The sequence below is a fragment of the Rhipicephalus sanguineus genome, chromosome 8, assembly GCF_013339695.2.
Source record: "Rhipicephalus sanguineus isolate Rsan-2018 chromosome 8, BIME_Rsan_1.4, whole genome shotgun sequence".
Lineage (NCBI taxonomy): Eukaryota > Metazoa > Arthropoda > Arachnida > Ixodida > Ixodidae > Rhipicephalus > Rhipicephalus sanguineus.
This window is the reverse complement of record NC_051183.1, coordinates 90,181,331-90,325,509: the sequence shown is the minus strand read 5'-3', so window position 1 is coordinate 90,325,509 and position 144,179 is coordinate 90,181,331. Positions and strand designations below refer to the sequence as shown.

At 46.6% G+C, this 144,179-nt stretch overlaps 2 protein-coding genes across 2 annotated transcripts; one reads left to right on the top strand and one right to left on the bottom strand.

Annotated features, from left to right (window-relative positions):
• Positions 1-49,553: 49,553 nt before the first annotated feature.
• On the bottom strand, positions 49,554-143,794 carry LOC119402202 (PIH1 domain-containing protein 1). Its single transcript, XM_037669329.2, has 8 exons — positions 143,563-143,794; positions 139,552-139,713; positions 128,161-128,278; positions 118,494-118,637; positions 109,062-109,158; positions 54,538-54,718; positions 50,477-50,620; positions 49,554-49,688 (listed from the first exon to the last, which is right to left on the bottom strand). Exons 1-8 carry the CDS (start codon positions 143,629-143,631, stop codon positions 49,647-49,649), a joined length of 957 nt encoding a protein of 318 aa, XP_037525257.1. The 5' UTR covers positions 143,632-143,794; the 3' UTR covers positions 49,554-49,646.
• On the top strand, positions 70,686-100,843 carry LOC119402201 (uncharacterized). Its single transcript, XM_037669327.2, has 4 exons — positions 70,686-71,110; positions 95,172-95,622; positions 97,017-97,404; positions 99,046-100,843. Exons 2-4 carry the CDS (start codon positions 95,222-95,224, stop codon positions 99,229-99,231), a joined length of 975 nt encoding a protein of 324 aa, XP_037525255.1. The 5' UTR covers positions 70,686-71,110; positions 95,172-95,221; the 3' UTR covers positions 99,232-100,843.
• Positions 143,795-144,179: the final 385 nt, after the last annotated feature.

The following is a 144,179-nucleotide window of genomic DNA, read 5'->3' as shown; positions in this document are numbered from 1 at the left end:
AGGTTAGGAGATATACACATGGTAGCGGTAGCGACATCGACGACAGCTACACTCTTAGCCGCCTCTACTTGATTGACTGAACTGAACTGACTGACTGAACTGACTGACTGACTGACTGACTGAACTGACTGACTGAACTGATTGACTGAACTGAACTGACTGAACTGAACTGACATAAAAAAACTAAACAAAATAGACTGATTGAGCCGAAAGCTTTTTTTGCGCTTGTCGGTGTCGGTGTAGTCGGAAAATGCATCATAGATCATTTGTTCGTAAGAGGCATTCACGATTTCCACCAGCTGTACTACTGGCCTCGAGGAGTTACGGAGTCGCCCTCTATCGGACGCGCCTCGATTGCGTGCTAGGCAGGATACCGCCGGCGCGCTCCCCATAGGTTTTGCTGTCGGCGCTCTACCAAAACTCCTCGCGGAAGCCCTCCAGGGCATTTCTGTAAGTAGTTTCGAAATGAACTGTGTTCTTTACTGTCAAAATAATCATTTTCAACGAACTGAAAGCACAAGATAGTCTACAGTCGCTGTCTCTCTGCAGAAAACCGAGCACCCGCTTCACGCTGTCACCGCGTTGGAGACCCCTGAACCGGCTTCTTGCGTGAAAGGAAGTCACTCGCTGAGTGCAAAATATGTGAAATATCTCGTTAGAGTAGACTGCCTGTATAAGCAAACGGAGCATAACAGAAAGAAGCCTCAAGCCAGCGATCGCACGGGTTCGCGACCACTGGCGGTGCCTGTGCATGTATGAGCGTCTGCACGTATGTTCGTACTGATGCTTTCGCTTTAGCTACGAGCGCGTTTTGGCACCGCGCTGTGAACTTTAGGCCGCAAAATATGAGAATTTGTGAGTAAACAAACAACTAATGTTGCGCGGACGCTATCTGAGCAGTTCAAAAACAATTTCTTTACAACTGCGGCTTCGGTGCGCATGGCAACTTTTTGATCTGCCATCCCAACGATTCAGTGTTTTTTTTTTCTTTTTCGGTCTAAATTCGGGTACGTTTCAATGTCATTCGACAAGTTGTCTCGCACTGCGTATTGATCGGTCTTCTCAGCGGGCAAATGCCGCTGCTTCTGTTTCTTTATTCAGCGCATTCGTTAGGTTTGGTGCTCACACAAAACGTGAGCAAATGTGACGCCTTTTTTTAATGCTCCTTAATTATCGTTCCGTTCGCATTCCAGTGAACTTGCCGCTCTCTGTCATCAACAAATTCATAGACCAAAGCTTCACCACTTCGAGATTGCTGGTGGAAGGAGAACCAGTCCACGAGACCGAGCATGTAGTAGCACGCGACGCCTAGGAAAAGAAAGAAAATACAGTAACGTTTGCTGGACTTGTTCTGCAAACGTCGGCTGTGAAGTAGGACCCACATGAACTTGAAATAGCGGTGAATAAAATAGAACGTATTGCAGCAACCAGCAGCCGCAAAACAGGATAGTAATTATTTGGCGTGCACCCCAGCAATTTTGGCAGCAGTGTCGTGTCTAACGCCAACAGGGTGGCATCTTTCCCACGTAAATAAATGAGGCTCCATGTATTTTACATGGGGTTGGCCGGTGGGCCAATCATCAGTGGGCCGATCACGGAGGCAATGCAAAATTTATGTAGCTTATGAAGCAGTGCATGCCTCATCAAATGGGAAGGTTGCCCGTCGGCGTCCCGCGTCGGCGGCGTCAACACGAGTGATGCAAAAACTAATCATCACGTGATGGTGTCACCATATAACGTCATCATGACGTCACATAATGTGACGTCACATGATGATATATTCATACGTCATGGTCACTTTGCATTGCCTCTGTGATCGGTCACGGAGGCCGTGCAAAACCGCGTTAGGTGCAGAACGCTTTTGGAGGGGGCGCGGGAGAATCAGTACATCGACTGACAAGAAGAAGAAGATGGCTTTCGCCTTCTAGTCATCATTAGCGAATGCATAAGGGACCCTGTGCGTTTTTTAATTCAATGTATCTAAGCAATGACTTGCGCATCTGCAGCCGATTTTGTGGACGCTGAGAACGGGGCCGACGATCAAGATGTCGCATTGGACGTTTCTGAGATGGCATCGCACGTGGTAAAAGGTTGCGCTTTTACCGTCCTGTGGCAGATAAGCATCATTTGCCGGCGGGAGGCCCGCGCGAGCCATCGTCTCAGGGAGCGCTGTCTGCTACTCACCGAACATCGCAGGCCCGACGCAGTAACAAAAGTCTTTGTCGCGGAAGTGCTTGTTGCACACAAGACTCGTAGCGGATGGCTACTTGCCGGTTCTTAGCTTTACAACCCATGCTTCAGGCTGTTTCTTGTCCCGCGGTTACCGGTGCAGGCTGACACTGCGCTCCTTTGCGTAAGCGCGGCACTGCGGCACCGAGCGGTAGAGCCCCATGTTCGTCGCCTTCGGAGGCAGCCACTCTATTACAATGGTTTCAATTGAGTAAAAAATGAGAGAAAACTTCCGAATTTGAACAGACCGCAGCGCATGTGGAACTTGAAACTCGTTTTCAAAGCATGCGGCAGTGCGCCACAAGCAGCCGACGCGGCCGCTGAGACCACGTGATCCTGCCAAGCACGTCACGCCGACGGTGGCGCCTGCGTTTCCAGTGGTGGGCCTCGAGGCCAATACCCTGAACTTCACTACAATTAGACCGCTCGTAGCAGCGATCACAAACGGATTCGACAACAAGTCCTGTCCAGCTGCTGGTGTTCACGGTGATAATGACCTTGTTCAAGAACTGTCAAGAACCCCTTCCACCCATGCACAAGAGTTCATGAAACATGCGTGCTTTGTGCGTCCTAACGGACAAGTACAAGCATAACTGTAACAACTGCAACTGTGAATGTAACATTAGTGCAGTGCGCCTGGGCGTGCCACACGGCTGTGTAAATACCTAGAGAAATTTTTCTTAATTAAGCTTAGTTGGAAGAAGCGCCTGTCCTCTGCATCTGTGTTTCTTTGTCCTGTTCGAATTCGCGCTATCCAGTACTGAAGAATATAAGCCCTACATATCAGCTTACCGCGTGTGGTGTTAACATCCTTGTTGCTGTTGACATCTTTGCGCAGCTGTAAACAACTCGTCATATAACACATATGCGACTCTTCAACATGTGTGCGCGTACACCGTTTGCACATTTCTCTAGAGTCATTCCGTCATGTTTCGCTCAATGTGAAAAATTACGCCACAGTCACGTTCCCGCCCATGTTTCGCATAAAATCGATACCCACGCTACGTGGGCTATGTCGAATTTTTATATCAATTCCATATTTATGTGACAGTGACCAAATTCAACAACAACGAAAGCATTGGATTGCAGCATGGGCAATTCGCGGGCGTATTTTGTGCCATGCAGGATTCTGAGTCTGCAACGAAGACAGTATAGTAGCAAGATGACAGCAAAATTCAGAGAAATAATAGCAGCTCGTATACCGGGCTGCACTTCACGTTATCCAAGCCCAAGTGCACAGTTCAGGTAGTCATGTCAGTATTGCGTATGCAATGTTTGGAAGTTTGGACCACACTGAAAAAGAATTTGTCGATAATAGATCAACTTGATGCTCTAATTCCGAGATTTCCTTGATCTGCGCCGTTATGAAGTAGACCAGAAGAGCTGAAATCCGGAATAATTCCCAGTACGCTACCTTGACATAAAGGCTCACCGCATCCATATGATAATGAAACTTCTTAAAGAGCTGGAACCTTTAAAATTAACGTGTACGTTTTCTTAAGCACGCGTCCGAAGCCCATTCACAGTAGAATAAATGTTGAAGTTACTACATTCGATACACTAGTTTATCTGCACTTCGGTTTCGATGAGTCATAAAGAAGCGTTTGTATAGCGCGCTCATTGCCAAAATACCCTTTTTTAGTATTCGATGCCACCTAAATACTGCGTACAATTGTGCAGGCATAGTGTGGTCACTGCCGACAGTGCACTCAACAAGCGGGTACCCCGGATGTTTTCCTATCTAAATTCTTTGACGGTCCTTTCACTTCGCACAAGGAAGACAGGCGGTGCGAACGTGGAGCAATAATAAACGCACCGTGGACCACCCAACGTCTCGACGTCTTTGAGATCCACGATCGTCCTCCCGTTCTTCACAGCCAACGACGAGCCGTCGCAGTCGTCGTTTCGTTCCCAACCTGTGTCATGGTGCGAAGGAATGGACGCTTTTCTTCCTGCTTCACAAGACTTCAAAAGCTCCTCACGTTCGTGCAAACAACGCCTTACAACATTACGAAGATTTTTTCTTCAGCTAGACAGTACTGTCAAGAGTTCAAAGGGCACAGTGATTTCGCCGCTGTTGGGGCCTCACACTGTTCACTTCTTTCTCCACGTTCTGTTGGCTCCACTGGCGACTTCCGTAGCAAAAAACTTCAAGAATATAAACCTTCGAGCATTCTTCAATGACTACCTTTCCATTTAGGTCATTGTTCGAATACAGATTTCACCATATGAAGCGATTACCCTCAATTCACATGAACAGTTGGCTCAGCTAGAGAAGGGTAGTGGGATGTAGGGTAAAAAGACCGCGAAAAAAATGTTCCCAACCCCTCAAACAGAAACTTAACAAGTCAAACTTAACAATGCCCTGCAATGGAGGACTACAGGGCGTAACAACGGGCATTTTAGTATACATCCTCCACATGTATACAGCCTCCGAGGCCGGGTTTTAGCCCGCCAAATGGGTCTGAGCAGCGCAATGCCCAAGCCACTCGACCACCCCGGTGGTTGGTGATGTAGGGTTTTTGGGCCCTTATATATCTGCTGGTACAGAAAGGTAACGACGACGAAGAAGAAGCTGATGTTAATGGTGATGATGATAATAAATTTCAGGAAAACGAAGCACAGACGAAGAAATCGATGGTGACGATGATGGAGAGGAAGTCTGAAATGAATATGTTGAAAAAAAATGGGGTAGATGATAAACTTGACACTGCTGCTGTTGATGATGGTGAAGAAGGAGAATACAAACAAATTGATCAAACTGAAGAAGAGGAAAAAGAAAAAGAAGAAAAAAACAAAAAGGTGGACAAGGAGCCTGTAGATGCTGTTGGCACGGGAAGGCGCCGCTTCAGCGTTCCATGGTCGCCAATAGTGTTTTTGTTGTTGTTATTTTCTTATTTTTTTGGTACTTTTATTATCACTTCATCTAGCGCGCATATTGTCGAATTTGTCGTAGCGGGTGTAGGCCACAAATGCTTCAAGGTTAAGTAGTTATTTAACCAGGCTAGTGTTTCCGACGAGAATGGTAACATTCATAAAGCACTAGGAGCCTTCGGCAATACGAGTGAATTCCAGCAAGGAAAGCCCTGCCGTGATGTCTCGCCAGCCGGGCCGTCTGACAAATCAGCGACAACGCAACCGAGTGATTCCACGACATCGCATTGACTATCACTCGGACAGGATAAGCTTGATTCGTCTTTTTTTATTTTAGGCTTTCCGGAAGATGTCCTGTGATTGGGCGCTATTCGGCAGTTTGGCAACATCTCGGATGCCTCGATTGCCACTCTGGACAGTGAGCAACAATCCTGGGGCTGTCATAGTGCCACACACTAGACCAGGCATGTGCAAGGGTCTCTGGCCAAGTCTTATTAACTTATAACGACAGCTCCTGGAATTTGAGCACCTAACAGCGGCACTTCATAATGAGCCTTCTCAAAAGAGAAACTGTCAGCCGATTCCACCACGTGCCTGCCATTATACGTCAAACAGGGCTGACTGTCGCAGACTTAGGAAGCATGTTTTGAAGTACTTTCAGCTGTGCCTCTCTGTAAAAAGGCCAATGACGCGGAAATCGCCACTTAGCTGTGGTATATCCCCTTGGGGCGCGAATTATTATCGGCTGCCTACAAATGTGTCGAATTCGCAGAAGATAATTCCCAAGCAATCGATATTATATTCCATCGGATAAAATAAAGCGGTATCTTTTTCGGCGCGAGTTGTAATAATTAATCATACTTGGCTTGTGAATAAATATATAAATATTCTGTACTCACTCATGGTGTATATTAACACACAAACAATTAAACTGCAGGCTCGAAATGCATACGCAGACCGTTATAGGTTGCATTCAATTAGAGCAAAGAAAAATAATACCTTTGACGTTGGTCTTGGAACGCGGCTCAGCTAGAGTTGGCTCAGCTAGAGAAGAGTAGTGGGATGTGGGGTAAAAACACCGCGAAAAAAAAATGTTCCCAAGCCCTCAAACAGAAACTTAACAAGTCAAACTTAACAATGCCCTGCAATGGAGGACTACAGGGCGTAACAACGGGCATTTTCGTATACATCCTCCACATGTATACAGCCTCCGAAGCCGGGTTTTAGCCCGCCAAATGGGGTCGAGCGGCGCAATGCCCAAGCCACTCGACCACCCCGGTGGTTGGTGATGTAGGATTTTTGGGCCCTTATATATCTGCTGGTACCGACAGGTAAGGATGACGAAGAAGAAGTTGATGTTAATAGTGATGATGATAATAAATTTTATGAAAACGAAGTACAGACGAAGAAATCGATGGTGACGATGATGAAGAGGAAGTCGGAAATGAATATGTTGAAAGAAAAGCGCGTAGATGATAAACTTTTAATAAACAAGAGGACTCGGAGGAAGCTTTCAAAAGCGGCGATCCCCAGGAACAACTAAGGGCTGACCAAAGGGCCCGCGAACGGGCGGAGGACCATGGTCTTCCGGTCCCAACGTGGGCGCGGCTCGCAACTACGAGTTTGTAGTTCCTTTGGACCTTAATAAAGTTTGTTGACTGACTGACTGACACTGCTGCTGTTGATGATGGTGAAGAAGCAGAACACAAACAACAAGTTGATCAAACTGAAGAAGAAGAAGAAGAAAAAGAAGAAAAACAAAAAGTTGGACAAGCAAACTGTAGATGCTGTTGGGTACGGCGAGGCGCCGCTTCTGCGTTCCAGGGTCGCCAATAGTGTTTTAGTTGTTGTTATTTTCTTATTTTTTGCTACTTTCATTATCACTTCATCTAGCGCGCATATCTTCGAGTTTGTCGTAGCGGGTGTGAGCCACATATGCCTCAAGGTGAAGTAGTTACCAATCTCCCAGTGTAGGTATCAGCCACAGCTTCTAGGGTCTACTCTACTCTACTAACCAGGCTAGTGTTCCCGACGATAATGGTAGCATTCATAAAGCGCTATCTGGAGCCTTCGGCAACACGAGTGAATTCCAGCAAAGAAAGCGCTGCCGTGATGTCTCGCCAGCAGGGCCGTCTGACAAATCAGCGACAACGCAACCGAGTGATTTCACGACATCGCATTGACTATCACTCGGACAGGAGAAGCTTGATGGGTCTTTGTAATTTACGCCTTCCGGAAGATGTCATGTGATTGCACGCTTTTACGCAGTTCGACGACACCTCGGGTGCCTCCTTGATCGCTATGGACAGTGAGCAACAATCATAGGGCTGTCATAGTACCACGCACTAGACCAGGCATGTGAAAGGATCTCTGGCCAAGTCTTATTGACTTACAACGGCACCTCGTGGACACTAAACACCTAACAGCGGCACTTCATAACGAGCCTTCTCAAAAGAGAAACTGTCAGCCGATTCTACAACGTGCCTGCCATTATACGTCATAGAGGGCTGACTGTCGCCGACTTCGGAACCATGTTTTGAAGTACTTTCAGCTGTGCCTATCTGTAAAAAGGCCAATGACGCGGAAATCGCCACTTAGCTGTGGTATATCCCCTTGGGGCGCGAATTATGATCGGCTGCCTACAAATGTGTCGAATTCGCACAACATAGTTCCCAAGCAATATATATTTTGTTCCATCAGATGAAATAAAGCGGTATGTTTTTCTGCGCGAGTTTCAATAATTAATCATATCTGGCTTGTGATTATATATTTAAATATTTTGTACTCAATCATGGTGTGTATTTACGCAAAAAAATTTATTTGTTGGCTCGAAATGCATACGCAGATCGTAATTGGTTGTATTCAAATAGAGCAAAGAAAAATAATACCTTTGACATTGGTCTTCGAACGCGGTACATCGACCCTGCCATCTTACAGTGTAGTGGCCTCAACAAAATGGTCAGCTTAAGTCATACCCAACACATTGAGCTTCACGAGAGACGCAGTGGTTATGCAGAAGGTAGAATTCATCCTGTGCTCAATGTGTCTTGCTATGTCATGACCACTAGTCCGATGAATTCAAAAAAGCAAGACGTGTCACCATATCTGGGCGTTGCGCTTCAAGGAAATGTTGCAGGAAGACTTGATGAATGACCGAATACAAGCAAGTTTTGTGGGCGTCGGCAGCACAATAGACACTAAAAAAAACTCATAGTGTGCGTGTACGCCGGAGTTATTGTCGTATTATGACATGTCTCTCACCGTTCTGCTAGATCTACCCAGGATCCGGCCTGTCGATGGTGTGAGTATCATATCGCTGGCTCGTCGTTATTGTGTGACGAGTCAAATACTGTGCAATGTTTAGAGTGATCGCCCTACCTCGCGGTGAAACTCTTACCACCGGTCACTACGTCACGCGACCCTGTTTCCTACCATACGGACGCCTTAAACATCGATGCGGCGCGTATATGCCAGAGACCTGATGTACAGTACTCATGGACTGAAACAGGACAATTTAGGGCTAAGCGAAGCACATACTTTTGTTTCCACCGTCTTCACTTCGAGTCATGTCTGTGTAGTTTCGTCTGGAACCTGTAGATCACAACCAACATTATCTTTAGACACCAAATTGGTCGCGACAAGACGCGACTATCTCGAGAAATTGCTCATATCAGTCGTGTCACTAAAAAATTTGGTGTCTTGTTTGAATTCGTGAGTACCGTACACAGCCGTCGACTGTAAGAGGGAACATCGGTGCGCGTGGCGGCCGCTCGGCGCTAAACCGGCCGGTGGCTAGTTGAGTTTAGCACAGGCGCCAGACGCGCCATTTTGGTTGCACTTTCAATCTGCCGCTACCGTTTGTTCCCTGCTGAGCGCTCCGAATCTTCGTGAAGCGCACCGTTGGCGCTACGAAACAGCATCGCGAGCGGTGCACACTTAACATTTTTACACCCTTAAGGGTGTAAAAAGGGTGTTAATTACATTAACACCCTTTTTTCCATTGTACAACACCCTTTTTTTTATATACACCCTAACAGAAGGGTGTGCGCGGAAAAAGGGTGTTAATGTCTTTCATAAGGGTGTTAATCGAAGAAGTCAAGGGTACACACTGAAGCACTAAGCTGCATCCATGCATGCATATTAAAATCGCGTGCATTGCGCAATGCGTCTGTTGTTGTACTGCCTTTTCTAAGGTTACGATGTCAGTGACATTACGGAAACAAGGAAATGGTGGAGCCATTGGCACAATGTTAATTCTCGTGATATTTTATTTTCACATACGGTCCCTACGTGGGAGCGGCCCGCTGCGTGTTGAGACACGCCCTGCAGGACCTCAATAAAGTTTACCGTACCATACCATACATAAGCGTGCGCAGGGTTCCCCTTCAGGGGGGGCGAAGGTTCGTCTCAGCGCCCCCCCTCTCTATTATGTCAATGTATGCGGCTGCCTTTGCGCCCCTCTTCTCGCCCCCCCTACAATGTATAGGGCTGACTTTGCGCCCCCCCTTCTCGCCCCCCTTGCCCCCCCTGCGCACGCCTATGATACCATAGACAAACGACGAAGTATCATTGCTTCACAAAATAGTACAAGACTCAAGAAAATGTACGAGAAAATCAGCAAACACTTTTTTTTTCACAGGCTCGAGGTGTGCCCTACTGTTTCATATTTTCCACTATACATATCAACCGCATGAACATTTATACGAGGGCACACATACAAATGTAGAAGCAATTTAGAACAAAAGTTGAATTCATTACAAAAACTTTCTGGGTATAAAGCTGTAAGTGGGACAGAAAACATCCCGCCGGCATGAACACTTTTTACAAGTTTCGGTATGAACACTTATAATTGTTCGCTTAGCCAATAAGACGGACAAAAAAAGAATTACTTTGAACAGACCAAGATATAGGCTAATATATTACAATTGTACACGTGGAATGTATACAACATAGAGCACGTAATTCTGACATACATAAATATGCATACATTACACACTGATGCATAAAGTTTCCCGACCCACTTGTTTACGCACGTGCAGTGGAAAATGTATCTGTGATATGAATTTTTCGTCCACAAACATTAGAGTAAATAGAGGCCTCACTGAGGTCCATTAAACAAGATGGGGGGAGGACGCAATGACACTTGCCTTGTGGTACTAATTAGCCACCTAATGTAAACATTACGGAAGCTAATACTTCGACACCTGAATTCGTACCACTCATCCATGCAAGGGAAACCTGCAGGTAAATCATTATCGGTTCCATATACGATGCCAAAAACTGGCCGCACAATTTCTCCACGTTATTTCCGCACAGAAGCACTTGGAAAAGGTAAGCAAAGACTCGGAAGGAAATCAATGTCACCTTAAGGGGACACACATGAGTAAGAATAATGTTAGCACCTCGCTACCGAACGAGGAAAATGAGAACATAGGCGTGCTCAGATTTCTCCATCAGGGGGGGAGGGGCAAGTCTCACTGCAGCAGCACCACCCCCCCTTTGCACTTTGTCGAGTCCGAAAGGCACAAAACAAGATCAACCATGGATGAGCCATGGATGCAAAAATGAAAATGAAGCGATGGCGTGCTTCCCCCGATGGCCACCGGGGGTAAAGATAGGAGGTAAATTGTGCTTCGTATTCACCATCGAAGGTCCTCCGTTGACATTATTGTCGAAGAGCATGCGCAGCCATAACCCTGCGCATTAAAGATGACGCGAGAGGTTCGACAGAGTAAATGTATGGGGCAGAATTGGTGCCCCTTTACATATTATTTGAGAAAGCGGCCGCACCCCCCCCCTCCCTGCGCTCACCTTTGCATAAGAGAGTTCCTAGGACATCACGAACTCCACGCATGTATACATGTCGCCTCACATGCTGCGCCAATTTAGCGCAGCGCGTGCATGACCGCGGATGCTCGTAAAACTTACGGCATGACAATAAGTACAAGTCATATGCTGTAAACCCAATGATGGCTGAATGCACGGCACGGCGCACGCACTGCCAACTCCCATCCCACTGCTCAAGGGTGAGAAAAGACGAAGACTACGGCAACTGCGGGAGGGAGCGAGAACTACGCACGCTATGACATCGTATTTGAAGTGTAAGGTACACACACAGAGCGCCACTTTCAACAATGTTTACTTCGAAAACAGCACAGTTTATATGCCCATCACGCGCTGTCACAAGCATGTGCGTACTGTCCGTCGTCGTTACCGCGCCTTACACTTCAAATATGCTAAACCAACACGCCCAGTCTGCCATTCTTACAAACTGTGCCATCGCCTCCGAGATAGCGCATCTTCCATCTCGGAAGCCAAGGGTGTGCGCTCCCTCCTTTGCTCCTAGCGCTCCTGGCGATGGAAACAGTCGGCAGTCACGTGATAGCGCGTAGAATCACGTGGGGCGCTTTTAGCCTGGAAGCCAGGGCGCCAGGGGAAGCCGCGCCGGCCTAAGGTCAACGCCGGCCAGGGTTGCCGTTGGTGGCTACTTTGCGCCAAAGTGGCTACTTTAGGACCTCGTTTGGCGACAAAATTTTCAGGTTGGCTCCATGGCTACTTTCTGGCTACTTTTAACTTCTGTTTTCGCGCATCAAGTAGCCATATTTGTTAATATTTGCAGGTAAAATACAGCGTTTTCAGGCTTTTCTTTCGTGTCAGCCGATGCGCGCGCGCTTCCTCCCGCCACCAGCAGCGTAGTGCGCATCGAGGTGTTCCAACGCAACCCGCAGCGCGCCTCAAAGACGAAGTGGCGAAGTAGCCCGTTTGTAGGCGAACGCGTGGCTAGCACGCTGCTTCCCGCCATCTACGATGAAGCTGCAAGGAAGTTTTTCATTCTTATGTGCGGCGCGTGTTCACTTGACTAAAATTGAAATCCGCAAGCTGGGCTGGACTTATCTGAAGCTGGAATTATCTGAAGCTGGACTGATTTTATGCAACTCTACTAATCAAATTCGGTCTGCGGCGTCTAGGAAAACTACTTCGACGTTTAATGTTCCTACTTCGTTTCCTGTAAGAACCTGATTTATTTTACATAAACTACATGCAGGCGCCTTGAATTTATAATAAGTTATTCATTTTTTGCATCTTATATGTGGCTTAAAGAGCCAGTAGAAGGGAAAACAATTGAGCTCTTATTTGTATGGTCTTGCTTACTCAAGATAGTATTATTTACTGTTGAATAATAAAAAAACTCGGCTCATAATACAGCCTCTGTATTAAATGGCTACAAATTTGGCGATAAATTTAAATTACACGGCTACTTTGGCTACTTTTAGCTAAAGTTCTGGCTCCTTTTCAAGTCCAACCAACGGCAACACTGACGCCGGCCGCGCTGTGCTCCGTTCTCGCTTGGCTGTGGTTGTGCGTCGTCGTGCGGTATAGTTTGGTTTTCGTTCGCGTACAGCGATGTGTTAACTTATATGTTGTGCAGCTGTGATTAATATGCGCGTGGTGTGATCTAAGATGTCGCCCCTACGTTGTGCGTTAGCCAGGCGTCTTCTTAGCGAAAGTGGCTGTATGTACGCTGTCGAAAATGGATACGTCGAAATTCAGCCGTGCCATTGTGACGCCATTGTTGGCGGTATGGGATCTTGTCATCACGAATGTTCCAGGCGAGTACCTGCTTTCTCTTTTATGTTGTTGTGGTTAGCGTTTGTGTCTTGCGTGAGATGTCATTGTATGCACGGAGCAGTTCACTGCTAAATGGAACAGGGAAGCTTGGCGGCCGCTTCCGCCTGCGACGAATTTCGAGCAGGCGCAGCACCCGTTGTTCTGAACTCGTTCGTCCTTTCTTTGCTGTCGCGCCGGCCGCGCTTCGAATCCGCGCCTTGTTCTCTGACTTCGTGAAGCGAATCGTTTGAGCGTCGAAAGTGCGCCGTCCGCGGTGTCGGGCAGCGGTTGTTACGCGCTTCATGTTACATTTGGCTGTGGACCGCTGCGTACACGCATTTTGTCACTATTCCTCAAAGCGCGTGTGTAATACTCGGATGTAAGTGAATGTCTGCCTGAGCTCGTACAATGCGGTGGGACACCTACCTAGGTTATAATGCAACAGGGTCGACAGTTGGGCTACTTGGGGACTCATAACGCCCGTGTTAAGCTGCACACGAAACAAGAAAAATATAAAAAAACTTACGTAAACGAAACACTCGCTAACGCTGCTTGTTCGTGTTTTCCCTGCATTGTGCTGTTTCGGGTGTCGCCCCCCCCCCCCACACACACATACACACACATCATGATCTTTGGCACGTGCAGTTTCACGTTTTCCAACCGGTTGATCGTCCCCCTCTATCGCGCGCGGCGCAAGTTATTTTGACGGTCCATGTTCTCAGCGTTATGGACGGTTTGCAGTCAAAGCAAACGAATTCGTGGAACGGAGAATAACGTACAAAACTGGAATGGAAATCACGTTTGTGTTTAGCACGCAACTCCTAAGGTTGCAATTTACAAACAATCGTTGTAATGCCAACTGCAAGCAATTTTTGTTTTTGTCTAACCCCATTTGAGGTCAGAACTGCCATGTCGGTCTTCAGATAGGTAGTGAAAGTGAAAGGAGGAGGGGGGCCACATAATACTGCCCGCGGGCTTCAGGTTGCCGACCCCCTGTTGTAGAATATTCTTCGCACCCGCTCCTCTCCTATCAGAGCGCAGGTGCCGCGTTTAAGTAAGATATCACTAACACGTAATCGTTCCAAGCCTGCTAAGGTCAAGTCGTAATTGCGACGAATCGCCCCTGTCGTAGTGGCTGGCCATATGCCTACCGGTTGGCGCATGCCGCGATCACGATTTGTCGCGGAAAGATTAACCGTGTCCCTCAACTCTTGATATGGCCGACGCCACGCAAAAGGTCTTTCGTAATTTGGGAAAGCGAAAGGCCTTGCGAGGGCCAGCTGTTTGTTTCCGCGACGGACGCGTACTTCGCGGTTCATCACAAGGAACGAAGGTGGCAGCCAATGGCGGCCAGGCGCGTTTGGCTCGTCACCTATTTATCCGCGCAGCACGCATGCAACAGCGCTGTGGCAGATGGCTTCACTTTCCTATGGTGATAGGGCTGTGCCGTACTGGCAAGTTCATAGATGGCCGTAACTGCGTTTTTCGTGCTTTCCGGTGTTTATCTGTAACGGCGTTGCCGCATGCATTCGCGCTGAAGTCAAACTTATTGATAGGCCTTTCGCTTTCCCAAAGGACGAAAGACCTTTTCCGTGGCGTCGGCCATATCACGAGTTGAGGGACGCGGTTAATCTTTCCGCGACAAATCGTGATCGCGGCATGCGCCAACCGGTATGCATATGGCCAGCCACGACGACAGGGTATAGTCTTAGTTGGCGATTCGTCGAAATTACGTTTTAACCTTAGCAGGCTTAGAACGATTACGTGTTAGTGATATCTTACTTGAAAGACATGAATGCGTAGCACTCAAGTCTTCATTTGTTCGAATTTGTCCCAATATTCCAAAAAGCGTGATTTCACATTTTTAGCCCAATATGCTAATAATTAATATATTATCGAAATACTCGATTCGTATTCGAAATTCTGAATACATGCACACACCTATGTACTACCGATCAAGACACAATTATAATTGTTATTAAAGGAAAGTAGTTGTTTGAGGGCTAGTTTCTTTGTTAGACAGCGCTTATTATTGTCTGTTGGTTTCATTTGTTGCGTATATGACAGTTATTACAGCACAATATTTCGCCTAGATTGATCACAGAGCTAGTAGGTGTTCCATATATTAACAATTTTTCCAGCTCGTAAAACAGAAGCAGCTGTAGAAAAGGTTCACCACTGTGTGCGCCTTCTTTTTCTAATGCACAGGGAGACCAGTAGCGCCCATAGCATCAGCTTCGTTCCCTTTGCCGTTTGTTCCTTGCGCAACTAATTATGCATGTCATTACACTGGCACTAAATTTTCTGCACTGTACAGGACATTATACTGTAGCGAACAATATACTGTAGCGAACGGGTCTGGGGAAGTAGGTGTGTATTCACGTTGTATTAGTGCTCGAACACACAAGGACACAATAAATAGCGGGAACGTGTTTACGATTGTGTTTGCGCTGTAGTTCAAGGTGCATATGCAGTACACACTCACAATGCATTTTATTTTTCAATGCAGGGTGACATTCTTGCAATCCCTTGTGCTCCATCTACTGACAGCGGTATTTAAGAGCTTCCATGTGTTGCATCAACTAGACAGTGGTGTTCCAGTGGGTCCAAGTGCATCTACTTGCGGTTTTGCAGATTTGCCCTACCTCGAGCTCAAACATGAACAATTTCTGTTAAGGACAATGAAACGGCTTGCTGTATGAAAGTGCCCGTTTCAGTTTTGCAATTTTTAGTACAACGGGCGATTTTCGGCATCTGTTTGCTTGAATTATATTTTTAGTGTTGATATAATGCAAAGGTCTGTTAGTTTTCGAGCACAGTAAGAATGTTTTAGATTTTTTTACTATTCAAGACATCTTAATAAGGAATTTTTATTTTAATTTAACAAATCATTTTCAAGCATCAGGCACCCTCATTTGCAGGTTCGATCAGCTTATGTTTGTTGTCAAAGCGCACATAACACGAATTTTGTTGTACGTAAAAAATGTTTGATCATTACCCATGCCTATTTTTTCCTAATTTTTCATACCTTTCTGTATCACAGCATGCAATAAATATTTTATATTTTTTGAAAATCAAGTGTTATGTTTTGCAGACCAGTTTGACTGGATGTGGAAGCCATATTAAGCATTGCTTTGTACATATGCTCGTACATGATGTTGTATATACATATTTATATGTGTGTACTACTTCTGATTTCATTTCATGATCCTTAATATGCAGCACAAGTGGGTGATGACCGAATTTGAAGCTTCAGATGAACACACGAGGCTTACGCATGGATCACTGCAGATTTCACTAATTCGGGGTGTCTTTCCAACCAAGCCCTCCTTATATGAACACGACCTTTGCCAAACCAATATGAAGACGCGTTTGTGCAAATTCGGTAGTACACCCCGAATTAATGACATCCGCAGGAACACATGCATGACGCCCTTTGTGACCACCTAAAGCTTCTGTTTCGGCCATTACACATGACACGAAAGGAATCGTGTACATCCTTCCAACATCCATACAAAAGGGTGTTAATACGAGCTAACACCCTAAGGGTGTCCGTCTGGCGACAAACCGATTTACACCCTTAAGGGTGTAAAAATGTTTAGTCTGTGCTCAGAGTGCCTGCGCGAAACTGGTTGCAGCCGCCTGTGGCTCCGAGTGGCCGCCACGCGCACCGATGTTCCCTTTAAGCGTGGACCGCCACGTGCATTGACAACGTCGGGCATTCTCGTACGGCGCTATTATCGCGTTGTAAAGAACCATTTACCTCACTTGCCTCGGCGCATGGTGGCGATGAATGTCCTGCTTCACGAGTGCTGCCAGAACTGTTTCATAGGCATCCTTCCATACGCCCACGAAAGAACTCACAACCAACGACGCCGACGCCGACACAGGAATTTATGCGAACTGGGCTCTTTAGCGCTCTCGCGTTAATATGTAAGCGCAGCTTGCACTAAGTCTGATGCATCTATTTCTCCCTTTCTTTCAGTCTTTTTCTTTCTCTTTCTCTTTGTGTACTCGTTCCACCCTGCTCATTTTCCTTCTCCTCACCATCACTTACCTTTCCCACCCCCTTGTTATACTATACAATATAAGGCTACGCAATGCTATGCTATGCGATTCAAGCGTGCCTGGATAGCCGAGTACTTACGACACTCGCCTTGGGATCGTGAGGACGCCGGATCAGGTCCAGCCTCGCAAACTTTTTTTCCGCCAAGAATTCCTGTTTTTATCTATCTTTCTTTCTCTCTCTCTCTCTGTTCTCGTTTTATCGCTCATCAGAATTATTGCATCCCACGCCGGACAAATGGCGAAAGTGTTCTACGAGCGAAGAGGATGACGAAGACAGTGCGTGCCGGCTCATGATGACGATAATTTCTATGACACACGGCAATCCTCAACCATTACAGCTCTGCTGTAAAATGCTGCATGAGGGCATCAGACTTGTTACACGGTATTAAATGCGAACCATTTCTTAGCGAACCTCAGGCACTTTGCCCGTTTCTATCTATCTATCTATCTATCTATCTATCTAGACGCCTATGTCTGGGCGCTCTCCTGGTCGTCTCCATAGATTCTAATATACCAAAATTCGAATGGAAGAGCATCAGTGCATGAAGAACATGCTTCACTGGTCATGACATGAACAACGCAAAATACCTGTCGCGTACGTCATGAAACCCTTTCTCTCAGTCACGTGTGACACATACCCGCATACCACATCACCTGTGGCACATACCCGCATACCACAGTTCATGTTATGCGGGTATGTGCCACAGGTGATACAGAGCCTCAATCAACAGAGTAACCGCAAACATACACGTGGACACGCGAGCAAAGTGATAATAATAATTATTGGGGTTTTACGTCCCAAAACCAAGACATCATTGTGAGAGACGCCGTAGTGGAGGGCTCCGGAAATTTTCACTATTGTTCCAGTGTTCTTAAGCCAGTGTTTAACCAGTGTTCTTTAACGTGCACTGACATCGCACAGTGCAGAGGCCTTTATCACTTCGCCTCCATCGAAATGCACACGCCGTGGCCGGGATCGAACCCGCGACCTTCGGCTCAGCAGAGGACCACCGTAACCGCTATACCACCGTGCTTGACGCAAAGAAAGTGACGAAGCTGAAGGCAGAACACGTAAAAACCGAGGTCAGTGGTTCCTACAATAACTCTGCCGAGGGGACCATGCCCCTCATCATTACGGATGGCAACGCCTGCTTCTTACACTGCATGAAAGACAACTTAGATTTGAACAGGGCATCACAAGCCCTCGTTGCCAGGCCCAAGACAGGAGGCATCATAGATCATTCCTTCTTAAGAGGCATCTACAATTTCCACCAGCTGTACTATATGCACTTCACTACACCTAGACCCTTCGTGGCAGTGACCGCAAACCGATCGCTGCGATCGCAAACAAGTCCTGTCCAGCTGCTGGTGCTAACGGTGATAATGACCTTGTTCAAGAACTGTCCAGCCATTCCATCCATGCACAAGAGTTCGTGAAACGTCCGTGCGTTGTGCGTCATAAGGACAAGTACAAGCATAACAGCTGTAACAACTGCAACTGTGACTGTAACGTACGTGGAGTGCGCCTGCGCGTGCGACACGGCTGTGTATGCATCCAGAGACATTTTTTTAGTAAAGCTTAGTTCGTAGAAGCGCCTGTCCTGTGCATCTGTGTTCCTTTTTTGTCCTGTTCAAATTCGTGCAATCCAGTATTGAAGAATATAAGCACTACATATCAGCTTACCGCGTCTCGTGTTGATAACACTCATGTTGCTGTTGGCATCGTTGCGCAACTGTAAACAACTGCTTATATAACACATGTGCGACTCTTCAACATATGTTGCGCATACCGTTTGCACATTTCTCTATTGTCATTCCGTCATGTTTCGCTCAATGTGAAAAATTACGCCAGAGTCACTTGCCCGCCTATGCTTGGCATAACCCCGATACACGTGGGATCTGCCGAATTTATTGATATCAATTCTATATTTATGCGACAGTTACCAAATTCAACAATGAAAGCATCGGATTACAGCATGGCCAATTCAGAGGCGTATTTTGTGCCACGCAGGGTTGTGCGTCTGCAACGAAGACAGTATGATAGCAAGATGAAACCAAAATTAACAGAAATAATAGCAGCTCGTATGCCGGCATTGCACTTCATAATGTTATCCAAGCCTAAGTTCACTGTAGTAGGGTACGCGTTTGGGCCGGTTGGTTCATGATTGCGAGTGAAAAACAGCGCTAAAAAGACGGGACAAGAGAGGACACGGGACCACGGCGCTGATTAACAAACAAATGGTTGTTAGTCAGCGCCGCAAATGGTTGTTAGTCAGCGCCGTGGTCCCGTGTCCTTTCCTGTCCCGTCTTTTTAGCGCTGTTTTTCACTCGTAACTAAGTGCACTGTTTAGGTAGCCACGTCAGCATTGCGTATGGAATATTTGGAAGTTTGGACCGATCTTAAAAAGAATGTGTTGATAATAGATCAACTAGACGCTCTAATTCTGAGATTGACTTGATCTACGCCGTTATCGAATAGACCAGAAGAGCTGTAATCCGGAATAATTCCCAGCACGCTACCTTGACATAAGGCTCACCACATCCATATGATAATGAAACTTCTTAGAGATGGGACATTTAAATGTAACGTGTATGTTTTCTTATAGACGCACCAGAAACCCATTATCAGTAGAATAAATGTTGAAGTTACTACATGCGACACACTAGTATGTTATCTCCACATCTATTTCGATTAGTCATAAGCGTTTGTATAGCGCGCTCGTTGCCAAAATACATCTTTGTAGTATTCGAGGGCACCTAAATGCTGCGTACAATTGCGCAGGAATTGTGTGGTCACTGCCGACAGTGCACTCAACAAGCGGGTACCCCGGATGTTCTCCCATCTCAATTGTTCGACGGTCATTTCACTTCGCACAAGGATGACACGTGGAGCAATACCAAACGCACCGTGGGCCGCCCGACGTCTCGAATTCTGTGAGGTCCACAATCTTCCTCCTGTTCCTCACAGCCGACGACAACCGTCGTAGTCGCCGTTCGGTTCCCAACCTGTGTCACGGTCTGGAGAAATCGACGGTTTTCCTCGTGCTTCAAAAGACTTCAGAAGCTTTTCACGTTCGTCGAAGCAACACCTTATAAGATCACGAAGATCATTTTCTTCAGCTAGACGATTCTGTCAACAGTTCAACGGGCACGGTGATTTCGTCGCTGTTGGAGCCCCACACTGTTCACTTCTTTCTCCACGTTCTCTTGGCTCCACTGGCGACTTCCGTAGCACAAAACTTCAAGGATTTAAGCCTTCGAGCATCTTTCACTCACTTCCTTTTCAATTGGTTCATTAATCGAAGCCAGAGTTCTCCATATGAAGCGATTACCCTCGATCCACATGAACAGTTGGCTCGGCTAGAGAAGAGTAGTGGGAAGTAGGGTAAAAACACCGCGCAAAAAAATGTTCCCAACCCCTCAAACAGAAACTTAACAAGTCAAACTTAACAATGCCCTGCAATGGAGGACTACAGGGCGTAACAACGGGCATTTTCGTATACATCCTCCACATGTATACAGCCTCCGAGGCCGGGTTTTAGCCCGCCAAATGGGGTCGAGCAGCGCAATGCCCAAGCCACTCGACCACCCCGGTGGTTGGTGATGTAGGGTTTTTGGGCCCTTATATATCTGCTGGTACCGAAAGGTAAAGACGACGAAGGAGAAGTTGATGTTGATGCTGATGATGATGATTAGGATAAATTTCATGAAAACGAAGCGAAGACGAAGAAATTGATGGTGACGATGATGAAGAAGAAGTCGGAAATGAATATGTGTAAAGAAAAGGGGGTAGATGATAAACTTGACACTGCTGCTGTTGATGATGATGAAGCAGAATACAAACAAGAAGCTGATCAAACTGAAGAAGAGGAAGAAAAAGAAGGAAAAACAAAAAGGTGGACAAGAAACCTGTAGATGCTGTTGGGCACGGGGAGGCGCCGCTTGCGCGTTCCAGGGTCGCCCACAAGTGTTTTTGTTGTTGTTATTTTCTTATTTTTTGGTACTTTGATGATCACTTGGTCTAGCGTGCATATTGTCGAATTTGTCGTAGCGGGTGTAGGCCACAAATGCTTCAAGGTGAAGTAGTTAATTAACGAGGCTAGTGTTTCCGACGAGAATGGTAACATTCATAAAGCACTAGGAGCCTTCGGCAACGCGGGTGAATTCAAGCAATGAAAGCGCTAGCGCGATGTCTCGCCAGCCGGGCCGTTGGAGAACTCTGCGGCAACGCAACCGAGTGATTCCACGACATGGCATTACAAGCCGGTTTTGTGGGCGTCGTCAGCACAATAGACACTAAAAACTTATAGTGTGCCTGCACGTCGGAGTCATGGTCGTGTTATGACACGTCTCTCACCGTCATGTCAGGTCTGCCCGTGACCCGGCCTGTCGATGGTGTGAACATCATATCGGTGGTTCCTCTGCACTGTTTAACGAGGCAAATATTGTGCCATGTCTGGAATGATCGCGCTACCTCGCGACAAATATCTCACTGGTCACTACTTCATGCGACCCTGTTCACTACCATACGGACACCTTAAACCATGATGCGGCGCGTATATGCGAGAGCACTGATGTACACAGCCGTCGACTGTGGCCCCGAGCGGTCGCCACGCGCACCGAAGTTCCCTTTAACAGTGCACCGCCATGTGCACTGACACCGTCTTGCATTATTGTACGGCACTGTTATCACTATATAAAGCACCATTTACGTCCCCCGTCTTGGCGATAAGTGTCCTGCTTCACGAGTGCTACCAGAACTGCGTGACTCACATGCTTCCATACGCCCACGAAAGAGAATTTTCGCTCACAACCAACGACGCCGACACAGGAATTTATGTGAAATGAGCTCTTTAGCGCTATCGCGTTAAAATATTACCGCAGCTTGCACTAGGTCGATGCATCTTAATTGGCTATGGCTTAACTGGCCATATGTCTAGGCTTGCTGGCTGGCATGCTAAGGAAAGCCGCCGAGCTCACCTGTTCCATCAGGCCTGGCACTACCCTTGCGAAGCTGTCTTAATTTTTTAAGGCGTAAGCCTTAGATGCGTCATCAAACGCTCGAGCTGACCGGCTACGTCCCGCGTCGGAGTGCAGCAGTGTCGGTGCGCCGATGAAACTAATCACGTGAAGACGTCATCATGTGGCCTCATGATGACGTCGCAGGTCGCCAAAAATTGCTGACGTCGTCATGACACCACCTTGACGTTACTGTGATGTAACGTGAAGTAACGTTACATCATGACGTCATCACATGACATCCTACCTTGGTCACGGGTGTGCCGACGCAGAGGCAGTTTAAAACCAGGTGAGGTTCCTCCGATCCTGGAGGCAGCGCAAAACCACGTTAGGTGCGGAAAGCTCGCGGAGGGTGGTGAGGCAAAGGTCAGTACTTTTGGTGATCTGTGACGCGATCGTGACGTCATATGGCATCGTCATCACGTCATGACTTTTTGCATTACTCGTTGCCGACGCCGCGGGATGCCGATGGTCAAATTTCGCGTTTGATGAGGCATCCAAGGCTTTCGCCTTAATAATAGCGGATAACACTCTTTAAGAAACTGTGTCGCAATGGAAGCCTCAATAGGTGCTCCTTCACGCAGCCAGCATTAAGTCCACCACAAAACACTGAGGACAGCGCGAGTGCGTGCCGAATGGTTGTCCGCTGGCAAGGCACCTGCCGTCGAGGGCTATCCGGACGGAGGCGCGTCGTTTAGTGCCCGTAGAACGGGTAAAAATAAAGCTTACAGGGCCTCTTATGCACTTAACTAATACGACTCGACGACAAAAACAATTTTCTTTTTCTTCTCAGTCGATGTATTGACCTTACCCCGCCACCCTTTGAAAGCTTTCTGCAGCTGCGTGGTTTTGCACTGCCTCCAAGATCAGAGGCACGTCACCTGGTTTTGCATTGGCTCCGGGATCAGAGCACCTTTTACCAAGCTAGATGCCATGTGATGACCTGACGTAGCGTCACAGTGAAGTCATCATGACGTCACAAATTTTGGCGATATGCGACTTGATATGGTTACCTCATCACGGGAAGATTTCTTGCATCGCTCGTCCCCGACGCCGCGGAATGCCGACGCAGACGGTCTAATTTTGCGTTTGGTGAGGCATTTAACGCTTTCGCCTTAACAGCGGATGATACAAAAGATTAGGAGAAGAAAGCTACGGCACAAGCTAACGCTTAGAAATGAAATAAATGTACGTACTCCCTTTTAATTTTCTATGATAATATCACGCGACCCCAAAATACGATATTTACCTGTCGCGGTGAGCAAGTGGTTATGGTGCTAGACTGTTTACTCGAAGGTCCCAGGATCGAATCCTTGTCGCGGCGGCCGCAATTCGATGGAGGCGAACTGCTAGAGGTCCGTGTGCTTAGATTCAAGCGCACATTAAAGAACACCAAATGGTCGAAACTTCCGGGGTCTTCCACTACGGTGTCTCTTATTATCATATCGCGAATCTAGGTCGTAAAACCCGGAGTGTAATACTAAAAAAAAAAATCCTGCAGATCCCACGTACTGTGGGAATCGATGTAACGCGAAGCAGCCAGCAAAGAGCTGCACACATCTTTGTTTATTTTTGAGCTAAATGAAATCATTCATGCCATGGCATCTAGTTCACCATATATCGCATGCTTGCCATGCACGCGTGCATGTACAATGGGGTATATACCATGCCAATGAAACGTATATTCTGGTATATACACTGCATGACCGGTCAATTATGTTCATCACGCACTCCTGTCATGTCATACCAATTTTGGTATATATCCAGTTATCTAAAGGGCCGGAAGCGCACCATAACAGTGTCATGTAAAACATACCGTACATGACATGCATAACGTAATTCGCATGTTAGGACCTGTCATTTATGTTCGTCATACAGTCACACCGCACAATACCAATTTTAGTGTATATCGAACGAGCGAAATGGCCGCGAGTCAATCTTGAGCGTGGCATGTAAATCATGCCACACATGACATGCATGTCATGGTTATCATGTCACCACCTGTCATTTATGTTCGTCATACATTCCTGTCACGCAATGCCAATTTTAGTGTATATCAAGCTAGCGAAACGGCCACGATCGTACAATGAGCGTGGCATGTAAATCATGCCGTAAATGATATGCATATCATAATTTTAAAGTTACCACCTGCCATATATGTTTCTCATACAGTCACGTTGCGCAATACCAATTTTGGTGTATATCAAGCGAGCGAAACGGCCGCGAGCGCATCATGAGCGTGGCATGTAAATCATGTCGCACATGACGTGCCTGTCACGATTTTCATGTTACCACCTCTCATTTACGTTCGTCATACAGGCGCGTCGCGCAATACCAATTATGGCGTATATCAAGCTAGCGAAACATCCGCGAATGCACCATGAGCGTGGCGTGTAAAGTATGACATGCATGTCATGGTTTTCATGTTACCACTTGTTATTCATGTTCTTGATACAGTCACATCGCACAATACCAATTTTGGTGCATATCAATCTAGCGAAACGGCCGCGAGCGCACCATGAGTGTGCCATGTAAATCATGTCGTACATGACGCGCATGGCATGATTTACATGGTACCACCTCTAATTTACGTTCGTCATACAGTCGCGTCGTGCAATACCAATTTTGGTGTATATCAAGCCAGCGAAACGGCCGCAAATGCACCGTGAGCGTGGCATGTAAATCATGACACACATGACATGCATGTCATGGTTTTCATGTTACCACCTGTTATTCATGTTCTTCATACAGTCACATCGCGCAATACCAATTTTGGTGTATATCAACATAGCGAAACGGCCGCGAGTGCGTCATGAGCGTGGCATGTAAATTATGTCGTGCATGACACGCGTGTTATGATTTGCATGTTACCACCTCTAATTTACGTTCTTCATACAGTCGCGTCGCGCAATACCAATTTTGGTGTATATCAAGCCAGCGAAACAGCAGCGAATGCACCATGAGCGTTGCATGTAAATCATGACATACATGACATGCATGTCATGGTTTTCATATTACCACATATTATTCATGTTCTTCATGCCGTCACATCGCGCAATACCAATTTTGGTGTATATCAACCCAGCGAAACGGCCGCGAGTGCGTCATGAGCGTGGCATGTAAATCATGACGTGCATGACGCGCGTGTCATGATTTTCATGTTACCACGTGTCAGTTATGTTCGTCATGTCGAAATGTGTCGTCATACCAGTTTTCGTATATATCCCTTCATTTAAACGGCCGCGAGCGCCCCGAGACTATGTCATGTAAATCATGCCGCACATGACATGCGTGTCATGATTTGCACGTTAGGACCTGTCATTACGTTCGTCATGAACTCTTGTGACGTCATACCAGTTTTGGTATATATGAAACTAACGGAATGGCCGCAAGATCCCCAAGGCCGTGGAATGTAAACCATGCTGTTCAATTTGTTCATGACATGCATGTCATGATTTTCGTGTTATGACCTCTCATTTATGTTCGTAATACGGTCATGTTATTCCATACTAATTTTGGTATACATCCGATTAATGAAACGGCCAGGAGAGCACAAAGTCGTAGGCGGCTAGATAGATAGATAGATAGATAGATAGATAGATAGATAGACAGACAGACAGACAGACAGACAGACAGACAGACAGATAGATAGATAGATAGATAGATAGATAGATAGATAGATAGATAGATAGATAGATAGATAGATAGATAGATAGATAGATAGATAGATAGATAGATAGATACGCTGAAACTCGCAGAAGTTCGCTAAGAAATGCTTCGCATTTAATAATACTTTAGTTTCGCATATCACCGAGAAGCACCTGCATAAGCAATAACACGATAAGCGTCACAGCGGCTTTGTGAACAAATGATCGCACAGATAAGGCTGATATTGTGTACGCATCTCTAAGGAAACGGCGTAGCAGACAAGGCTCGAAAACTACTGTGCCCTTCACGCTCGCGCATCATGTATGAAATCTCGTTGTTCTCGCCTGTATAGGCTTCCAAAGCAACGTCGAGCGGTGCCACTTCTCTTATCGGAACTAGCGGCATCCACGGCCACAACAACGGCCGTCCCTGCCGTCCCCTCTTCCGCGCAGAGCTCTCGGATTGCATCTGTGGTGCGTCACAATGTAACTATTGCCGACTAGCAGTGCTCTGGGCCTAATGAGGAGCGCATGCGCTCACGTACCCTTGCCGCCGCCGCTGGCAAATCCGGCGACAAACCGCCTACGCGGGCAGCGTCTGCCCCCAGAAGCGCATAGCTTAGCTGCGCGAGCGTCGCGACTCAACTTGAGCTTGGGTTCCCTATTATGCGCTACCGTGGCCAAGGGTCAACGTTCGCGCAGTATTATTAAAAAGTTGCAAGGGTGTATTATCGCGCTCAGTATGAGCTACATCACGCGAGCGCGTGGCCGAGCGCTCTGCAAGGTTGTACAGTTGCGCCGATCATGTCATATTTTTGAGTTATCGGGAGAGAATTTGGCTACTCTTGCAAGCGCGCATCGCCCCCACATACTTGCTTTCACACTCGAAGTTGTCATTTTCGAAGCTGATGTCACCGCAGGGCAAAAGGAGGGCAAGGGTGAAAGCAAGTGGAGGCGATGCGCGCTGGCAGGGACAGCCAAACTCTCTCCCGATAAATCGAAAAGATGCCATAATCGGCTCCACTGTACAACCTTGCAGAGCGCTCGGCCACGCGATCGCGTGATGTAGCTCATACTGAGCGCGATAGTAAATTTGAAAGACATATTTGCCAGCAAACCTCCTGCGTGACCAACAACCACCGCAATAAGTCGAATCGAGCTTTGTACCGTGGCGCTCAGAACAGTTATCCCTTCATAAGAGAGGCCTAACGACGTATCACTGACGCACGTGCCTGTTGCATCATGTGGGACGCTTTATTATGCGGAACGGTTTACAATGTACCAACTGTCCCAGCTGCATGTCTTTCTTTTCGTGCTCTTAGGTATGTCAGGTTATTGCTTCCATTTATGCTCGCAGAATATCAAAATCATGTATGGCGCAAAAGGTCGTCGCGACAACGGTTGCTGCTCTGTGTAAGCAGCGTTGCAAGAATTGGTGTGCTTCTGTTTACTTCAATATCATGCTACGCCTCTTCCGCGTTGGCGGTCGTCACACCACCGCACACTCAGCGCTCCACACACAATATGCCGCAACCAGCGTGCACAGAAGAGAGCAGTAAAATGCTAAAACAAAAATTTATTTAACTCTGACGGCGTATGGCACAAGCGCTAACAAATAAGCACCGACAGTTTTCACTCTGTACACTTCGATGTTGCATGGCAAAGTTGTATTAGGCAAGCGGTTGTATTCCCGTAGGCAGCACATACTCATTGATGCGATACATTTCAGCGAGAGGCGGTCGTTTCTTCTGCGACTGAAATGCGCTACGCCGGAACTTGCCGCGGTCTTGCAAGGAGTAAGTTTTTGAGCCTTACACAAAATTCACCGAGGACGAGTTCTCGTATGCGCTCATACTTCTTCAGAGGGCCCAAAGAACTCCCGCACAGCCTCCTGCTCGGTCAAGGTGTCCGTGCTGCAACCAGCAGTAATATCGCCGGTCAAAGTGCCGGAACTGGACCCCACGCTGCGGACGCTGCGGAAACCACCGTACGACCAAGGTCGGACTCTCTCCAATCCATAGTCAGGGTCATCAGGGGCGAGACAACCTTCCGTGAAGGTCTTGGACCTTGGTCGCACGACTGCTCGTGGACGTCCTCCGTGATGGCCTTCCAGGTCGTCGGCGGTCTGCAGAACGGAGATGAAGCCACTGTGACCGGACTCGGAGCCCCCCAGCAGCGGAGGATACTCGTCGTCCTCGTCATCTGGCGGGCAGCAGCAATGGGAGCAGCCCATGGTTGGAAGCGTATGTAGTTTCGGGAGGAGACGCAGAAATGACTGCGGTGCACGTCCGTGAAAAACGCGAGTCCCTCCGAATCTGGAATGGCCGAGCTATGAACGTTCACTCTCACAATCTGCCCTTCGGTGGCCTTCCGATCAATGCCGCTTGAGCAGCGAACGGCGGAAATGTCGCCAAAGAGCAGCGCGACACTTCCGTCTAATTCGTACAGTGCCACGTCAGAGAAGTGGTCGCTTTGTGAAGGAACTCAAAATTCCTGAAACACGTGTCGTCATTATGCATGGCGGCCTGAAGATTCGCTGATAAATCTGCCAAAGCGGGCCTTTAGAAGCAAATAAACACGTGACGTATGAAGCACGTTTGTACGAAAAAAAAAGCGTGTTGAGACTGCATAAAGCTGAGCGAATTTCGCGCAAGCTGTCGAAAACGCTAGGTAATGAACTGTGATAAGTGGTATCACGCGCAAACGAAATATTTCGGACGCGTAAGTTCCGTTAAAAAGAGGCAAATAAACGCAACACTTGCTTATTTCGCACCGATGCTTGTTTTCGTTGTCGCTGTTTGCATTTCGGCGATTACGAAACATGGCCAATAATGTTTTTCTCCTATTGTAGCCGCTTCATATCGACTTCAAAATGTAACATCCTTTGTTGCAGCTTAGTGGATACTGCGTTGCGCTTATAACCGCGAGTTCAACCAGGCGTGCCCTTTTCTGCTCCGTATTAAAGCTGCATGGTTTTGGCCATCCGCAGCCATCAACAAGCTAAAGAGCCAGACGCGTGCTTTCTCTAGCATGCGTTTGGTCAAATGGCCAGGCGCTAACTAAAGGCATTCCTAACACCGGGTGTTTTGGGCATATTAAGATGCACACAGTTGGGATACCCTTACTGCCATGGGACAGCAAACCTAAAATGCAATGCAAAACATACCAAGCAATGACTCTGGTCCAATTCTGCACAGTCCACCTCACGGACATCGCTACTAACCTACAGCTTTGCCTTCGCATCATGCTCACTCAAGCTGAGGCCAGGGGTCATCATATATTAAGTTAACGCTTCTGGCACCCCCACATCCCTAGCTTCTGAAACATCGAACTGAAAAGAGTTGAAAATAGTCAACGGCGCACATATATACTGCCAACAGCCTCTTCCATCATTAGGGTACCCAAGAGTCTTTACAGCAATACTGATTTAGTGGAACATGCACACGCCTCCTTTCAAAAACAATGCCACCAGTACTCACCATCATGCACTTATTGCATTTACCATCTCGAGGCAGTAATTCGGCTATAAAGTACACCGCAGCGAAGAACGCTGACCAAATACAAATTTATTGAGATGCATGTAAGGCCAAAAAAGTCCGGCAGATCCCACGTACCGTGGGAGTCGATTTTATGCGAAGCATGCGGCGGGTAGGTGACTAGCGTAACTGTTTTTTTACTGAGCGACACGTTACAAAATGACGCTAAAGATTTGTATAAATTTTATACACACACATATATGTTGAAGAGCCTCATATGCGTTATATAACCAGTTGTTTACGGTAGGGTAACGCTGCCCATGGGAACGTGGGTATTACCAACACCAGAAGCGGTAAGCTGATATGTAGTGCTTATACGTGTCCCGAGAGCGCACGCACATTTCACGAACCCGTGTGCATGTGTGCAAGAAGTTCTTGACAGTTCTTGAACAAGGGCATCATCACCGTGATCAGTGAGAACCAGCAGCTGGTCATGACTTGTTATAGGATCCGGTCGTGATCGTGGTGACGAGGGGTCCATGTGTAGTGAAGTATGTGGTATAGTAGAGCTGGTGGAATTCGTGGATGCCTCGGTCATTTCGTCGACAAATTGTCTGTCGACCGAGCCGGCGACATGTCGGAACCTGAAGCCACCCTTCGCGTTGATGAGGTATAGGCCGTCGAGGCTGCCAGGATAGTGCTACGTAGACCAACATCAGTGGATGGTGTTTGTCGTATTCGTAGACTACCTGGGCGTATGTGGCCTGCGTAGCCTAGTCTACAAAGCGGCTGTCAATCAATCTGGCATCATCCTCGGTCAGCATGAGGCCATCACCCAGCCTCGTAAGAAATGAAGAGGACACTGCGTCGTTCTGGTGGACGAAGTGCACTTTACGTTGTGGTGATGTCGATATCATATCTAACTTTCGTTAATCTATTCCTCCAGAGTCGAGCAATGCTTCAATATAGATTGCAAGAATCATCGGAATACTAACGTAATGTTTATTAGACTGCTATAAGAGCGGAGCCAAGACTGGAACTATAGACGTTAATCTGATATGACGCCTGTTTCGTAGGAGTACACATCGTAGGAGCATCATGTAGTGTTTATTTCTTTCTTGTAAAATTAGATAGCCAGTACCACAACCACAATTGACGTGGCACCGATATAAGGCCTGCGTAGGCTGTTTTTCCAAACCAGTTTATAGACCTGGCGTGGCTCAGTGGTAGAATACCTGATTGCCACGCAGAATGCTTGGGTTCGATTCCTGCTGGGATCCTAATTTTCATTCTCTCCATTCGGCAAGTCAGCGCTGCCGATGTTCGTTTTTCTTAACGCTCTCGCATTTAAGTTACCAATGTCTGTTCTCGCCGTTCCTGGGTAGATATAAACTGTCAATCACCTGTGGCGCATACCCGTACACCGCGGTCCGTGGTAAACGGGTATGTGCCGCAGGTGTCGAGTGGAAAGGGTTTACGACGTACGCGACAGGATTTTAACGTTATTCATGTCATGACCAGGCAGTCATATTCGTCAAATCCTCTTACCCTCCCATGCAAATTTTGGTCTACACCAAGTTAAGGAGGCGATCATGAGAGCACCCAGACGTAGGCGGCTAGATAGATAGATAGATAGATAGATAGATACGTAGATAGAAACGCTCAAAGTGCCAGAGGTTCGCTAACAAATGCTTCGCATTTAATATGCTCTAGTGTGCTCAGTGCGTGCCGACCGCTCTACAGAATTAAGAAACCAAAGACCTCGTGCTGAGAATGCCGTAGCCGTTAGACACTAAGGTGTATAATAACAGCGAGAAGCAACGACATCAGTGATAGCATAAGCAGCTTCACACAGGTCCCCTGAACACATCATCGCGCAGATAACGCTGACAGGGTATGTGAGTCTTTAAGTAAACATTGTAGCAAATGTTTTGTTTTTTGGTGCGCTTGCTTATGTCACGCTGCATGTTTCCTTACTCCTCACTGGTATCAGGCGCTACCATCTCAGCGGCCAAGGGTTCTGTGATGTTATTGGAAAGGTTTTAACGGGTGTTGCTGCATTCCGCCATCGTTAGGCGGCAGCATTTGCCGGAAATCAAACCCGCAATCATTAGTTCAGCAGCGCGACGCCTTACTTGATAAGTCCCGTTGCCTGAGCGATCCGGAACACAGCTACCATGCCTCGATATTTCGCCCATTACCCCATTATGGTCATTATAACAATAATTTCTGGGGTTAAACGTCCCAAAACCACGATTATATTATGAGAGACGCCGTAGTGGAGGGCTCCGGAAATTTCGACCACCTGGGGTTCTTTAACGTGCACGGGCCTCAAATATTTTCGCCTCCATCGAAAATGCAGAGGCCGCGGCCGCGATTCGATCCCGCGACCTTCGGGTCAGCCGTCGAGCGCCATAACCACTAGAACACCGTGGCGGGGCTTATGGTCATTGGTAACACGCGCGAATTATTTTGTCTGTTGCAGCTGAGCCGCTAAGACGCCAAATATCTCCACGCATCTGAAGACCGAGTCGTAAAACCATGCGCAACACTCATATGCCTACGATTTTGATGTACGCACCAAATGCTCACACTGCAGAGTGATTGATGGGTAATCTTCAGCGCAGCTTATTTGAAACAGCTACGCACTAGTGATGTAGCAAATCCTGCGATAACCGCTTTCAGAAGGCCCCTCTGATCACCTATAATTCGCAAGACAATGTATGTTTCAAAACATACTGTTTAGCCGTGAAAGCATAAGAATTAGCAAAAACTCCCACATGGTTCAGAACAGCACCTTTATTTAGAACTGCATAAGACCGCAAGCCGATTAACATCATTTAACAACTTCACAAAGGAAAGTAGTCAAAAAGTGGAACCCGGAATTGCTAGAAATGTTGCGGAAAAGTCATCGCTAAAGCTAAGAAAGCAGGAATCACGTCAAGAAATTTTTGGTTCATTGCCACATAGTGTGCACTATAGCGAAGGAAGAAAAAAGTCCGGCAGATCCCACGTACCGTGGGAGTCGGTTTTATGCGAAGCATGCGGCGGGTAGGTGACTGGCGTAACTTTTTTTTTACTGAGCGACACGTTACACAATGACGCTAAAGATTTGTATAAATTTTAAACGCACACATATATATATGTTAAAGAGCCGCATATGTGTTATATAACCAGTTGTTTACGGTTGAGTAACACTGCCAATGGCAACGTGTATATCGCCAACACCAGAAGCGGTAAGCTGATATGTAGTGCTCATACGTGTCCCGAGAACGCACGCACGTTTCACGAACCCGTGTGCATGTGTGCAAGACGTTCTTCACAGTTCTTGAACAAGGGCATCATCACCGTGATCAGTGAGCACCAGCAGCTGGTCATGACTTATAGGATCCGGTCGTGATCGTGGTGACGAGGGGTCCATGTGTAGTGAAGGATGTGGTATAGTAGAGCTGGTGGAATTCGTGGATGCCTCGGTCATTTCGTGGACAAATTGTCTGTCGACCGAGCCGGCGACATGTCGGAACCTGAAGCCACCCTTCGCGTTGATGAGGTATAGGCCGTCGAGGCTGCCAGGATAGTGCTACGTAGACCAACATCAGTGGATGGTGTTTGTCGTATTCGTAGACTACCTGGGCGTATGTGGCCTACGTAGCCTAGTCTACAAAGCGGCTGTCAATCAATCTGGCATCATCCTCGGTCAGCATGAGGCCATCACCCAGCCTCGTAAGAAATGAAGAGGACACTGCGTCGTTCTGGTGGACGAAGCGCACTTTACGTTGTGGTGATGTCGATATCATATGTAACTTTCGTTAATATATTCCTCCAGAGTCGAGCAATGCTTCAATATAGATTGCAGAATCATCGGAATACTAACGTAATGTTTATTAGACTGCTATAAAAGCGGAGCCAAGACTGGAACTACAGACGTTAATCCGATATGACGCATGTTTCGTAGGAGTAGACATCGTAGGAGCATCATGTAGTGTTTATTTCTTTCTTGTAAAATTAGATAGCCAGTACCACAACCACAATTGACGTGGCACTGATATAAGGCCTGCGTAGGCTGTTTTTCCAAACCAGTTTATAGATCTGGCGTGGCTCAGTGGTAGAATACCTGGTTGCCACGCTGAATGCTTGGGTTCGATTCCTGCTGGGATCCTAATTTTCATTCTCTCCATTCGGCAAGTCAGCGCTGCCGATGTTCGTTTTTCTTAACGCTCTCGCATTTAAGTTACCAATGTCTGTTCTCGCCGTTCCTGGGTAGATATCACCTGTGGCGCATACCCGTACACCGCGGTCCGTGGTAAACGGGTATGTACCGCAGGTGTCGAGTGGAAAGGGCTTAACGACGTACGCGACAGGATTTTAATGTTATTCATGTCATGACCAGGCAATCATATTCGTCAAATCCTCTTACCCCCCCATGCATATTTTGGTCTACACCAAGTTAAGGAGGCGATCATGAGAGCACCCAGACGTAGGCGGCTAGATAGATAGATAGATACGTAGATAGAAACGCTCAAAGTGCCAGAGGTTCGCTAAGAAATGCTTCGCATTTAAAAATATATGCGCAATATTCTTGCATGTGTGTTTGTCATAAACATCGGATGGAGTACACTGTACCGTTTCAGAGCGTATATAAAATGTTTAGAAGGACGTCTTGCTGGGCGAGTTGGTAATATTCCATTATTAAACAAAGCGAAAAACAACACGGACAATTTTTTTTGATGATGGTGCGCTTTATTGACTTAACGTTTCTGTCAAGAGTCTTTAAGTTTGACTATCCTATGATTTCATGCGATAAAAATCACCTCACCACTTTTAAACTGTTGCCGATAACAACGTGCAGTACACTAAAAAACAAGAATTATGAAGATAAAAAAAACGAAAAAAAGAAACAAGAAACGTCTTAGTCCTTCTAGAGAGCAGTAGCGACCCGACGCTTCGTCGTTGTCGCTCGACGTTCCCCCGGGAGCGTCGTCGCTGTGGGCGCCATTCGCAACAACGGCACGGTCGCTAAGCAGGTAGTACGGCTCGTGCTCACGATCGGCGACTGCGGCACTGAATGTTGCATTCACCGGTTGCTGCGAGAACTGGCACTGACTCAAGGAAGGGCACCCATCCGTGAAACATTGGCGATAACAGTAGGAAATGTAGGCGGAGCTCGCCTGTGGAATCCACGATGGCTCGGCAAAGACGCCCGTCCACGGTGTGCCGACGACGCCATCATTTCGTATGTGCGCCCCCGGCTGCGTCCTCTCGATGTCCTTGGCCTTCTCGATGACGGCTCCCAGCAGGAGGCTGCGCCGTAGGCAGTTTCGTCGCCGGAGGCGTCGCAGTTTCTGGCGCGAAGTTGACAGGATATGCTCGACGCTGGTCCTCGATGCCGACCAAGGGGCTCGTGACATTGCACCGGGTTCGAGAAGGACCGAGCGAAGTATACCGACATACGCAACAGGTATCTTGCAGCGATTCAGCAATCTTGTCAAGCTGTTGAAGGGAACAACGATGGCCATAAAGCAAATGTCAATACAAGATAAAACTGAACAATAAAAGTGATTGCACAATGACAAAGCAAGCGCAGTAGATGAGAAACTGAAGATAGTGCACATCTAATATTCAATCACGCCTCTTGCGTGTTGGCGGTGGTCACACCGCCTAACACGTAGTGCTTATTGTGCAATATTACTCGACTAGCGCGCACAGAAGACGAGAGTAAAAAAACGCCAGGCCTGCGCTAAAACCGCAGCACAGTCACAGCGAAAGCTGGAAGAGCGGCGTTTCTAGAGCCCGTTAAGCTCTCTTGGGGCTACAATACAAGTACACTAGAAAGGTACCCACTACGCCATAAATCACAATTTTTGTGAAGTTGGGAACCACCTACTAAGCCATTATTCGTCATTCTGCGGAGAAGTGAGGCACCAGCTACACGTCTGTAAGGCATTATGTGCACTTTGTTGACGCGACGACTGATGACGATGAAGAATTATGGCTCAGCCCTTTGTAATGGGTTGGAATCTTTAAACGGCGCACCAGTTATGTAATTTGCATTGGGTGACGCCCGGTCGCTATTTCCCTTTCCCGTCATGCTGTATAACATACGTTGACGCGGGAGAGAGACGGGGAGGGGGGGGGGGGCGAGGAACTTTACTGAGACCCCGAGGAAATGGATCATGCGCTTATGGGCTTCCTTGGCAACCAATACAAGCGCACTTGCGAGGACCCCACTACGCTATAAATCATTGTAATTTTACTGAGACCCCGAGGAAGTTGATCGCGCTTATGTGCTTCCTTGGCAACCAATACAAGTGCACTTGCGAGGAACCCACTACGCTATAAATCATTGTAATTTTTGAGAAGTAGGGCAGCAGGCACTGTACCATTTTTCGTCATTCTACGGAGAGCGTTGGTACCTGCTAAACCCATGTAAGGGATTATGCGCACTTTGTTGATGCTGTGCCTGATGACGATGAAGAATTATGGCAGAGTCCTTTGTAATGGGTTGGAAGCATTCAACAACCTACTCGTTGCGCAATTAGCATTGTGTGACGCCTGGTTACAGAATTCGCGTTGTGCGACGCTTGGTGCTTATTTTACTCTTCTACCACGCTATATTGCATATGCTAATGTGGTTCCTTCATGACATGAAGCCTGTATAGGACCTTTTAGCAAAGCAGTTTCAAGCACCGGCATGGCTCAGAGGTTGAATACTGGGCTCCCACGCAGAGGGCCCAGGTTCGAACCTCGCTCCATCCTGGAATATTTTTCTTATTTCGTTTTTTTTCTTATTTCGAGCGATACTGGTTACGGACACCGGCGGCGGCGGCGGCGGCGGACAACTACAGCGCCAAAAACGGCCGGTGAAATGATCTCATAACAGCTTTCGCTGTAAAATCTTATTTCGAGCGATACTGGTTACGGACACCGGCGGCGGCGGCGGCGGCAGCGGCGGCAGCGGCGGCGGCGGACAACTACGGCGCCAAAAACGGCCGGTGAAATGATCTCATAACAGCTTTCGCTGTAAAATCTAAAACAAATATTTAACTTTGTCTGCAAATGGCACAAGCAGTTAGTGATGAATCAGAACCGGTGGCTCGCTTTCTGTAATCTTCAATGTTGCACGGTAAAGTTGTATTCCACATGCAGCGGCATTCCAGCAGGCGGTGCCTACGTGCAGGAGCGATACAGTTCAGTGAAAAAGCAGTCTGCTTCTGCGTAACAAAATGTGCTATGCTGCAACTTGCCGAGGTCGTGCAATGAGTTAGTTTTCAAGCCTTCACAAAAGTCTCCTAGGACGAGCTGTCGTACACCCATACATCTTCAGAGCGCCCAAAGAACTCTCGCACCGCTTCGTCCTGGGTCATTGTGTCCGTGCTGCAACCGACCGTCATATCACCGGTCAGGGTGCCGGAACTGGACCCCACGCTGTGGACGCTGCGGGAACCACTGTAAGACCACAGACGAACACTTTCCACCCCGCGGTCGTAGTCCATGGCAAGAGAACCTTCCGTGAAGGTAGCCTACCTCGGCCTCATGGCTGCTCTTGGACGACCGCCGTGATGGCCTTGCACGTCGAAGGTGGTGTGGAGGACCGAGATGAAGCCGCTGCTACCGGACTCGGAGCCCCCCAGCAGCGGAGGATGCTCGTCGCCGTCCTCGTCAGCAGCATGAATGACAGCAGCCCGTGGTTGAAAGCCTATGCCGGTCCGGGAAGAGATACAGAAAGAACCGCAGTCTACGTTCGTCAAAGAGGCGAGTCCCTCCAAAACTAGAATGGCCCTGCTTCGAACGTTCGGCTTCAGAATCTGTCCTTCCGCGAAATTGCCATCAACGACGCTTCAGCATCAAACGGTGTGAACATCCCCTAACAGTGGCCAGGCACTTTTGTCCCGGTTGGGTTGTGTCACGTCAAAAAGTAGTTACTGTTGGAACTCCAAATTTCTGTTACGTGCGTTACTGTCGTCACTATATATGGCGGCTCGAAAGTTGGATTATAAATCTGCCGTAGCCGGCCTTTATCGGCAAATAAATGCGCGGCGTACGAAGAATGTTTGCACTGAAATGAAGAGTGTGCTGAGACTGCATATATGCATTGATTTTCGCACGAGCTAACGAGATTGGCAGACAATGGACTGGGATAGTTGAATCATGCGCGAACGTGTTATTCCAGACACGTAAGTTCTGTTAAAATGAGCGAAATAAACATGACACATGCTCGTTCCTCGCTCAAAATTCTTTCACTGTTGTAGTTAACCTTTCGATGGTTACGGGCCGTGAACAATAATCTTTTTCTTCAATTATCGCCTTTTTATATCGACTTGAAAATGCAACAGCCTTTTTCGCAACTTCGGAGATTGATTTTACGTTAGCTCCTGAAAACGAAGTAAGAGGCGCAATAATGCACATTTTTTTTTTAAATCGAAAGGTTCCTTCTGCATTAGCCTAAGGCTACTGGAAGGCGAAAGTCATTTTTACCTTTTTAGTCGATTATACTGATCCCCCCCCTCCGAAGCCTTTCCGCGCCCAAAGTTGTTTTTGCACTGCCTCCGGGATATTACCGCGTTTGAGTAAACGACGATGCCCTGTGACGTCACATCGCACCGTCACATGAGGTGACGTAACGCGATGTGGCATCATAACATAAATTTTGAGGGCTCTGACGTCATGACACCGTCGTAGGGTGACGTGATCACAAGATGATTTTTTGCATCACTCGTTGAGTCCCGACGCCAGCGGTCCCTTTTCGCGTTTGATGAAGCGTGTTAATGTCGTGCAGGGTGTGAATGTCGTGAACGCGGAGCGATCGGGTTGCACTCAAAGCCCACTCATGTTCCGCTCGCACGCACTTGTAGTTCCGTCTGTCGAAGGCATTCATTCTGTAGCTATTAGCGTTCGGTCTGCAATCAGAATTGCACGGCGACACTGCTCCAGGCGATCCCTATCGGACGGCGCTTTGAAGAGAGGCAGACGCTCCGCGCAAGTCCGATAGCCAGAACGGCAGTTCGGTACGAAGCACGTCCTACCCATTGCAAACACCTCGCAGCAGTCCGTTGCCACCTTCGTCGATACAAGTGCATAAAATAACCGCCCACAAAACGAACACGAAGAAAAATGCCTGGCTTCAAAACAGCGCGGCTGCACATGCCAGCAAAAGGCACATTATGAGCAGCACGCGCATTGCTACGGAGACGACTGCCCTGCTTTTCTTAGCGCCCTCCAAGAAGGCGCCGAGGAAACTTCACGTCAACTGATAAGAGCCCGAACATTGCGGTTGTGGATTGCGGTTTTCCACGCGTTGTGGGGAGAGTGTCAGCCCCTGAGTATATTTTTACACCGTGCTTAAGGCCTGCTGCAGGTCTTCTTACCACTAGCCAATATCAGGCGGTACCATCTTAGCGGGCAAGGCTCGCGTGATGTTATTAAAAAATCAGAAAGGGTGTACTGTACACGGGTGTTGCTGCATTTCGCCATTGATAGGCGGACGCCGTTGTCGGAACTCAAACCCGCATCCATTAGTTCAGCAGCGCAAAGCCTTACTTGATAAGCCCCATTACCTGAGTGCTCCGGAACACGGCTATTAGGCGTCGATCTTTCGCCTATAACCGCCTTCTGGTCATCAGTAAATTGTGCGGATTATTTTCTGTGGCAGCTCAGCCGCCAAGTATTTCGACGCATTTGAAGATCGCGTCGTGAAACAGTGAGCAACACTGATATTCCCATGATTGTTGCCAGAAGCGTAGCCAGAAATTTTTTTCGGGGGGGGGGGGGGGGAGGGGGCTTCAACCATCCTTTTTGCACGTTTGTGCGTACGTTTGTATGTGTGCGTGTATATATGCACATGCAAAAGCGAAAAATTTCGGGGGGGGGGGTAAGAAAGGGGGGCAATGTCACTTCGGGGGAATGAAAACTTTTGACGAACAAAGGCACCAGCTTCCACCAAAAACACACTCGTTGCAAACACGCGTTCCACGGAGGAGAGCCGGTTGAAGGACTTGATTGCAGTCACCCTTGCTGTATGTGCTACGCCCCCGATTCTTGCGTACACACCAAACACCCGCATTGCAGAGTGCTTGATGGGTAAGCTCTGACGTTGGTGATTTCAAATCGCTGCGCACTAACTCACCCCCCGTATAGCAGGTCGCTCGATAACCGGTTTCAGATGCAGTGCGCCCTGCTGAACACAATAATTCGCAAGACATTGCTTGTTGAAAAATAAATCTTTGTAGCCTCGAAAGAACAAAACTGAACTAAAACTTGCACGTAGTTCAGAACATCACCTTTATTTAGAACTGCATAAGACCGTGAGCTGATTAAGCTCATGTAATTGCTTCGCAAAGCAAAGTAGTCAAAATGCTCATCACCGGAATTGCTAAATAGTGCCGGGAAAAGTCGTCGCTAAAGATAAGGAAGCAAGAACCACGTCAGGAAAAATGTTATGCATTGCCACAAGGCGTGTATTCTAGGAAACAAAAATATTTGTGCAGTATTCTTGTGCGTGCCCTTTGCCATAATTTTCGGACGTAGTACATTGTTCTTTTTGATAGCGCACAGAGCATGCTTAGGAAGAGCAGAAAGTAATGAAAAAGTCCTCCGCAACACGAATATTGAAGCGATTGAGCCATATTGTCAAATGGGTAAAAGGAAGAAGCGTGGCCACAACACAAGTAAATACAAGATAAAAAGATATAAAGGAAATCGTGCAGTGACAAACCAATCGAAGTAGGTGAGAAACGAAGGATAGTAAGCATCTAATACTCAGACATCTTCCGTGTTGGCGGCTGTCACACCGCCTAACGCACAGTGCTTATCGCAATATTCATCAACCAGCGCGTAGATGTGACAGTAGAATCCTAAAAGGATTACTTTGAAGGCAAACGGCACAAACAGTGAGGAATAAGCACCGGTGGCTTGCTATGTGTACTCCGCAAAACTGCATTCCTCAGGCAGTGGCGATCCAAGAGGCGGCAGTTACCTACTGGTGCGATACAGTTCAGTACAAGTCAGTCCTTTGTTCTGCGCAGCAAATGTCCTACGCTGGTGCTTGCCAAGGTCGTTCGCCAACGACAGTGCAACACAAAGAAGTTTTGAAGCCTTCACACAATGCCCCGAGGACGAGTTCACGCGTACTCATACATCTTCAGAGGGGCCGAAGAACTCTCGTATAGCGTCCTCCTCGACCATTGCATCGGTGCTGCAACCAACCGTAACATCGTCAGTGAGGGTGGTGGAACTGGACCCAAAGCTGCGGGAGCCGCGGGAACCGCCGTATGACCTATGGCGAACCTTCTTCTCGCGGCGGCCGGCCTCAGTCGCTAGAGAGCCTTCCGTGAAGGTCTTAGACCTTAGCCTTGCAGTCCACCGTGGACGGCTGCCCGTTGGATGGCCGTGCAAGTCCTCGGCCGTGTGCGGGACGGAGACGCGGTCACTGGAAGGGGACTCGGAGCCCGCCAACAACGGAGGATACTCGTCGTCGTCATCCGCTGGTGAGGAGCACGAATGGAAGCAGCCCATGGTTGAAAGAGTATATGCAGAGGCTGGAGAAGAGACAGAATGCAAGGCGGTGTTTGTCCTTTGTCCACCGGAAAGGCGAGTCCCCGCGAATCTGGAATGGCCCTGTTTCAATCGTTTCGCTTCAGAACCTTCTCTTCCTTGGCCTTGTGATGACTGACTGCAAGAGCAAACGGCGGCAACGTATCCCAACAGCGATGCGACACTTCTGTCCGCCTTGTACCGCGACCCGTCAAAGAGATGTCGCAGTTACAACGATCTCAGAATTTGTGGACCACGTGCCTTTTTTTACGTCAGTATATATGGCGATTCCAAGGTTTACTGATAAATCTGTCCAAGCCAGCCTTCCACAGCATATAAAAGCGTGGCATATAAGAAGCACGTTTGCACGAATGAAAACGCATGTTGAGACAGCGTAGGTACACGGTATTTCGCACGAGATATCGAGATTCCTCGATAATGACCTGACATTAGTTGCATCATGCGCAAAAGAATATTTCGAATCCGTAAGTTCTGTTAGAAAAAGAAGGAGAGAAACGAACATGCCTCTTGCTGTTTCTTCATCGATGCTTTTTTCGTTGTTGTTAACCTTTCGGTGTTAACGGGCGTTTGATCGATAATTTCATCTTCAGTGCTAGCCTTTTCATGTCGACATGAAAATGCAACCGCTTTTGTTGCACCGAAGGCTGTTCTAGCACGAGGTCAGAGGGGTCTAATCTTGGTTTGCTTAATTCAAGAATTTAGCGTGATGGATCCAGGACGGCGGTTGAGATTGACGCCGTAGCTCACCGTCTGGGCGCGAGCTGGGCAGCGTTTGCTCTCTCACTGCTTGTAAGACAGATTTAAGTGCGTCTAAGATGTGGTTGCGCTAATGAGCCCACACCGCGTGTCAGAGCATCAAGGTGTGGTGTTTTACCAGAAGCCTGGTTCAGTGGAAAATGCCAAAACTCCGTTTTCAAGGCAACCTGACGCACGGAATGCATATTCTATTCTGAAGCAGTTATTGGGCTATAAGAGACCGCAGAGAAAAACTCTATATCAATACCGTTTCCCATGATCGCATCTCAGGCCCAACTCGCTCAAGTTTGCTCAGTATCAGGTCATCACTGTAGAGAATCAAGTCAGCGAAGACCTCGTCCTTCGAATGCAGTAGAGCGCCGTAGTCATCGAGTTACACCGTGGCATATCAAATTGCTTTCACGTCACTGGATGACGCATGTTACAAAAACGACATTTCAAGTTTATATTGTACGTTCATGGCACACAACGTAAACTTAAAGGTGGAAAGGGTGATGCACATAAAGCTGGCCGCACGTGGCCTAGCCCAGAAACGAGCGCATGCACTTCGGTAAGCGCTGCTATGTCAACATGTCAGCATTTGAAGAAAACACGCTCGCCACTGCAGTCAAATATGAGCAGTGCCCCGGAACAACCTAGTTACTCACCTTGTTTGATTTTTATTCACGTAATGTACGGAAACCACGTGATTTTACCGTCAGTTTCAATGGTGACGTCAACAAAAGTTTCATAATGCCGTCAGGCTACGTTATAGGTATGATTCGGGGGTTATCTAGGAGGCGTTGATTAAGCAAGTGTACGAAGCCGCACCACATCACACGGACACCAGACGCGCTACTCATGAGGTAAAGCAGCAACGTTTTGTCTTGGCCTTGTGCCTTGCGCCGGTGCTGTTTTCGCCGCGCAATTAGTCCCACCAAGCTTTCGGCACAGTCAGTGTTCGGACTTCTATTGTAGCAGGGGAATTTCAAGCGCAAATCCAAACGCAGGATCACATTTACCGAAAGGACTACCAGGCTACCTCGACCGTAGTGACGACGGGCGGTATAGTCTACTTTCCTCAACGCTTCTAGTTTATTCTAAGTCACCTCCTAGACGAAGACAAAGGATGGGTTGTCTGCACTCGTGCTGCGAGCCCTGCAAGAAACGATGCGATGAGCGCTGGCCGCTGATGCCCTGGTCAGAGACTACACGTAGCTACGAGTCCGTGCCCGGCGATAGCAATCCCCCTCTTCCAGTGCCTCCGGCATTGTCTCAATCGCTCCCAGTGCCATGTCGACGTTCAGGAACTAACAGCTCCAGCGAACCGCACTCCCTCGCTGGAAAACTGCCCATATCACCTGGGGGACCACCGGCGCCCCCTGAAATTCCAAACTGCCATCCTGGAGCGTATGAAGGACAACTCGCTCGGTCACCGACGCGAGTCCGCCCGTGCAACTCGAAGGGTCCTCGCCAGCCTCCGAGACGAACTAGATTGTTCCGACGAAAGCTAACGGTGTCAACGCGAAAATTCGCCTCTCAGAAACCGTCACTGAGGACCATCATGGAGGAGTCCACCGAAATCGATAAAGCCAGTACGGAAGAACGACAGGTCGGCGACGCGCGACAGACAACAGTTCACCAGGAAGCTGATCTGCAAGCAGTACCATCGCCCCTCGAAACTACTGTGGCCCTGTGATGCGAGACGGGCTAAAGAGCGCGGTACGACGCATATTCACAGGCACCATCACGTTCGCCAGGCAACGTCCTGCAAGTTGCGTCAGCCGAGTCGGACTTTCGTGCGCTTCGTGATTCTGTGTTGTGCATTCGCAGGTACCGCGTTTCGGGTCGAGCGTAGGATTTGAAGCGATGTTTGTAATCTGCCTAGTTACACGCACTTTACAATATTGACCAGAATGAGTTTTCTGCGTGCCTTATATGAATGCATTTTCACATTTGCACTATCTTTCGTTTCTTTACGAATGCTTACGTACTGTCCTGCCTTCTCATTCCGCAACAACTTTTAACTTGTGCTTTTATGATGTAATTTCATCCGTGTTACGGCCATCATCCTTCGTTTTAACAGTATGACAAAATGCCTCAATGGCTGCAATATCCCTGTCGCATACGACATCTGCATTCTTTTCTGCTCCCCCTAGACATTACCTATGCACTGTCAATTGCGACTATAAATACTACGTCCCATACATATGACAATGGTCACTTGCCAAAATACTGCATGACTTTTTTTTTATTTTGTTGCATGCCATATGGTAATGCATAAACTCTTTCTTGACGTGTTCCTGCTTCGTTATCCTTAGCGATGCCTTTCTTGTTTCAGCGCTTTTAATAATATTGACGATATGCTTATTGAATACTTCACTGTGCTTAGTAATTAACCGAGCTAAACCCGCTCGACAGTCCTATGCAGTTCTTAATAAAGTACTATTTTTATCTTGGTGGAGGTTTGGTTATTTTTGTTCACATATTTGGTTAAACGTGCAGCGCGTCACAGACTACGGACGCAGAATTGTACAATACGAGCGCTGACTCATCGTTAGCGGTGTTCAGTAGGGCGTGAGTACTACGTCTGCAAGCGTTCATTTGGGGATTTGCTTTGCAAATACTGCGCGGCTGTCTAGAATAACCTCCGCAGTTTACCCGTTGCAGTGCGAGTGTTTGGCGAGTACACAAAAATCGTCGGTATATCATTATTGCTCACTTATTGAACGCGACGACCATCGGGCGCATCGCAGGCTTTGGAGTCTTAGCGGCTCAGCTGCAACATAACAGAATTCGCATAAGGTTCAAGTTACCGATGACCGGAACGGCGAAACTGGCGAAACAACGACACTCGATACACTTGTTCTGGAGCGCTTGGTTGATAGGACTTGTCACGTAAGGCGTCGCACTGCTCAGCGCGGAGATGCAGGTTCGATTGTCGGCCACGCCGGCCGCATATCGATAGAAGCAAGGTGTGTGACCGGGCTAGTTGCTATTCCACGGCGACGTGAACAGCGCGTGAAACGCACAAGTCCTCGTCGGCTACTCGTCCTTGTGTGTTTCATGCGCGGTTCACGTCGGAATATCGATAGGTGCGAACGCAGACTAAGTCGTGTAGTACACCCTTCCAATTTTTTTAATAATATCGCACGAGCGTTGCCCCCAGAAATGGCGAGAAATTGGGAGATCTCCTGCATATGCCACATTAAAGCGCACAAAGCACACTCCAGCGCGAACACCGCCTCCTGCGATATTAGAAACGTTTTAGTCTGTCCGGTATTCCGCTATACGCAAAAGCGTAGTGGAATACCGGATAGCGTGTTCCAGATAGCGTAGCAACGCTTGCAAACTAGCTTTAGCATACGTACGGCTAAAATACGCCAGCGACGCCCGCGTAGCTGTTGGTGGCCGCATCCGCGCATGGTCAGTCAGTCAGACAAGAACTTTAGTCAACATTTTAAAAAATAGGCTCGCCATCACTGCCACAGACTGGAACATTGCAAGTAGTGCGATGGCACGGTTCATTGGCTAACGTAACTTTTAGCTTGCTTTATACGTCTTGCGCTATGTTTTGAAACAAGCGATAAACAAACCACCGACGCCGGCTGGCGCCAGCTGTGCAGGATTAAAAATAACACAAAAATAACTACCAAACGCATAATCAATGCCTTTCGAGATTCCGGAAGTCTGCTTCGCCACTCGCTAAGTCTACAGAGTAGATTATTTCGGTATAGCCCTCGGAAACTGTGCCGAATCGACACAAATACTTTGCTGTCGATGTTTGAGGACATCGATCGATGTAAAGCGAATGCAAGCATCAGTTCGGAGCTAACGAGCTACAGAGCGCCCGACGGCCATTTGATAGACCATAGGCGGATGGCAGCCGCTTTGGCCGGTGCGGCCATGTTTTTCGGGCATTTTTAGGCGTATTGAGCGTTTCCTATAAGGCACGCGCATGCGCAGTTCACACCCGGTACTCCGCTATATGCAAAATACTTTGCGCAGAGCGGAATACCGGACAGACTAAAACGTTCTATTTATTTGTAGACTGTCACACAATATGTCAGCGTTACTTGCGCGATGATGTGTTCAGAAAGCCGACGTGAAGCTGTTGTTGTTGTTGTCCTTTGTGCATGGCTCATACCCAATGCAGGGGATTGGCCGAGTAGAGGGTGAATTTTGCTAATATTATCTTAAGGAGGTCGTTCGTAGGAGCTATTATTAACTAATATAATGAATTGATGTTTCAATTACTGGTAATTAAATATTTAACTCAGGCAGCATTTAGATAGATATTCTTTCAGACTGTCGAATGAATTCCTCAATGGCGAAGAAAACATCCCTGTGGTTGTATCCCAGAGTGGTGGCCCCAAAAGAAAGCTAATCGTATAACTGATGTGTAGCGAGATAGGAGACGAGAGAGAAGACGTGACGGCAGCCGACGTGGCCGTGCCGTTGTCTAGCCACTTTATTAGAAGACCACTGTCGAAGCAGAGCGGCAGCAACTGCAGCGTCCAGACCCCAGGAGCGTTGAGCGCGTTCCTTTTTACTTTCCACGTCGAGCGCTAGGCATGAGCTGCCCGAGAGGCGCGGCGCGGTGGCTAGAAAATGACGATGATGATGAATGGCGATGATGCCGCTACAGATCATGTTGCTTCTCGCCGATATGAGTCGTTACAGTGTCCCGGGGTCAACGCTGGCGCCATATCATGAACAAATTTTAATGGCGTACTTGCAATTTTAATTGCACCTCAAGTAACATCAGGTGGCCGCAATGCGGAGTGTCCCGGTGCCTTATATACGTACAGCAGCTTCGGCACGTTAAACTCTAGCATTTTTCCCAGACAACAAGAGTGTGTGGCATGACCGATGTTTGAAAGGATAGGAGCGAATCCTTAAAACCTGGTTTTAATTCAATACACGTAGATGCATGCTTCCGCCATTTCATTTAAAACTCTGGCATCGGATCGGCTGCTTTCTGGCATAACCACCCGCTTTTAAAAATGGATTCTGCGAGACACTTTCCTTAGTAATGTGCTCTTGAATAAAAGCGACCAGGACGAATTTTTCGTCAACTAAAGCACCTGTCTTATCGAGAAATCGGTATGGATTTCCTTGTAGATTTGTGCTACATATCGGATGATTGTCAATTTTCCCTTTGGTAAGAGCGAATCATGTCGAAATTTCGCCATTCCTCTCGTCGGTCGCTGGCGCTGAACACTTCTGGAGCGATAGCCCTACTGCTCCCGGTGCAAACACGGAAAACAATCTTGTGCGTGAGTTTGACCTTCAAGCTTAGCCAACGTACTGCCTCCACGGCATGGGCGTCGTCACAGCAACGGACATGCGCGGTGTCGGTTTGTTCTCCCCCACGCAACCCTCTCCGTCTCTCGGTGAGAGCCGTCAGGCGCGCGCGGCTCGACACCTCAACTCGTGTCACGTGACTCCCCTGCCGCTAACACGAAGCGAAATGTGGGCAGCGTGCCATCGCGGCATGCTTTCCGCCGTAGTTGGCACTATCGCCCGACGAGCTTTTACACGGAGCTGTTATGCTTTTCGTTATGCCTTTGCGCATTTGCGCAAACTATCATCATCTTGAATGCCCTCTACCTTTCTAGGAAAGAAGATTACTTTTAAGGGCTCGTTTTTCTTTGTTAGATGCAACATTATTGACAACTAACATACAATAACGCCGAGGAAAGTATAGGGGATGTTACTTGCAGAAATTAGGATATAAATTTGAAGAATGTAAAGTGGACGAAAAGATAACTTGCCGCCGACAGGAACCGAACCTCCGACCTTCGAATAACGCATCCGATGCTCTACCACTGCACTACGGTGGAGGTCATCCTCCCGTCCTCTTTTATGCGTTATATATATGTGCATTTAAACCTAGGAGTGTTAGCGCCGATCGCAACCATGTTTACCACACCTGCCGCCATGGTTGCTATCGGCGCTGACGAACACTCCTAGGTATAAATGCACATATATATCCCATAAAAGTGGGCGGGAGGATGACCTCCACCGTAGCTCAGTGGTAGAGCATCGGACGCGTTATTAGGTCGCAGGTTCGGGTCCCTGCCGGCGGCAAGTTATCTTTTCGTCCAATGCGGCCAGGATTCGATCCCGCGACCTGCGGGTCAGTAGTCGAGCACCATAACCACTAGACCACCGTGGCGGGTTTCTGATTAAGGACGAGTGATAGGATGAGTCTAGCGGCAGGGAGGACAGAGGCATCGACGGAAGTAGTCCGGAATACGACGACGAAGTAGAAAACGAGGGAGAAAAGACAAGACTAAGGTGGACCGGCGGGCGTCTGCCGTACCCTCCCGTCGCTGCATATCTGAGGTGGCGCGAGGGCGTTCCTGTGGCGTAATCCTGGTAGTTGGCGGCCGTACCTCACTGGCGTCTTTCTGGTTCCACTCTTCTGAACCGGGTCGGAGAAGGCGACGATGTGGTCGCCTGAGCCCTAGTCTGGCTTGGAAGACGACCACCAACGGCTTAGAACAAGCAGGTGACTGGCGATCCCGGAGCTGCACTACCTGGTCTGCTACGCTTCTTCGCATCTTCGCTCGGTTCACCGGCTCTCAAGGTTTCACTGCCGGTTGGGGTGTCGTATACTGTACCAGTATGCCGCGAGCCAGAACCATCGCTTCTTCAGAGGGAGGAGCTGTATGGGAATGTCGACAGAGGGACGTCTAGGAAAAAGATTAGGAAAGCTTCACGCTGGTAGTGGCAAGCCTGAAGGAACAGCGGAGAAGGGCGGCCTTCCTTAGCATACCAGTCAAATCAAGCCTAGAATAGCCATTTAAGTCTAGATATAGCCACGTAAGCATAGAGAGGCGCAGTTTAGCCTGGAAAAGCCAAGTTTAGGCGCTCTATCTATCAGGGGCGTAGCGAGAAATTTTTTTCGGGGGGGGGGGGGGGTTCAACCATACTTTATGTATGTTCGTGCGTGCGTTTGTATGTGTGCGTGCCTATATACGCAAGCAAAACTGAAAAATTTCGGGTTTAGGGGAGTTTAGGGGGGGGGGGTTGAACCCCAACCCCCCCCCCCCCCCTTGGCTACGCCCCTGCTATCTATTTACTTTTCTTTCTATCTCTTTGTTTCTCTATTTCTTCCCCTGTCTGTGCTTCCATTTTTATCCTTTTCTCGTTCTCTCGCCCATACAAAGCAATCATGCAGTTCTCATAAATGCTCCTTTTGCTTGGGTGCCGGGATAGCCGAGTACAATAATGAAAAAAAAAACAGAAAAAGCCGGGATAGCCGAGTAGTTCAGACGCTCACCTTCGGACTGTCAACACCCGTGTTCGAATCCCGCCTCACCAAGAAATTTATTTTGTTTTTACTTCTTCGCTTTCTTTCCTTCCTCCAACGCGCTGCTAGGCGGCACATAGTGACGTCATCTCTCGACAGAGTTTGGGAACACCAACGGACCACGATCGAGCTGGTAAAAAGGAAGCGAGGACGACGAAGTGCGTGAGTGGTGCGAGGCTCGTGGTGGTGGCTGGCGCTGGGCGAGACGCTGCCGGTCGCTTGGCGGAACTGAAAACCAGGACTCTTGCGGGCCGAGTTTACAGAGACGCGGTCGTCTAACACACAGTGTATTAATAAGAGGTGCAGTACGCTAGCCCAGACCGCATAGGACAACAGTGGCTCACAAATACAGAATCAAGCGGGAGGCCGTTGGGGCTTTGGAATTAAGGGCTCGAAACCTTCATGCGTATGTTCCTTCCATTTAAATAAAGCTCCTTTCACTCTCCACTTCCGAAGGGCACAGGTGGGTGCAGCAGCATGCATCACCACCTCTTTGCACGTTCAAAGGCTTTTGACATCAGTAGTTTTCAACAGCATTCGGCAAGATCTGCGTTGTTTCGGTTCGCTGGTTCTTGATTCCTTTAAGGCCTGCAATGCGTAAGCTTTCACTGACGAGTACCCCGGGAAAGTGTGAGTGGAAGCCGCGTTTGTACGAAGCAAAGCGTGACACATTGTATCCCATAGAAATATATAGAGCTTCTAGAGAATGCATGGAATAACCCATATTGGGGTTGAGCCAAGTTTAAATTTGTGGGTCTAGGGATGGTCCACATTAAAATTTTGGTTGAGCCACTATGAAAATCTTGGAGAGTTGGCCGAACTTGAAAATCTTGGGAGTGGTCCAACTGGAAATACTTGAGGGTGAGCCAACTTTAAAAATTTGAGGGCCGGCCTACTTAAAAATAAACAAAAAACTATATTTTCTACACTTTCAGAACACTTGCACATGTGAAAAATTCCAAACCTGCACAATACACTAGCAATTGATTTGTTTCCTTTGTCTGAGCAGCAATTTTGGCCTAGCGATAGAAAATGAACAACAGTTTATTCAGATGCACCTTTACAGCCAGTACAGTTTCTTCATCAACATATAAACTTGAACTGGTGATAACACTATAATCAGGACTCTTCTGGCAGAATGGGCACAGTGACTGTGAGTACCTGCAAAATCAGACAAAAAAAAGGGAAGACGGGTTTACTGCCAGGAACTGCAATTATTCTCTGGAACTTCTACAAACACAGATGCACAGCATACACAAACAAACAAAAAATCAGAAGGTCATATGATTTTTAACTCTTACAATGTCCAAAGAAAAGCTGCATACTTCCAAAGAATTCATCCAATACCTCTATAAATTCCATCTCACTGGCCCATGCAAAAAAAGATGTAGTTCAAACTTCAAAGCACCTATCTTTGCAAAGTGACTGACTGGACAAGTTGGTGATTCATTATACTTTGAAATAGAGCGTGTAACTAAACTAGGACGACAAGGAACATCCTTGTCCTTGTCTACTCTAAGCACTTGTTTAGTTATGTGCTCATATTTCCAAGTAACTTTAGGGACAGCAGAATTTAAACCAACATAACTAGGCTGTTCTTCAAGAGCCTGATGACCAGGGCCATATAGCCAGAAACATTTTCAGACGATGTCCGACTCCCTTTATGCATGTTCGCGCATATTTGTAGGCGTGAGCGTTTGCAGGTCTTTATACAAATACAAAATCTAAAAGTTTCACGGGGGGGGCGGGGGTGAGAAAGGTTAACAGCCACATGTTATATATTAGCCATGTAATGCCCCCCTTACACTATGCTCTCGTGAGGAGCCTGTAAAGTACTGTTAAACAAACAAATAAATAAATGAATTAAAAATGCAAACATTCTTTGAGAGCTTTTATATTGATATGTGTCTAACAATGGACAAAGGTTGATATAAAGAGGTTCCAGTTACCTGATGCTTGGTGTTAAATTCTGCAACTGTGCCATCTTCATCGACCGAGAAAGGAAGGTAGAAGTCGAAAGTATATTTGGGCTCTTCACTTGTAAGCCGCACATGGTCATCCGACATGTCAAGTACCAGTGATGAACCTGATTTCTGCAACAAAGGTGTAGAGAAGAAGTTAATCACCCTTAAGGTTATGCAGAAAATGCAGGAAGATTTTTTTTATCATTCTTTAAATGATTCCTAGAAGAGAAAACAATGAGCAGTTACAAAGGCCCTTCACAGATTTGGAAATTCTATTCAAAAAGGAGGCATTGAAATGTGCTCAACAATGTCCACTTTTGCCCATAGTGCATAAAAAGCGATGCGATAGCTCAGACAATTATTATGTACAGAAGGTATTCACACGTTCCTGCAGTACAACTTGAAATGAACTTTTGCAAGTCTAGAAAGCAACAGCAATGCATCTAGTTTCAGTCTTTTTTGTAGAGACACCCACAACATGCTGTCCCATTTCCTATTCAGTCTTTATCATTTTTACCTCTGGCATATTACTTCTATGTTTTCATATTTAGCTTATAAAATAGTCTGTCTTTGCATAATGCTGCAATGCACAGATGTTTCAGTATAATAAATAACCAGTAATGCTAAATTAATGCCCACACTGGTTATGTGCACGAAGGTGAGAGCCCATGTAGAGTTGGTGACAAAAGCTAACGAAACAGGGCTTCAGTGAAACGGTTCTACTCTCACAAAATGTGAACACATGGCATCAAGCGAAAATTAAGTGTGCTGTTGCCTGTAGAACTAACACGGTAATCTGTAATAATACAAGTCCTGATTTACAATAGACCATAAAACCTACACTCCACACATTATTGTGGCAAACTGTGGATTTGAACTCCTGCCTGCTGACATGCGTGACCATCTATCGTCTAATGCTCTCAGCATGCTTGTGTAGTGTCATAGTCTAAAACAGGGGTCGCAAACTCGCGGCCCGAGTAACTTTTGCTAACTGGCAAGCCCACACAAGAGTGACTTTGACCCATATTTTCCTATTTCCATGAGCTACACAGACATGAATGGTTATCAAGCACCTCTCCCTACCTTTCATGAGGCACCCCGTGCAGTCACCATGTGTTGAAATACAACCGTGGAACAAAAACACTATGTTTCAGAATAGGCGCCCAGATTGTAGTCATTCTGCAGATACTGAAGCGATATGTTTCTCGAGCACTGATGCCAAATCCCCTTCAGAAATGAACCATATATGACATGAGATACGGGAAAGGCCTTCTTCCAAATGGCATCATTAGTTGAGGTGAGTTTGAGACCCCTGGTGTAAAGCATGCACCTAATGCTAGCTAGGAGATACAGTTATCCGGTATATGCCGTAAAAAGTATCATGAAACAGGTATATAGCAAACTGATGACTCGTAGTACAAAATAGACTCATGTCCAGCTTATCTGAAAGTGTCACACATCTCGGACAGTCTGCTCAGATTGTGAATTGCGTGAATTTACCCATTTCTTCAAGGTTGCGTGAAATGTCACAGGTCATGCTACATAATGGTCTTTATTAAGCTAATTAAAATGCTGAATGTGTCCTGTGTCAGCAGGTCATGCAGGATACATGTAGAGGATATAGCACATATGAACACACCTTGGAAACTAACAATACCATGTGAATATCTTCCAAGTCACCACCACAACACTTACGATGTTAATTGCCCAAGAATGTGCCAGCCCATGTCCGGCATTGACAATTCCAATGCACCATTCATATTGCCAAGCATCATACATTGGCAATGAGTCTACCATACAGATGATCTGAAAGGGAAAATAGACAACCACACACTTGTGGCACATACCAGCGATTTCCTTGTGGCTTCCACCCATTTGTAGCACAAAGCCACAAGGAAATCGCTGGTATATGCTACAAGTGGGTGGTTGTCTATTTTCCCTTTCTTAACCCTTCTGCCACCTTGCGGGATTCTGCAGAACTGATTTTCAATACACATGCTGTGCGACTTGAAAATGGCTTTCAGCTTGCAAAACATCGCTGTTTTTTTTTTTATGATTCCAAAAGGACTTCTTTTTGGGTGAGTTGGTGCTTAGATTGCTTAGGTACGCTTGACTGTGGCTGAAAAGACATTTCGTCAAAAGGGGGTAAAAAAGAAAAGAAAGTGAAGTGCCAACTTTCTTCTCTTTTCTATCCCCCTTTTCTCGAAATGTCTTTTGTGCCACAGTCAAGCATAGCTAAGCGATGTTATGGTTCCCTGTGTGCATAAATAAAATGCTTTGGCGCAGCCTGTTGGCTTGCGAATACACAATGCGATGTGGAGTGCACAATGCTGCTGCAATGGCCTAAGAATGGAATACATTGGTTTCGTCAAATTGTAAATATTTCCACACGCGCTTCTTCTGTTATTTTTATGTAACTAGTCTGTTCCACGCGTAGCCGCTGCCTTGCGCAAGCCGCGCCCTAATGTCTGGGAACCTTCCAGATTATTTTGGAATCTTCTTATAGGCTGGAGCGCACAAACGCGAACAGTTGAGGTTATTCTGTAACTACCGCGGCGCCATCAATAAGGCTCAAACGTTCAATGCCGCATGTATAAATGCCGATGCGCTTTAGTGCAGATGAGAATACTGACGGCCGACGCACTGTTCGCCGCTATCAGTGTACAGCGTCAATTGCTTGTACCTTGCCTTTTCAGTTTCCGGGCACTGGTTCACCTAAATAAAAAAATGTTCCTCTTGAACACACAGAGTGCTGCCTTCATCAACGTCACGACCACGTGACAATATAATGTGAATATAATATGAAAAAGGCGCGGTGGGTTCGTCAAGCTCCAAAGACAGCTCTTATTCGCCACTCCTCTGCAGTTTTTGAAATGTACAAAATAAAGTTGATTGATTGATTGATTGATTGATTGATTGATTGATTGATTGATTGATTGATTGATTGATTGATTGATTGATTGATTGATTGAAAACCTGTGTATTGGGGAAGGGTCAGATTTGTATTAGCATCATTCGGAGACATAAGATGCATTTACGGAAACTGCGAGACAAACCTGGCCGCAAAGATATCTCCAGTTCGATATTTCATGACTGCAACAACTCACTGAAAACATCAGGTGCTTACGAATAAACGTCAATACACGACAGAGTCCTTTTATCGTTTCTACTGAGCGGCACGGCGATCCTCTGGCGACGAACCGCCGCAGGTAGTATACTTCATTGCAAGGTCACTTTTACTGTTCAGACGCACCGCCTCAATAAGCTGTGCATCCTTCCCCGCACTACACCGCTACGATGCGGAGAAGTTTACTTGAGTCAATAAAGAGTGAGCACAGCATCGATTTCTTAAACTTCACTGTACTACAGCGCTATGATGTGGCAAAGTTTACTTTGGTAAAGTGAACGCGAGCCATCGATTTCTTGAGCGTGCTTCGCCGCACTACACCGCTACAATGCAGCAGAGTTTAAGTCTGCAAACTGAGCGTGAGTCATCAATTTATCGTGAGTGCTTCACCGCACTGCACCACTACGATGCGACGAGTTTATTTTAGTAAAAACGCATGGGCCATCGATTTCTTGGGTGTGCTTCACCGCACTACACAGCTACGATGCAGCGAAGTTTACTTCAGTAAACTGAGCGTGAGCCATCGATTTGTTGAAGCGGGCACCTACCTCATTTTTCCTTTGTCGCATGTGTCTCCAATTTAAAATAAATAACTCGTTCCACATCTTTTGCAGCACCGTTTCTTCGCCATGGACATTTCCGAGGACGCGAAGAAGTGACCGCAGCACCTCAAGGGGAAGCGCACTTGCGGTGACCGCACCAATATAGTGAAGGTGGAGGGAAACGGGAGTTGTAATATACGCGCGCGTAGTACACGGCTATATTTTTGCATCGGACTCTCAAGGGTATGTTAAAACTTTCATATTGGCATAGTTCCATACGCATAAGCTTGGTATAACCTAGAACAACTGCATTCGCCTTTCCAACCATAGATAACCGAACCTACAGCGAACATTACAACAGACAAAGCGTCACTAACCACGGCAGGCAGGGAGAAGCGTGCAACAAGCGTGTCGCGTTGTCCGGGCAGGGTATGCCGCGTCAGGTCCACTTTCGCCGATCCCCGACACGAGAGAGCGCTGCTGTCGTCACCACCGCTGTTGGACGCGCCCTCGTCGCCATCACCACCGCCGCTGCTGCTAGTGGGTTGTTTCTGGTTCCTGCGCAAGAGCGAGAAATTGAAATTATAGCGCTTAAAGTGGTACTGACACCTTTTTTCGGAGGCGAGTTTACTCTGCCATACAAATCTCCTCTATGCAGAGATGGCTCTGAGCAAGTGTGAAGCTCAGCAAATGCCGATCAGATATTTTAATTTGATATTAAAGTAAATTTTTCCATGGCACACCTACCGACATCGACGCTAGCTTGACGTTAGGCTACAGTACTAATTCTGGTGACTTCACGCAGCAGTCTGGCTAGCTGCGATGACGTCAGGTATCAAAACTTCCAAGACGGCTGCTTGTGCGTCACCAAAATATTCAAAATGGCCGCTTGTGCGTCACCAACGGTGCCACCCTAGCCATGGTGCGGAGCGGCCGTGGAAACGTCACTATATTGTGCGAGCACGTGACGAGAAGCTCATACCGTGTTGTGACGTCAGGGTGCAGTAGGAACCGAAACTAGCTTTTAGAAACATATACTGTAATTACTTTTTCAAGGTGCATTCGCGCTTAGCACTACCTTTTCTAGGCTCTGGGGGGCTTGGCCTTTCATTTGACGCAAAAAAAACGACAACTAAAAATTTTCGTCTCAGTAGCCTTTAATGTCTTCAATCGTCAAGATGAGGGTTATGAGAGACACCGTCGTAGATGCCCGTGCGTTAATGTAGAGCATCAGACTGAAACGTAATTCAGACATCGTAGAAATTTCTACCGAGCGCGTTCTCCACGCGAAAGAAGGAGTATGAATGCAGTATGAATGCAGTCGAAGAGATGGCTTACTAACAACTGCGTTGTTAGTCTGCGTTGTTAGTAAGCCACGTCTATGTAACTGTCTCTGCTTTCAGCATCTCGGCTACTATTCACGAAAAGTTCTCGCGCTAAAAGTTTTCGTAAGAGAATATTCCGACCAATCGCGATGTGGGAAGCCGATAAGTGAAGCCGACTGACCAATTGGGAAACGCACTTACGAAAGAGATGTGTAAATCCGGCACCTCGTTTTTTTTTTTTTCCCCGATTTCCACGTTTTAGGGGTTTTCTACGAGTGTCACAATGGGCCAACACGCATAACAGGCGAAAGAAAGAGTATTGTATGGATGTGATAACGTTGTTTATAAGGTATTTTAAGTAGTTGCTAAAGCTGGTTCTGGAATGGCTAACCTGATGCTGTCGAAGTCAACCTTACGTTATAATGGGGGCAAATGTAGCTGAAATTATCGGGGCCATGAACCGCTTTTGCAAGTAACCATCGAACGACTTCAGAATAAATCGACGTGCCAGGGCCTCACTTTCACACAAAACTATTCAGGCATCCCTGTATGGTAGTAGAGGCCGCGGGATCGATTGGGTGCAGCGTACGCGTATACAGGAGCGTATATCGCAAGGACTACCATCCTTTGAGACGCGTGAATTATGATATATCCCATTGTGTCTAGTCGATACCGTGGATAACGGTTCCTAATAATAATATCTGGGGCTTAACGTCCCAGAACCACGATATGATTATGAGAGACGCCGTAGTGGAGGGCTCCGGAGATTTCGACCACCTGGGGTTCTTTAACGTGCGCGTAAATCCATGTACACGGGCCTCAAACATTTTCGCCTCGATCGAAAATGCAGCCGCCACGGCCGGGATTCGATCCCGCGACCTTCGGGTCAGCAGTCGAGCGCCATAATCACTACACCACCGTGGCGGGGCGATAACGGTTCCTAAGCGTCGTACGTGTGAATGACGAAGTATAAAAGGAATGAGAAAAGCGCCAAAATGAGTCGGTTACAAAACACGGCACCCGGTGGAATTCGGCGCACGAGGCGCGAATCTGGCAACACTCTTGGGCGAAACACTACACTCAGTGGTGTTCGCAATCCCCGTGTGCGCCAAACACAAAAACAATGGACGACGCGCGCCACACGATAAAAAAGCTCGGGGCCTTAGTCATCGTCCGGCTCTCGTGACGACGACAACGCCAGAGCGTGAAACAATGGCGCGACGAGCACCAGGCGTCACGGCGAACACGAGCTTGTACGGAAGCAGCTTTCCAGCACACGATGGACAGGCAGACAACGCCGTGAGGTGCATCCGCCGAAGCCCACGGGGTGCCTGTGACCTCATTCGTACAGGAGATTGTGTTTCTATGAGATGACTACACGGCATGTCGGGTGCGCCGTGAGACGTCATTCAGCTGAAGACAAAGCCTGACCAAGCCGGGAGGTGCGAAGGTGCTGACGGGTATGTATTCATGGTTTAATGCATAGAAGTTATATTAGGGTGAGTGAGTTTTGCGTCGGTGGTGCAACAGCGCTAATACAAAAGCATAAATAATTTCGGGGTACACTGAACCCCTCTCTCGCCACGGCAATGCACGTTGACTAAATGCGTCATCGTCATCATTTATTAGGGCTTTCTACAAGGCATTACATACGGCGGTGTAAGAAATAACATAATGGACATGTCATAACACGAATGTAATACTCGGAGCAGCTGAACAATGCCGAACAAGATAATCTAGTTGCTGTAAGTTATAATAGCGGTTGTGATAACATTTGTTGGAGACATTAGGAAATCAAACCCTGAGAAAGATAAAATGCGACCGCCATGAAAGAACCATATCTGTCATGCCATGTATGTTAGACGGCAGAGTCATCTTGCGGTCAACAGAGTTACGGGAGCCTCTTCGTTCGTTATTGTTACTCTGACGTAGAATAATGAATGTTGTACACATAATGTGGCCGCTAAAACTATACGTGCGCTGACCCGCCATAGATGGAAACGCGCCAGAAGAACACCCTTTCTTTTAAAGTGTAAACAGTTGCACCCTTTAGGGTGTTTCTTTTGTCGCGCAATGACTGTCGTCTACCTTGCGTGTCCTTTCCTTGATTTAACGCCGCGCGCCTGGCACTTCGAAGTCGCGAACGGCGTGTGCGTTGTCAGCGTGACATAGCATTGTCCCCTAGAAATTTCTGGGGGACAATGCAATGACATATCATTGTCCCCCAGACATAGCATGATTTGTCAGCATGTACCGCGGAGGGTTATCAAGGTCGAAGGCAGACGTAGCACGGAGTTCAAAACACTGACAAGAAAAAAATCCCAGCACGGTGGGAAAGGCGCCTAGCCTGTTTCACAGGGCTAGGCGTTCAGCGAATACTTTCCTACAATTTATACAGCAATCCTGCTGGTTGCCATGCCTCGTGAGCTGTCACAGAGGCACGGAGAAGAGAAACAACAAGTTTAGACACGGCCGCTAAACACGCCCGACCGCGTGTGGGATAACAAGCGCGAGCACAGCAAGCCGCCACCGGCTGCAAACAAGCGGAGACATTGTCCGCGACACACCTGAGAATCTCCCACAATAACTCTCCTCTTGCCCTCCCTTCAACCCCGAAGACAGCCAACCGTCCCGACGGCGCTTGCAGAAAGATGCGAGTCCACAAATACCCTGCTCGGCCAGCAGGGGTCATCTTCGCTGACTCCTACCACTTTGTTCTGTCTGAAGACCTTTGGGAAACACACTGGCAGCATTATTAAGGCAGAAACGTTCGGTGCCACATCGAACGCAAAAATTTATCGTCGGCGTCTACGAGATTCGGTGAGACCTGACAATACTTCGCGAGACCGGCGTCAACCCGAATGATGCAAAAAAAAAACAATAACTAATAAAAGTCGCTCAAAAGTCACGCTAAACTCAAGTGAATATGTCTGTGAATTCGGCACATCAAAAGTCACATGACCTCAATGTAACATGACGCCATGAATGACATCACCCGGTGACGTCAACATGACATCACAGATCGCCAGAATTTGTGACGGCATTATGACGTCGTCAACATGACGTCGCATGACGCCATCGTCAAAGGCGGGTCACGTGCAAAACCATGTGGGATGCAGAAAGTTTGCAACACTTGCAATGCTACACAAAGCTTCCGGACGGAGGGGTGGATAAATACATCGGGTGAAAAGAAGATGGCTTTCGCCTTCGAGTAGTCTTTCGCGACTACACAAGGGATCCTGTGAGTTTTCTCAAACGAACACGCCGAGACCGAGACCGCCAGTATACAACACACCGGCGTTGAGTGCCGCGCTCAGCGGGTCACTGCGCCAAACCGACAGCCGGCTACCGACGACGCTAGCTAGCTCCGTGTCGCAGCTTGTGGCGGCGGCTGTGATAAGGGGCGGGTGCGCGCCGACGCCTCAGTGCGTACACGCGTTCAGCGAAGCGTAGCCGCGGCCGCGGCATGAGTCATCGCAGGGGCACTTCCTATGCCCCCCCCCCCCCCCCCCCCAGCTCAGGTGCATCTTCATGGATGACGACGTCAGTGGGCCACCCCGTGTGCGACAGGTGGGCACGATACCAACTTTGGCGGGATGAGCCAGCAACGCGGGGACGCAAGGACACAATGCCAAGCTAAGCCACTTCAGCAGTGTAAACGATTGACATCTATTGTCTTCCTCTTTCGGCATCAGATTCCATTCCGATCCTATGATGCATAACTGGCGTAGCATCCCCAGCGAGCCATGGTGCTCCGTGATTGGTTAACGATTAAATAAACACGAAACAGAAAAAAAAAGCAATTTCGCTAGTAATAGTAAGTAGTAATATTAACCGGTCTGCAATACCAAAAATGCAGCTTTTAAGCGGAAAAAGGCAAGAAAGGGGAAGAACGCGGGGCAACGCAGCACTGACGTTGCCGCAACAGCTCGCCGTGACGTTGTACGTTTGAACGGTGTCAGCTACAACTATTCACTGATAAAAATGATAATAATGGACTATGCACGAAGCGTCAAATACTTAGTGTGGCAAGTTTCGGAATTTTTGAGCGCGCAAACACTGAGAAAATACGAAAGAAACAAAACAAATAATAATGCTCCACGATCCGTGATATCACAAGGATGCGTACATCTTGGGATTTCAAATCGAAATTTAAAAAAAAAAGGAGAAAATGAAATGTTGGTGTTCTCTTCCTCGTATGATAATCACAAAGAATAAAGACTCAAAAGAATAATCTATCAGCCTAAACTGACTCAATGTTCCTTTAGAGACTGGGAAATCGCGTTCCACAAGTGGCACTGCCTAAATTTGGAAAAATTAAACCTTGCATTACTTTCCCAATGATAGTGATTATTGAATCGGCATATCCTCATATAAAAAATTTCAAACTCAAATGCTCCCAATCTCCGTTCATTTCACTCTCAGGTCCGGAGCATTACAGAAGAGAGTGATTGCACAGAGATAAAGCCTCACTTCAAAGAAATATGAGTACATGAAATTAGTTCAGTAAGAAAATAAACACATTAAACACAAATGTAAAATTTAGAAGGATAACTACATCTAAAAAATACAATAAAGAACAGCTCGGGAACAGATAAAGTAAGAAAGTAATTAGTAACTTTTACATAAACGGGCACTTGAAGGAAAACAATTTCCCCCCTATTATAAATTACCTCTTCGCTGTACAAAAAAACACTACTCCAGTCGTAACAGCTCCCTCAGCCAGCGAGAATACGCGCGAAACAAAAAGGAGTAGATAGCTGGCGAGACCACCTTGAATTTTCCGCACCGAGACGCTATGAAGTCACAGATGTCGATGGCGTCAACTAGGGCCTACGCAGTTCTTAATCCGTAACACTGATGTACACGGTCCTTTGAGGAGGCCAGAGACGTGACGTACCGATATGCGGCAAATTTTCTTGAGCCAATGCGGTGAAACTGCGAAAAACAGTAACACTTCTAAATTCGCGACGTTGCACCAATATTCGTGTGCGGAGACTTGTTTTTGATTGAGACGAAGAATCCTCAATGCGGCTCTTAAAGGAGCCCTGACATCAAATTTCAAAGTCGAGAGGTGCCCTTCATTCGATTGCTCGGTATGCATAGGTCTCCTTGGCCAAATTTGGATGGCGTCCGTCGCGTGGAAGTAATTTTATTTCGAGGGCAAACAGCGTACGAAAGCTCAACGGAAGATTGATCACGCTGAGACATGTACACTAGTGCTACGTAACAGGTGTGATACATTCCGACCATACCATCCTGAGTGACGATACGCTAGTAACAATGACGTCGACGCTCTCACCGGCTAAGGTCATTCTGCCTGAAGAGGCAGAGAGATGTACCGTGAATTTATATTTTTTTGGTATAATAACATAGATTTAATCAATGTAGATAAGGTATTAGGCCAACATGAAACAAGGAAGCTTTTTTTTTTTTTCCCTTCGAGCCTGGTGGCAGACAAGTCACCGCCCCGTTTTAAAGGGGACGCTCATAGCATCCATCCATCCACTCCCAGCCAGTGGCTCTCCTCGCTGTCCCCATCCGTGCCTGCGATTCATCGTGTCGTATCGACTGATTTGCCCTGTGTCCCCAGCGCGAGTGCGATTAATCGGAGCGACTACGTGCCAGCATGTCGGGGAACCGCTGCGTAGTACGGACCTGCTCGTCGAGGCGCGGAAAAAGCGGAAAGTGCGTGGTGTTTCATTACACGTACGGTACACGCCAACACGACCACAAGTCATCGAAGTGGAGCAGCCTATCGATAAATATCATCGCTAACAAGTAACACGTATGTAGCGTTATTAGTGAATGTTAGTTCGTCCGTGGACTTCCTTGCGCTAGCGTAATACCGGGTTACTGCAGCCGTAACCGTGAGAGGCCGGATAGGTGGGGCCATCTGGCGGCGCAGAATTGTTATTGTACAAACCTATCGTATTCTATTTCTCCGCTGGTGTGCATTCGCTATGCCGATATTCCATAGACCCCTTTGCATATAACGGAATGCTGTGCACGCTAAAATTCTCTGATATATCTAATTGAGACACATCAGCGAGTATGGCCCAAGCGTGCGTCCCCGGGCACCTCCTCGTTGCTGCTTGGAACAGCGTCCATTTTTGAATCGCTGTTTTGCAAAGGGTCAAAGCGAAAATGATTCGCGACGTCGCGTATCTCGGTGATTCCAAGTTCCAGAATGCCGTCTTAAACACTACAGTCGATACTTTTGACGGCGACGACGGCTACGCTGGTGACAAGGCATGACTGAACGTGCGCGCCTAGCAGACGAAATGTTAGCTGAGCAGCTGATCCTCACGTCACTCATTTCTGTGGACAAGCGGTAAACTGGGCGCGGTCTGGAGTTGACCGCGAGGGAGCGCTGCCAGCGCTAAGAAATGGCGGGCTTGCCGGCCGTTTTGAATCGTGCTAGATACCGGTGATATAAATCAATAAAACAGATAGTTATTCGTCCCTCAGTTGCATTTTCGGTCGCGAATTGCAACTAGGGGGTAGATAACTACTCGTGGATGCAAATATCTTGACATGCGCAAATTTGATGTCAGTGCTCCTTTAACATTACGCGATTTGTATTAACCTGCACGTAGCTGTACCTTTACTAAATATAAGGCCTTCTAAATAATACACACGTAACATATGTTCCTTTAGTTAAATATTGTTTAGATCATTTAATATTTTTTTTACTTCTAAACCTATTTGTTCACGCGCTTGTTTTGGTTACCTCTTGTGTTTACCAGGTATTTTCTTAACTAACAATGTATCGGTATTAAGCTCTCCTCCTATATGTATACAATAACACCCCCTCCACTCCCTTCGCGTGGCTTTCGGGACGTTTTTCGAATAAATAAGTATCTTAGATTTAAGTTAAAATAACCAAAGAAACAGAAGCAGAGTCCTGTGACTGCACTATTGGCATATCTCAAAAGCGTTACCTACTACGTATTCACTGTGATGTAACAAACGGGATGGGTAAAGTGACCGTCAAATGAAACTCGAACGAGGAATTACGAGGCCGAATAGGATTCGCCAGCGATAGCACCACATCTCAGACCACAGATTATGCGGTCGTCAAACAAGGTTTAGGGCTCAAATGAAGTGTGAAAGCTGAAATCGTGATGACATTGAGGGTATACTCGTACTGAGCGAATAAAGAGGGAAAGAACGCGTTTCAGTCAACCCTAACTTGCTGACATTTCAGTTGTACAGTTAACCAAAAACAACATCTCAGAAAACATTTAATGCCCGCGCAGCCTGTAGCACGAACGAGCAAAATTGTATACGAGAATGTTATTAGCAAGTTCCAGTCCTGGGCCGAAGTACAAGTATACAAGGCTGCGTTGTGAGTCTGCGGAGATTTTTTTTTTCCCAGATATCATGGCCCGTAGTATTTTTTTTTTTTTTTTTGATTGACTGTGTGCATTCACCGGGTGCCCTTCATATTGCTCTCTACACTGCACACCACATCTTATACGTTAAACCAATATTTCGTTGCCATACGCACTGGCGTAGCCGAAGGGGAGTTCGGAGCCGCACGCCTCCCCCCCCCCCCGCTTTCCAAGAAATTTTTCAGTTTCGCATGGACACATACAAACGCACGCACGAACATACATAGAGTGTGGTTAACCCCCATCCCTCCGAAAAAATTTCTGGCTACACGCTTGGTCATACGCAAATAACTCGTTGCGAAATCCACTATGAGATGCTTTTCCAGCTTCTTGGCTATCATCAACGTTCTCGCTCCTTAGTCTGCTGGCCAAACATACTCGTTATACAAATGGACCCCGTTCACTTCAGTCAACCTTAATGAAAGGAGAAGCGAAAAGATTCGTGCAATACACGGTTGTTCAACTTGTACGGTGTTTACTCATTTGTCCACTCTGTCCATCAGTGCCCTGTTTGTGCATAGTGACTTGAATAATCAGCAAAAATAACCAAAAATAGAAAATAAAATAAAAAAAAACCGGCTAACGGTAGCTGGGTGTGTCCAGATAAGATCGAACACGCGGTCCCGGTCAACGTTACTAGAACAAACTCAGTTTCAGAGCTCCGTATCTCCGCCAACGGAGGAGGGTGGTCCGAACGGCGGTCGCGAGAACTAGCGGCGCTGCAGTTCCGTCTTGCGCCACTATCGGCGCGTCGTCTGCTGCCACGGCATAACGCTGCGGTCCGCCGCGCCGTTGCTCGCGGCAACAGCGCGGCAACTTTCTCATTCTACTAGTTAGGTAGATACTTAGGTGGATATGCATAAGGCCGTCTGTATGCATTGGCCCGCGTGCGTTGTTCATTGATTGGCTAAAAATCAATGTTCGGTCTATATTGCCACACCCACTTCTTGTTTTATTTTGATTTATTCGGGTTTGACCAGCAAGGACGGTTATAAACACTCGACACTGTCCGCGAAGCAGTGTTCGACAAGCTTCGCGATTGTAATAGATCGTTTTGGTAAGATTGCGCGCTGCACGCGAATGTTCCAGCTTTGTCGAGAGATAACGCCGCCATCAGCGATATCGCTGGAAAGTTCGATAGCGCCTGTATAAAAGCCGACGCGCTTGACCGCTTGTCAGTTGATCGACGGTCGACGCTCTGTTCGCCGCTATCAGTGTATTGCTGTAGTTTGACTTTCAGTTTCCCGGCCACAAGTTCGGCCAAATAAAGAGTTTCATCTCGGACGTGCCGACTGCTGCCTTCGTCGACATCACGACCTTGTGACAATATTTGAGCTGTCTACATTGCGCTTAACTTCCAAGCATAGGAGTTTCTAAGCGAATGAGGGTTTTCAGAGTAATTTTTATAACTACCACCACAATTTTAGCCGCTGCCGTCTTATCTAGACCAAGAACAACCCAACACGTTTGTAAAAGCCTTCATAGTACGTGCACAAAGAAGCGTACTTACTCGAGATACAAAAACGTTCTAGCAAAACAGTACTCATGTTTCTACAATTTACTGAAAAAAACTTTCTCGAAAACCATCACCGATGCTTTGCAATGTTTACAAGACACGTTTTCGCGACGGTTAAAGGGATACTGACCCAAAATCGGAAAATTTTACGAGAACTCGGTAAATGAAATCTCAGTGTGCGGTTACATCGAATAGATGTCGTCTCTGAGCAATTTTTTTCAGCGGATAGTTGTATTGTCGCTGTCTCATCTTTCTACGTCGCATCCTTCTACGGTGCCTTAAACAATTCGAACAGATCGGCCGTGATGTGAGCACCGAGCAGTTATTCGCACGTACTCTGTCGCTAGAAGAGTCGTCAGTATTCAACTTCAGTTTTTCAACTTCACCGAGCAGATGTTCCATGCCCGCAGCACTTTACACTGTACGACAGCTGTTTGCGCTTCGTGCTGTAGCCGTTCACTACGCAGTTAAACTGCTCGTCAACTACAATTATCTTTTGCACAAGTAAGTCTCCGTTCCCGAAGCAAAGTGTGGGATTGGGCTAGTTGGTATTCCATTATTAAACTGCTCAGCGCAAAAAATGTGACACGGTACACATAGAAAAGACGAGGACCAGCGCTGGTCCTCGTCTTTTCTATGTGTACCGTGTCACATTTTTGCGCTGAGCAGCCCGTTCCCGAGCCGGCGAGTGTAAAATATTCCGCACATCTTGTTCAATACCTCGTCGTAAAATCTCTCGAAAATCCACTGGTTTGAAGGCATAGCGACAGCTGACAAAAACTGATAACTCTCAGTCTCGGTAGCGTATATAGGTAATCGCCTGCCTTTCGTTTTGCTGTTCTATTTCTGACGGCTCCTCCAAATTGGGCACTGGGCTTTCGCAGGACGCCGTGCGTTTTGGAGGGAATTTGTGCCTAAACCCCGAACATTTTGGCTTTGAAATGTGGGGTGGAAGTGATGGGAACAAGCGCGGCACGGCACTTAGCGCGAGTTCCCACTTTCCACGTGGGATCAAAACTTCTTGTCCCGCAACGACACGACGATAGTGCTTTACAATGTCGTCACTCTCAAAATGAACGTCACAGACCTTGCATTTCGCAGTAAGCTTTCTATCTTAGCGATGCAAAGCTTGAATGGCGTAGGGTCTTTTGGAGGTCCGAAGAAGTGTCGTGAAGCGGAGTCGTCGTTGCGGTAGCCGCTCTTGCAGCCCGGCGCAAAGCAAGTCGGCATACCGCACTGTGAATCTCTTCGCCCTCGTTACGCTTCGTACATCATGCACGTGTCTTCGCACAAGACGCTAAGCCTGGTCAAGAACAGTCGCAAAAATGACGAGCTAACAAAGCGCAGACGACGCTGTAACCCACGTGCGCTCGTACATCGGCGGCGCAGATCACAAGCGCCAGCCGCGGGAGCTAGACGTGACTGCAGCGCCACTAGTTCTCACGACCGCCACGCGGACCGCCTCTCCGGCGGAGCTTTTAAACTGAGTTTGTTCTAGTAACGTTGGTCCCGGTCACCATTCCCGATTTTGATGAAATTTACTGTAGGTCTAGGCATTACACCCAGAACAATGGTTTCAAAGTTAGTATTGCGAAAAAAATTTTTGTTCGCCTGAAAAAAAAATATACCAATTTTGGCCGCAAAAAACACATTTCCGCCAATTTCGCGATTTATGAATTTTGAGCGCACCTAGGGAAAAAACGGTGCACTTCTCGGTCGCAATATTTATCGCCCTCGAAGAACAAGTGAAATATAATCTTATGAGCCTGTTATTTTCCTTCCTTATGGAAGCACTTTTGAAGAAAAAAATCACAAACTTGCCCAATCGCACAAAGTACCTGTATTTGAGGAATTTATTGCTGCAAACAAGTGAAAGCGAGGATAATAAAAATATGTACATATTAACTGTGGTATTTTCGCTCTCTTTTAAAATAATTTGCGCGGTTTTATCACGCTTCATTTTACTCGATAAGTGGCCTGAAACGTAAGTAATTTATCAAAAACGCCGAACTTTTAAAATACTTTTCTCAAAAAGGCCATTTTTAATTTCTTTTAAAATCCCTCTGATTGAAGTCAAGGACGTCATCCATCTTTCTGCATAAAAAAACGTTGCATTATTTTGGTTGCTAACAAGTTATAATGCGTCAAATGTGACCAAGCCAGCCTAGCGGCCGAGTCGTTCGTTATGTGCTGAAACTGGGATATAAGTTGTTCAAAATACTTGTACGTGACATAATCACAAATCAGTAGCTCCACGCCAAGAAATGCGAAGCCAGGTGTCATGGTTCAGCAAGCTTCGTCTTGCGATCAGCCGCCTGACACCCGCGGTAGCGGCCGCTCGATGCTGCGGGCGCTCACATTACATGTGCCGCTTCGACTGAGAATAAGCTACGCTTACGCGCGAAACTACGCTCAGAGGACGAACGAGAGAAGGAACGCATAAATGTGAATGTTAAAGGCTGTTAAGTGCCAACAAAAGCCATATTATACAACGAAAACTCTGCCGGTAATCTTGCAGTGAGCGCCTCTAGTAGACCGCTGATGTGTTGCTTTCCCTCTTCGGATGGCCTAAAGATAACTAGGTTCACTCAAACAGCAATATATGACATAAAAGCAAGCCATTTACATCTAAAGAAATGTCTCACACGTGCTTCCGATGGTCGAACAGCTCAAATTGCAGTTCTCTATCTCGTGGCAGAACACTTGTGCCAGCCGGCAGTGCAAGTCCTTTGCTTCATAATAATAATATTATCTGGGGTTTAACGTCTCCCCTTTGCTTCATTAAAGCACCGCTTTTACAATACTGTATTGTTGTGCGTCCACAGATATTTTCAACGCAAGCCGAGCGTTTATCACGATATTTTGAGGCTGCGGGCATAACAGGAGGGAAAAAATACATGAGCGCACTACTGGAGGCGCTCACTGAGAAATGATCAGCAGAGTTTTCGTTGTATAATATGGCTTTTGTTGGCACTTAACAGCCTTTAACATTCGCATTTATGCATTCCTTCTCTCGTTCGTCCTCTGAGCGTAGTTTGGCGCGTAAGCGTAGCTTATTCTCAGTCGAAGCGGCACATGTAATGTGAGCGCCCGCAGCATCGAGCGGCCGCTACCACGGGTGTGTCAGGCGGCTGATCGCAAGACGAAGCTTGCTGAACCATGACACCTGGCTTCGCATTTCTTGGTGTGGAGCTACTGATTTGTGATTATGTCACGTACAAGTATTTTGAACAACTTATATCCGAGTTTCAGCACATAACGAACGACACGGCCGCTAGGCTGGCTTGGTCACATTTGACGCATTATAACTTGTTAGCAACCAAAATAATGCAACGTTTTTTTATGCAGAAAGATAGATGACGTCCTTGACTTCAATCAGAGGGATTTTAAAAGAAATTAAAAATGGCCTTTTTGAGAAAAGTATTTTAAAAGTTCGGCGTTTCTGATAAATTACTTACGTTTCAGGCCACTTATCGAGTAAAATGAAGCGTGATAAAACCACGCAAATTATTTTAAAAGAGAGCGAAAGTACCACAGTTAATATGTACATATTTTTATTATCCTCGCTTTCACTTGTTTGCAGCAATAAATTCCTCAAATACAGGTACTTTGTGCGATTGGGCAAGTTTGCGATTTTTTTCTTCAAAAGTGCTTCGACAAGCAAGGAAAATAACAGGCTCATAAGATTATATTTCACTTGTTCTTCGAGGGCGATAAATATTGTGACCGAGAAGTGCACCGTTTTTTCCCTAGGTGCGCTCAAAATTCATAAATCGCGAAATTGGCGGAAAAGTGTTTTTTGCGGCCAAAATTGGTATATTTTTTTTTCAGGCAAACAAAATTTTTTTTTCGCAAAACTAACTTCGAAACCATTGTTCTGGGTGTAATGCCTAGACCTACAGTAAATTTCATCAAAATCCGGAATGGTGAACGGGACCTCGTGTTCGATCTTATCTGGACACAGCCAGCTAAGACACACCACAAAAGGCTTACACCATACATCGGCCAAGGCTTCGTCAGCTTTCCGGAAGGACCTCACGCTCTGTCACCTCATCGGCGGCGTAAGAAAAAAAAAGTATATATATATATATATATATATATATATATATATATATATATATATATATATATATATATATATATATCGCTGCAATTATCAAGAAAAAACAAACACGCGCGTCATTTCGCTTTATACACGCAAGCGGCAAAGGGTCGCTCGTTTTGTGCAGAGATTAAATCTGCTCGACCGAGCGTGAAGCCAACGTTATCGCCGCTATCTCGGCGATACGCCCGCAATTTGTACGCGAGGTCGCGGCGAGAGAGGTCGGGAATTTACGGCGGGAAACTCCCCCCTTCACCGACGGTGAGTCACCACTGCGGAACTCCACTGCGCTCGGGTCGCGCCGCCTAAAGTACAGGGAACCTGTTCCCGCACAGGACGAGAAACATTAAACGAGCGCAATTAAATTACTAGCAAACCGCTCTTCTCCAGAAAAATGCACGCGCGCCAAGTTGCAGCGGCGGCGTCCCCATTGTGCACTGAACGCGCAGTGTGTCGCAGGAAAGAAGTGATTTAGAGACGTATTCTGATCAGCATTCGTAAGTCTGATACTTCTTTGATATGTGTCGTTACGTACTGTTAAAGACGAAGGCCTTACAGATGCCTCATCAAAAGCGAAAAGTGACAATCGGCGACAACGCGAGTAATGCAATAAGTCATTATCATCTGATATCATCAACACATCACAGGTCGTCAAAATGTGTGACGTCACATACCGTAACGTTAAGTGATGACGTCACATGACATCGCGGCTCGTTCAAAAGCCGGCAGATCTTGGAGGAAATGCAAAACCAGATGCAATGCATTCGATCACAGAGGCAGTACAAAACCAGGTTGAGCGCGGAAATGTTTCAATGAGGGAGAGGGGGGGGGGGGGGCAACACGACCCCGCGACAATACAATCGACTGATGTACTTACATGGCTTTCGCCTTCGAGTGGTCTCAGACGAACGAATAAGGAGCCATGTGACTTTTTTTTTTTTTAAAGTATGTATGAAATGTAATCTTTACACCTGTCGTGGTCGTATACCCATTAGGGTGGCATTAAAAAAACCATGAGCCAGTCCACTTTGTGAAGGTGGATGACCAGCAAAACTATTCAGCCCACGACACAAAGGTGACACAGAACATCGAACCATTGCCGATCACACATTCTGCAACTAAATTGAAAATGCCTTAGTGGAGGGCGCCGGATTATCTTGACCACGTGGTGTTCCTTAACGTGCACTGATATCGCATGGTACACGGGCGTCTAGCATTTTGCCTCCATAGAAATGCGGCCGCCTGGTCCGGATCGAAACCGCTTTCGGGTCGGCAGCAGAGCACCATAACCACTGAGCCATGGCGACGTCAGTTTTAGAATAGCGTACGCAAAGCCTCGCGTTAGCGTTTCCCGCCACTGCGCATGCGTCAACGCTAACCTCTGTGGAACGCACGTAATATTTCGAAAATTGCGTACGTATCCAAGCAACGCAACTCCTACAGGCCCAATTTTAAAACTCTTTATTGTCTGAGTAAGGCACTTGAATAAACAATCCGAAATATAGCGCAACTCTTGCTTCTTCCCGCCTAATCGTTTCTCTTGCGCTAACTGACACCATGGTTTTTATGGTTTGTTTGAAGATTTCAGAAACAGCAATGATAACAAGTGAAAAATGCGAACAACAGAATCCCTGCACAATACGCTCCAACGATCACGTAAAGTGCCTTCCAAACAAGAAAAAAAAAAAAAAGATGCACGAAGCGTAGGCGTGACAACCACGCGAGATCAACACGATGATGGCCAGTCGCAAAACGGAATACAACGCCGTAAAATCACAAAGTAAATGACGTACACTACTGCAGTGAAACCCGAGGCGCGAAAAAGCCGAGCCCGTACTATTATCTAAAGGTCAAGTCCGTCATTTCCTTTCACGGCCGATGGAAACGCTCAAGCAGGCTCAATTTCATCTACAAAAGCAAGCAGATAAATCAAATGCCACCGGAACAATCGGGCGATCCACGACAGAAAGCGATCAAACGCACATCGTTAGCTCGGAAGAGGAGGCGGCAATCGCATGCAAAGGGGAAAGGGCGGTTCCAGTCAAACGACACGCGATGCGTCCCACCACCACCGACACCGGTTCTTGTGCGTACCTTTCGCCCGCTGGCCGTTTTGCCCCGACTGTTCACTCTCTCCCAGCAATATCCACGTCGCAAAGCCACGAGCCAACCGAACCCACGCCGCCGTGGGCCAGTCAGCGTTGCGACGACCGGACGGACGGACGCGCAGGTGTGTGCTCGCGCCTTCTCAGCCACAAAGCCTCGAACACGCGTGCGCAGCTGGACGCCGACCACTACAGACGCGGACGAGACGCTGCGTGTTTCCAGACCAGACAGTGCGACGCAGCAGGTTTTTTTTACACCACGAATCAGCTGGTGTGTGATCACGTGTTTGCTGATCTTATTTGCACGCGACGCAACCCTATTTGTGAGAAGGGCACGTGCAAAACAAAGTCTATTTCGGTGATCGACTACGCATCCGAGTTGGTGCTCGTGCCAGTGTGTTAGCAGTGTGTGCATTCGGGAAGTGCGCCAGTGGTGGCTCGATTCGCAAGTCTACTCAACCGGCAGTCCTTCTCCGAGAACTATAAACTTCGCGGTCCTCTGAAGGTAAGTTATTTGTTAAGAATACGCCTAGTATTCTACACATGAAGGATGGCAGTATGTATGGTTGAAATGCGTGGCACTTGAACGACAGCGCAAAAGACAGGACCAAGATAGGACAGCGTTGTATGTGTCTTCTCTTCCTTGGTCCTGTCTTTTGAGCTGTTCCAAGTAACGTACCGGTCTACAACTGTTCCGTGGCGTACTGAAGAACTTGCGGTGAAAAGACAGAACTCTCACCCGCCGCGGTCCGCGGTGAAGAGACAGAACTCTCACCCGCCGCAGTCCGCGGTGAAGAGACAGAACTCTCACCCGCCGCGGTGGTCTTGTGATCATGGCGCTTGACTGCTGACACAAAGGTCGCGGGACCGAATCCCGGCCGCATTTCCATGCAGGCAAACTGCTAGAGGCCCGCGTGCTAAGATTTAGGCGCACGTTAAAGAAGCCGAAGTGGCCTTAATTTACGTATCCCTCCACTACGGCGTATCTCATAATCATATCCTGGTTTTGGGACGTAAAACCCCAACAAATAAAAATAACTTTCTTGAGAAGTAAGAGCAACAAAGTGAAACCGAGAAATCTGCCGCGAAGTTTGCCATGCATACTCTGAGCTACATTCTTCCTTAGATGACTTCAAGCCCATCAACATGAACAAACTAGTCCCACAGTATGCTCTTTCAGGGCCATATGCCATGGCAACGAGGAAATACGTCTTTTTTTTTTTTTTGTCTCACAGCCGATGTTCTGCATGTATTTCATCGTGGGCATATACATTTGCTTGCGCGCGCAGCTGCGTACGATTTCGACTCATTCCTAGTTTTCATATGCTTCGGAAACGGATACATTTTGCAATACCTAGTTTCTTTGCGAAAACACGTTCGACCTGCATCGCTCGCGCGTCAAGTATACCGCAACTACCGGCGTAATACGAACAGCTGTTGTTCACGTGGGCGACGCGCTGATTCAGTGGCGCGTAGTACATACACGACCCATTTGTACCTGGGTCATGCGAGCGCGCATTCCAGCCGCCGTCGGGTATTTCCGTCACCGCGTCAGCTGCGGCGTTGTATAAGCGACGAGCAATCGCTAGACTCATCATGCTGCGTGCAAAACGCGCGCTTAGTGACTGATAACACGGACAGATAACGAAGAGGAAGCAGTTGGAGACAATGGCAGAAAGACGGCGTTGGTTATCGAAGTGATAATGGCCACGTCGTCAACGAAACTCGAATGCCGATTGCCACTGAAAGAATCTGTGACATCCGCGTAGCGTTACAGCGTTCTGTCGGAGTAAAGCAAACATATAACCGCAGTCCTTATATAACTGAGCGGTAAAGCGAGCCCAGACTGTATACTGCTCAGCCAACTGATACGTATTAACCGAATGATTAAGCAGTTAACCGTGGAAAACATCAAGGAAAAAAATGACGTTCGCGAGGACACCACGTCAGGTTAAAATAGCGATCGCGGTACGGAGCCAAGAAAAACTAAGCTTTACGAAACGGGCAGACGGAATTGCTCCTTGAATGGAGTTGGCTCAGTGTCGAGCCTTTGAAGGCGGCCATACTTCCAGTTGAACTGTTTCGCATTCACGGGCAAAGCATTTCATTGATATGGCTATTTATCCTGTACGCCTTCGACAGCCAAAGTACAAGTTTTGCAAGGTCGACAAAAAAAATCGACTTCGATTTGCGCTGATAGGCGGTGAAGACTTGCAAGCTTAGTGTTATGTCTTCAGCAGCACGTTATGTGGTGTTCGTAAAGCTACAGCGCTCCAGTGTACCTCGTCAAGTCGAACATGTTCTGACCGTGGTCGGATGCTGCAGACCTTATATGAAATATAGGGTCAACGCGTTCATGAGTGGTCGTCATTAGATAGTTAGAGTAGGGGGTACGCAAAGCTTTGCCTTAGCGTTTGTCGCGCCACTGCGCATGCACCACACGCTATCCTCTTCGGTACCCACGTTAAGTTACATTAGCGTATCGTACACGAGCAAAGCTGCCGCTTCGAGACCTATTCTAAATTTATTATTCTTTGCCCACAACGCGAACACTACAAAGTAGAAACACAATGATTGCGCTGCGCTATACGAATATTAAAAGAAATAAGTCATCATAACAGCTCCTTACTCGATATCATGAATTGTCACTGTGTGCAAAGCGAGCGTGTCTGAATTTTGCACGCGCGGGTTTTCTATACATCTACGTTGTGAAATAATAAAGGAAGAAAGAAAGAAAACCGTGAATATAAACTAACGTTTACGACGAGGGTCCCCAGGTGTAGCACCCTACCCTACGAATGCGTAATCGTCATGCCGGCAGCTGCAATCTGGGAATTAAAAAAAAAAAAAAGCTACGTTTCTCTGCGAATACTGCTCTTCTCGGTTAAATTTTTAATGCACAAGTGACGCACATTTAAAAGTACCGTGCTGTTTCTTCATCTGCGCCTTTTCGAGCTTGTCCTCAGTGCAGTTACTTACACACTGCAGCACCGAGGAAGCTTCGGAAACGACCCGGCTGAGCAACAAAGAGAAACGCCTCTCGCGTTCACGAAAGGAACACTACGCGCACGTTTGCATTCTTAGTGCGCGCGCAGTCCTCTCTGACTTTAGTTTTTCGACTGAATTCGTCAAGGCCGCTCGCAAACAACCGCGCGGATTACGTCACCTGTCTCTGCGGAAAGTGAAACGGGATCCCAGAGTGGCGTTATAACACGCAACGGCACACGCGGGAAGGCTCGTTGCCATGGCCACCCATCCCGACAGAGACAAAACGCGCAGCTGATTCCGGTAGGTACAGTTGCCTACAAGAGTGCATTGGTCAGCTATTTAGTTAAAAACATTAAGAGCATAAGCTCAGTGATGGAAGCGACATTTTGCTTTTTGGAGTACACCCAGGAGCAGAAAAAATGCCAATTTGGAGCACCTATTGACATTTTCGGAGCAGATGGCAAAATATTTCAAATGACTCCTGGAGTTTAAAGGATTATTTAAGCATCTCATAAGTAGTATCACTTATTATTAAAGATATTGCACATACATTTATCACTGCAAATTGCAACAAACAAATAATTAAGCAGATGGGTGATCACTGAACACTAAGTAAGATGAGTTATATATTTAAAATACCGGGTACTTGTGACACCGATGAAGCTGAGCCCCAAATTATAAAAGAAACTAGAATCACATAGAGCAGTTTATAATCGGTAACAGAGCAAAGAAATCTGTTATTTTCATATTTCACCAAGATAGACTGCATTTGAAATTTCAAAATAGAAAAGAAGACAAGAAACAAAGTTCGGATAGGTTGAAAAAACAGCCTTGCCATTTCTTGTAGCGATAATGATGTCGGAAATGACGAAGTGATAAATATGATCAGTAACACATCACTGTCCTCCCACCAGCAGTTAGTAATCAGTAAGATATCGAACTAATCTCACACACAATTTACCAAAATAGTCTGCCTGTCATGTACAGCTACAGACAGCTAAATCGGAGACATATCAAGAATGCCACTACTTGTGGCATTGTCGATATGCTAGTATGGAGCTAGTATAGAAACTCCATACTTGCATACTATAGTACATACTATACTCGCGGACAACTTTTCTTGGCAATGAAGAAAAGGCTACGGGGGCGGAGCTACTGCACATTACTGCTCCGCAAACTAGTCCGGTATGGCACGCGTTTCGAACTTAGTTTCAGTTTGTGAACCTTCCATATCTCTTGTGATGGCTGTTGGATTATTCGAGCGTCCATGGTCGAATAATAACGTTGCATACTACTTGCTTCGTCTGCTTAGACAGCCATCTGTTAGTGAAATTCATCACAAGTTCCTTCGGCGAGTCGTCAGAAAAGCTGGAGGGTGACGAGCACTCACCTGAAGACGGAAGGCACCATTTTGACTCTGAGGACCACGTAAAATGCGACGTTTTCACACGTGCAAGAACGTGAAATGACATTGTGTAAACTAAAACAAATATAAATTTTATATTTCCTTGGTGCGTGTGCGCCTCTTTTCAAACAGTGTCCCATGAAAATGGAGCAATGTTTTGCTTAATTCTCACGCAGAAAACAAGGAGGTCGCGATGGTGGGCCTTTTTTTTCAGCGGTAGTACATACATAGTTTGGCTCTACAGCCTTCTCTTCATTGCCAAGAAAAATGTCCGCGAAAGAGAGAGTGATAGTAGACAGCTTGTTTTTTGTTACGTTTAGGCTCGCTGGATGATCATGTGCTTAAAGTTCATTTTTTCAGTTTACCAATGCCATTTCGGAGCAGGTCCGGAGCAGTTACTAACAAAAATTACAGTTTGGAGCAGCATGGAGCAGTTTGGAGCAATTGGAGCAGCACTTCCATCACTGTAAGCTACAGCGCTGCAACGAAACCAATGAAAGACTAAAGATGGTTTATGTCGTAACAAAGACTTAAATGGCGGGAACAACAGACGCAACCGCACACCTTGGCCATTTTTTTTCATCCCTTCCTGTCCTTTGTGGCGTTTTTTTAGAGCGCACATCTTAGGCGCCCGTTCCTGCGTTGAGCGGCGTCGCCGTTGACTGGCGTCGGCGGCATAACCGACAGGGCGAACGAGGACGAAAGAGAGCGAACGCGGAGCCTGTCGCTATCGCGAGCCACTGGCCTCTAACCTCGCTTTCTTCCTCCGTCACGCGCCCTGGGCCCTCGGTCGGTGCTCGTCAGCATGCACGGCTGGCGCGTGCATTGCAGCTGGCTTCGCTTGTCGTAACGGGGCTGTCAGCGTTTCGATTGGTTCGCGACTCCTGCAATACACAGAGTGGTGTGCATAGCACTCGAGCGCTGGCACTTTCTGTGGCGATATGTAGAGAATGTCCCATCGCTACAAGTGCGGATAGCCAAAACTTCAAACACAGTCGGCGTTGCCCCAACACTATGCTGCGCTCAGCATTCGCATTAGGCAGTATCGTAATCGTCGGTGATATTTTTTACTATATTTTTTTTTCTGAAAGAGCCAAGTCCACATTAGGTGGAACAGAGAAAAACGCACTTATCTGGTAATGGCAATATGGTCGAGTCACCACCAACAATTTTTTTCAGTGCGCTCACGTCACCAAAATACTTCAAAGCTATATTGAAGTTATAATGTATATACAGCCGACTATACGGCCGGTATTCAGGAGTAAAATCTGGATTTCGGTCTTGTACATAATATGTCTAACACTAATTGGCCCTCAGCTTGAAAACACGAGAGCACTTTTTTTCCTTGTTCACGCACTTGGGAAGTGTTTTCTTTTTAGGTGGTTCTATGCGGTCCCGTTCGGGATCACTTTAAAGGAACAGATCTGTCTCCAATGTCATTTCCGCCGTGTTCCATTTCGAATGCGCCATATTGGAGCGAAAGCCCAATAGCAAGGCAACTAGGTCACACGTGACAAACAAAGACTGGATGCGGCCAAGTTGGTTGTTTTGGTCACTAGGTGAAAAAGAGAACCTAGTTTCATTGCATTCTGTAGGAAATCGTATAACACATTCAAACAGCGCGCAAGCGATAATTTTTAACCTCAGCGCACAAAACGTGGAACACAGGCGCCTGCTAAGCGGTTTTAATCACCGTTTCCCTTTTCAATTTCGTTGACAGCAGCAAACCCCTTTAGGTGCAAAAGCATCGGCGCGCGCTGCGCCACCGTATCAAGTTACCCCCACGCTTTTCAATTCTGTTCTTTCTCTGCCTGTACTCTTCTACCTACACACACGTGCGTCGCAACTCTGCTTGCACGACCGACCGAACGGCGCCGTAGAGAAGAACGCGAAAGCCGCAGTCTCGGCACTATTATATACTTTTCCCGGCAGGCAACAACGCACGGCGCCAGTCAGTGGGGCAACGGGTCGTCCTCCCACGCTTCAAGGCTGTCGGCGCTCGGCGAAACGCCGCGGCTTCGCGCAAAAACAAAACGCCCAGCGCTTTTTCTACAGGAAACGATGCAGAATCGCACGTATTATACGAGTGGCTCGCACGCGAATGGTCATCGCGGTTGCCGTGCACACTTGAGTTTCCGGCGAGAAGCGGCGCATTACGATAGACGGCAGTGAAAGCATTTACCGAGACTATTAACCGCGTAAAGCATAGCTGAAAAAAAATCACAGCATATGCACGGAGTGAATGATGATGAGTGGGCGAAGCTGCGGAGGTTCATCGGTAAACCGTGAATCTTCCGTGAATTCTGCCCAGTACATCATCACCGACGTGAGATCGGGCGCGATTATACTAAAGGTTCGATGAGTCATGACGACTTGCAGCTCACTTTAATTTTACATGTACGCTGTGAATTTTCATTGTTTAGAAAACCATTGCTTTAGAAAACATCTGGCGTCTTTCGTTAAGCAGCTGGCGTCTTTTCGTTTTGCTTTAGAAACATCTGGCGTTCTTGCGCTTTGCTTTTACAAAACATCTGGCGTCTTTCGTTGGTTTATTTTATCAATCAACGGCGTTTTGAACAAAATTTTTATTGTTTAATCACGCACAGGAGAAATCTCACCAGGCACTACCTTGGAGGTAAAGAATGGCTGCTAATGGGAATGAGAGACAGAAGAAGTCGGCTTTTAGCTAACGCTGCGAATTTTTTATTGTTCAACAACGCACAGGAAAAATCTCCCACCGGCACCACCTTGGAGGTCAAAGCGTAAGACTGGTTACGCACTACGACTACGACTACGAGGGACGAACGGGTGCCGCCTTAAGGAGCTTCGCCCCTAAAAGCTGCTTTAGCTCGAGTATTGTATGGTGCGACTAAATGATACGAAATAATGTAGGGGTGTGGAAATATCGAATTTTCAGCCACAGATATACATCCCAAGTATTATGCCTTAAGGGCAAGTCTATATGGCAATAAATAAAAACAAAAATGACTGCGAATAGAATAGGAATAAAGAAATAAAAGTTCGAATCGATTCGAATACGAATAGTATTCCCATTTGCAAAAAAGAAAAGAGAAATCCTTTCTTCTTTTTGTCACCAACCAGACACGTAAAAGCAAGTTTGTTGCAATGCAAACAATTTACAACAAATAATTTACAGGCAAACAACCATTTTTCGCGTGTTCGTGCATGCGTTTTATATGTGCATGTAAATATACACATGTAAAATTGAACAATTTCGGAGCTAACCACCCCCCCCCCCCCACCCAACCTGGCTACTCCAGTGCCCCCATTATACAGTGAACCTGCATGGTGGTAGCGTGCAAATGCAGATGTGCCCTTATGCGCTCCATTTGTGTGTGTGTGTACCTGTGTGCGTGAACCTGCTAAACCCTTCAGGCTTTCCAAGTATAGAACTAACGTTCCAAAACCTCGACTAAGATAAGACAACGCTAGATACGAAAGTGATACCGCTTGGCTTGAAAAGCAACTACAAGTCGAACTTGAAAATAGAGAACCGAGAAGGCTTTCCTTATGCGTGAAACAGAAATGCACGAGTTGTGTACTTCCCGTACACCAGGGGGTGATGGCACCGATATGTCCGCCACACCAGAGATTCCATACGCGATAGCCAGCTCTTCGCCTTCCACGCGTGTGCGCCTAACTCCTCTCCCTCTTCAGAGCGCGCACGTCGCCATACCAGACAGGGACGAGCAAAGACACGTACACACACGACTTCCAAAAGACGCGGTCTCCTTTTTCTGTCGCACGTTGCATTTATATGTAGGCCGTGAGCGGCATGCATCTACGTGTGCAACGACAACAGCGACACTCCCACCCCCCCTCATTCGGCAACTAAGAAGCTTTATTTCTGAGAAATGCGTGCGGGTTTCTCTGTGCCTTCGTGCTACAAACGGGTGGTTGTCAATTTCCCTTCCTGAACGCTTCCGCCATCTTGCGGGACTCGAGAGAGCCCGTTTGCAGTATTCTGTGGCCGTGTGCTTCGTGTTGTCCATGAATTCGCCCTCGCACTGCCAATAGCTATAGCTTCCTAGTTAGCGCAATTCGTAGCGCCCCGGAAAGGCGTTGGTCCAGGGTTCGATCCTCGATGCAGGACGAATTTTTTTGGCAACTAAGAAGCTTCATTTCTGATAAATCCATACGGATCTCCTCGTGGCTTTGTGCTACAGACGGGTGGTTGTCGCTTTCCCTTCGCTTTTCCTCCCTCATGCACCCATGACCGCCGTTCAGGCGTCAGCTGCTCGAGCTATCGACAGTTGTACCCTGCGGCCATCAGTAAAAAAAAAATCCGTATCCTTCATCGTCGTATATATTTCCTCAAATAGACGGCCATGCACTTACTCCTACAGCGGCACGAGAGCTGGCAACAGCAACAACGGAACGAGTGGAAGTGTACCACGCGTCTCGGGAAACGCGTGCCGGCTGCTCTTTGGACACGTGAGGCGGCGCGCCCTAACTTAAGCCGATAAGCACCGACCTGGCTCGAAGCGTGGTAAACTGACAGATAGGTTAAAGACCTAGGGGAACCCATGCGTACAAAGCACGGCCCTACGGGTCTTCCTGCCTGGACGGGATTCAGTGTTGACGATAATCGGTGTTCCGAGACGGCTACAGACCCGCCTTTTGTATGATCGATTGGGCGGCGAAGTAGCGAGACAAGAGACGTCGACGTGCTTTGTGCAAGCTCTCTTTCCCTGAACTGGCCAGTGGGCGACGGTGCTTCAAGACATAACACGGCGGTATGCGATAGGCTAGGGAACAAAAACGCGCCCGATAACAACAATATCTGGGATTTCACGTGCCAAAACCAGGATATGGTTATGAGACACGTCGTAGTGCGGGACTCCGGATAATTCTTTAACGTGCACCTCAATCAAAGCACACAGGCTCCAAGCATTTTGCCTCCATCGAAGTGCGGCTGTCACGGCAGGGATTCGATCCCACGATGTTTGGGTCGGCAGCCGAGCACCACTGTACGGCGGCGGCTAGTCGTAACGTAGGTGAAGTTCTCTAGAAAGCATCGCAAGCCCGTCCCTTACAAAAATGTATGTAGACAGTCTATAGACTGTCTAAAAAGAGGTTTAAACAGTATATAGAATGTGTAAATCCATTTTTCTAAGGAATAACAACTGCAGTGGGAAGCATACGGCAAGGGAGCATCCAAAACCGCAACACTACAAAACAAAGTATAGCGATTGGATAATCTCTCCTGCAATAAAAAAACGAAACCCAAAAAAGTTGGCCGCGTATCTGCGTGCTTCGCTGCAAATGTCGTGTAAAGACGATAGAAGAGGCGCTGTGTGAGATATGGACGCCATCTGGCAATACGTCGGGAAACATGAGTGCTGTGTTGCGTGCTGGTAGTCCCGGCGCAGCAGCAGGCGAAGACCGGCGGTGACCAACGCGACCGGCGGGGACGCCAGTCAGCCCGAAAACGCGGTTTGGCGCGAAGCGCTGAAGCAGAGAAACGTCCGCACTCAACGAGTACTCTCCACACACTCTTTTATTTACACGTCGCCTGGGTAAAACAGGAGCGCCAGAGCGGCGCCCACAACCGGCAGCCTGAAGGCCGCCCACAACGCTGCTTTTTCATTTTTTAAATATTTTTTTTCACCTTCTTGGCCTTCTCAAAACTAAAGTTTTTCAACACCAACCCATGGCATTCGTACAGTGCAATACAGAACCGAAACCGAAACACAACAATGAGCTCGTGCGAAGGGCACGGAGGAAGGCAAATTTCAGCGCAGTCGCATTTTCAGCTTTGTTGAAACAGCGCTCACTAGACGACGACGAAGTAAAGGAAGGCACAGGACAGGCAGCGCCTGTCCTGTGCCTTCTTTTACTTCGTCGTCGTCTAGTGAGCGCTGTTTCAACAAAGAAGAACGCATACCAACTCGCTCAAGCTTCCATTCTTATGCATTTTCAGCGCAGCTTAAGAAACTAGGGTCCTTAAAATTACGTATGTATGCATTTTCTATTAAAGGAACACGCCACCTAATACTTACCTAGTGATGTTGCACCTCAGATATGCATGATATTTATTTTTGTTCGACAACGTTCACAAGTATGAACAGCCCTACCAGTTCAAGACGGCTGGCCCTTGGGCAAGTGGTTCAACTTTGGCCGAGTGGCTGAATCGAGGGACGTGCCGACAAACAGAAAGACAGACCAAAATTTCTGCGTTTAAGTTCCCCAAGAAAGACTATCGTCTTTAATATGGGAAATGACCTCGAAATTAATAGCCACAAAACGACGAACCGGCGCGAAACAGCCAAGCGCGGCCCTTCGCTATATAGCCTGCCAATCAGTGCCGTTCTGTCCAGTATAAGGTTTACTTATTTTTGATGCCTGCCAATCAGCCCCGTTCTGCTAAAAGAATGAATAATAAATAAGGTTAATTCATTTTTGATGAGCGTGATTTTTCTAAATTTACGGTTTATTATAATACAATTCTTAAAAAGATGCTGGAAGGTAATGCATGTACAGTATGCGTCAAAAGTTCAGAGACCACTATAGGTCTGAGAAAACTTCAAATTTCTCAGCAATCTGTCAATGTATCCGGTCGAACTGTATAGTACACCTTCTAAGCGCGTTTTAGAACAGCGCGGAAATCTAAAGTCAAGGCTGCCTGCTAAAGTAGCAGGAATAGGCTGCTTTTTTCTTGCATCTCGTGGTCTTTAAGCCTTTTACGCTAACTGTACATACGTACCATATACGAACCATGGAGGTAGCAAACATCTAAAAAAACGCGGAGCATTTTGGACCACACGCTGTTTCCGCAAACGGCGGACGCGCGGGAAGGAACTAACGAAAGAATAGAAAGATGCGTGTCCGAGAACGAAAAGAAAACAAAAATATAAAGATAAAAAGAAAAGCACTGGATTAGCAAGTTCACTTGATCATACGCAGGATATCCGCACCACAGAGGGACGTGCCTACCTGCTTCCGGTCGCGAATTATGCAGTTTTGGGGGGACCACAAATGTGGCTGCGGAAACGGACGACAAAAAAAAAAAAGCAAACAATGCACCCAACTATACACGCATCCGGAAATGTAAGAACCCTTGGGGCGTGGTATATAAGGAAGGCCGTCACTTACGAATCAAGCTCACGGCCTCTCGGTCACGTTCGGTTGGGCGTTGACGAGCACACCCGACTAGTTATGCACAGAGGCAGGCCCACTGTGCACACCGTATGCGCGCAACGAATGCTCACAAGTGCCGGAGACGGACGGATGTCGGAAGACGTGAGGCGATCCGTCTCTGCGGCTTCAAACATGCTCGGAGTCTTCTAGCCACTGCATTGCGGGGCGACGCAACTGTCTCTTTACTTGGCGTAGCCATACTAGAGGTGTGCACGGGCTCCGGGTAGCCCGAAAGCCCGAGCCCGACCCGGCCCGCGGGCCGGGCTCGGGCGGGCCGACGTATTTTCACCTCGGGCCCGGGCTGGGCTCGGGCTACTTGGAGTTTTATCGGGCCGGGCTCGGGCCCGGCGCGAAGCCCGACTCAAGCCCGAAATATAGAAAATGAGCGGGAATTCTTTTCCAGCACGCATGCAGCGCATTTTACGCAACCGCCCTTTACCGCTTTTCCTTTCCATTCGCTACTTTAAACAAAAGGGGAGCAGGTAAAGCACTGCCTCTGTTGCACTCCAACAAACAGAGAGGTAGCACCACCTGAGCTAGTGACGTTGCCACGCGACTGTTCGCGTTAGATTTAAGGCCAAATCCCATATGAGTGAAAATGCACTCGACAGCGACCCGACGTAGATCGCCGACGTGCAAGCTGACGCTTGCATGGGCATACCCCATACACGTGACGGCTTTGGCGAGCGAACTCCATTGTTGCTGGCATGAGGCCGTCTACTAGTATAGGAAAAGTGCCGCGTTGTCGCTGGTATGCAATGCAAATAAAATATTTGTGGCATGTTGGTACGTAAAACGTTTACCGTTGTCTCGCAGTATATTTTTATATGCACGTGCGTAATTATTACGTTATTTGTTGGTGTACAGCTGATGTGCTTAGTGCGCAGCGAAACTTCAAAAAGCCGGGCCGGGCCGGGCCCGGGATTGTGTTTTCGTACGTCGGGCCGGGCCGGGCGGGCTCGCAGCCCTTTGCCGTCGGGCTCGGGCGGGCCTTCGACAAGGTCAGCGGGCCCGGGCTGGGCTCGGGCTCGCAAACACGGCCCGTGCAGCTCTAAGCCATACTACGCCCCAACAAAAAAAAATAATAAAACTTGGAGGACGCTTGAGCTTCGCCGTCAAGAGTAGGACGCCATAGCGTAATCGGAACCCGTGCGCATCGCCTTCTCAATTGCTAGCCTCGCTTCGGTTCTCGGTGCATGCCTCAACCGCACCGTAAGGAAACGGACGACTGTGCGCGTAACAATGGCCGTTTCAAAGTAGCCTAGAATGCCTACTGCAGGTACAGTTGTTAAGTTGCCCACTACGCCATAATTCTTCCTTTTGCGAATCAGCGAAGGGCCCACTACGCGTACGTAAGGCAACACGCGAACCTACGCAACTGCTCACTTTGTTGATGCTTTTGCAGCTGATGATGAATAAATATGTCTGAGCGCTTTGTAATGGGTGGGCCTTTAAAACAACCGCTCGTTGCGCAATTCATATGTTTTGACGCCTGCCGCGATTCTAGGCTTCTGCGACGCAGTATTACATGCGTTAAGGACACTACATGATATTACTTCCACTACATGATATTCATATAGGTATTTTTTTTTTTCGAGGCAGTTTCAAGCAATATCATTGCTCTGTGGTAGAACACATGCTTGCCACGCAGACGGCCTAGGTTCGATTCTTGCTCGAACCGAAGATTTTTGTTAATTACTTTATTTGCATCTTTCTCGATTTTGCGGTCACGGACGACTTTTCGCTCACAACCAGCGACGCCGACACCGGAATTTCTGCGAAACGAGCTGTTTAACGCTATCGTGTTAATAAAAAAAACGCCTGGCCCGAGCGGAAAAGCAAAGACACAGCGTAAGCTGGAGGATGGCCTTTTCCAGATCGCGTTGTAAACTCTCCTGTAGAGAGACTATCTGCCAGTACAGTTGCGACGTACCCACTACGCCATAATTATCACTTCGCGAAATAGCGACGTCCTGACGATGCCATAATTCGTCCTTTTGCGGAGTAGCGAGGTACCCACCCCATTGTGTGACGCCTGGCGTGATTTCACTCTTCTGCCACGATATCTTACATGACTGTTAAAGGGACACTAAAGATAAACAATGAATCGGTTTAGATTGATAAATTGTACTTTGAGAACTATAATGTTGTTAATTTCACCATGACAGGTTTAATAATAGAGTAGAAATCAAGTTCAAAGTATCATTTTTAAATTTCGAGCCAAAATTTCCACGCGCGACGTCACGGATTTCGAAGTGTATTTATCGTATTTCGGAGCCATTGGCTCAACAAAATTACCCCAAACGTGGTATGTCCAGTGTATCGCCCCCTCAGAGAACAATGTACTTCATTTTTACCGATTAGGAACTACGTAGTCCCTAGTAGGCGCCGTCAAAATATGTGAAGCCACGGCGAATGGTGGGGAAACTTCAAGGTGGCATCTTTTTGCGCGATTTCTCGCTTACTAAGCGTCTTCTCGCAGCAAGCGGGGTGTTTTTGGTATCGTGGAAGAGTGGTTTACCAATACAAGAAAAATCGTTTTGCTCTTTAGTGTCCCTTTAACGTGACTCCTCGCCCGACATGACGCCTGTATAAGACCTTTTTGCGAAGGACTTTCGAGCACCGGCGTGGCTCTGAGGTAGAATACTCGGCTGCCACGTGACCTATGCGCCACAAAATGACGTCATCTGTGACGTAGGTCACGCGGGTTTTTGTGCCAATTTATTCGCCTGCCGTATACGTGTTTCGCTCGAGGGGCTTCTACAACTAGACACCCAAGATTGTCGCCTTAATATGGAAATACTTTTTCGTGAGTATCATGCACACGACTCAGACATACCATTCCGATCTTGCAGTATGTACTCTACCCAAATTAACATCACGTGTCGACACATAACATCACTGAAATGATTGTTACTGATACCGAGTCTGCCATAAAGCTACTTTAACGACACTGCCGATCTCACAAGAGATCATACGGTTCAAGTTCAATTTCATTATTTCCAAATAGGACTCCTACATATACATAACCTGGGAACTGCAGCGAGATATCTTGTAATTAGTTGCGTAAATGTATTCAGTTAAAAGGGCGGCAAATACAATTAGAAAGAGAATTATGTAAATTAAACTGTGTAAGTAATAATGGATATGGTGACGCCAGCAGAGCCATTTATTCCAGTGTCTGCCTCGGCACAAAACACGAAGAAGAAAAAGAATAGCGATGATGATGGCTATGTACAAGTGAGAACGATGAAGTACGTTAAGTGTGCTTACACTAATTTAAATTGTGAGGTCTTACGTCACAAAGCCACGATATGATTAAGAGACGCCGTAGTGGAGGGCTCCGGAAATTTCGACCACCTGGAGTTCATTACTAGCATTTTGCCTCCATCGAAGCGCGACCGCCGCGGCCGGGATCGAATCCGCGAGCTTCTGGTCAGCAGCCGAGCACCGTATAGCCACTGTACCACCGAGGCGGACAATGTTTAAGCACAGCACATCGACGTAATAGGGTTCCTCGTGACAAAAATCACGCTTTCGAAAAGTACCGGCAGATCGCCGTCAGCCACCTTGATATGTATGCACAGCCACGCTCCAGAAGAAAGCATACACAGCCTGCAGCTGCTTGGGTTCGCGTTCACTCGCTTATCTCACGGGGGCATCACGATGACGTCACTGAGATTACGAAATAAGCGTCTTTCCTCGACACGATCGGACGTCTTGTGGGGGAAAAACCGCCACCTGCGTACGCATCATACGCAATGCGTGCGATTGCCAACCCAGCACAAAACTGAAAGCATTTGGCATAAGACGACCGAGTCGTCAGACGAAGACACCACGGGATGCGTCATCGGCTTGCCTTCTTATATTCTCACTTCAGCAGCGACTAGCTATAGCGAGGAAAATGGCGGTATAAAATTGAGTCACGTAAAAGCAAGCATCGCCGTCAATGAAATTTCGCAGAAGTTTCAGTTTGCACTGTGAGTAAAGCAACTGTGCTGCTATGAATGTCTACGATAGGCGTAAGAGCATTCCAAAGGGGATAAGACATGAACGCAGATGCAGTACAGATGTCATTACGATGACGAGGCGAGCTGCTCCACTGATGACGCATTCGCTCACAATCTGTACAAGAAAAGATTGTAGGCAAAAACGCGGAACCCGCATTGTACACAGTTTCCGTCAAGTATACGTGCGATCCATCTACAAATGAATGCTGTAGGACATCGTTAAACCGGACCTCGGACACTTCGCAGACATGGCGCCAACACTTTCAGCGCGCACACCACGCCTGCGTGCATGAGCAGAGTGATATGAGGACAAGATTCATATACGGGTTACATAGTCGTCTATGTTGAAGGGACACTGAAGAGCAAAACGATTTTTGTTCCATATTAGTAAAGTACTCTTTCACGATACCAAAAACACCACGCTTGCTGCGAGAAGACGCTTAGTAAGCGAGGAAACGCGCAAAAACAAAATGTGGGTGGCGACGCCACCTTGAAGTTTCCGCACCATTCGCCGTGACGTCACATGTTTTTACGGCGCCTACGAGGGACTATACGTAGCTCCTATTGGGTAAAATGGAAGTACATAGTCCTTCGAGGGAGCCATAAACATAACATACCAAGTTTGGGGTAATTTTGTTCAGCCAATGGCGCCAAAATACGATAAATACACTTTCGAATCACTAAATTTAAAAATGAAACTTTAAACTCGAATTTCTCCTCCATTACTAGACCTATGACGGCGAAATTAACGTCATTAGAGTTCTCAGAGCACAGTTTATCGATCTAGGCCGATTCATTGTTTCTCTTTAGTGTCCCTTTAAAGGGACACCAAAGCGAAAAGATGAATCAAGTCAGAATGGTAAATTATTCTTTGAAAACTGTACTGTCGTAAATTTCGCCATCGTAGCTTTATCAACAGAAGAGAATAAGATAGGTCATTCCTAAATTTCGCGACAAAATATCTTAGGGCCATGAAGTCACGAATTTTATTGTTCTGTCATCTTTTTTTCCACAATGGCTCAACGAAATTTTCTGAAACATTTAACTCTCTGGCCTACTGAGATGATAATGTACTTATTTTTTATCGATTAAGAACTATGTAGGCACTAGCAAACGGCGCCAAAATCTATGACGTCACTGCGAATTGGGGCGGGAACTTCGAAGGCGGTGTCGCCACTTGTATTACCTTATTCTGAGTTTTCTCGCTTACTAAGCGGCTTCTCTCGGCAACGGTTGTGATTTTCGTATCGCAGGGGTGGAAGCTCTGCGCCATTTGCGCCGCGCTGCGCCAATGCTCTTCTGCTGCGCCATCCTGCTCCAAAATGCATTATTGCGCCGAAACTGCTCCCAAGCGGTGTTTGGTGCACGGCCTCCTCGATGGGCTCCGGTGCGCCGCCGGAACCGATCACCGAGGGTATAGTTTGGTGCCTTCATGTGCCGCTGTCATCCGTGTCATGGCGCGCCTATGCGAGCTTATATCATCATCACATCACTTGGCGCGCTCTCGTGACGTTGTCGAAGGCGCAACAAAGCTAGCGAGCCTACAGGAGCTAGCTACAAGAAAGTGAGTTGGTGCGGCCATATTTCGATTGTGACGCCGGCGGCAACGGAGCTTTTTGGCGCGCTACGCGCTCGAGGCGGTTTGTGTCATCGTGGCCTGGGATTGCGAACATGAATAAAAGTAAGTGCGCGCGCGTTGACGCTTCATAATGTCGAAAAGGTTCTATTTGCTGCGAATATTTAATTTGATGGGAGGCCATGAGGATAATGCGAGCAGCTGCCGCGGACGTATACGCGCGACCATTATTTAGAAACTTTGCATTAAGGAAACTGCTGTAGATCTGAGTGTGTAATATGGATTTTGTGTCGTAAGTCTGCATGAGAAAGAAAAATTTGTTTTATCCGTTTGCGGCCAATGAAGCCACTAACAACCTCGAAACCACTCACAGAGCTTCGGTTTATGTAAGTCGGTTGGACCATTTCCGAAACTCATTTTTTTTTTTAGTGAGAGCGTGCCTCTCCATGTGCAGAATTTTTTGCATTGCACACAAGCCCTTAGACCTTATAAATACAGCATGTAAACACGCTCGTGCAGCGACGACCTTAGTCTCGCCAGTGCGATCGGTCGCGTTGTTCGATTTTGGCTCGTCAGAACCGGCGCTCGGCTCGTGGTCGAGTACGCTGTAGCTCGTATACCATCCGCAGCACATGACATGCCGCTCGCCGCCGTTGCTGTGTGTAGTTTGGTACATGAGGTGGCGAGTGAAGAAATATACAAAAAAGAACAAGATAGACACTTGGAAGCACAGGCGTGCGCAGGGTTCCCCATCAGGGGGGCAAAGGTTCATCGCAGCGCCCCCCCCCCCCCGCCCTACTAAGTCAATGTATGCGGCAGGTTTTGCACCGCCCCCCCCCCCTCTTAGGTGACTAGAAGGGTCAATGTACGGGGCAGATTTTGCGCCCCCCCCCCCTCTTGGGTGATTAGGGGGAGGCGCCGCCCCCCCCCCCCCCTGTGCGCACGCCTATGCTTCGAACGTTTATTACTCACAACACGAATGTGAGGTAGTACGAAAACAGAACCACGGGATACAAATTGTGCGCTTGCGACATCTAGTATCATCGCACCTCAAGTACCATATTTGCGTGCATATAACCGACACCAATAATTGACAAACCTTGAAAGGGAACTTGAAGAGAAAAGGTGGAAGCGCGAGGCGCAATTTTTGGCGTGATTTGCGCGCGCCGAGGGACGCGCGTGTTTTTTGACGAACGCCTTCGTGAAGTCGTGCCGTTGCGCCCCCAATTGCTTGATTTCATGCGCGACTGACGCATGGTTGGAGGGTCACGCGTGTCATTTTGACGAACACCATCTCAAAATCGCGGCGCCGCGTCTTCCTACTCGAAGTAGAAAAGAAAGCGCCTCGCGCTGCGCATCGCCTGCTCGTCCGACAAGCGGAATTTAGGGTACAGACGCGTGTTTGTTTGGTTTCTTCCAATGCCTCCAGACGGCGCTGACCTCCGCGCATTTCGAAGGAAATTTTTGAAGCCGGCATGGGCCTTTGACGAAAATGTAGCAACCCGGCAAACGCGTCGCGAAAACGCCGCTGCTGAAAAACGTTCATTGCCATGAACGTTTTTCATTTGTCAGTCTAGTCAAGTGTAGCTATTCAAAACATTGCTTATCTCGTTTTCGTGAGTCATTGCTCTATCACAGCTGTGATGTTTTAATGATAACACGTAGCGCGCGCGCGTGTGTATATAATATATATATATATATATATATATATATATATATATATATATATATAATTTGTGTTAAGTATGGTTGGTTCATCAGTGTTGAATGTTTTCTAAAATCGTTGGAATGTTTTGACTCTACAAATCTGCTCCAAAACAAACTTGCATTGCTCCAAAACACACATTTTGGTGCTCCAAAGCTGCTCCAAAACAGCATTATTTCTGCTCCCTGAGCTGCTCCAAAACACTAAAGCGCGCTTCCACCCCTGGTATCGTGAAAGGGTAATTTACTGATGCGTCAAAAATCGCTTTGCTCTTAACTGTTCTTTTTAAGGTATTAGCGCTTCTTAGCAAATCGGCCCTTGGTTATCGTGCACATGTCACGGTAAGCGTGTGTGTGTTTGTGGTAGTAGGAGTAGCAATAGTAGTAGTGGTAGTAGTAGCTGTACCCTGCATTCAAAGACGCTCGCCATGAGATACGCAACCAACATACAATTCCCTGGACGACTAGAGATTGATCCGCAAGTAGGGATGCGCAATTGTCTCCTGGATCTCCACTATTTTGCTAGGCTGGCATTGTCAGATTGACTTGACGTTTTCCTTTTTTTAGGCTTGTAGGCCACTTAGGCCTACACGCGAACTCTTTATTGAAATCATTCATTCATTCATTCATTCGTCCAAGGTCGAAGGTGTGGTGCAACGAAAGCTTCCTCTACTCCTACTTCTTTCCGCTAACATTGCATTATGGAAAACTAAAGACATTTCAAAATTGGCCGGCCGTACAGCTGTACATACGGCTACAACACCAGAGACAGCGCGCTGGTTCAAACATGAAGTCGTATACTGTAAACAAGGGTGCGTCATCCAATCCGGGGACGTTTCTTCGCCTTCCGCGCGGTTTCCATTTTTTTTTTTTTTTTCGGCCACGAACCATGCGTGTCCAGGGGTTTGGGTGCTTCCTCAAAGGAGAAAACGAGCCAAGGCCGCACCACCACCGCGAGGCCACTTCCATTATATACGGCAATGATTTTTCACGCATGCCAATTGCACGCGCTGGGTGAAAGAACGTGCCCGGCTTGCCAGCAGGTATGAAGCCGCGGTTGCGATGGCGCATTCCGTTATTCGCTTCGGGGGCACATCTTGCGAATGACGTGAAGCAGCGCGCCCAAACCAACACGTTGTTGCGCCCATACAGAGAAGGTGGGGTCAAATCTTTGGCAGTACGGCACACCGCAGTGACTGTGCAGCACGCTATTTGTAAAGTCTACGGGTAAAGCATACATGCGAGAATGTGAGATGCTGCATATGCAGACGCTTCAAAATACTCAGTCTCGTCAAGATGTCTATCTCGGTACAAAGCTTACGCTGCAGTAATAACCAAGCACGAAGAGGTAAAAACAAATCGAAAAACACCGAAGGCATGCAGCGATTTCCGTGAGATGAGTTTCCAACACGCCGAGTCCTACAGCTTTATACACCAATATGCTGTAGTCATCGCAACGTTCTTCATTTTATCTATATAGGCAGGATGCACAGAGGAAGCCATGCCTATAGCAGCGGTCTACAACGATAGTACTGGGGTTAACAAGCGCACGCCACAACTACAACGGAAGACGTGGATAGCACAGAAATGAAACGAGCGTCCTGTGTCTTCTGTACCGTCCTATGCCATGCCTTTATAATATCATGATTCTTGGGGCTTAGCGTCCAAAACCACGATATGATTATGAGGGACGCCGTAGTGGAAGGCTCCGGAAATTTCGACCACCTGGGGCTCTTCAACGTGCACCTAAATCTAAGCACACGGCCATGCATATGTTCAACAGAAAAGGAGAAACCAAGTAGCCGTGTGACAGCCGTTCTTTCAATTAATGGCAGTTGAAGACTTGCATTGCATAAAGGGACAATACAATAAAGAACAAAACGTCCTAACTGCGCCCGCGTTTGCACGGGTATATCTTTCACTCGAGACTTTGTTCTGCTCTTTTATGCAGAGTTCTGTAATGTAAAATAACATGTTCCGTTCTATAGCATAACATTCTGTTATGTTACAGACGCTCGCATTATGAGACTCTGTAATGTGGTGCTAATTTTCTAGTTTTACCGACGCCGGCGCCGCATACAGAGAACCAAGTCCCTAACCCTCGTTTAATTCAACAGCAGCAGAACGCCGTACATGCGTGTACCGCGGGTAGCCGCGACGCAGTTTCCTGCAGACTCTTCAAAACAGTTTGCAGCGTTTGGGGGAGTCGTTTTGTATCGCAACAATAATGGTCACCCGAATTCGCTGCCATTTCCTTTCTTCGTGACTTGGCGCTCGCCACTTTGCTATGAAGAATGTTACGTCACGATGACACAGTGGGCAAGCCATTCGTTACATGAAAGTGCCGGGCGCGCAGCGCTAAATCACGGAAAGGCACGTGAAATCGTCGAAGGTTTCTGTAGCGGGACAGAAAAACGCCCAAAAGGGTGCAAATGTTTTTCGAGATTAGCACGAAAGGCGTACAACTGTCAATAATAATTTTGGTGTTTCGCGGACCAAAACCACAATACAGTTATGAGAGACGCCGTAGTGGAGGGCTCCGGAAATTTCGACCACCTGGGGTTCTTTACCGTGCACCTAAATCTAAGCACACGGGCCTCTAGCATTTCGCCGCCATCGAAATGCGACCGGGATTCGATCCCGCGACATAAAAGGAATTATACCCATCGCCAAATACCCGTTCAGGTGCGCACTAGCGATGCATTTGCAGCGGCTTATCGCAATATGTCGCAATAACGCCTCCCTCTCATATCTAATGCACGTCACGCACGCTTATCCACGACGTGGGCTGAGCTAAACCGATTACACATGCGACAGGAAACGCCATGAGAAACTGCGCACGTGTCGGCATGCACTTCATATATACTCTGAAAACGCGGCTGGCTGCCTCCGTGTCTAGTCGGGAATCTTGTCAAACCGTGTAGGCGGGCCAGTTCAGCAGCCATCGACCGCTAAGGACGCCGGAAAAGGGACGAACATTTAAGAGAGGAAGGCGTCCGTCGTATCCTGCATCTGTCTCATCATCTTGATGTTCTGTGAGTACCGCAGGGTAAACTCGGGGTGCAGTAGCGTGCAAAAATTGGGCTGGTTGGTTGGTCATCGTGGTAAAAGCAGCGCGAAAAGCTGACAACACAAGGCGCAGGACAGGCGCTGATGCGAGAACGACATGGGACATTAGTGTCTATCTTGTGTCGTTCTTCGTCTCATGTTGCCATCCTTTCGCGCTGCTTTTACCATGAAAGCCTACAAGGTGACTTTCGTGCGCTGCAAACATTAATGCACAAAGCCGGCGTGGCCCGTAGTAATAATTGTAATATAGTAATAATTGCTGGGCTTTTACGTGCCAAAACCAGGACATGACTATGAGGCACGCCGTAATGGAGGGCTCCAGAAATTTCCACCATCTGGGATCAGTGCACCTAAATGCGAGTATGCGGGCCTCTAGCATTTTCGCCTCCAACGAAAATGAGACCGCTGCGATCGATGTGGAACTCGCTGCTTTAGGGTTAGCAGCCGAGCGCCGTAACCACTGTACCGCCGCAACGGCTTGACCCGTTCTCTCTGTAACAGTTACCCACAGTGTAGCGTTTCGCACATCCGACAAGGTGTATGTTGGACACGCTTCTGCGAAATCATATGCTACATTCTTGAAGCAGCTCGACCCGGCGCCATCCGTCAAATACGTAATTCGCAACTTCCAGGTACCGTGGCGCCGCCGAGTGGTGGCCGCCGGAAGCTCTGTTGAGATTATTGAAATGTTGGACGCGCTTGAGTCAGCGAATGTTGCCACTTGTTTTGCCTCGTTTGGGGTCGTTTTGCGACGATGTGCACGGTCTCGATACGTGACAATTTCGGTTCCTCAATGTGAACGGAAAATAAAAGAAAAAGGCAACTGATTTTACTGCGGGCCTCGGTGCTCACAGTGTACAGCGGGAGGCAAAGCAAAAGCCTCCCCTTCAGATTAGCGCCTCCAACAGTCGTGAGTGGTTAAGCGGGTTAAACTTCGCAAGCAAATAACCAAGGCCCATGAATGTATGTAGAATCCCATTTTGCATTTGAGTATATGTCTACTACCTCATATCACCTTTCTCGCGCTTCGTTCCTCCGCTCGACACAGTCGCTGTGCAGACAGTACCAGAACTGATAAGGAATGCGTTCCGCCTCTAGAATATAATGAAAAGTCCGCTTTCAAAGCGTCCATCGCACCATTCCACGTCTGAAGTGGCTGTGAAGTGCCTCCGTGACCTTCACATCTCCAGCTCTTTTTGTTCGGTATTACTTGCTGATGGCGCTGTTTTTTCGTCCCTGTCCCGTACGATGTTACTTATTGCACTTCTCATAAACACCAAAAGCGTAGGATAACAGAAACGTCCCTTCTTAAACGTGACAATTGCGCCTTGCGCTGGTTTCATTCGCTGCTTGTCGACCTATTGTGGCATTCCGCTGTTTACGTTTTCTCTTTTTTTACCAAGAAAGCGCAATAAAATCGTATTTCCGATAATCGCACATGCCTCAAGTGGTTCTTGTGCTTCGGTCTCGAAGGGCAACACATCTTTTTTTTTTTCGTTTACTTACATTACTTCGTGATTTGAAGGGAGCTGAGCTAGCTACGCGGCAGAATGCAATGCAAGCAGAAATGAGATAAAGCCTGTCTCCGAGGATGTCTCTGATATTACTGAGACATCTTTACTGAGTTTCCTACTACCATATCGTGTTTACAACACAGCGGGGCTTGCAACGCGCGATTAAGCGCCGCAAGCAACGCGACTAGTGTGTTTGCTTTATTTACAATTGTGTGCATATTTATCTTTCTAATGAGGTTCCAGTCACGTAACCGACATTCCTTTACTTATTATAATATGTCACCGCAACCCTGCTTTCACTAAAACATAAATCGGAGTGCAGCCGAAGCGCAAAGAACTGAACTCTTCGCCAAACATGTACAGCGGTGAGCACTGTTAGGGTGAACACGCGAGCGCGTGGCTGACGGCACTGTCAGCGCCGCGCAACAGCCATCGTTGGAAACATTGCACATGCGCAGCATGTGTTTTTCGATACACTCTTTCCACCGCGCCCACTACGTCCTGAAGACACTTGTCGTGGATACGCTTCCGTGCGCGCGATGAAAAGATTATTTCGTAGAACGCATGATGCGCATGTGCAATGTTTCAAGCGATGACCGTTACGCAGCGCTGACAGTGCCGTCGGCCACGCGCTCCTGTGTTCACCCTAAGAATGCTCACCGCTGTACGTTCCTAAATCGTCTGCAGCGGTCCGATAATCTCAACGACCGCCATGTTGGATGTACAGTCGCGCCACCTATAGGCCGTGAAAGTTGCGAATAGATTCAAAGTCGATGGAGGGCCGTCAAAAGGATCTTGGCGCGTTATGCAGGTGTATTCAGAAGCTAAGGACCAATACGATCAGAAGTATTCAACAAAAAAGGACCGATAAAATCGACAGAGAAGAAAAAGATGACTTACGCCTTCGAGTCATACGGCAAATGCATAAGGGACCGTGCGATTTTTTCCCCTTTCTTCTAAGAACCCTTCTTGGGTTCGCCACCCGTTGTATATATATAAGAGGGTGGAGGTGGCGACGCAAAGCTCCACACAGATTTCTTTTGCCCTGTCCACCTCCACTGATGACTGACACCAAGTTCTGTTTTTCGAAACTTTAACTGTCGATGCCACAATACAGTGCGCCATTTTTGTCCACCCAGGCCACTGGTACGAGCTCAAGCGACGTTCATACAAGCAAGTGTCCACAGTCATGGCGCCTCGAGGACTTCGTCGAAGCAGCTTCAGTTTTCCCCTGGCCGCAGCCGTCGTCCTCTTTCTGGCCCTGTCCACGGCGCACCGCGTGGAGGCCAGGTCTGCTCACGTGGTATCCCACGTGGCATCCCACGTGGTGCACGAGCCGCTAGTCGCCGCGCGCCAGGCGGGTGCGCCGACATCGGCCGCCGCGGACTCGCTGGCGCCGACCACGACCGAGCTGACCGAGGAATTCGACGATGACGACGACGGTGGCGCCGCCGTCGCGGTTGGAGCCAACGCCAGTGAAGGCGGCGCTGGCGGAGCCGCTGACGATGCCGACGAGGAGGGCGAGGCCTCTCCTACGGAGGAAGGAGCTGCGTCGACGGACGAGCCTACCGCCGCGCCAACAAGACCGAGGTAATGTGTACGGGATGGAATGAGATTCCCTTGCCATCTGCAATCCGCCTTTTAACAGCAGAAATGCTAAAGCTTTTTGTTTGTCCGTATCGCGTAGACCGGAAACGGCGCCTGGCTATGACGTCAGTGCGCGTTGCCGAGCAATCACTTGGCAAAGATGTGCCTCGTTTCGCATAGAAAGAGAAGGGGCCGGAAAGGGAAGTAAGAGGATGTGAAGGTGAGGAGAAAGGAAGAGATGAGAGGGTAAAGAATTGCATAACCATGTATAGTATGGTATAGCAAGCGGTGGGAAAGGGAAGTGAAGTTGAGGAGGAGTGATGTGAGGGTAAAGCATAGCATAGTCTTCTATAGTATAGTATAGCGAGGGTGAGGGGGAAAGGAGGAGAGTAAGGACACCAGCTCCACTGTTTCCGTGCGTAACTGCCACAAATTTTTTTCGCACGATGGCAAGGCCTATGCGCCCTTCCCCTAATGGGAATGTCGCGAAACGCTACCGCAGGGTCTCCGCATATGGCTTTTGATCTCGGAGGCTTTTGTTGTGGTGATCCCGGCTGTCCCGGATTAGCCACAGAACTCCGCCGCCTAACCAAGACAGCAGAGAGGAGCACAGGAAAATGAAAAACGCGAAATACGGTAGTGCATTGCATTGGACAGTGCAGGTGAAAGGGCACCCTGGAGAGTGGCTAATGCACCTAAACAAAAAAATCAATAAATTATTGTAAAGATTCATTGTTACACATACTGTGGACACTACTTGGCATATAAACAAAATATATCGTCGCAATGCATACGTGTAGATAGGCTGGTTTATTTGTTAGACACTACCTGTTGTCTGTTTGCTTCATTAGAAAGTGTTATTGTGTATTTTGGTCATGCTGGTTCAATGAAATTTTCTGAAACTTGCTATGTTAACACCTTTTTCCCCTTACAGCACAATGTAAAATAATTTATAGCGACAAACGATTACGTAGGTCCCTGCAGACGCCGTCAGAATGTATGGCATCACGGCGAGCTGGTGCAGCAATTTCAAGGTGGCGTCGCCACCTGTATTTTCTTTTTGCGCATCTTCTCGCATACCGAGCGTTCTGCTTTCAGCACTATATTGTAATTTACTAATCCGAGAACGATCGTTTTTTGTCCTTTAAGAATATCCCGCGTGCACAGAACTGCGTTCAGACGCTTGGGGAGCTTTAGCGTTAGTTTCATCCAAAATTCCCTTCATGCAAGCAAGCGCATTTTCGCAGCGCTGACTAAGTGCTCTCGAGCTGGCGTTATACAATTCACATTGACAATGATATTGGACATTAGTCAATTTTTGCTGCCAGATTTCTTAAGTAAATCTCCCTTGTTCTGACTTCTTTTTTGTGTGCCCCTTCCTATGTATTTTTGTACAGCCTATCCAACGCCTACCCACCCGTTCGGGCCTCAACACCCAAGGTTGAAACTGAACTACCAGTGCTTACTAGTCCGAGCACCACGAGCTCCACGACTACAACTACAACCACTACGACGACGACAAGGCGTCCCACGACCACTACACCGACGACGACGACTACCACGAGGCGCGCGACTACCGCGGCGGCAGTGGCGCCCCCTGCCGCGGCACCGGCGAGACCCAGGCGGCCTCCGACGACCTACTCGGCGCCCACACAGTCCCGATCGGACGACTCCGCGTGCCCGCGCCGTGAGGACATCCACCCATGCCAGTGCATTGAACTGCCGAGCAAAATCCCCGGTGACGTTGAGACTGTTGCCACGTGCAAGAACATCCGTAACCACCAGGTAATAAGCAACGCCCACTTGAAATGAGTTATAACGATTGCGAGGTTTACTAGCTTGAAATGTACAGTCGCACTCAATATGACTTGCAACACGGGAGCGTGTGGCCTTACGCGCTGCAACATCACGCACGGCTTCCACTAGCCCTTATTTCTACAACTAAACACGATTCTCTGATTTGGTGATGATCCCACATCAGAAAATGTCATTTACTTGTGGAAATGATGGCAAGTCGAAGCCATGCTCAACTTTCAAGCTCAAGAAGCCACGTGCTACCATGTTGCAAGTCATATTGAGTGCAATTGTGCAGGTGGGCTAGTTGGTGGATCATTATAGCATATAGCAGCACACACCAGGTGAAAGGACAAACACAAAACCAAAGGACAACACAAGCGCTGAACTGGCACGAGAAGAATGCTGACGCAAACACGCATACTTATGACGAGTGCTGAGATAATAATTGTTGGTGTTTTACGTCCCAAAACCAGGATATGATTGAGGGATGCCTTGTGGAAGGCTCCGGAAGCTTTGACCAGCTGGGTTGTTAACATGCACCCAAATCTAAGCACACGGGCCTCTAACATTTTGCCTCCATTAAAGCGCAACCACCGCGGCCGGGATTCGATCCCGCAACCTTCCGGTCAGCAGTCAACTACTAGACCACACCACGGCGGGTGACCAATGCTGAGAGTACCACTGACATTACGTGATAACTATTCACATGCCCTCTAAACCGTTGATGAGGAACACAATGACAACTCTCGGAACTCCATCGACAATTTACAGTAAAAACTGTTCCTACAAAGCATTTCTTGCGTCAGAGTGTAGAAACTGGGTGCTATGATTTTGCAATACACCGGCTTGCTCTGTTTCAACCTTTTGTGATTGAGTTTGTGAGGCTCTCAATTAAATTCTTGTGAATTTACTGTTTCACAGAAAATTTTGCTCCTGTTCACAGTAAATGCCCACAGTAAATTTTGCACTTAGGAGAGTTTCTTGTTGATATAATTGGTTCACAGTCATAAAAAATGGCTTGAATTGTCTGCTGCTTTTTGACAGTTTTAGCACCCTTCATTCTGCAATATTTTTTCCCCATTGTTAAGCAGTAAAACACCAGATCTACTTCCGCATTATGGTTTACTGCACAATCTTTTCAGAAGATTGCAACACAAGCTGCAAAGTATTTGTAAGCATACTTTATATAGTAGAAGGTTCCAGGGCTGACCCGCCGCAGTGCTCTAGTAGTTATGGTGCTCGAATGTTGACCCCAAGATTGCGGGATCAAATCCTGGCTGTGTCGGCCACATTTCGATGGAGGCAAAATGCTAGAGGCCCGTGCACTTAGATTTAGGTGCACATAGTACAACCCCAGGTGGTCGAAATTTTCTGAGCCCTCTACAGCGGTGTCCCTCACAATCGTACCATGGTTTTGGGATGTGAAACCTCAACAATTATTCCAAAGGTTCCATGGTTTGAGAATGACAGGCGAGATCCGCTATTTATGTACAGAAAGTTAAAATATGGAGGACGTAGGGATCAACATTTTTTTAATTACTTTGATCAGTGAGCGTAGCATAAGGTACAGTTTCCTTATCTGAAGTTAGAATAGACATTGCATTTCAACATGCTCTTTTTAATGTGCAGGTGCTCAGCGATGCCCTCAAGGGTTTCCAACATTATCGGATCAACTTCTTCGTGCTCGACAGCTGCAAGCTGCCCCCCTTCCCCAACGGCCTCTTTCACAATGTCGACGTTGAATGGATGGAGGTTCTTAACTCGACTGTGCAGTTCCAAAAAAACTTCTTCACTTGCTCCAAGGACTGCCTCTGAACTGTGTGCCGGTCATCTACTTCCGTGGAGTGCTGAGTCACAAACAATTTGCACCAGTGAACAAAGAGACTGTTTTGTTTATGAACACTGGGACAGTGGCTTGCAAAGGCCTCGAAAGGAAGTGTGTAGAAAGTATGGACCCCCAAAACCACAAGAAAACAAGCCGATGTGTCGTGCTATTGAGGTGCGAAGTGTAGTAGGTCACACGAAGAAGTGATGCTTCCTGGAGATCACGTTTATTTTTCGATGAAAAGCCAATCAGTCATAGCCAATCGTTTTTTGTACAACAAGCTATCAGGCCAGAATGGTTTTTTGTTTCCCTCCATAGGATGTTCAGCACATATGCACAAAACTACTATTTTCATTTTATTTCTATAAAGGTAAATATAAAAAGAGACCTGTGCTGACAGCTAGGTTTTACTATAAGTTTCTGGGACAGTTAGAACCTCGCAGTGCAAATGTTCTTAATTATAGGGATAATACACAATCGGCAGCAGGTAGCCAGCAGTGCCGTAAATGCTCATAATGCAAAATTCCCAAAACTGCGAGGCTTTTGAGTTTTAGATGTTTTCTAATGCCAAATTTGGTTTCTTAGCTGTAGGTATGTATATTTAAAGTGCAAACCGAGTGCATGTGAAATAACGTGCTGTCACTTAAACAAACAATCAACTCTCGGCATAATGGCCAAGAATAGAAAACTAATACTTATTATGACATGTCTTGGTATGATTACCCACGTCCTACATCAGCTACATACTTAAAGCTGTCGCAAATGACACATGTATATACTGCAAATTCAGTGCTCCTAATGTGGAAACTTGTGATGCATCTCCGTGCAAGGAGCCATGTTGGAAGTGATCAAAGATGATCACTGTCATTGTATTTTTTTCATAGATGGTTTTGTTTTTTGTGAGTTACCGGTTTTTAAGATGTGGCGAGTTGGACGTTGTGTTAAAGACAACCAACTAAAACCGCTTACACAAAGACTGCGACAGTTAAATTTTTTATAAAACATCAAGAGCCAAAGACTGGTTCATTGGTGTAGCTCTCTGAAAATTTACAGCAACATCGAAAGAATTTGTTTTTAACTGTGCACAACATTTTTCTCATCAGACTGCGAAAAAAATGTTGCCTTTATTTGCTCAGTAAGTACTTAAATGCTTGAGGTAATCTGTGCGGAAAATTTTTACGATATTCACATACACAAATTCAGTGCTGTAAATAGCTTTCTCTATTCTCTGTTCATCATCACAGCAAAATTAAGCTACACATCTTGCATTCCCATGTACAATTAAGTTCTGTTTTACAAGTTCTTGCCAAATGACCTATATGTCTGATCTACAAATTGTTCTGCGAGCCAACCTCAAACGTGGATAATGCTCAACACCATTTTTATCTGCAAATAAACATTTTCCAGTGTACAGATATGAACTGATTGATGAATAAATTATTCTTGTGTGCCAACACCCGTGCCTGGCACATGGCGTACCAATGATCTGCTGCTTTTTTCATATTTTGTGCATGTGCATTTTTGAGCTCAATCGAGTGGCATTACAATACTGTGCTCAAGATATTCATTAAAGTTTTTTGTCCTTGTTAACAAACGTTTCCAGCTCTTGTCTCTGTGTCTGCAACAACTGTTCATGGCTACTATAACTCACGATTTAATATCTTCAAGAAATGAACTACAGTGATGCTACCGAGGACTTCTCATTTGGAGCAATTTTTGGAGCAGCAAAATTTCCGTTTTGGAGCACTTTGGAGCAGATAATTTTGCATCTGGGAGCACTCTGGAGCAGCGAATTTTACATCCTGGAGTGCACTACAGAAGCATATTGCAATAACATTCAAGCACCGGAATATTACTATGGGCCTCTTATGAAGGCTAAAAATATTTCGATTCATTGCAAATCTCATGGAAAAAATCATCTCAGGAGAACTCCATACTTCACTCGCTAATGAAAAACGTAAGGGCTCATGCAGTTGAGTGTTCTGAATTAACCTCTTCGGCGATTATTTTCGACACTTGCATATAAACAGAATACCACATCAATAAAATTGCACTTCATTAAATAACACTCTAAATACGTCTATGTGGTTATCAGCAGACGTGGTAGACAAAAGCCGTGATGTACAGCAGTGCCTCAATGCAAAAGAGCCACACTGTCCCTAATGCATTCCCCTAAGAAAACTCCAAGGTGAAAGCCAGGTTCTTTTTCTTCTCGATCGACGAGTTGATCTTCCCCCTCCTTCTCTGCAAGCTATCCGCACCTCACCTGGTTTTGTGCTAGCTCCATGATCGGCGCACCGATTACGGAAGCAGTGTAAAGCGACGATGTCGTGATGGTGTCGTCACGCGACATCACGATATATGACGCCATGATGACGTCACAAGTTTTGACGATCTATGACGTGTGATTACGCCCATCACATGATTATTTTTTGCACCAATCGATTGACGCCACCGACGGTCAATTTTCGTGTTTGATAAAGCATCTGATGCTTTCGCATTAATATTGCGTATTGAACGTTAACAACCTGGCCTTACATACCAAACTGTCCTCCACCATGTCACCTCCTTGCCATGCGCGAAACAGCTTCGCTTATCATCCACTTCAGAGATTGAAATGGCTCAACTTTTTTTAAATGTTTATTGTGATAACAATTATATGGACGCTCTCCGCGGATTTTTGCCGTCGCCATTGCCGTAATTTTCTGCATAAAGACCAAATTAATAACATCACCACGTGCATTCTAGCCGCGGGTAAAAGCTCGCGAGCGCTGGCAACGAACGCGGCTGAAGCGTAGATTAAGCTAGCCGGCCGTCCGTCTCCGTCGCACGGACAGCGCATGAGATAACATCTCCCCGCGTGCGGGCCTGCCGTCGATTGCTATCAAACAGAGAGGAAACGCCCCGCCCGTCTATCGTAAGGAGCATGAACGGACGCCAGGGGAGCGGGGGGGGGGGGGGGGGCGAGGGGACCGCATCGTTCGAAGGGCTCAGTCGCTTGCGCGCGCGCCATCTCGAGGCATCAGGAGACGGCTCGTTAAACTTGCTGTGCTCTCAACGCTTACTTCAGGTTTAGAGAACTCAGAGAAAGAAAACGCTTCGGTTCCTGGAGCGGCCATATTCCCTTAAACCAGTGTTTTGTTGAGTTACGCGAGATCGAATCCAAATGAGTTAGGTACTAGCCTTACGTCGTTTAACAATACAATTTGTTGGTATCGCATTCATTGATTTGCCCTTAAGCGAAACTGAGTTGTTTTACCCGTCAGCTATTGACCACCGAAAGTGAGGGGCGGACGTGTAACATGGGGTAGCCGCTTCACTGTGGGCCGTCAGCGACGGGCCCGCTACTGACAGCTGCGTATTTGCGGCTGCTCCGACCAGGATATATGCTTTTATTAATGAGATGACATTTTTAAAAAGCAAGCAAAAAATTCGAATCGGAACCCTAGCACGTGAGCTCAAAAGGGCAGGGCCTTTTAGGGAGTATTTACCGCAGAGTGATTAAACTCGGACGTGCTGGTATCAGCAATTACGAAAAAGCTCTTCCGAATGAAGATCCATCGATAAAGTATATCTGAGGAAAAGTGTGAACGCGTTTCCACCGTTCGCGTGCCCTTCCATAAACGCGAAGCAAGGAAAATTCGATACTGTTCCATATATTTACTGCTAGCGATCCCATATTTCATTCCGCGATGTCCGGAAACAGAAGTGACAGACATTTTAGTAGCACACATGTAGTTATTACTGAACATTGCTTTCCTTACGTGCCGTGCGACGCTTGAAACGAGCTATCAGCAGCGTTTCTAGAACAGACGACGTCCGCCGATGAATCGCCGTCGCACTTTCTCGCTACCGAGAGGCCTAAATGTCACGATCCTCTGCGGAGAGCGCGTTTTGCTGTTGAACCGACTTGCTGAACAGAAGCGGCGTCGGCACCGTGCATGCCATCGTGGCTTATTCGGGACGCACGCGCGAGCGCTATTCATTCAGCGGAATAATTATTGGTCCATGGTAGCGACTTTGGCAGCCCCAAGATCAAGCTGCACATGTTCTGACGCGCCGGCCGTGCGATTGCGGGTGATAGACGCCCCCAAACCCGAGACTTTCGCGCAGTATGGCGCAATTTTCATCGATATTATCAGGATGGCGCAGTACATACAATTTGGCGCACTTTGGCGCAGGAGTGGAATCACTGTGAACACTAAAATTGTTTTGTTAACTGAAGGAGCATCTTCATTGTAGAGTGACAATAGACATACAGTGAGATGCTGTATTCTCTCGCGTATAAATCATGCATATAAGCTGCGACCCCAACAACAACCCGAGGAAGAATTAAAGGGACACTAAAGTGAAACACTAAATCAGTTGATATAGATACACTATTCTTTGAGAACTTCCGTTTCAAGAGACAATGAAGGTCTAAGTTTCGTTTATAAAAATCTCGCGTCAAAACTTCAGCACATAAAGGTCACGGTAATGTTACAGATTCCAAGGTCTTATATTGCATTTTTATTGTATTGGTTTAAGGGGGGACACTGCTCTTAAAATTTTTTTTCTCATTTCTTGATCCATTTCTTGATCAATTTTGATGATGCTTGGTGAGTTTATTATATTTGTGTGCTGATTTCCAAATATGCAATTATTTTTCTAGTATAACCAGTAGTTTTTAAAATACAATATATTTCATGTGCCTTTTGGGGAGGAAGATTTTCTTTTAACAGAGAGAGTTACAAAGTAAATCAGCACATCACAATAACCTGTAATCAGAACTGAGTGCAATGAAACAAAAACTGATGTTCTAAGCCCATTAGAACAAAAGTTATGGTATGTTGAACATTCACGAAGGAAATCGCAGCTTGAAATTGACGCACTCGTGAATGTTCAACATATTGTAAATTTTGTTCTGACGGGTTTAGAGCATCTGTTTTTGTTTCGTTGCACTCAGTTCTGATTACAGGTTATTGTGATACGCTGATTTACTTTGTAACTCTTTTTGTTTAAAAAAATCTGCCTCCCCAAAAGGCACATGAAATCTTTTGTATTTTAGGAACTACTGGTTATACTAGAAAAGTAATTGCATATTTGAAATCAGCGCACAAATATGCATAAACTCACCAACTATCATCAAGAAATGAGAAAAAAATTTTAAGAGCAGTGTCCCCCCTTAATGAGTTTTTTTTTTTAAAACTTCCTATTTAACTCTTTCAGTACGGCACCATCGGACATGAATGTCGATGACTCCAAATCTCCCGCAAAACGTAAAGCCCGTGCCTTAAAAACAACGAACGCCATCTTGCATACTCATTGACAACAGCTCTTTCAGTTTCGTTTGTTTACACTTTGCATGCCCCAGCCCCGCTACAAGCGAAACTTGAACAGACAGTGGTCTCGAGTTGGCCGAGAGACCCGCGTTGCAGGGTGCGTGCCCCTCGTAAGCCCACTGCTGTTTCGGGCACTTCGTCCACTTCTACTGCTGATTTTTTTTACCCAGCAGTGGGGATGACTCTAGTAACGATGCGGGATCATGTGATTTGGGTTTTGAGGAAGATGCGCCAGCTCAGATGCCTCTAACTTCGACAAGCGCTCACATGTCAGTTTCGTTTTCATCTTTGCACTGTATATAAAAAGAAATCGTGCTCCATACTCGTTGACTGTGGTTTTATTTTTGTGTTTAGCATCGCCTCAACAACATACGGCTAATATATTTCTCCAAATGCGCCGTGTCGTGTGAAGTTTTCATCCACAAAACAACTTGGTGCCTATGTTGAAGCAATACTGCAGATCAACAGGCGTCAACTATGATTATGCTGGATTTTTTCTTTTATTTGTTTTTTACGACTGAAGTTATCAAGAATTTGTGTGGCAACTCTAACGAATACTCTTGGATGAATATTTTGGCTAAAGAGACCTAATGTCTACGTGACAGCTCCTATGAGGAAGTCACCCCTACTAGAGATGCTGAAACTCATTCGGATGATCATCTACATGAGTGTTGTTAAAGTATTGTGACTTCATCTGTACTGGCGGACAACTAGAATATCATTGACCAAATCATTAGAACAAACAACTTTCTTAGAAAATGCATATATTGGTAGAAAATTGTTTTTTTTTTTCACTCTGCAGATATCCCATGCGTTACAGCTTTTCCTTCCATGAACACAGAAAACACAACTGAAAAGTCCCAGAACGTTCCAGAGACACCTATTGTGATGAATTGGCACTTATAGAAGAGGTGATTCAGCAGTTGTTTCAATATACTAAATTTGTGTAATGACAAGCCCCCCTCTCACCATTTTTTCACCGCTGGATGCCGCTCAACACCAACCGAAAAAAATGGAGAAAAGAAGAAATTGCAGGATTTTCTGTGAGGAAGCAACGACGAAGTAGAACAAACACCTTCTGTTCCACCTGCAAATTTCAACTTAGTTTCCTGCCTTCAAGTGACTGCTTTGCTGAGTGGCGCAGCCATCAAGGCCTCTAGACAGATGAGTTGTTGGAAACGATAGCTAAGGGAACCCGGAACGCTTTCTATATTTCAGAATTTCGAAAATAACTTTCTGGCTAAGCACACTGACTCACTTCCGTTGTGTTTATACTTTCCTGTGCATATTTCTTTTTTGTTGAATGGCCAAGTAAATTTTAAATAATTGTAATTCTCACAGCACTTCCCATATATAGATGAAAAGCCGAACTAATGAGCTACAATTTCATGTATAGCAATGCTAAATGTGTCCAGTTGTTCAAGAAAAAAAAATTATTTGTGGAAGCATGGAAATTAGCCATTTTTCATCCATAATGAAATTGTAAAGTCTCCAGTTCTTCCAGAAGAGATTGTTATTCATGTTTAGCTACAAAGAATTATGTAGTCACCAGAGGTTGGCATCAAAATCTAGGAAGTCACGGCGAGCTGGTGCAGGCACCTCAGGGTACTTTTGCCAACTGTAATTTATTCTTGCACATTTTTTCGCTTACGTAACGCTTTCCCATGTTGAGTGCTCCGCTATTGGTGTTGCGAAAGGGTAATTTACAAACCTGAAAAAAAAGTACCTTTCTCTTCAGTAGTTCAAAAGAAAGGCAGTAGAAAGGCTTACCATTAGACTGGCTCAATCCAATCACAGGATTGGATTGAGCTTATCTGTATCTCTGGCCAGAGTAGTTGAAGCCTTGAAGAAGACAAGTCTGCTTGTCGAAACCAATGAACCCCTGTTAACGAATTTTCTCTTTAGTCTCCCCTTCAAGGATATATATAGCCTTGTGTATTGCCGTGAAGCCACCATCCTTGCATTGCAGCGACGCCATCTTGCACACTGGAATTTTTATATAACCTGCTCTCCCCAATCTTAGCTTCATATATTCTGTATATTTTGCGCGGCTCATGCACATGAAAATATGGTATACACCTGCAGAGTGCATTCAGAACTCATATGGATAAACTGCACATAATTAGTCATATACTATATACATATATTATTCTTTTTCTTTCTATTCTGCTTCATGATACACTGATTTTAGGCTCGATACTGTATGAAGAACTAGGCTCATGGCCCATGGCTATTAACATTCTGAGGAGTTCCCTTTACATAGGTATGCACGTTTGTTCAATGCCACACAGGCTTCACAGCGATACGAAGTGTGTGGATTTTGGTAAGACATACCAAATGCATCCGCGGAGTTGCAACACTGGCTAGCACGGGTTTGCTATTTGTGTCTACCCGCTGTGTTTCCACTACACATGCTATAATAACTTGTGAGCCCGGCATTGCAATAGTTGTGTATATTATGGTCGATTAGCCATAATAAGAGTGGTCAATGACTGCGTCTAGTGCAGATGTACACAATTACCACGTGAAGGTTTCTGTGTGCAACGAAAACAAGTTTTTCTTGATTATGTAGCCGGTGTCCTGGATGGGTTGGTAGTTCTGCTTGAAATGTCATGGTACAACTGTCACTTGCAAAAACTGCATGTGCCATTAGTTAACACTTCACTGGGATGCACGCGTGTGCTGCGGTGAAGCACATAGAAGCGCAGTGATGGAAGTGGCTTTTCACTTTTTGGAGAAGATTTCAGAGCAGAAAAGGGCATTAGCATGTGCTTGCGTCTACTTTTGCATGGGCCGCAGTCGCGAACACAATGGCAGGGTCGCAGTGACAACAGGGTGGTGCGGCGGCAGGTGGAAACAGACGCATTGCGAAGGCCGTAAGACTAAACGCTCGCACGCCTTTCCAGTCCTCACTCGCACGCCTTTCCCAAGTTCTCATGCTTAGGACACTTTCCCGCATGGCGCCAGTGTATTGTGGCAAAAGTGACATTAAGACAGATTCGACACTGATTAGACCAAGGCCAGGCCAACATCGGTTGTTTTTTTTTCTCCCTCAGTCAGTGTGCAACTTTTAGTGCATGCGGTTTCGCTAGTTTGGCCCTTTTGTAAGAAGGCAATTGGCTTTATTTACGATTTTAAGTTACATAAAAATGCGAATCTACAGCTAGAAGCAACAAAGGCAGCAGATACTTCCAGACACGGACAAAAGGAAATTTTGAATTAACCGAATTTGTGCAGTGGGGCAGATTGAATTAAGCGGCTTTAAAATACCCTGAAAACATAGCGAGCAGACCAAAAATTCCAGGTTTCTTTCAATAAAAAAAAAATTGGGGGACCCTTAAGCTTCACCTCTAAGAGTCGAACGCGACAGCGAAATGCACACACACGCCCACAAACACGCATGTACACACAAACCTACTGTCGCCTTCCTGATGGCTAGCCTACCTTCACTTCTCGGTTGAGACTCAAACTGTGCTGCAAGGAAATCCAAAGTGCAAACGTCCTCCAGCTCCTATCTTTACTTGCACCTACCTTGAAATTTCGCTCACAGCCAACGCTGCTTCTTCGCTTACAACCAAAGGCGCCGCCACCGCCACTGACACTGGAATTTCTCTGAAACGAGCTCTTCAACGCTGTCACACTAAAAGTTTGAATTATCAAGAGTCTACTGTACAAAAAAATGATAAAAACAGTGCGTTCTGAAAAAGTACTCCATCCGTAAAAGTGATGTCGTGCTTTGCTTTACCGTGTTCTCAAGACTTTACCCGTTTTAGACAAGCACTGCTGGTTCATGCCGAATTGTCCTCAAACTGTCTTGAATGAGCATAGCTTGTCTGCTTGAAGTATCACTCTATGAGCGTTTTGAACAATACACACATTTGCTAGCTAGTTTGAGTGTCGCTTCACAGATGGGAACCTCGACCTGGCAATTTCTTTTTACATCCAAGGTTTGATTTTTTTCTGGCAACAGGTGTTTTGAAAACGGAATCTGGTGGAGGCGACGCGTGTGTGGTTGGTCCGTCGTCATAGAAAAGCTTCACATCGACATTACAATGATCAAAACTGACCGGTTGCTGATAATTTTCAAGGAATGCTCTTCTTATGTTTTTTATAGCATGGGAAAAGCCCAGGTAGCTGGCCTTTTCCTGAGACAAAATAAACGTCATTATGCCAATTCGACTGTAGCTGCAGCCAAATTTTCTTAATACAAGCTTCCTTTTTTTCGAAGGATATATTCAATATGAAACTTGGCACCTGCCTTTGCGTGACACTGGAAAGACATGCACACAGCACAGGCTTGACTTAGAACACCTCCACGGTTAAAAGTAAGGGTTTTGGAGACAGAACCTTTCGATGGAACAATACTGTCAAACGGTGAAGCCCCCCCAGCGCTGTTTCATTCCATCAATCACAGCACAGTGCTTCAACGCACCAGACTGGCACTCAACCAATTCACGCACACTATGAAAACGTGCACGCAATACGTTGAAGGTACTCACGTGGGGAGCTCAGATATGAGTGGTCCTTTTCGGTCCTGTATGGAGTGGTCCGGCATGGTGCCCATGTACAGCTTGTTCTTCAGTACCACGTAGCTCTCTGCATGGAGCCAAAACACACGTGTTATGCTCAGCCTAAAACCCCACTTGTGTAAAGACGGTACAGTCAGTTCCTACCCCTATGCACCTTACGCATAGCCAACAATTCAGGGCTGTGAAGTAGCCTTTACTAAATCTAGTTCGTCAGACATGCCCATCAGGGATTCAAGAATGCATGACATGAAAGACACGCAGACGATAACGCACAAAATATTTACCATGTGTGCTGGGGTTTTCATTTCTCGTGACAAATACTCCTTTTTCACACTGCAGCATTCTCTGTTACTCATGCACGAAAAAGCTGAAGTGTTAATAATACCCACCAAAAAGCACTTTTCATCACAGTGGTGCCGATCATACTGTGGAGCTACTCTGCAAGTGTCCATCTAACAGAAATATCTACTTCAACCTGATGTCATCACAGTGCACTCAGCTGCTGCAAAAGGCAGCAAGACACGATGTAACCACAAAGTTGCATTCAACGCGAGGCCACGTTAAGCCTAATTCAAGAGCTAACATGATCACAAATCTCAGTTAATGCATGGCCTCCCAGATTCGTGGGGCAAATAGCAGATCTCAGGAGGCCGCATTCGCCACACTCAAGCTCATTCCGTTCCACTCAATTGTGTCGAGAGTTGTGGAAGCTCCGTACAATCAAAATGATGTTGCGGAAGAAGAACCGGGAACAGGGGCCACGCTGTTTGTCAAGCTCTGACCTGTCCATAGCGGCTAAAATGAACAGTCCACTGAAAGGATGGACGGATGGATAGACTAAATGGCCAAGCTTCGGCACCCTGAGGCACCGGCATCCACACTCAGGATGCCGATGACACTGGCAGCTTGAGTCACCGCAGAAACCTAAAATGTCAGGTCCGTAGACGAGAGCAGGGCCTTCCAGTCCTCCCAGCTTGAGATCGCAGGCTGTCCCTGGACAGTTTGAGAATAGCTCCCACGGATCTGTTTTGACCAAATAGGCTCATTTAATGTCACCTGTGCTAGTTATCACAGTACAAGTGAGTCAAATGGTTACCACGTGCAAGACTTCCAACTGAGATGATCTAGTGTACCATGCATCTTGGCATGTGAACATAATGTGCACAGCGAAATTCAGCAGCTCAAAATCAACCAGCTCGCTATGCATAATGATGATTTAGAAAACCGATCTTGCCGTAATAACTTGCTGCTGCGCAGCCTCGCTGAGACACCTGATGAATCTTACAACCTTCTTTTCTCTAACCTTTCTGCGTGGTTCAAAGAAAACCTCCAGATTACGCAAATATTGAAAGGTGTCACATGATTGGACGTAGGCAAGCCGATCGATGGCGTCCCATTATCATGAAAAATGCTCAACTACTGCAAAAAAACGCCTGTCCTCAAGAACGGCTACAAACTTAAAGGATCTAACTTTTGCATTTTTGAAGACTATTCACTGCACGTACGAACTATCAGAACTATGATGTGCGAGACATTTAAGCTCTTTTGGGATAATGGCTCCATTGTTCACATGACTTTTGATCACACATTTATAGATAAAGTTAGGTACAACTAGAATAATGACACTAACACCCTCATTAACATTCATTCTCGCCCAGCAAAGCCTTATTCCAACGTCACCACTAATACCCCTTGACACCTCAGGAATGGTCCTCACGAACCCCTCCATGTCTTAAATGTTAATGCCATCAGCTTAGCTAACGAGTTACCAAACTTTCTTTCACTTATCACAGCCCATTCACAGCACATTGCTGGCATAACAGAAACTTGGTTACATGAACACATATACGACAGTGAAATAACGCTTCCAGGTTTTACAGCTGTCAGAACCGATACCAAATCTGTTTGGTGTAAGGTCTTTTTTGGAAGCATTTCTATAGTGTTTGGCGCAGTCTACCGCCTGCTGTCATTGAACATAGATCAGTTGCTCGCTTTAAAGGAGCACTGCAACACTTTTTCAGAATGGTTAGGAAACGCTGCCGATCGGTAGTCGGGGCTCCCGAGGACATGCGAGCCAAACATTATAGCGGAGCATGCGGCCTGGGATTTACAATAAATTCTCAAAGTCAACTAAAAAGCATTTGCTCTTCTCTCGACAAAGTTATGCTTATCGCGTCACTGCCACTGGCCATGCCATTGGCTGATTTGAACGTGGTGCGCTGGGTAATTACTGCGGCCGCCACGAGAGGCCGTCACTTGCCCTCACACGCGCACGATCGCACTGAAAGTACCCTGCACGTTCAAGAAAAAAAGAAAAGAAAATGTGCTCAAGGTCACCAGGCGTGTGTGACGTACCTCCTTCCCCTGTGCCACCCCCCCCCCCCACCCCCCCTGGTGCTTAGCTTCCAGCGCTTTCGTGAGGACGAGAGAAATGAGAAAGCAATTACATACAGTGTGTGACAAATTTTTGGAACTTCGCTCGTACTGGACAGATTCTAAAACTCTTGCAGTGGTCAATTTGTGACTAAATAAGCTCCTTCAATGAATCCATTCCATGGCTACTTCGAAAAGTGTTGCAGGGCCCCTTTAACAACTTTCATGCATTAGCATATCTTATCTACTTCCAGCTTGATCTGCCTGGGTCATTTCAACATCCCCGTTATTTGGTGGCCATCTCTATAGCTCACAGGCTATGACAAAGAAATTAGCAAAGTTCCATTAGATTTTTCACTATATTTTGGATTAAAACAGTTGAAACTAACACACAAGGGGATGCAGTTTTAGATTCAGTTTTTGTTAGTCCTCTCCTCTTAGACAATGCTTTTGAATGCGATGTTTCTGATGGTATTTCAGACCACGAGGCTATTCTAGTATCCATTTCCATTGCTGTGCGTGCCAACAATATTATTTATTCTACATTCACCGATTTTTCACGTGCCGATGACACATCTACTCTTGATCTTGAACCTGCGACCATCGCGTAATCCGAAGGTCGCAGGTTCAGTCGCTGCCAGCAGCAAATTGCCTTTTCGTCCACTTTACTTTCTTCACAACTATATCACAATTGCTACAATACACTTAAAACAGTACAATTAACATCCCCCATACTTCCTTGGCTTCATTATTTACTGGTTTTCGTTAAATGGACACTAAAGAGAAACAATGAATCAGTTTAGATCGATAAATTGTGCTCTGAGAACTCTGATGTCGTTAGTTTTGCCATCATAGGTTTATTAATAGAGGAGAAAATCAAGTTCAAAGTTTCATTTTTAAATATCACGCCGAAATCTACCTGCGTGATGTCATGGATTTCAAAGTGTATTTATCGCATTTTGGTGCCATTGGCTCAACCAAATTGCCCCAAACTTGGCATGTTAAGTCTATGGCCACCTCAGAGGACGATCTACTTGATGTTTGCCAATTAGGAACTACGTAGTCCCTAGTAGGCACCGCCAAAACATGACATCACGGCGAATGGTGCGGAAATTTCAAGGTGGCGTCGCCACCCACATTTTGTTTTTGCGCATTTTCTCACTCACTAAGCGTCTCCTCGCAGCAAGCGTGGTGTTTTCGGTATCGTGAAAGGGTACTTTACTAATATGAGAAAAATCGTTTTGCTCCTTAGTGTCCCTTTAAGGTTGTGCCAAACAAAGAAATGAAGCCCTTGACGATTCCCTTCCTTCATTCATTCATAGCGAGGGTCTTGCTCCAGCAGCGCTGATGCCTTCCAGTAGTACGCGAGGGCTTATTGGGTAGCGGTCTGCTCATGAAAGGCTCACATGCTACAGACACCATCTGGTAAAAAGAAAGAGGGTTTCACACTCGCTGTCATCGCTGAGAGCGGCTCTGACTAACACTCCTGGGTTTGCATGCACATAAATACCCAAATAAGTGGACGGGGGGACGACCGCCGCTGTAGCTCAGTAGGGAAGAGGATCGGGCGCGTAATCCGAAGGCCACAGGTGCGGTCCCTGCCAGCGGCAAGTTGTCTCTTCATTAACTTTACTTTCTTCACATTTATATCTCAATTGTTATGATACACTTAAAACAGTACAACGTCTCCTATACCTTCATTATCTACTGGTTTTCATTAAGCTCGATCTTTTATGTGATTTTTTTTATGATTTCAAACATCTCGGCTAATGTAATAATGTGAATTCCTGGGTGGCTTCTTTTGAAAAGACTGGCAACTTGTATTGAGCGCTTCGTCCCGATAACGACAAAAAAGAAAAAAACCCCATATTCCCTGGATATTGTGCGACGTACTTCACCTGTCGCGTCATGTTGCTAGACTGAGGCATTTAAAACAAAATGGTGACCCTCTTAAAGTGAAGGAATTTAACTTCGCCAACGAAGAACTACGGATCAAAATCAATTTCTCAAAAGACTTCTATTTCACAGTTACATTGCAAGATTTAACGAAACGCAACGCTAAAAAATTTTGGGCTTCCTTTTTACCCATCTTCACAGGATGGCGTGCAAATAGGAAGCCGTAGAACTTCTCAAAGCGTTCAACCTTGAATCTGTCGCTGAAAAAGTCAAGAGGTGCAAGGGTTCGCTCCTGGAAGTCTTCTACACGGCAAAGATACACAAGCCCAATATCCCTTTCAGGGCCATAGTTTCCGAGCGTGGAACTTGGTTGCATGTCCTCACAGGTTATCTTCAAGCTCATCTGGAAACTTTGAAGTTCGACGATCCTTTTGTTGTGTCAAGTTCCACGGAAATCGTGAACTATCCGCAAGAGCATGAGCTGGAAGGGTGTTCTGCCTTCAGCATTGATGTTGAAGATTTATTTTACAGTATACCCCAAGCCCGGCTGATCGAAAGTGTTGCGCAGTGCATTTGTGAGGACAATGACAAGCTGTATTTTCGCAACAGATGTGGCATTCCTGTAGATAGCTTACTTAAGCTTTTGAGTTTTTGCCTTAAAGGCACCTTTGTCAGGTTTGCAGGAGGCGTTTTTGTTCAGAAATCCGGAATATGCACTGGATCAAGAGTGGCTCCGGTTTTATCGAACATATTTTTGGCACAAGTTGACAGATACGTGGATTGTAATCTTTGCAGCCTTGCACGGACCATTTTTAGGTATGTCGATGACTACATTATTTTTACTGAATCGGGCATGACAACATCAAGGATGATTGACGTCTTAAAGGTTTTTAGAGAGCAAGGCATGGGATTGTCCTTCACTACAGAAACTGCTGCTAATGGGTCGATAAAGTTTTTAGATGTTCAGCTTACTTTTCGTTCAGGTCATATCTGTTGACAATATAGCCCCAGGAGCGTTAAGCTTTTGTTGGATTACCGGTCGGCCCACTCTAAGGTTGTTGAGAATGGCATAGCCATTTCTGCCTGCGATCAGCCCTGACAAAATCATGTGAACACACGATAGAGGCAAGCGCTAATGTTCAGTTGAGCAAACTTAGGAAGGCAGGCTACCCGAACTGGAGGACGGTTCTCGCATGTAGCCGGCTTTTGCGGGAGCTTAACAAATCGATGGCAAGGTAGCAGCTAGGCATGAGGGAGCCGAAAGCAAAAGACAAGGTGAAGTTTGCGGTGATACCTTATGTGCATGGGTTGTCACATCGTCTAAAAAAGGTGGGCGCACGGCATGAAGTGAAGGTGGTGTTTTCCGCGGAACACAAGGTGCACAGCGTATGCCCCGCGGTGCGCAGACGCATAGAGTCGAGTTCTAGGACCAGTCAAGCATGCATCATTAACCACACCAACAGACGCGCCTCGGGAGTCATGTATAGCATCCCGTTATCATGTGGCCACGTTTATGTTGGCCAGATGGGCAGATGTCTGAATCTGCGCCTTAATGAACATAGGAACGCGGTTAAAGGCCCTGCATTTTCAACACACCTTGGCATGCATTGCAGGGACTGCGGGCGCTCTGCGGATTTCACAGGCACCACCGTTTTATTCTGTCACAAGGAGAAGGTTGCAAGGGAGATCTGTGAGGCCTTCCAAATAAAAAAAGAAGAACACACAGATGTGTGAGCCAGACATCATTGGCACTAACAGATAAAGAACTGTCTTTCCTTGGCCACACTGATTCGCTCCTTGCAAGGGTCAACAGGTGCATTTTCACCTCGCCATTTGTTAGGCTTTGAAGTGATGTGTGACATGTAGTTTAGTTATGTTTTTTCTGCGCAGTTACGCATGCACGGGACTCTGTGTTATTTTCTTTTCTTCTGTTTTTCCTAGATTAAACTTTAGTTGAAAGTTAGCGCTTGTGTTGTCGTGTTCTTCTCTCTTTGTCCCCAAAGTAAGTGCATGCTATCCTGTGAAGATGAATACCTACCAACTCGCCCAGTTTTCTGCTGTTTACCCAGCTGAGCTGCCACAAATACAGTTGTTATGAACAACGTCCCCTGTAGTGACCCTTTAATTATCTCCAACACGTTCAAGAAATACTTTCAGTCGGTTTTTACAGCCGACAACTTAGATATAGCCACCTTTCATCATGGCTCAAATAACTCAGTCAGTGACACTTCCATGTATCTCAACAGTGTTGTGAATTTAATTTTGGACATAGGAAATAAGAAATCTCTTCAACCTGATGGCATTCCTTATGCTTTCCTTCTGAGATATTGTGAGTGGACTAGCCGCAGTTTGACCGTAATTTTTCAAAAGTCCTTATGGGCCTATAGTGTTCCTTTAGCTTGGAAATTTGTCAAAATTTTTCCTATGCATAAATCCGGCAGCAAGCAGTCACCATTAAACTATCGCCTGATTTCATTAACATCTCAATCATGTAAACTTTTAGAGCACATAAGCTTTAACCATATCGTGGGGTTCCTTGAAAATAGTAACACCATGAGTGATGCCCAGCACAGTCTTCTTCGTGGTTTTAATACCACTCAGCTTGTAGAATTCTCGTATGACATTGCACATGCTCTAGACTCTGAGTACCAAACTGATGCAATTTTCAACGACTTTTCAATGGCATTCGACGCAGTTACACATGGAAAACTTTGGCATAGACTCCACGCTATACTCAACAATGCTTCCGTAGTTGACTGGACCACTAGCTTTTTAAACAACCGCTCCCAGTATGTTTCGTTCAATTCCTCAAACTCATCTTTAGTGAATGTGTTGTCCGGAGTCCGCCAGGGTTCGGTCCTGGGAAACTTTTGTTGTAATTGTACATCAATAATTTGTCGAATTACTTGTCCACAAAAATCCGCCTATGTGCCAACGACTATGTACTGTATTGTGCAATTAATACGAACGATGACCACATTTTACCGAATGATTCTTTCAAAGAATTTTGCAGATAATGCGACAAATGGCAAATGAAGATAAACTTTGTTAAAACAGTCTAATCAGTCTTTCCTTCTGCAAGCGCACCTTTGTTGTTGTTTTTTTGTTCTATTATTCTGTCAATGGCTACTGTCTGAAACGTGGGTTCGAATACAAGTACCTAGGCCTCATCTTCACACCCAACATGTCTTGGTCCAAACATATAGAATGCACTTGCAATAAAGCTCTAAAGAAACTCGGCTGTCTAAATCGTACAATGAAAGACGCTACAGGGGAAACAAAATTACTAATATATAAATCCCTCATCTGTCCCATCCTCAAATATGCCTGCCCCATATGGAACCTTTATAAAGTGTCGGACATTAACGCACTAGAATCCGTTGAAAAGAAAGGCATCCATCTCGTTTTCCGACGATACGAGCGGAATTTCTCACCCTCCGCTCACCTTGCTATGCTAGGTCTACAACCCTTGTCCGAGCGGCGTGATCTCGAATGCCTAAAATTGCTGCATATTCTCGTTAACACTGCACGCTACTCACTAACTAACAAATATCTGTCTCCCGATAACTGAAACACACAGAGAATAGCCGCAAACTTAACCTCAAACTGCTTTAACTTCGTACTAACCAATTAAAATCCACCTTCTTTTCGCGCAATATTGAAAAATGGAATTTATTTCTTGCAAGAATGTACTAGTTCATTGCTGTGTTTCTTGAGAGTTGCTTTGTTCTTGTTTTTTTTTTTGTCCTTGCAGTGTTACTGGGCTTTAGTACACAAAAATAAATAAATAAACAAATAACTAAATAAATGTTTGAAGGAACATGAAAGACACCATGCCGATGCCACCCAAAAACAATGTCTTAGGGAAGGCCACAACCAACACCAAACCTCTACAGTTACACATTACTTAGAAAACTGTCCAAAGAAATTCTTCGTGAATTTTTAAAAAACGCCAGGCCTGCGTAGAAAGCGCAGCACAGTCACAGCGAAAGCTGGAAGAGCGGCATTTCTGGAGCCCGTTATAAACTCTCTTGTGGCTACTAATACAAGTAGACTAGCAACGTACCCACTACGCCACAAACCACAATTTTTGTACACCTTCGGGAGCACCACAGTTCTTTGATAGGCAGGCCGTTTACGCATCTGGCGTTGCACTGCAAGGAGTGCAAAGAACGTAGTTGCAAGCCTCTGGGCAAATAACAGTAATGCACAGGAACAAAGGCTCCACACAGAGGGAGATAATAGAGGCCTTCCATATCGGGAAGGAGCGGCCAAGTTGCATCAGTCATCCTTCTAATAATCTGCAGGAGGGTGAGATAGCCTTTATAGAACGACACGTGAGATAATTCGTGCAGAGCGCTAGTTTTTAAACTTTTTATGTCGACTCATTGGGTTTAATTTGGTCTAACTGTGTTTTCAATATGTTTTTTCCTGAATAAAGAAGTCAGTTGCTAGTAGCGTGTTGCACTGTGTCAATCTTTTCTTGCGCGCCGTGTTATTCGCGCCCCTGTTTCAGTATGTACCAACACCAACTCACCCAACTTTTTATTATACACAATCACGTTCCACTATTGAAGGTGAAGCTCAAGCGTGTTCAAAGTTTTTTTTCCCCGGAAATCTAACTGAAAGGTCGACATCTCTCAGAAATTTGTTTTAAGGGGGGTGTCTGCTGTCCCAAAACAAGCAGCTGTGGTAAGAAACATGAGAAAGATGTGCATGTGCATTTTTGTCATTGCTGACTAGTTTCTGCTTATGCAACATGGACCTCTGGATTCTGACAGAGGCTCAGCAACATCACTCAGTTCTACCCCCATTAACAGGGGAGAGAGGAATCATGGCTCAACACTATAAACCTTCCCCCCCCCCTTAATTAACATCACCAGATCTACTTAATCCCATGACCTCTTTCACATTGGGTTTGAGAAATGGTTTTTGCTGACACTTGCATACAGTCTATAAGAGTTCTACAGAATACTGTGTTGCAAGGAGAAAACATAATGAAGGAGGAATAAGCAGACATTCGGCAGAATGGGTGGAAATGACAAAACCAGTTTTACTCGAGCTGCAGAAGTCTGATCTTTGCACAGGTCAAATTAAATTTACAATGGCTTAACCAGCAACCCGTGGACATACCTCGTTCGGGATGAGCCTTGTACTTCTCCTCAATACCGTCAAGTGCCACGGTGATGAGGAACGTCTTGAAAAGTTCGTTGGAGCTGATCTTGCGGAAGAAAGCTTCGTTGATGATCACATCATACGCTGTGCATGGCGAACCACCTGAGAGGTAGAGGGCAAGGAAAGGTCAGCAAAAGCAACACAGAAAAAAAAATGTGCAACTAAGAACATCTTTTATGATAAATCAGCTCTGCGGCAGCTTACACGGTGGAGCAAAATCAATAAGAAGGAAAAAATATCGTCACCCACTTGTGGGTAGCACTGAACTACAAAAAAAATTCCATACATATTTCGCGGAACGAAAATCCATACATAATCATCACATTCCTCAAAAACAAAAAGAAATTGTAATTGCACAAGAATTGTAGACATAGCAGTAGGCGTTTGCTTAACATCAACGATATGATTTAGCAGATTACTGCTTTTGCTTTGTGTAGGTACGCTTATTTAGCTTTTCAAGCTTCCCCAGAGCTTCCTGTAGGTCACTGTTACTCTATGTGAGGAGAACATCAGAATAAGCACCTTCAGCTATCTGCGCGGCCGCGCGGTTGGCGTGACGTTAAGTGTGCTGCACGCTTTTAACAGGTGACAACAAAAGCATGCTGCACGGCCGTTCGCTGCCACCTCGTGCTGGATTGCCTTCAAGAATGCAGCGCAAGCACCAAGAAACCTCGCCGCACTGGCTATCTCGTTTAATGCGCACATACGGTCCTGCACTCACTGTAAATATGTGTGTTTCTATGCACAAAGGTGCATAAAAACACACTTGGGCCCATCTATGTGTTCTGCGAACGTCTCCTTTTCTTGGTATCCGTGGCGCTGCTTGGAAAATCTTGTTGCCAACTCAGCCTTTTTTTCCCGCTGAAGCTGACGTGGGCGTCAAAATTCTTGCTTCTGAGGCTGTTTTGGAGCAGTTCGGCGCAATTTTTTCGATATTTATGCTTTTGGAGCAGCTTCGCGCAGGAAAACCGAATCGTATCAAGAATGCGCAATATGCGCAGCTACCTCACCACTACGGTAGTGGGTACTTTGCAAGTGTACTTGTAGTAGTTGCCCCGAAAGAGTTCACAAAAGACTCTAGAAAGGCCGCTCTTCCAGCTTTTACTGTAACTGTGATGCGTGCTCTGCGCAGGCCTGTCATTTTGTTGTAGTACTGCCTTAAAGGGACACTAAAGAGAAAAAAACGATTTTCCTCGTGTTAGCAAATTGCTCTTTCGTAATACTAAAATCATCACGCTTGCCACGGGAAGACGCTTGGTGAAAGAGCAAAAGTGCAAAAGGAACATGAGGGTGGCGACACCACCATGAAATTCCCGCACCAAACGCCGTGACGTTATAGATTTTGACAACGTCTACCAGCTCTTACGTAGTTTCTAATCAATAAAAATGAAATACTTTGTCTGCTGAGGGTGCCATAGATTTAACATATGAACCTTCAGGAAATTCTGTTGAGGCAATGTTGCCAAAATACGAAAAATACATTTTATAGACACAACAATAATTAGAACAGACAAGAAAGCCAAGAAAAGGGTTTCCTTGGCTTTCCTGTCTGTCAGTTCTAATTAATGCTGTGTCTAGCAAAGAAAAACTAGCACTTAAAATACCCCTTCTTTCGCTGAAAAATACATTTTGAAATTCATGATGTCCCATGCAGAGATTTCAGCGTAAAATTTTAATATGAAACTTTGACCTCGGTTTTCTCCTCTATTAATAAGCGTATGGTGGTGAAATTAATGACATTAGAGTTCTCAGAGTACAACTTATTGATCTAAACCAATGCACTGTTTTACTTCGGTGTCCCTTTAAATATGGAGAATACTATGGTCCACACTGGGGATATTTTCGCGGAATGGTAATATTTACTGAAATGCGATATTTTATAATTAAGTGATGGTCAGGAAGTTTTACTGTGGCACAAATAGTTTGAGATTTAGATAGCGTAAAAGAGTGTGCCCAGTGGGTGACAAAGTTGAAAAGAAAAGTTAATTGTTGCAGATGCTTAGTAGTAAATTGTTTAACACTGGGGGAGGTCATAGTAAAAACATGCCAAATAGCACATACAGTAGCAAACTTCATTGTCGACTGACTGAAAATATTTTATCAAACTACTTTCGGTTTTATTTAAGTGAAAAAAAATGTTTTTAAAGTTGTGCTGTAATGCTCCATTTGCTTTGCATATGTTTAGTCCTAGCGTCAAGTACAACCTGCGCGGATGCGAGGTTTGCTGTGGCAACGAAGAAATATCTAGACAACATAATCACATTTGTGCTTGTTTATTTAAATGCTTTACTAGCAAGTATTAGCCTGAGTAAACAAGAAGTATGAACACTGTTAGAGTGCACTTAAACACATGCAGCTGTCCAGTGACGGCCTGCGCAGTGTGCTTAGCAGCACTGGGGTGTGACACTGATGTGTGCAGCACTCCGTTGATGATGATGATGATTAGTGGGTTTTTGTGGCACAAAGGCCATGTGTGGCCAGAGAGTTATGTGGTGTTAGGGACGACCAATTATTACAATGGAAGGATGTACTATTATGGCTATAAAGAGGCCTGAAATCACACACCATGTAGAAGCGTAAAAGATATGTATATGACATGACCTACACTCAGATTTAGAAGGGGGAAGAAAACCCCAATTAAAAGGATCCGTTGCTTTAATACGACACGTAAGTTTCACCCACGAACCAACACATGGTCATTGGTCAAAGATGTTCACTCAAATACGATTATCTTTACATTTCTCTGATGAGTTCTTTCAGTTGCTCACATTTCTTTGATGGCTGCATGCACTCCTGGATGTCGGATTGGGTCCAAAAAATTATTCTCCAAAAAAAAAAAAAAAAGAAAAGTGCCAGTGATTGTATCTGCATTGTATACTAATCAATGTACACTTAAAGAGGACAGAAAGAAAAAATATCACCACATTACTGCTGTTTATTTGATGACTGTACAGAAGCTTAAGAAGAAATTTGCAAATATTTGTGGGTATCAGCTCTAACTCTGATTGATTTGGTGATGTGCAGGCGGCTGAGTTGAGGTACAGGACGCAGCAAATTGAGAACTGCTACTGAGCTCAAGAGAATGAATCTCTCAAAAGATTGACACAGAACATCTTCATTTCACTCCAAACTCAGTAGGCAACTCTAAGCTAATGCCGCGCTGCCAAAAAGTTGTGCTGATGCGGCCACAGTGGGTTCAGTACAGCTGTCAGCACGCTTAAAATGAACGCTCAGCTGGCCAGCTGCACCGGCTTGGACTGATGCCGGTGCCACGAAGTGTGTCTCGGTGCATTTGCAGTGGCTGACGATAGCTGGAGCGCAGCTCGATTTGACTGGTCAACTTGCCTTTCGCTTGTGTCAGACCGGCGGGGAGAGTGCGCTCACTGTTGACAGCTTTACCTATCATCAGCCGCCGCAAACATACCAACCAATACTTTGTGGCGCTGGTGACAGCACAAGCCAGTCCAGGCCAGGCTGCGAATCATTCGTGTTAAGCATGCTGACGGCTGTAAATGCACTTTGTAGTTATTAACCCTCTGAGGGTCAAATTTTTTTTTTAAGAAGCTTTCCCAGATGGTCAAATTATTTCATAGTGGATTTTGAATGTATCAAATGTGTAAAGTAAGCAAAATTGCAAAAGAAAAAAATGAGCAACAGTATTTTGGTTTCAGCATCACTCAGAACTGCAATATGTCCAATAGTATGTTGGTGAGCCGCCACCTTGTGCGAAGGTCGAGTGCCCCGTTACGCTCTGGCAAAAGAAATTTTCCACACTCACTGCCTGGGCCACCGGCGGCGCTGACAAACACTCCCAGGTATTAAGGACACATAAACAGCCTACAAAAAAGTGGACGGGGGAGCACTGTCCGTTGTAGCCCAAATGCTACAGCCTCATAATCCGAAGGTTGTGGGTTTGGATCCCTCTGACGGAAAGGGGCATTTTTCGTGCACTTTAATTCCTTTCAATTTAAGTGAGAATCATTACAATACATTTAAGAAACCACAAATAATGTCCCCCCATGCTTTTTTTTGGCCTAATTGTCTATCGGTTTCATTACTTGTGTATAAAACAAATATATTAGGTTGACAAAAAATGCCTTCACATAATAACCACTCATATCACTTAAAGGAACACTAAAGGCGAATAGTAAGTTGACGTTGATTGTTAAAATAGCGGTCCAGAAACCTCGAAGTGCTACTTTTGTGCCAAGGAAGTGCTTATTTTGAAATATATTCACGTTTCAGTGGTCCGGGTCGCAATAGAGCACTTCAAATCACCCGCCTGAAAGCGGTCTTTCTCACGTCACTATTGCCGTGCCCAACGTTGCCCGCCTTTACTGTGCGGCTGTTTGCAGTGACGGCGTGCACCATTCGGGCATCCAGCAACATCACATGCATGCGGCATTTTGTCGAACTTTCTGTCAGAGCTACTTTCACGGACGCGCAAAACACACGCCGCAGTACGCAATACCCAAAGTACCACTGAGATGTGACTGCATTAGCGAAGCAGGGCGCCGGGCAAAGCGCAGTTCGGCGAAAATGGAACCTTTGAACCACGCGCGCCATCCCCATGGCAACACCAGAGGTTCTTTTTTCCATGAATCAAACAGAAACGAACAAGCAGCATTGTATTACGTGTCTTGATGCATGGAATCTTTTTATATTGCAGCTAGCTTAATTACTAGTGATTAATTGTAGTTGGACTCTCTCACGTCATCGGGATCACTTCCAAAATGTCCCACTCCAAGTGCTCATCGTGTGATACATTTAGCTTAATTTCTCGGTAAGTGGGGCACTGCTGTTGATAATATTGCCGTTTTAGACGTTGTCATACATTGAGCTTTCACTCTGACATAAATTGTTATTTGCCTTTAGTGTCCCTTTAAGATGTTACACACTACTACACACTGAGTCTTATAATCTACTTGATGGCTCAATGCAAAATTTCAAGTTCTCTGTCACGGTCCTATCATCACTGAACGGCGACGGCACTATGAACTAGAATAGGAATAGCTAAAGTCCCTAGATTTTTCCCTGTTCTTTCTTAAGTACCGACAACCATTGAAGCGCCGGCGACGAATCTCATTGGCTAACGCTCGTTTTCGGTAGCCATGTTCTTCCTAACTCTTTTCCAGCACTTGGTGAAACGCGTCCCCCATTGACTAATGACAGGGGGTTGACGGGAGGAGAAAGGCGCGTCGCGGTAGCATATTGTCCGCTGAAAGATGCGTGGCTAATGTACTTAGATGCACATGGCTTTGTAAACCTTCCAAGTTAGGAAGAAAATGGCATCGGACGCCAGCTGCGCGTGAGAGAGGGCCATGAAAGGAGGCAGTTGTCGGTACTTAAGTAAAAAGGAAAAATCTAGGGACTTTACGAATAGCCAATTGAGCAGTGCCAACAAAGCAGGCATACCAAAATCATAACATACTTGCTTGATCATACGAGAAACATGTAATTCAAACGTTTGTTTTTTTTTACACTGCTTTGACATGAATTCTGTGCCCCTTACAGTAACATATATTATGAAGACTTCAGCCAAATCTCGCGGCATCCATTTGTCTCCGTAGGTATGTGCATCACATTTTAACTCCATTGCCGTTGTTCGGCCAAAAGTGGCAGAAGGCAGGAAATTAAACCTTAATCTACTTCGGATTTGAATTTAGATGCTCTATTTTGTAGAGATACACTTTGGTTTTTTTCTTTGTCACGGTCTCAGGTAACTGTCGTGACACTCGTGAACAGCACACAAGCCAATCATCATGACCAAAAAGGTCAGAAAATAATATATATCATGAGAAAATAACACCCCAGGCTTGCATCATGCAAGTCACTTTGCCATTGCAGCAATTTTTATTACCGTCCTCTCGCCATGGTATCAGTGCGTGTCCACTTTTTTCACGTCTGCTGCCTTTTACTGTGTTGATAACTATCAAGCAGCTATCAATAATTCAGTTATCACTGCCATCAGAAAGTTACCACTGCTACAGCTGTCCCCTAAGGCTTTCCTCGAGTGGTGTAAATCCAGAAAAACCACAAGGGTCGACACACTCCTGGCCATGGTGGCCATTTTGTTTTAATAAATATAAGTTTTATATTTAATTATATAAAATTTAAAACCATGCTTTGAAATAAAATTAAAAAAGGAAGTGAGCATAGGCTCACTCCTCAAATAATTGCATTGTGCTGTTGAGTGTTCTTGAAAACCAATCGAATGGTAGTTGCAATTTCAATACAGCATTACACAGCTGAAGAGTATTGAACACAGGTACACATGTACTACGAAATAAACCGGCATTAAAAAAGTTAAATGCGCTATATTTCACTTTGAAGAAATTGAAAAATATGATGTTTGAAAAATAAACCTCAAGAGGAGGATACTAGCAAGGGGGGTCCCCCCCAGCCTGAACACAAAGGGGGTCAGGACCCCCCTGACTCCCCCCATGATTTATGCCAGCGCTTTCCTCCAGGTAATCGTCATCGTGAGCTTGATTATGCCCGCTGCAGGACAAAGATCTTTCCAATAATTCTCCCCAATGAACTCATTCATGCAGCAGTTTTAATTAACTCATTCCTGCATCACCGCAAATTTCTTAACCACGTTTGCCAGCCAAACTTTCTGCCACCCACTGCCATGCTTGCCACCTATTACCTATTAGAATACAGTCCGTTACCCTTCATGACTATCGGTGATGTTGGCCCAGCCCATGCCCACTGTGCCATGCTATTGTGCCCAGCCCATGCACGTTTCTTCTCCTTGAATCGAAATAAAACTGTCCCTGCCCCCCTCCACTATCTTCTTGTCCCTTAACCTTAAGCCTAACATTTCCCTCAATTTTATCATCCTTCATTTAAGCTGAACCCTTCTCGTAAGCCTCCAGCAGTCATGGGCATGTTACCAGTAAAAAGTAACAGTGTTACAGTTACAGTTACTTAAGCCAAAAAAGTAACTCTGTTACAGTTACAGTTACAGAGTTTCCGAAAGTAACTTGTTACAGTTACAGTTACTGTGCAAAAGTAACGTCGTTACTTTTCCGTTACTGTATAAAATGATAGATCACAATTCAAATTATTGAATTTATTTAATAAGGGTTGCACGTCGTAAAACCCTAGACGAAGGAAACATAAAAGAGGGCCCAACACCAGCAATCACTTTGAACGCCTCTTCCTTGAAGTGGAAAACGTGGTTGATGTACTGGAACGACGGCAGTATATCCTAAGACGTTCATTCACTATACCCAGAAGCGCATGCGAAGAGCAGCGGGGAGTGCATCACGAGTGGTTACGACGTCCATTGTGTCTGCTCCATATGTTTAAGGTGTGTCAGACTCTGTTCGGAGAGCTTCCGGTCCGCTGGGCTTAAAAACCGTTTTTAAAGGAGCACTGACATCAAATTTCAAGATCGAGATGTGCCCATCATTCGATCGCTTGGTATGCATAGGTCTTCTTGGCCAAATTTGAACAGCATCCGTCGCGTGGAAGTTATTTTAATTCGATGTCAAACAGCGTAGGAGAAAAAACAAAAAATCGGCTGCCCTGCAACATCGACACTAGTGCTACGTGTTCGGTGTGATACATTGCACAAAAATCACCCTGAGTGACGATACGCTAGTAACAATGACGTCGACGATCTCTGAGTGTGTTTGGAGCCGACTGCCAGCCATGCTTTCACTCTCTTTGCTGTGTCGAAGCGTGCGGCGTGCGTTTGCGGGGCGCACATGCACAATACGACGACTGGCACCCGGCGAGGCCTATTGTTCCGCACCCCTCTCGCTTTGTTGTCGGGCTGCTCTCGAGGTAGTTTTCGTGAGGGGTCACGCGCTTAACAGGTTTAACCCATACCGAGGCACCCACATACTTTCAATCTCTACCGCGCGGGGGGCCCCGATTTGAAAACCGCGCTTTCTACGTCACCACAGCTTGGGTGTACCTGGTCTTTGACGCTCCCCGCATGGGTCGCTAGTTTCTTGTGGTTTTCAGGCGGGCGTTTTGAAGTGACGCTAAAATAGTCACAATTAACTACGCTAGAATTAGTTATACGATACGCTAGAGCATTTACGATTTAACTTAGGGATTACCAGACCCAAAGCTACAAATTACAGTAAAAAAGTCACCAACAAAAATTTTGCTGTCAGGGGTCCTTTAAGTCCCGTTATTATACCTTGGAACGTGACAACGTGTGTTCACGAAATCCTGCACACCTGCGGATGATCATGGCGGTATCTAAAAGTGCGATGCGCGGATCGGCGAAACGGGCAGGAAATGATCAACGAGGCCTAAAGAACTCAAGCGGAATGTCGCTAAAGCAACCCATGCAACGCGTTCTAAGACCGAGCTTGTTGAGCACTGCTGGATGACAGGTCATAGCTTTGACCTAAACAATGCGACGACGCCGGTTTGTGAACAAAGGTGGGGGAAAAGCAACTCCTGGAATCGTGGTTCATTCGCCGCGGCTTGCAAAAACAGCCGCGGCCCCCCACTGGACATTTACAAGGACATGTGTGACTGGTGGACTGGTTGACCTCGGCTCATTTTTTTTTTTCTTTTTTAGGATGCCACCTGCATTGGGGGTGAAACGTCTGTCATTTTGTTAATAATTGTTGCATTAAGTCGGAGTAAACATTTTACAACCAGTTACAAAGAATTTCTAAAATATCGCTTCGCTAGTCCACGGAATTTCTGGCCTTAGCCGTTTCGCGTTCTGCTGTTTTCTAGCCACCTGTCAAACACGATTAGCTCGGAGCCTATGACTACAAACATGGCATCCTAATGCTCCTCCACCTGTACACCAAGAACATAGCTAGATGCTCAAGTGAAGAAAAGGATATATATGCTGAAAAAAAAAAAAACGGATGCGAACTTAGCGGGCTGTTCAGTTGAACCACGATTGATTTACATGTTGCGTTAATGACAGACCTCCAACCTCGGTCTTCTGCAGGGAAGATAATACGCTTAGTCACCTCCTCTCCTAAACTGCGAGGGGAGCCCTATTCTGGAAAGATGAGGGGTGGAGAGGATATATGGTAAAGAAGAAAGTTCGAAAAAGTGTTGCTGTTGGATAATTTTTCATAAAGACAGAAGTAACTGTAACGGTATTTTCCGTTACAGTTACTGCGAAAAAAGTAACAGTGTTACAGTTACAAGTTCCTCTAACTTAAAAGTAACTAGTTACCGGTAACGCGTTAGTAGTAACTAGTTACTGCCCAAGACTCCTCCAGAATCCTGCCCCATAGGTAATAATATTAATAATATCTCGGGTTTAACGTCCCAAAACCACGATATGATTATGAGAGACGCCGTAGTGGAGGGCTCCGGAAATTTCGACCACCTGGGGTTCATTAACGTGCGCCTAAACCTAAGCACACGGGCCTCAAACATTTTCGCCTCCATCGAAAATGCAGCCGCCGCCGCCGGGATTCGATTGCCCCATAGGTAAGTCGTGGTAAGACGCAGCCCTTATGTACTCTTCTCTTGAGGAATGCTGGTAATTAAACTTCCATTCGTAATCTGATAACACCTGCCAAATACATTCCTCTAATTGAACCCGTACAATTTATTGTGATCCCGCCCCCTAACCCCGCATCCCATTAAGCATGATAACAGAGCAGTGACAAGAGCGACTCACTCTTGTCAACTTCCTCGTGCGGCAGGCCTAAGCTGAGAGGCACGCGATAAGTGGTGGGGTCATCCGAGCCGAGGATGTGCATGAGCTCCTCATCGCTGATGTCTTGCGGCTCGGGAAGCTGCAATGCAGGGCAACACAGACACACGAAAGTCACAACTAGGCCCACAAAAATCAGCTGAACAGAGGCTGCACATTGTGGAAGAAAAGATGAGGCCGAGTAAACACAAGATGAGGACAATAAAAGAAACGAACAGCTGCTACTTTCAATCATTGCCTGAGCCTTGCCTTGCGCTACTGTATTGATAACAAAATACTGCATACTAGTTAAGCTGTCAGTGCTACCGTCAGTTGCGTGGCACCATCATTTCACTACATCGCAGATGCAGCAAAGCACACTCGCAGTACTACTTAACAGAATGAAGAGAACCTCTGCTATGAAGCACGTCATGTTTGTACCATTATGGAACCACACAGCCCTCTAGATCAAAATATAAGAAGAAAATAACAATACAAATATCTGGGGTTTTACGTCACAAATCCACGATTAGGATCATGATTATGAACCACGATTATGAAGCATGCCGTAGTGGAGGGCTCCGGAAATTTTGACCATCTGGTGTTCTTTAACGTGCACTGACATCGCACAGCACACGGGCCTCTAGAATTCTGCATCGAAATGTGACCGCTGTGGCCGGAACTGGCACCGCGACCTTTGAGTCAGCAGCCAAGCACCATAACTGCTACACCACCATGGTGGACTATAAGATAAAATGAATCCACAATGGGAATGTGATTGTGAAAATGCACTCTCTGACATTACTTTGATGTCAACAATAGCTTCCCCCCTCACTGTAGCCTGGAACCCAAATACAAACAAAAAGGAGTGAGGACTACAATCATCATGACGCCGGCAGGGCTACTGTGACCGTGTTCTGAGCATAATGAAATAAACTGATTGATGGTTGGAAGATCTTCACCCCGCAATTGGTACTTTAAGTTGTTTTGTTCCGCAGCATGGCATTTTGCACATTTGTTAACCAGTGCTGTTAAAGCGACACTGAACAAAACTTTTGCCACCATAATTTTCAGCCAACTTGAAAGCTTGTGTGCTAAAATCAGTTGACACAACCTTGCTTTCAGGCAGAAACTGGCAGAAAGCAACGAATCACATGCGTTTTTCTCAAAATGCCTCATCTAGTGGCCAAGGCATATATATGAAGAGGTGATGTTTAACCAGCCGGGAACTGGCATGTCAACCATTCCAGCCATCGCCAGTGTCTCTCAACCCAGTCCATTCCTGCTACGTCGCTATAGCTAATGCAAACAGCTCCAGCAACGAACAATGCTCCCAAGTGGGATGTAAAGAATGGGCGGAGAAAAGAAAGTAGCCAGACAGGAAAATGTGCACCCTGCTTCCGCTGCCAGCACGCCTGACGTCACTGCCGTCGACACAAAGCTCCGCGCGGCAGCCTTGCTATCACAATCTTCAAACATACAGCCCACTGTTCAAAAATACTCAAAACAAACTATGTTTATTGAAACAGTCACATATACCATGTGGAACTTTGATGCTTTCATCATGTTTTCACATTTTTGTTCAGTGTCCCTTTAAGAAAGGCTGGACCGTCACTAGTACATTGATGATTTACAGCCGCGAGCAAATGTTAAGGGACCGCTGCACCAGCATAAAAAGAAAATTTTCTCCTGGCACAGTACCACAGTGCAGGATTGTTTTAATGCATTTCATTGACAAAACGTGTGCACTCAGGCTGCAGAGAAAAATATTTGTGAAAGCAGTTGGGTCCCTAAACTTTTGCTCATGACTGTACATTACCAGCACAAACTAAAATAACATGCCTAAGGTAGTGCTTATGTCTTCTCTCTGTGTTCTGCATTAGTACTCTGCTGGTAACGTATATCACCAGTTAAACACAGAAAGGTGCAATGTGTTCCTTTAAACACAATGTGGTCGAAAGCCGAGTTGTAAGTTTTGTATCTGCTGACAAACATTAACAGGAAAACAACTTTCAAATTCCTTCTCAGCAACTGCACATAAAAGCAGATGCATACAGCAGGGTGATGAGACAGCATCAACAAATGCACAACTGGGACATCACAGCTACATACAAGTGACTGGTTCCATGGTACCACTATCTTATGGGAGCACCTATGGATGCACACGGCAGCTAATGTCAAGGCTTGAGTCAGTTCAATTCAAACAATTCAAACCTTTGCATACATTCCAGTGCGTATCCATAGTGTGTCCTGCACTTTGAATTTGCCCAGTAGTTATGAGGATGGCAATGGGGTTGCAATTACTTCAATTCACAACCTAACCTGTGTCTTTCAGCGTACCAAAGCTACGCAGCCTGTTAGGAAGGGTGTTGTATTGGGGGCCTCCAAATTAATTTCAACCATTTAGAGTTGTTTAGCATGCGGGAAAACCAATTCACACAAGCACTTTTGCATTCTGCCTCATCTGACTGAGGCAGCTGTGGCCGGGAACAAAAACCTGCAATTCGCTAATCAGCAAAGGCTCCAACGAGATAGCCGCTGCAGTCAACACTTCTTAAAAGTCATGTCCTCTGCATTTAGAGGCATTTGTATGCGGTATCTTTAAGGGACACAAAAGAGCAAAACGATTTTTCTCGTATTAGTAAACTACTCTGTCACGATACCAAAAAACACCACGCTTCACACGAGAAGACACTTAGTAAGCAAGAAACCGCGCCCAAATAAAATGTGGGTGGCGGCGCCACCATGAAGTTTCCACACCATTCACTGTGACGTCACATGTTTTGACGGCACCTACTAGGGCCTGCGCAGTTCCTAAACGGTAAAAATGAAGTACACTGTCCTCTGAGGGGGGCATAGAGTTAACACACCAAGTTTGAGGAAATTTTGTTGAGCCAATGGCACCAAAATACGATAAATAGACGCTGAAATCCCTGACGTCACGCGTGAGAATTTTGGTGCAAAATTTGAAAATGAAACTTTGAACTTCATTTGCTCCTCTATTAATACACCTATGATGGTGAAATTAAGGACATTATAGTTCTAAAAGTACAATTTATACACCTAAACCAATACATTGCTTCTCTTTAGTGTCCCTTTAAAATCCCACACAACACAGCAGCCATGAAGCCAGGATAATCAGAACAGCCAGGAGAGCAATGGCTGGGGCTAGTTGGTTCATGTTGACTCTAAGTGTACGCTGAAAGTATCAAAAAAAAGAATGCTGCCAGCCACCTGCTAACCCCTGTCTGTCTCAGTTATCCTTGTGATACTTGCCATCAGTGCACACTCAAAGACAATAGCTAGCAGCAGCATGGGAATCCACACCAAACAGGGCATTGTCTTAAATGAGTTGCACATGCAGACTCCCACCTAAAAAAATTATAGGCTCGGGTATTATGTGCTAAGTGTTTCTCACTTTTAGTATGACGCTTTCCATCAGCCCTTTTATTGATGAGAAATAAATTATTGTTATTATTATTATAAACCGTAATTTCAGCCACGTGTCATTTTCTAATGTACACCTTAGTCCATCTAAATTAGCCCCAATCAAATTGCAGCAGCAGTTGCCAGAAACTGAATCCCCAACATTGTGCTTCCCAACACAAGACCTTAAAGAAATACTGAGAGGAATTTTAAAAATTTTCGGACTGTTGCTCTAAATAAAAATGCTGGTGTTGAGAAACATAAAATGAGTATTGTGGTGCCTGGAAATGCCTGAAATATATTTTAATTACCGCAACCTTAAAAAGACACTTTCGGTTTCGATATCAAGGGGGTGGCTTCTCAGTGATGTTTCATAGCACTGTGACGTCACGGGGATACAGAAACTCTCGACGTACTAGAGGAAAATGTGTCATATGCTTGTGGTGCACATAAACAACAGTGAGTGAATTGTTGTCCAGTGACCCTGACAGTGATTTCTGCGATTCAGGCTGCATGCAGGATGTAGAGCTTGCAAATTCGGGAGAACTGTGTTGACTCGTCGGGATAATGTCCATTGCAGTGGCGCTGGCTTGCAGATGTTTAGCAACGAAAACTTCAAAGTCAAATTAAGATATTGTCTACATGTTCTCCAACTCTGGTTTGTGGAGAGCGTTGACACTGCATACTAATGAAATAAAAAATGTCCCTTTTTCGATGTCTCAAAATTGTGTCAGTACTCTTTTAAGCCACCACAGCGGGGCACACTCTCAGCTAGGCAGCAATAGAACACTGGACCTGTCAGTATTCTATTGCTTCTATGCAAAAGGCAACAGTTGTCAGTTTGCAGCGAAGACATAGTTTGCAGCGAAGACAGAGATTACCTGCCACAGTGGCCTAAGTGGTTGTGGTGCTCGACTGCTGACCCGAAGGTCGCGGGATCGAATCTTGGTCGCGGTGGCTGCATTTTCAATGGAGGCGAAATGATAGAGGCCTGCGTGCTTAGATACTATAGGTGTCCATTAAAGAAGCCCAGGTGGTCACAACTTCCGGAGCCCTCCTCTACGGCGTCCCTGATAATCATGTCATGGTTTTAAGATGTGAAACCCCAGCAATTATTACATTTATAAGCTCAGTGATTTATAGTATATTGCATTTTCTCGCGTATAACTCGCACAAAACATGAGCCAAACTAAAACCTAAATATCAGGGTACAGGTTATACATAAATCCTGGTGTGCAAGTTAGCTCCACACCGTTGTCTCATGGTATTGAAAGGAAGATGGCTTCACAGCAATATGCGGGAATTATTATTTTTTTTTTTACATGGCTTGTAGTTGGTGGGGCGGGTTATATGCAGGGGCAGGTTATACAAGACAAAATACAGTACTCTTCTGATGTCATGGAACAAATAACAGCGAACAGAAAGTGTAGCACGTCAGTGAGGCTTCGCCGTAGGTTCTGTCTATTATAACGCACTATGTTCGGTACATGGGAGCGAGGTGACCGTGACATAGAAGTCATCTAATATGCATGCTCATGGCATCAAAACTTTTCAGATTCAACATACTACTTCGCAATGGTCCAAGCATGGTGCAAAGCCAGGTGCCTTGTGTGCTCTCAAATCAATTAAATCAAATTAAATTGTCCTTCACAGGCTGTGTTAACTTGGGCCGATTGGTAAGTGGCTTATCACAAAAGGTAGTATAAACATCGGACACCGAAAGCAAATGCGGCGTTTTTTTTTCTAAAAGAGCCAAATGCACTTTAACTGAAACTGAGAAAAACACACTTTTTTGGTGCTGGCAATATGGTCGGGCCTGCTCCAAACGAAAACAATGTACACTTGAAATGACAAGCATTGCTTCATAAGAGTTTGTGGGATGCGGAGTCGGTGAAGGACGGATCCCAACATAAAACGAAACGATGTTTATTAACGTAGTAGCAGCAGCAGGGCAAGCATGCCGATGCTGCGCTTCGGAAGGTTAGAGAAACAAACATGAGACCAAGCTTGGTAGCTTGGGTTATATAGCCAGCAGTGGTGACGTAAGCCTCCGGTGAAACTGCGTGGCGCTGTCTTTTATCGGAAGCGTGTTGCAGCAGGTAGCTGTGTCACGCCGGGCTAATCAGTGACGAGACAGAGGCTGCGTAGGTCTGTGCGCAGTGGTCGCCACATCACCCCCCCGCGGAGTGCAGAGCCCTCAGGGTCTGTAGAAATCTGGGAGGCGTACCAGACGTCCAGAGCGTGTCGTGAAAGGAGCAGGCTGCGACGTCGGTGGCTGTGGAAGGACGCCAGTTGAAAGAGTGGCGCTGCCAGGTTCGTTCGCCGCGATGTATGCGGGCTTGAGTCGGTCAATCAAGACGCGGACGTCGTTCCCGTTCAAGCGCAAGGTGAAGTTCTTGTCGTCGCGATGGACGACTAGATAGGGTCCGCTGTAGGGTGGCTGGAAAGGCCGGCGGACGGTGTCGTCGCGGAGGAAAGCATGCGTGCACGATGCTAGCTCTTTGAACACAAAAGGTGTGGGCTTGCTATGGTGGACTGCAGGGGACGGGCGTAAGGCAGCGATGGTGCGTCGGAGCCGGGCGACGAAGTCGGTGGGGTCTGACGTCGTAGTGCTGGATGGCAGAGCTGCGAGAAATTCACCTGGCAGATGGAGTGGTTCCCCGTAGACGAGCTCTGCTGGCGTAGCATGGATGTCCGGCTTGAAGGTGGCGCGAAGACCGAGGATGACAGCTGGGATAGCCTCGAGCCAGGTTGAGTCCGGGTGGCACATAATGGCGGCTTTGAACTGTCGGTGAAAACGCTCGATCATTCCGTTGGCGCAGGGATGGTAGCTCGTGGTCCTCAAGCGTTCAAACCCGATGGTCAAACCCAGGAGCCTGAATAGGTGAGACTCAAACTGTCGCCCTTGGTCGGTGGTTACGCGGCGGGGAGCGCCGAAACAGGCAATCCAGCCGGAGAAGAAGGCCGAGGCGACGTCTTCCGCGGTGATTCCCTCGAGGGGCCATGCCTCGGGCCATCGAGTGTAGCGGTCGATGGCAGTGAGGCAGTAGCGGTAGGGTCCTGCCGGGGGAAATGGTCCTATGATGTCGAGGTGGACGTGTTCGAACCGACCTGAGGGCTGAGCGAATGATCCGAGTGGGGACGTGACGTGCCTGGTGATTTTTGCACGTTGGCAGTGAATGCAGGAGCGCGCCCACGTGCGACAATCCCGCTGCATGGAGGGCCAGACATAGCGGTCAGCCACGAGGCGTGTAGAGGCACGTATGCCGGGATGGCTGAGGTTGTGGAGCTGGTTGAAAAGACCACGGCGATGGCACAGGGGCACGTAGGGCCTGCTTCGTCCTGTCGACATGTCGCAGCAGATAGTTCTTGCCGACCCTGGAATGGGGACTTCTTTTAGCTGAAGTGAGGACGTGCCCTTGAGAAGTTCCTGCAGTTCGGCGTCCGTAGTCTGAGCCTCGGCGAGGACGTCCGCTGTTATCTGCACAGAGCTGATGGCTGCTACGTGTGAAAGCGCGTCGGCGACCACGTTGTCTTTCCCACTGACATGTTGGATGTGGGTGGTGAACTGTGCAATGAATGAGAGTTGGTTCTGCTGAACAGGCGGGAGTTTATCGCGACGTTGAGAGAAGGCGTACGTTAGAGGTTTGTGGTCGGTATAGATGGTGCAGTGCTGCGCTTCGAGAATGTGGCGAAAGTGCTGCACTGCTTCGTATATCGCCAGAAGTTCTCTGTAGTAGGCTGGCAAAGTTGTCGGGGCGGTTGTCGTGGTTTCGTCAGCGGAACTGGCGGTGGAAGGGGCCGTTTTCCGAGCTGCGAGTTTCTTGGAGAAGAACGCCAAGGGATGCCAGGTGTTGTCCACGCGTTGCATGAGGGCGGCGCCGATGGCGAAACCAGATGCGTCCGTGAAGAGTCCCAAGGGAGCGTCTGGCACGGGATGGGTGAGAAGTGTGGCGGTGCAGAGGGCGGCTTTGCATTCTTCGAACGTTTTCGTTACATTGGTGTCCACGTGACGGATTGGTTTCCACGTAGACCAGCCAGGACATCATGAAGGGGCGCCTGGGAGTCGGCGGCGTGCGGTAAGAAGCGTCTAGAGAAGTTCAGCATGCCGAGGAAACGGCGAAGGTCTTTAGCGGTGGTGGGTTGAGGGTACTTTTGCAAGTCAGAGATGCGATCAGGCAGGGGTCGAGTTCCCTCTGACGAAACTTCGTGGCCGAGGAAATGGACGGTGGAAGCGCCGAGCGTGCTCTTCTGGACGTTGACGAGCAGGCCGTGGTCGTCGAGGCGTTGGAGCAACAGAGGAAGGTGCCCGTGGTGTTCGTCGGCGTCACATGAAAAGATCAATATGTCGTCAAGATAGACGAAGCAGAAGTCGAGGCCACGGACGACTTCGTCGATGAAGCGCTGAAAGGTTTGCCCAGCGTTCCTAAGGCCAAAACTCGTGAAGGGAAACTCGAACAAGCCAAACGGGGTGATTATTGCAGTTTTCGTGACGTCGTCCGGGTTGACGGGTATCTGCGTGTAAGCCTTCACCAAGTCTAGCACGGAGAAGACGTGGCAGCCATGAATGCGATGGACGAAGTCCTGTATGTGGTGGACAGGGTACCGGTCAGGGATGGTGCGTGCGTTGAGGGCGCGGTAGTCCCCACATGGTCGCCAGCCAGCGGTCTTCTTCGGGACAAGGTGAAGTGGCGAGGCCCATGGGCCGTCGGAGCGACGAGCGATGCCTTCTCGGAGCATGGCTTCGAATTCTGCCTTGGCTATGCGCATGCGGTCTGGGGCAAGGCGACGGGCACGGCAAAAAACCGGGGGGCCTGGAGAGGTCCAGATGTAGTGCACGGTGGTGTGCTGCACTTTGCGTGGCAGTCCGCTTGGGCGCGTCAAGCTGGGAAACTCGGCGAGGATGGCATGGTACGGCGAGTGATCATCAACACTGTGGACCTTGATGCTTGGCTGTTGGGCGGTCATTCGCTGGCCTGGTGTAGAGTGTCCCGTTGTCGCGTCGATGAGCCGGTCGTTGCGGCAGTCCGGAAGGAGGTTGTAGTGAGCCAGTAAGTCTGAGCCGATGATTGGCTCGGCTACGTCGGCGATGACAAAGTTCCAGTGGAGGTCGCGGCGTGAGTTCTTGAGCTGAATGTGCAGGCGCAGAGAGCCGTACGTCGTGATTGTGGACCGGTTTGCCGCACTGAGCTCGAAAGATGTCGACGGGTGAGGGCCTTGAAGGTGAGATCGCGGGTAGCAGCAAATGTCGGAACCGCTGTCGACCAGGTAACGCTGCTTCGTGATCTGGTCGGTGACGAAGATGCGACGGCCTCCGGGTTGGCAGCTTGCGGCCGTCTCTACGAGCTGCCGTTGTCATTTTCCGCATGTCCCATGGAACAAGGTGAACGACATTGGCGGGCTTTGTCGCCGAAGCGTTGGTGGTAGTAGCACGGACCGTTGATGTCAGGTTGCGGCAATGAGGTGGTGTTCCGGTCGCGGCTTGGCGAATGGCGGCGCTGTCGCATCGGAAGACGTTCACCCAGGTGTTGTTGGATGGAGGTGAGCCGTCGATCGATGTCGTCGATACGGCGCGCAAGCTCCGTGGTGTTCAGCGGTGCGGCGACAGCCTGGGTGGTGGGCGACAACTGCGGTAAGGAGGCCTCGATGACGCGATCAGCAATTTCCGCAAGTTCGTCGAGAGGTGCCTGTGCCTGCAGAATTGCCTGGGCATGCGGCGGGAGTCGTTGGAGCCACAGCAATCGCAGGAAAGAATCCTGTACGTGCATGATGCCCGCGAGCGCACGCATGTGACGCAGGAGCTGCGAAGGGTTGCGCTCAGCGAGCTCAGCGGACTGCAGTTGTCGCATCTTTTGTTCTTCCGAGAGTGATGAGCGACGGATAAGTGCGGTCTTCAGGTGTTCGTATGCGTTAGCTGTTGGCGGGTTTGCGAGGATATCCTGGACCTCGTTGGCGTAACGTGCATCCAAGTGGGCGACGACGTAGTCGTAGCGGGTCCGGTCTTGGTTGATGTGCGCCAGGGAGAACTGGGCCTCGACCTGGGCAAACCAGACCTCGGGTGAGTCCGCCCTAAACGGCGGAAGCTTGACAGCAACACGCCAGGAAGCAGCGTGCGGGGTGGCTTCAGCAGCTGCGGGGCCGGTGGGCACGGCATCGTTTGTGGAAGCGTTGCGAGCTTGCTGCTGTTGCTGGGTCAGTAGTTCCTGTTGGAGTTGTTGTACCTGATGGCGGAGAGCGATGAGGTCTTCTGAGTCGGCCATGGCGGTGCGGTTAGTTCGATTTCTGGGTCACCAGATGTGGGATGCGGAGTCGGTGAAGGACGGATCCCAACATAAAACGAAACGATGTTTATTAACGTAGTAGCAGCAGCAGGGCAAGCATGCCGATGCTGCACTTCGGAAGGTTAGAGAAACAAACATGAGACCAAGCTTGGTAGCTTGGGTTATATAGCCAGCAGTGGTGACGTAAGCCTCCGGTGAAACTGCGTGGCGCTGTCTTTTATCGGAAGCGTGTTGCAGCAGGTAGCTGTGTCACGCCAGGCTAATCAGTGACGAGACGGAGGCTGCGTAGGTCTGTGCGCAGTGGTCGCCACAAGTTCATAGTAAATATAAAGATTGAGCTGGTACTAAAGAGGCCATTCTTTTTAGTAAGTCACTGTTTTTGTTTCTATCAGCATCAATGTATTGCACGTTTTTTTTAAAACAACTGCTGTTTATTGCCAAAATATTTAGTCATAAGCATGTTGCAGGCCCAAAAATGCCAAGTTTATGGCAGGGTGCATTTATACACAGTGGAACCCGCATATATTGAACTCGCAAAAGAGAGGGGATTAGTTCGTTACATCGGATAATTCGATATACAACCTTTAATCAAATCATTGCATTTTCGGGTGACTTTCGGCACGGCACTTCTTCACGATAAACTCAAAACCTCGATAGAATGAACATGGATATAACAAATTATCGGTTATAACGAAGTAATTGAAGAATAGTCCTGTCATAGATACAGTGTTACAAAAAATGTTTGTAACGAACTTTCGGATATAATGAAGTTATTTTATGGCAGATGTGACTTTGTTATAATGAGGTTTGAGTGTATTTTAAAAAACACGCCCTCACAGCCATCGGCTGGCATCCTCTGCTTTCAACGCATCTCCCCGGCAAAGCTCCAGTTTCATTGTAAGCCTCCGCACGCTGTCGCTCGCCTCCTTGAAGCCATCTCGTGCCCCTCGTTTCTTCGCCATGTCACCTCGCATTGCCCAAGGCGTTCGACTCTCCGACTGGTGAGCCGTGTCAGTCTAGACTGACTTTTCGATAAGACGCAACGCTCACGAGAGTCTCGTATTACTTCATTCTTCTCTTTCTGCGTTTGTATAGTTTGTTTTAGTATGTGTTTCCTTGTGCATAAAGTGCTGTTCCTAACCTGCAAGCAGCCTCATCAGCTTGGTGGGACTGTCCGCACTCCCAGCCAGAACTCTAAGAACTGCACGGTTCTCACCACAATGACATCATGCACCAAAACATACAAAATTGTCACTCGTGCGTTGCCAATGGAGCCACAAATGGAGCAGCCGCGGAAACGGTATGCTATCAAGCGTGTGACGAGTAGCTCATACTGTGTTGCGACGTAAGGGTACAGTAGGAACCGAAACTACATTTTAAAAACATGTAATTCTTTTTTCACGGTGCACTCATGCTAAGTGCATGTACTAGGCTTTTGAAGGCTTGGCCTTTCGTTTGATGCAAATAAAATGACAATTGAAAGTTTTCAGGTCAGTACCCCTTTAGGCATCTAGACAACAAGAACCCCTCCTTGTAGACTATATAACCGATGGCTGACTCGTGCATGTGGTACAGAAGTTAATGATATGCCATAATTTGACTGTCACATCTATTTTCTTCATGTACATATGGAAACTTGTGTTTTGTTTATAAACTATTACAGACCCACCTCAGGAGTGTGGCAGATATTAATGAAGAGCTTGTTGCCGTTGGACGAGTCTTTGGTCTTGACACAAAACCCTGGTGACGGCTTGATGGACTTTGACTTGAGCTTGGGAGCACCGGGTTCATTGGACAGGGTCTTGACAAACTGCCTGAACTCTTCATCAGCCTAGAATTGAGAATGGATGTCAGCATGCATGTCTTTGAGCGTTCATAACGAAGCTTTCAAGCTAGGTAGACACTGCAATACAACAGTTAGTGTTCAAAAACATAACAATAAACGAATTAACCTACCCTACGCTGATTTGTGGGCACATTGCAGACAGTTTTCATGTTAATTTGTGAGCACACAAGTGTCTATCAGTATCATAAACAAAAACTGCATTTTTAGACATCACAATGATATTTTCCTGTTTTGATAGATTATTGCGCATCCCAAGCATGACCTTGAGCAAGGTAAGCAGCATTTCGTCGGACATTTTCCTTTATTTATACCAACGCACATATTAATCTTACTTTGCATTACAAGTTAGGGTTATAATTATAAGTGCTGTCAAAATTGTTTCTTTCATTTTTGAAGCCTAATTGAATAGCTATTGACCCAGTAATTACAATATAACCTCCGCCCTCCAAGAGCACAAGAAATAATCACACTACCCTTTAGTGTGACAAGCTAACAATGGAAGCTAATCATAGATTCAGACATCAAAACCAAGATTCATCACATTACAAAAGCCCACCGCGGAATTCTTGTGGCACCGGATGTCATCGATGCACACGCACACCAACACACACCCCAGCTGCGGCAACAAAATCAAAATCCCTTCAGCACTCTATGATATTAAAGGACATTTCCCGCAGCATTTCTAGGGGATGTTAAAGGTACCGAGAAACGGCCAGAACATGTGGTTAGATCATGGTGGAAATGAAAAGACCTTGAATCACAGTGACAGATTCAAGCAACCTTTTTGCAACTTGAGTAGGATGATATTTTGAAAATGCGTTCGAAGGTCACAAAAAACTGGCATGTAACGCAGCCTAGCGGAAGAGCCTTGGAGCTGTACTATGAAGTCGTTCTGTTGGCTTTACGTAGTTTAATGCTTTTATGCACACTATATTTAGTGCTCGAAATTAGAGTATGTATGTTATTATCCGCCTCCGCTCTATTCTGTGCTGCTTACGAAGTACAAGGAGTTGAAGCTGGCATGCGGTACTACCTTCGCAGGAACTAGTGGAACATATTGAGCTGCGGCGAACGCACACAGAGTGCACGCATGCGCAGCAAAGCTCAGCGCACAAGCATGAACGGCTGTTGCACTCAACTCCCACTGTTTGCAGCCAGTGCTGTGCATACAACTTCATAGCTGCCACAAATAAGAAAATTCTGATTATAAATGTTTCAGACATTTTCTGCATTACCATTTTGGGATTAGACACTCTGACTGGTAAGCTTTCCATTACACTAAAGAAAACAGGTACCATAAAACCTGGTTGCCACTCCCTTGAACAGTAGCTATAGAAGATCAAGTAAATTTTAGCCACATGGTTGCTTAATATCCCTTAGGCCATTGCACTGGGACCAATGGCAGGCTCTTTGGAAGCTTTGTCATGTCACATGATCTTCACTTCCCCTTTCAGTTTCACAATAAATTTCTGCATATTGTAAAAAAGTCAGTGCAGACAGTCAGCGCTGACTTTTTTACAATATGCATGAATTCCAACTCGCCCACCTCTCTACCTTGATGAATTTCTGTTTCACATTAAAAGTTGTGCTCTCTGTTCATATGCATATTGAATTGGTAGTAAAATAGTTCCTCTAATCAATAGGAATCTCAAGAAATTTTTGCTTTGTGGCACAATTGTGGAGTTCACAGGTACGAGAACGAGCAAAAAAAAATGAGACAAATTTCTTGTATGCCTGTGCCTCTGAAACAACACAATAGAAAGCATTAAGTTGGTTCCTTCATCAAATAACTACATTTGATGTCACTACGAACAAGTACAACTCAGCCACTCTCGCATAAAAAAACATTGTTAGCACTTCCTGTGCAGTGCACTTGAAAGTTAACATGTTCAGCTACCTTGCTTCTTTACTGCCCATTCCCAGGTCACTCTTTTGAAATGTGTAGCCATGACAATGACTGTTGATGCACAGCAAAGCAACGGTGAAGTCAATATGTCCCATGTTGCCTTGCACACATTATAGCAAACAAAAAAATCAATAGTGCTATCATCTGAGCAGCTCCTATGAACACCATAGGTGATGTCGCTGTCAGTGTAAAAAAGCAGCGTGCTCTTACGCAGTCAGAAGAACCAAACAAACTAGATATACTTGCACTGACAGAAGGTATTGTGTGGTTCTACATGCCCAAAACCATTATACGATTGAGATACACGGTAGCGGAGAACTTTGGATTAATTTTGATCACCTGGGGGTTCTTTAATATGCAGCTTTATCTAAGTGTACGGGTGTTCTTGCATTTCATTCCTATCGAAATACAGCCGTCGTAGGAAGGAATCGAAACCACCCTATCATGATTAGCAGCACACATCCGCAGCTGCTAAAGCAACATGGCAGGTGCTGTTCAGGGTCCAAAACACGTACATCATGATTGCTCATTGCCGACCACTTATCTGTTTCATTAATATTCACAGTTCTGATATGTATCCTACCAACTACTATCTGTTTCTTGGCCTCTCCAAAAACAATGGGTTTTCTTCATTTTGGGGCAACAACAAGAACAGAAGCTATAACAATATGCTTGACATGGTGAGTGCCACTTGTAACTGCACATGGTTTGAATGAGCATGTTTTCAAGATGCTGGGGCACGATGCAAGGTAAGAGCATCAATTACTGGGCCTGCAATTCTGTACTTAATGCACATCACAGGCACAATGTGCATTTCATTTCTTCTGAGTGTACAGGCAGTCCATTACTGTATGGGCTATCAGTTATGCCGTTCCCTGAGTGTTTATTGTACCAACCCTGACTGGAAACACACTGTTTTTGCAGCAATGTCGAATTATTTTGTCCAGTTCGCTCACTAGAGTACTAAGTAACACAATTCGCCCAGCGATTAGTCAGTGGCCGTTAGTGCAGAGACGTGATTTGTCGCTGCAGCCACCTAGCAAGCCCACATGAGCCTTGTAAACAACGATGCTACTCAACGAGGGTGTTTTGACAACTGTTTAAAGAAATGTGCTGAGAAACCTGGTAGGAAAGAACTTAACCGAAGCAATCGCCAAATCTGTAAGAGCTTGCTACTTGGCTGGCAGTTCATGTCGGAATGAAAGCCCAAAAACTCTTCATGTTAGTTACGGCATCGACAACACGCACCACAGTATACGCAATCTAAACGCGCGTTTGCAACGCCTGTTACAACATGTGACAGCAACTTAACAAAGTAGCTGAATGGGCTACCTGGTTATTCACACCGAAGATAAACAGCGCAAAATAGACACAGCTACGAAAAGCAAACACACACGACACGCATCGGCTTCAAATGAATTTCATTGACATGAATGCGTCGTATAATATCTTAAATGACTCATTCTTATATAAGTTATTGGTATTAATACATCATATATATAAGACACTTACATGACACATTCATGTCAAATAAAATTCAGTTGGAAGACAGCGCGTGTCGTGTGTTTGCTTTGCGTAGCCGTGCATATTTTCATTTATCTTCATTGTGACAGCAAGTCGTCGATGCTTAAACACTAGCAGTTTTTACGAGCTCTTCGGAAACATCGAATCGATTTAACCTCGCTCGATTCACGTTCTTTCCGTGGCGTTATTTTCAAGCTTTGAGGTTTTCGTGCGCGGTGCCGGCACACGCGTGATCGCTGGTCTGAGCGGGATGTTTAAAGGCCAACAGCAACAAGTGAATCAACATCAAACTGCCCGCTTTACAAAGGGTGATACGATGCTCTACATTCGGAAATGCTGTTCCAGTCGTAAAGGAATCGCTTAGGAACAACATCATTCATAGAGTGAACTGTCATCGCATTTACCTGACGGAATAGCGACTCGTAAGATGCGTCGCCGTCCTCTGGAACGTCTAGGAAGTTTCTCTGGCTCATTTTTTTATGCGGCACACGGCGTCACATCAACACTCGGCACAGTAGGGATCAGCGGTGACTCGTTCACTCCAGCGAATTCGCAGGACAATCGAAAGGCACACGGACGACGCACACGCACGGGCAGTGGCACGGGTCATTCCAGTGGAGGAGGCACTGGTCATTCACAGCATTGCCATGCGAAGCTGCGATGGGGACTGCTAGTGTATTGGCAATGCAAACCACTCGACAAGCGGTCCGGACACAACCGCCAACGACATCAACTCGTTTCGACTAATGCGCTCCTAGTGGAGGAGAGGACAAACGTTTGGTGTGCTGATCATGAAGGCGATGCTTTCTGCCAGCCGGTTTTGTCAAAATATGGTGTACTAGAATGGGGTAGTGTGCCGTCTGGCGCCGGAAACGTGGCTCTTTTTGCGATGACAGCCTGCGGTGCCAGGGCACACCGTACTACTGTGTCGCCACCTGACGCCGCCCCCTGAAGTAATTTATGGTAAGTTGATATACAAAGCCTCCGAGATCGGTAGTTGTAGTTGCCGCGCTGGTCGTGC

What these genes read in the sequence shown, in the direction of transcription:
- LOC119402201 (XM_037669327.2), top strand. Translation starts at nt 95,222, where the DNA reads ATGGCGCCTCGAGGACTTCGTCGAAGCAGCTTCAGTTTTCCCCTGGCC. An exon ending in GCCGCGCCAACAAGACCGAG is followed by an intron (nt 95,623 to 97,016) that starts GTAATGTGTACG and finishes ATTTTTGTACAG; the next exon opens with CCTATCCAACGCCTACCCAC. An exon ending in AGAACATCCGTAACCACCAG is followed by an intron (nt 97,405 to 99,045) that starts GTAATAAGCAAC and finishes TTTAATGTGCAG; the next exon opens with GTGCTCAGCGATGCCCTCAA.
- LOC119402202 (XM_037669329.2), bottom strand. Translation starts at nt 143,631, where the DNA reads ATGAGCCAGAGAAACTTCCTAGACGTTCCAGAGGACGGCGACGCATCT. An exon ending in ACGAGTCGCTATTCCGTCAG is followed by an intron (nt 139,714 to 143,562) that starts GTAAATGCGATG and finishes TCTCAATTCTAG; the next exon opens with GCTGATGAAGAGTTCAGGCA. An exon ending in GCTTCTCCCTGCCTGCCGTG is followed by an intron (nt 50,621 to 54,537) that starts GTTAGTGACGCT and finishes CCTTTGTTGCAG; the next exon opens with AAATCAGGTTCATCACTGGT.